Source organism: Carcharhinus amblyrhynchos, chromosome 12 (assembly GCF_965287045.1).
Source record: "Carcharhinus amblyrhynchos chromosome 12, sCarAmb.v2.hapA, whole genome shotgun sequence".
NCBI classification, from domain to species: Eukaryota; Metazoa; Chordata; class Chondrichthyes; order Carcharhiniformes; family Carcharhinidae; genus Carcharhinus; species Carcharhinus amblyrhynchos.
In genome coordinates this window covers 10,263,429-10,407,607 of record NC_137335.1, presented here as the reverse complement: position 1 = coordinate 10,407,607, position 144,179 = coordinate 10,263,429, and positions in this window count along the sequence as shown.

The following is a 144,179-nucleotide window of genomic DNA, read 5'->3' as shown; positions in this document are numbered from 1 at the left end:
CTCTTAACCTCCTTGTTCCCTCTTGGCCCTGGTTTATTTCATTTCCCCCTCTGTTCCTCATTTTGGCCTCCCTCGTACCCTTTCTTCAGCTCTGGTCTCCGGACCCAATTCCGGATATTTCGGGAGAATGTGTGGGCGCAGGAAAGATTTATCCGGAGGGTTCCAGGGACGAGGAACTTCTGTGACGTGGGTAGACCGGGGTAGCTGGGCGGGGCGGAGAAGAGAAATTGGGTGAGGGGAGATTTGATTGAGGCGGTCAAAGAGGTTGGCCTGGGGTGGAGCGGCTGGGGAGAAACTGTTCCTGTTGGTGGAAGGTTCAGAAGCCGGAGAACATCGATTAGATGTGATTGGCAAATGGACCTAAGGCCACGTGGGGAGAAATTTTTACAGTGCAGCAGCTGGTTAGAATCTGGAATGGCCTCAGTGCCTCAGACTGCGCTGGGAACAGATTCCATTGTGATGTCCAAAAGGGAACTGGATAGTTACCTGTAGAGAGGGGCTGAATGGTCTCCTTCAGTGCTATTTTCCTGATTGTATGATCTTTCACATTGGCTGGAATTCTCCAACCTCCCCTCACCCCCCTACACACACACACACACACACACACACACACACACACACACACACACACACACACACACACACACACACACACACACACACACACACACACACACGCTGTGATTCTCCAGTCCCACTGCAGTCAAATCTCTCTCTTACGTACTCAGCTACTGGGATGTACCCCCGAGAACTGAGTCCACACAGAGATATCGGGGGGGGAATGCAGGTATTTATTTGCAGATCTCATCCGCTCCACACTCCAGCCGCTTTTGCCCTCCCAGGGCAGTCCCTGGCAGATCTCCAGACAACCAGGATTGCATGACCCATTCCCTTAAAGGAGCTACGCCCCTAACATAGATAACAGACCGAGCAATAATTATCCAGTCTCACTGGCGTTGGTGGTGGGACGTGCGAGACTGGGAGAATTCCAACCAATCTAGCCTTAGTTTTATAATTCACCGCGCTGTCTAACTGTCTTACTCTTCCTATTTAAGCGCAAACTCTTATTATGAAAAAAAAAGTTTATTTATTGGTCACAAGTAATGCTTACATTAACACTGCAATGAAGTCATTGTGAAATTCCCCTAGTCGCCACACTCCGGCGCCTGTTCGGGTCAATGCACCTAACCAGAATGGCTTTCAGAATGTGGCAGGAAATTGGAGCATCGGAGGAAACCCATGCAGACATGAGGAGAATGTGCAGACTCCATGCAGACAGTGACCCAAGCCAGGAATTAAACACGGGACTCTGGCACTGTGAGACAGCAGTGCTAACCGCTGCGCCACCCCCTGAGGGGATATGAGAGAGGAGGGCAGCCAAAATAAGATTAAGATTCCCACCCTGCCCTGCCTCCTCCCTCCCTTCCTAACATGAGTTACAAATAATTGAGAGAACAAAGGGAATTGTGAATGACCCACTCATCGTTCCGTATCGAAATGACTTTAGCAGGAAAGCATCCCACATGGAAGAGATATTTTGATTTCTAGGTGCACGCCTGAGGTTAATAGAGTTAGTCAGACATGGACAAAGAGGGCTGGGCCAGCAATTTTAGCTCTTTTTGAAGGCTACTCAAGGGAACGCAGTTTGAAAATAGCCTCTGATCATTATTAAAACTTGGACTGACTCCATGAACTTTGGGAAGTGAGTCAAAGAATAGGAAATGAGACTGAACTGTGTAGAAGGTGTTGATGTTAAGCCTAGAAGTGGTACAATACCATACGTAATGTTTTCCTGGAGCCACTCACCGCACACACCAATGTCCTTTCCATTAGGAACAGTGAAAGGATATGACTAGGAATTCAATTTTAATCTTAAACACCATAATGCAAATTCCTTCTACATAAGGAAGTTGGAAAATGTCCCTCTGAGCTTGCAATTTCACAAGCGTCAGCTATCACTGGTGTTCCCCAACCATTCAATCCACGTCACTGGCACCAGATGGATTCAGTAAGAAGTCTCACAACGCCAGGTTAAAGTCCAACAGGTTTACTTGGTAGCAAAAGCCACTAGCTTTCGGGCCTCTGACCCTCCGTCAGGTGAGTGGAGAGTTCTGATCACAGACAGGGGATGTAAAGACATACACTCAGTTTGCAGAATACTGATTAGAAATGTGAGTTTTTATAGCTAGTCTAAACTCGCATTCTAATCAGTATTCTGCAAACTGAGTGTGCGTCTTTACATCGCCTGTTTGTGATCAGAACTCTCCACTCACCTGACGAAGGGTCAGAGGCCTGAAAGCTAGTGGCTTTTGCTACCAACTAAACCTGTTGGATTTTAACCTGGCATTGTGAGACTTCTTACTGCGTTTATCCCAGTCCAACGCCAGCATCTCCACATCGCGGCCAAATGGATTAGCCATGCTGAATGTTAAGGGCAAAGGTAAGATACTCCGCCAGAGAGTCAGTGCAGACTCGTTGGGCCTCTCCAGCACTGTAGGGATTCTATGATTCAGGGATTCTCACACAGGGCTTCTGGATATAGGACTCCAGCATAGAAACAGGAATAGGCCATTCAGCCCTTCGAGTCTGATCATGGCTGATCATCGAATTCAATCCTGATTCCCTCCTTCCTTTCTTGACTCCTTTAGCCCCAAGAGCTATATTACAGAATCCCTAGAGTGCAGAAGAAGGCCATTTGGCCCATCAAGTCTGCACCGACCACAACCCAACCCAGGCCCTATTCCCATAACAGCACACGTTTACCCTGCCAATCCCCTGCACACTAGGGTTAACTAAGCATGGCCAATCCACCTAACCCGCACATCTTTGGACTGTGGGAGGAAACCGGAGCACGCGGAGGAAACTCAAAGGGCAAAATGTGCAAACTTCACAAAGACAGTGACTGAGGTCGGAATTGAACCCGGGTCCCTGGCACTGTGGGCAGCTGTGCTAACCACTGTGTCACCTTGCCACCCATATCTAATTTCTTCTTGAAACCAGCCATCATTTTGGCCTCAACTACATGGTAATGGTAGTGAACTGCACACAGTTGTGCAATGTACGCCAATGCGTCACAAGGTGCAAGACTCACTCAACTATTAAATGATAAACACAGCTGCTTCTATCTTGTTCCTGTGAGTTGTATCATCCAACCTCCTTGCTGTGAAATCATCCCAATCATCTGATGTCTGTGATGTTACACCATCGAGCGTCAGCTTCCCAATAAAGCCCACGCATTGCAAAAACTTCCAGGGATATCGTCCAGAATCCCTTCTGGCTGTATTATAAACTAATTGCAGCCATACAGTTCCTGGAAGTTTTCCTTGAGCAAGTGTGACAGCACAAAAAGCAATGCAATCACTGAGTTTAAGGGGCGTTTTTGTCAAGGGATAAATTCCCTGTGCATCAAGCAGGATTGACGAAAGAGCTGAAAAATTACATTGAACTCAGACGCAAGCCATGTGCGCCAACCGTTCTGCGTTGGTATTTAACCTCTCCAATGCCAAATCGTTCTAATCACATTCACCCCACTCTGTTCACATACCCTTCAATACCTTATTGCTCATCCGCCTTTCCAATCTAATCTCAAGTGTTGGAGCGATTTCTGGCTTAACCATAAATCCCGAAAGTATATTCCCTTGCCTCAAAACTCACTGAGGATGATCCTACCAAAGGAAATTGTAAGGTCCAAATGAGCATGAAAATGGAAGAAATTCACACCCGACTTCTAGGCAACTAAGAAGTCAAATCTTTCCACGCTTTGGTAAAAAAAACTTAACAAACTTGAACTTCCCCAGTACGGGGAGTGGGCGAGGGCTTAAATCGCCCAAAAGCCAGCTAATAGCTGCAAAGGGCGCAATTCCGCATGCTTGGTTTCATCGGTCAGAACTTTGAATACAGGAGTTGGAACGTCTTGTTGAAGTTATACAAATACATTGGTAAGGCCACACTTGGAATGCTGTATGCGATTCTGGTCACCATATTATAGGAAGGATATTATTAAACTAGAAAGAGTGCAGAAAAGATTTGTTAGGATGCTACTGGGACTTGATGGATTGAGTTATAAAGAGAGGTTGGATAGACTAGGACTTTTTTCTCTGGAGCGTAGAAGGATGAGGGGTGATCTTATTGAGGTCTACAAAATAATGAGGGGCACAGATCAGCTAGATAGTCAATATCTTTTTCCAAAGGTAAGGAAGTCTGAAACTAGAGGGCATAGATTTAAGATGAGAGGGGAGAGATACAAAAGTGTCCAGAGGTGCAATTTTTTCACACAGATGGTGGTGAGTGTCTGGAACAAGTTGCCACAGGTAGTAGTAGAGGCGAGTACAATTTTGTCTTTTATAAAGCATTTAGATAGTTACATGGGTACGATAGGTATAGAGGGATATGGGCCACATGCGGGCAATTGGAATTACCTTAGGGGGGGGTTTAAAAAAGAAAGGGTGATATTGACAAGTTGAGCCAAAAGGCCTGTTTCCACGCTGTAAACCTCTGTGACTCTATGCGCATGTGTAGGTTTCTGTACACTGACAGCAGCAGAGACCTGTCATGACCTCTGCTGCTATAGCTGGCCTCCGTGACATAAACCCACACGTCCCCCAACACCCCCCCCCCCCCAATGCTACCGTAAGCCTTTCCCAACCCAGAATGATCACGAGCACTCCCCCCTGCCCAACTTGGGACAATCTCCACCCTCTCCCCCCACCAGTGACCATTGCATTGTCCGCAGCGGTTCCACCTTTTCCAGGTTGATCGCACCAGATATCTGGTGCCGGTAAGTTGGCGAGATCGGGCGTGAACCTCATTTCTCAGCTCTCTTGCGCTTTCACCAGCTCGCCCCACCCATCGGCTGACAGGACGCAATAGTAAGATAGTCCCCCCTCAGTGTGTGAAGAGATTTCCCTTGCCACTCATTTACAAATCTCATTGGCTGTAAACAGGATCTCTACTGGGATCATCCAAAGATGTGCAGGTTAGGTTGATTGGCCATGCTAAAATTACCTCTTAGTGTCCTGAGATGTGTAGGTTAGAGGGATTAGCAGGTAAATATGTAGGGATAGGGAGTGTAGGGCCTGCGTGGGATTGTGGTCGGTGCAGACTCGATGGGCCGAGTGGCCTCTTTCTGCACTATAGGGTTTCTATGATTCCATGGTGAAACTATGCGAGCATAGCAGGAGTAACTCAGAGAACATTCCCAGCCAACAGTGAGTGAGGGGGAAAGAAGAAAGAATGATCAGATTGTTTCATTATGTTTCGGTGTTGTGAAGCAATTCATAAAAGGTTCACCCAACTGATACCTGGGATGAGAAAAGTATCTTATGAAAAAAGATTGGACAGGCTGGGTCTGCATCCACTGGAGTTTAGACAATGAGAGGTGATCTTATTGAAACATGTTTTTGTTTAATATTTATTTTATTAGTGTCACAAGTAGGCTTACATTAACACCGCAGTGAAGTTACCGTGAAAATCCCCCCAGTCACCACTCTCCAGCGCCTGTTCGGGCACGTGGGAGAATTTAGCACGGTCAATGCACCTAACCAGCATGTCTTTCGGACTGTGGGAGGAAATTGTAGCACTCGGAGGAAACCCATGCAGACACAGGGAGAACGTGCAGACTCCGCAGAGAGAGTGATCCAGGGCTGGAATTGAACTCGGGTCTCTGACGCTGTGAGGGAGAATTTAGCATGGCCTATGCACCTACCCAGCACACATATAAAATTCTGAGGGGGCTTGACAGAGTGGATGCTGGGAGGATGCTACCCCCAGGTGGGAGGGACTAGAACTCAGGGACGCAGTTTAAAAATAAGGGGTCACCCATTGAAGACAGAGATGAGGAGACATTCCTTTGCTCTCAAAGGATCATGAATCTTTGGAACTTTGTTCCCCAGAGAGCAGTTGAGGCAGGAGTATTGCTAAGGTGGGGTAGATAGATTCTTGACTAAGCCAAAGGTTATCTGTCAGGGGTTAAGTGGGAGTGTGGAGTTGACATCCCAATCAGATCAGCCTTTAAACAGCCTTATCGAACTGTGAGGCAAACTCGAGGGGTCGAATGGCCTGCTCCTAATTTGTATGTTCATTCCGGTTCAGCGTTGGGGTATATGAGGCCAGTGTAAAAACTTTAAGAGCTCCGACTGGTATTTTAAATGGAAAAGAGTGCGCAGTGGTCCCTTAGAGGTTGAGTCTGGGGATTATTAATGGAAAACCAGGAAATGGCAGAAGCTTAGAACGCACATCTTGCTCACATCTGCCCTGTAGAAAAACAAGAAGTGTTTACATTTGAAAATGCAAAGGAAATTCACCAAGCTAAGGGTTGTCCTTTCAAGAGAGGCTAAAGACTCTGGGTCTGTATTCATTGGAGTTTAGAAGTGTGAGGGTGACCTTATTCAGGCATGTAAGATCCTGAGGAGTTTTGACAGGGTAGATGGTGAGATGTTTTCACTCGGGCATCTCAAACAAGAGGACATAGCGACAAGATAAAGGGCCGGTCACTTAAAACTGAGATGCGTAGAAATTTCTTCTCACAGAAGGTGGTGAACCTCTGGAATTCCCTGCCCCGAAGAGTGGTGGAGGCCGGATCATTGGAAGGATTTAAAGTGGAGGTGGATAAATACTTGACGGATCGAGGAATGGAGAGGGCGATGGGGAAATGGCACAGGAAAGGAGTTGAGACCAACATAGAACAGCCATGATCATACTGAATGGTGGGGCAGGCTTGAAAGACCTGCTGGGTGACAACTGCTCCTATTGCTTGCGCTGGGAAAGTAGAGTTGAAACAAACACAATCACTGGGAGAAAGATACAGGCACAATTAAAAGCTGGCAAATCCCTTTCCAAACCTGGCAGTTTCTTTTACTCGAGAGCCGATCGCTGCAGGGATAATTTGATCTTCTAAAATTCCTTTGATTTGGGCAATGTCCCAGCGGATTGGGAAATAGCAACAATCCATATAAAGCAGATGTTAGCCATTAATTAAAAATGTTTGACATGCTGTCCTGCTGTCAAGAAAGGATTAATATGAAATTTATTTTACAGCCATTTGTTAGCATTTTCTCCTTGTTTGCCCAATTGTAATAACTCCTGCCCTGTCACCAAGTCACTTTATTTACACTACACATCTGTACACAGCCAGCTCTCCAGTTGCTCCCTGCTGAATGCGGGCTGGGAGTCTGACACACTTGCTTTAAATAGGCAGCATGAGGCTCCCGGTTTTAACTATCAGTTAGGACTCATCAGGTATCTATTTTGATACCAACAAATTAGACAAAATCCAATTAACTCAGGGACAACTTAAAAGGGGCACCTCCCCAAAAGAAGAGGGGGGTTCCCGCCTAAAATAAAAGACCAAGTGCAAAGGAAAGTTAAAATATCAAATTAAAATGTGATTATCGGGGTTGGTAATGCACCCCAGCCCCTGCGGTGCCCAACGGGCACGGAAGGTGAGGGATTCATCAGGCAGTTCATACTTTAGCAAGCTAACCTCATTAACGTGGCTGAATTCATCACACAGATGCAAAAAACTGTTGCATCTTCTACATCAATGCCTCTGCTGTGGGATTCAAGTTCCCCTCTCTGTCCAACTACAATGAAGCCAGAACGGATTTTCTATTAAAGATTTTTCAGTGATTTTATCTTTAACTGGGAAAAGATTGTCCGAAATGCAGTGAGAACAGTGGCTCGCAACAAAAGATTTGATTTCATAATTGATTTGATTTATTACTGTTTTGGGATACGGTGAAAAGTATTCATTCTTGCATGCTATGCAGACAAAGCATACCATTCACATAAGGGAGAAGGAAGGGAGGGGGTGCAGATTGTAGTGTTACAGTCATAACTAGAATGTAGAGAAAGATCAACTTAGTGCGAGGTGGGTCCATTCAAAAGTCTGACGGCAGCAGGGAAGAAGCTGTTCTTGAGTAGGTTGGTACGTGACTTCAGATTTTTGCATCTTTTTTCCCAATGGAAGAAGGTGGAAGAATCACAGAATCTTCACAGTGCAAAAGGAGGATATTTGGCCCATCGAGCCTGCACAGCGACACTCCCACCCAATCTCTATTCCCTTTAACCATGCATATTTACCCTGCTAATCCCCTGGCACTAGGGACAATTTACAATGGCCAATCAACCTAACCTGCACACCTTTGGAGTGTGGGAGGAAACCGGAGCACACCCACACAGACACGGAGAGAGGGTGCAAACTCCACATAGACAGTGACCCAAGGCCAGAATTGAACTTGGGTTCCTGGCGCTGTGAGGCAGTAGTGCTAACCACTGTGCCACCGTGTCACCCAGAAGAGAGTATGTCCAGGCTACATGGGGGTCCTTGATTATGCTGGTTGCTTCCCCGAGGCAGTGGAAAGTGCAGACGGAGTCAATGGATGGGAGGCTCCAGTTTCCTCCCACAGTCCAAAGATATGTGAGTTATGTTGATTGGATAATGCTAAATTGCCCATAGTGTCCCGGGATGTATAGGTTAAAGGGTGTAGCGGGGTAAATTTGTAGGGATAAGACCTGGGGTTGGATTGTTGTCGCTACAGAATCGGTGAGCCAACTGGCCTCCTTCTGCCCTGTAGGGACTCTATGATTTCTATGAACATTAGCTTTTTAAACTCATTGTGACATTAAGTGAACTTTTACACACAAAGAAACATCTGGAAATGTTTTTAAAGCAAGGGTCAACAAAGCAGTCGCTCCATGGGAAAGCAGTGTGAAGCAGACTTGTTCCAATTTTGACCACAATCGCGGGATAATCTGTCCAGCCTTGCCAAGCCTTCGAGCTATGTGTCGTTTTCTCAAAGCTCATAGTTTGGCAGCAATGATGTAATGAATATTTTATACAACTGAGGGACAGTTTTCCATAATGACCTGAGAAGATAATAAGACCTGTGATTAGAAGTGACTGCAACAAGGCAGACATTTTTAATTGAACCATAAAATCGAGGGAGGTTCATACACGTAAGTAGATTAGGTAACAATGTCGCCAAGTGCCAGTGTTTGTGACTGTGTGCTGTAGAAGGGGACACTGTTGGGAATAATGAAAAGTAAGCTTAAGTTTATTTATTAGTGTCACAAGTAGGCTTATATCAACACTGCAAAGAAGTTACTGTGAAAATCCCCTAGCAGTCAAATCTGTGACGAGAGGAACAAAATTCATAGATAGAAAATAGAGTCCCTACAGTGCAGAAAGAGGCCATTTGGCCCATCTTACCCAGACCCCTTCCCCAGCTTATCCCACTAGCCCCATACATTTATCATGGCTAACTCATCTAGCCTACATATTGTGGAATATTAAAGGGCAATTTAGCATGGCCAATCCACCTGACCTGTACATCTTTGGAGTGTGGGCAGAAACCAGAGCACCCGGAGGGAAACCCATGCAAGAATGGGGAGAATGTACAAACTCCACACGGACAGTTACCCAAGACTGGAATCGAACCTGGGTCCCTGGTGCTGTGAGGCAGCAGTGCCACTGTGATTTGATTTGATTAAACGAGTTAGAGTGAAGTTTTAGAAGCAAAGAGTGAGACTGAAAGATAAAATTAGCGGTAATGCTAGGCATAGTTTGCAAGAAGTCGCCTCCCTCCAGCGCCATCTTGAGCAAAACAAAATGAGCCCACATGATTGGGGGACCCAGCATTGGAAAAGGGGGAGGGGTCTGTTAAGAGACATCTTCTGCCCTAATTGCTGAATTCCCCCCTCCACATCCAGCCATCCCTTCCCTTCAACCCCCATCTCACCCTCACTCACTAGTTGGTTTGGCCATCAGATGTGACTCCTGGTCTCCTCAATGCAATGCGGTGTCATCACACCTCCTTGGCGTTGACAAGCACTGAGATCTCCCTGAGTTTAGGCAGCATCCAGCAGTGCACAATAATAAACCAAATCAACAGATTTGGTTTGATTTATTATTGTCACATGTATTGCACATACAGTGAAAAATATTGTTTCTGGCACGCTATACAGACAAAGCATATGGTACGCAGAGAAGGAAAGGAGAGAGTGCAGAATGTAGTGTTACAGCCATAGCTAGGGTGTAGAGAAAGATCAACTTAATGCGAGGTAAGTCCATTCAAAAGTCTGACAGCAGCAGGGAAGAAGCCGTTCTTGAGTCGGTTGGTACGTGACCTCAGATTTTTGTATTTTTTTCCCAATGGAAGAAGGTGGAAGAGAAAATGTCCGGGGTGCGTGGGGTCCTTAATTATGCTGGCTGCTTTGCTGAGGCAGTGGGAAGTGTAGACAGAGTCAATGGATGGGAGGCTGGTTTGAGCGACAGAGTGGGCTACATTCATAACCCTTTGTAGTTCCTTGCAGTCTTGGACAGAGCAGGAGCCCATACCAAGCTGTGATACAACCAGAAAGAATGCTTTCTATGGTTCATCTGTAAATGTTGGTGAGAGTCAGAGCTGACATGCCAAATTGTCTTCATCTTAGTTCAATGCCTGCGTGTGGTGGTTTACGTTGATGGACCCTCAAGAGGCTCTTGTTGGCTCTCCAGCCAGTGGGCAGGACCTCAGTTCAGCACTGTCTAACATTTCCAAGCGATGGCCTATCTTCAGAACTATTATAACCAATCCAGTTCCAGATATAAGGCTAATCAAGTACCCTTTTTTGTTATTGTATTGGACAACATTGACCCAACAAATTCATTACCCCTAATTTTCATTTATTCACTCATGGGATGTAGGCATCATTTATTGCCCGTGCCCAACTGCCCTCCATTTCAGAGCATGCGAGAGTTAATCACATTGCTGTGGGCCTGGAGTCACATGTAGGCCAGGCCAGGTAAGAACGTAGATTTCCTTCCCTAAAAGACAATAGTAAACCAGGTGAACTTTATCATAATCAGTATTAGTTATCATTAGACTTTTAATCCACAGGCGGCACAGTGGCACAGTGATTAGTGCTGCTGCCTCACAGCACCAGGGACCAAGTTCGATTCCCGGCTTGGGTCGTTGTCTGTGTGGAATCTGCACATTCTCCCCGTGTCTGCGTGGGTTTCCTTCTACAGTCCGAAAGCCGTGCTGGTTAGGTGCGTTGGCCATGCTAAATTCTCCCACAGTGTACCCAAACAGGCACCAGAGTGTGGTGACTAGGGGAATTTCACAGTAACTTTACTGCAGTGTTAATGTGAGCTTACTTGTGACGCTAATAAATAAACTTAAAACTTAGATTGTTATTGAACTCAAATTTCACCATCTCTGGGCTAAGGGATTCAAACCTGGGTCCCTCAATTTTGCCCTGTGACTCTGCATCACTACTCTAGTGACAAGACCACTACACCATCGCCTCCCCACAGTAGATTCTGACCTTGAAATAATAATTAGTAAACAATCCAAAGAACTCATGAAAACTGGAAAATGTCTAGTTGGTGGGAGTGCAGATTGGAGACAAAAGGGACAGTTTGAATTCGGAGTCAGAAGGATGCAGGAAATGTGGATTTTTTGTATCTTTTTGTTTATTATGCGGCTTACACGATCCATCTCTTTTTATACCTGTTTTGTATTAAGCTTTGGTGAGCAAAGGGTTAACTTCTGGCTTGTATATTAATAGAAAGTTACTGCTCACATTGATTAGGTTATAGTCTTAAATGCGAATGCCGCACTGAAGGTTAGGTTGCACGGAACCTGATATTTACAGAGGCAACAGGGTGAGAAATTAGAACAATTTAAATTGAGTCTGTAAAAATTAACAATAATTCTGAAAAAGGATGGTTAAGTGCAGGATGCTGCAGATGCTGGAAGCTGAAACAAAGACAGAAAATGCTGGCAAGTCTCATCAGGTCTGACAGCGTCTGTGGAGAGAGAATAGAGCCAACGTTTTGAGTCTGGATGACACTATCTTTAAGTGGCGAGATTGCCTGACTTCTGATTGTAATTGTGAAGGTCGTAAGTTCAAAGACAGCAACACCACAAACCCCACGGGAGATTTTAACTCACAGGGTGGGATTTTACAGCCTTGCTCGAGCAAGTCCGGAAACTTCCGCCCCTCGCCCGCTCCGGCTCTGTGACAGGCGAGACAGTCGGATTCCGGCGACAGGAGACGCAGAATTGTTACGAGGCCATTCGACTCATCGACTGGAACCCTGCCACCTCACCCGGCCACGGAATTGGAGGGGGCGAGGGTCAGACAACGGAAATCCCCTTTGACCTAGAGCGGGAGTTTCCAGTCTCGCCCGAGTGAGGCTGTAAAATCCCGCCCACCGTGTCTGCACAGGCTGTCTGATTGGACAAACCGCCAAGGCGCCGTTCTCCAGCCTTCTCTCCCCTAACCCTGCACACTGTTCCTTTCCAGATAACAATCTAATTCCCCCGGATTACCTCAATCGAACCTGCCGCCACCACATTCCCAGGCAGTACATTCCAAACCCTAACCACTTTCTTTTCTCTTGTCACCGTTGTTTCTTTGGCCACTTACTTCAAACACGTGCCCTCCCATTCTAGATCCTTTCGCGAGCGGGATGCGTTTCCCCCTGTTGCCCAGAACCCTTCCGGTCTTGGGTACTTCCATCAAAGCTTCTCTCAACTTTCTCTTCAAGAAAAAAAAAACCCAACCTTCTCTTTAAGAGAGAAACTGCCTGAACTCCTCCACCCGAAAGGGATTTATTTACCTGTTAAGGTGGGCGGAGCTGTGCCGTCACTGGCAGGCGGGAACCAAAATGGGAGGGGCTGGTATCCTGGGAAACTGTCCCCGGCAACAAACTGACAGGTGAAGGGGCAGTAGGAGATGCCTGGTTACAGCGGTGGGTCAACCCAGGATATGGGAGGCCTATGGTATTAGTGAGGGGCCGGGGAACTCATAAGGAGTGGGCTGCTGTATGGAGGCGGCAGGTGACTATGTTTCTTTTTATTCATTCGTGGGGCATGGGTGTCACCGACAGGGCCACCATTTGTTGCCCATCCCTAATTGCCCTGGGACTGAGTGGCTTGCTGGGCCAGTGTTCTTTAGCCTTTTTTCCAGTGGCTCACTTTTACAATATGGCCGCCCCCATGACGCACTGACCCCGCAAACTGCAGTACTGCGGCTCCGCTCACAATCGAGACAGGATTTACCTTACATTACCTCCTCCTTTCTTGAAGACCGCATAACTTGAATTGCATGAGGCAACTTAAACTTAAAAGTTAGAGCGTGGTGAGAAGTTTTGCTCACCTTACTTAAGAAGGAACACGGCACCCTTTTTCCCCAGGGTGGAAGAGTCGGTTACCGGGGGGGGGGGCACAGGTTTGAGATGCGGAGGGCGAGGTTTAAAGGAGATGTAGGAGGCAGGTTTTTTTACACAGAGTGCGGTGGGTGTCTGGAACTCGCTGCTGAGGGAGGTAGTGGAAGCAGATACGATAGTGAGTTTTGAGGGGCGCCAGGACAAATACATGAATAGGATGGGAAAGGGGGGGATCTGGTCCCCGGAAGGGTAGGGGGTTTTAGTTCAGGTGGGCAGCATGGTCGGTGCAGGCTTGGAGGGCCGAAGGGCCTGCTCCTGTGCTGCATTTTTCTTTATTCTTGGCTCTAATTCCAAGCTGTTCCTCTTCACGCTGCCTGTGTCATTGTCTGAGTTGAGCGATCATAGAATGGGAGAATCCCAACGGTGCAGAAGGAGGCCATTCGGCCCATCACGTCTGCACTGGCTCTCTGAAAGAGAACCTCACCCAGGCTCGCCCCACACACCCTATCTCTCTAACCCATCTAACCAACACATCTTGGGACACTAAAGAGCAATTCAGCATGGCCAAACTGCACATCTTTGGAGTGTGAGAGGAAACCCAAGGGGAGAATGTGCAATCTCCGCAACCCCAGGCCAGGATCAAACCTGGATCTCTGGCCCTGCGAGGCAGCAATGCTAACCACTCTGCCACCATGCTGTCCCTCATTTTAGAACATAGAACATAGAACATAGAACATAGAACACTACAGCACAAACAGGCCCTTCGGCCCACAAGTTGCGCCGATCACATCACCTACCAACCTACAGACCTATCTATAACCCTCAATCTCATTAAACCCCATATACTCATCCAGAAGTCTTTTAAAAGACCCCAGCGAGTTCGCCTCCACCACCACTGACGGCAGCCGATTCCATTCACTCACCACCCTCTGAGTGAAAAACTTACCCCTAACATCACTTCTGAACCTCCCTCCCCGCACCTTAAATTTTCATACTGTCTTCTACAAAGCGCGTGCTATATACAGAACATCCCACTTTCTTTTAAACAGCATCAAAGAACACCTCGCAGTGTTTTGAACTTACTTTGCCATGTTTCGAACAGGACATCAGGACATCCCAGTTTTTTAAAACAAGATGGCCTATATAGAACATATCCATGTGCGGGTCGTGAACCGCACTTTGAAAAATCCTCTGCCAGGCCATTTCAGAGGGCAGTTGAGAGTCAATCCCACGTTGCAGTGGCTCTGGAGTCACATGTAGGCCAGACCAGGTAAGGGCAGCAGATTTCCTTCCCTAAAGGGCATTAATGAACCAGATGGGTTTTTTTCCGACAATGGTTTCATAAGTAGATCCTGAATTCCAGATGTTTTTTATTGAATTCAAATTCCGCCATCTGCTGTGGTGGGATTCGAACCCGGGTCCTCCGAGAATTATCTCTGGATTGTGAGACCAGTGACAATACCACAAGGTCACCACCTCCCTCACTATGTGTAGCAGCCATGATTGGCCGTGCCCTCGTACTGCATCAGAAGGCAATGGGTTCAAGTTATGATGGAACTTAAACAGCAAAATCTAGGCTGATACTCCAATGAGGGAGTTCTGCTCTGTTGGAGGTGCTGTCTTTCAGGTGAGAGTTTAAACCCATCTCAGGGAAACATTAAAGATTCTAACCACTATTTTAAAAAGCCCGTCAATGCCTCTATCTTTTTCAGGAGACCAAGGAAATTCGGCATGTCTGCTATGGCTCTTAGTGCTTTTTACAGATGTACCCCAGCTTGGTATAGCTCCTGTTCTGCCTAAGACTGCAAGAAACTACAAAGTATTGCGAATGTAGCCCTGTCCATCACGCAAACCAGCCTCCCAACCACTCATTCCGTCTACACTTCCCACTGCCTCGGGAAAGCAGCCAACATAATCAAGGACCCCACACACTCTAGAATACTCTCTTCCACCTTCTTCCGTCGGGAAAAAGATTTTTACAGAGACACCGTAGAAAGCATCCTTTCCAGATGTATCGCAGCTTGATATGGCTCCTGCTTTGACCAAGACTGCAAGACACTACAAAGGGTTGTGAACGTAGCACAAACCAGCCTCCAATCCACTCAGTCTCTCTACTCTTCCCACTGCCTTGAAAAAGCAGCCAGCATAATCGAGGACCCCACACACCCCGGACATTCTCTCTTCCATCTTCTTCATTCAGGAAAAAGATACAAAAGTCTGAGATTATGTACCAACTGACTCAAGAACAGCTTTTTCCTGGGGCCATTAGGCTTATGAAAGGACCTCCATATATTAAGCAGATCTTTCTCTATATCCTCGTTACGACTGTAATAAGACATTCTACAACCTTTCCTTTCCTTCTCCTCAGTGTCACAAGTAGGCTTACATTAACACAGCAATGAAGTTACTGTGAAAGTCCCCTATTCGCCACACTCCAGTGCCTGTTCGGGTACACTGAGGGAGAATTTAGCATGGCCAATGCACCCTAACCAGCATGACATTTGGGCTGGGGGGAGGAAACTGAATCAGCCAGAGGAAACACACGCAGAAACGGGGAGAATGTGCAGAGTCTGCATAGACATTGACCCTATGAATGGTGTGTCTTGTCTGTTTGGTGCGTAAGAAAGAATTCTTTTCACCGTATGCTAATACATGTGACAATAATAAATGAAATTTTAATAAAGAGCGGGGGAGTTGCCTGCATTGTGACAGTGATGGCAGCTCAGAAGTATTCCAGTGCGTACAACAAGTGCTGCGTTTAACGCAAAGTTTTGCTTTCTCTTTCCTAGCTGCCTAAAGGATGCTAAAAATCAGAGCAAGTAAAATTGCTGGCACAAACTTTAAAAGTTAAAAAACTGAAAGCTGCCGACAAACCGCAACTTTTTCACAAGATAACAATCAGTTCTTAAATATCCCATTGCAATCATGAGTTGAAAGGTATGAATCACTTGACTGACTTACTAATGGTTTCTTCCTGCGTGGGATGGCAAACCGTGTTCGGGTACAATCTACAGGTTTCAGAAAATTATCTTTTTCCTCTGAACATGCTGCCCAGCTAAACAATCTCCTTTCCTTCCCCCAGTGGGCAGCACAGTGACACAATGGTTGGCACATCTCCAGGGACCCGGGGTCGAATTCCAGCTTGGGTCACGATCTGTGTGGTTTCTCAGTTATCCAAGATCCACAGGGACAATTGACTTCAATAACTCAAAAGCCCTGCAGATTTCACTCCATAAAATGTCAGGAAACGGCTGGGTGCACAGCAAATTCCATGGATCCCAGTAATGTCTTGACTGCAGTGCTAAAAATCTGTCCTCCTGATCTAAACTTGGCCCTAATCGAGTTCCCCACCACCCACCCACAAAAAGTAAGTTAGCACTGCTGCCTCACAGCGCCAGGAACCCGGCTTCGATTCCTGGCTTGGGTCACTGTCTGTCTGGAGTTTGCACGTTCTCCCCATGTCTGCATGGGTTTCCTCCAGTGCTCCAGTTTCCTCCCACAGTCCAAAAGACGTGCTAGTTAGGTGCATTGGCCATGCTAAATTCTCCCTCAGTATACCCGAACAGGTGCTGGAGTGTGGCGACTAGGGGATTTTCACAGTAACTTCATTGCAGTGTTAATGTAAGCCTACTTATGAAACTAATAATTTTTTTTCATTTTTATCTCCAAAATTTATATAATTAATGAACAAGTACATTTCATGGAATCATAGAATCCCTACAAGTGCAAAAGAAGGCCATTCAGCCCATCGAGCCTGTAGTTAGCAGTCTAACCAGGTGTCCCAGAGGAACTGACACGCCTGGTTAACTACAAAACAAGAGGCTCCCTGATTAGCCCATCAAATTGGCCCTTAATCAGGGCATTCATATGCTAAAAGGCCCACCTCAATTACCTGATTAAAGTTATTACATGGCCCCATCAAGTCTGTACCAACTCTACAAATGTGCATTACTCCCCTCTGCCTAATCCCTGAAACTCCATGCATTTACCATGGCTAAATGTCCTAACCTGCAAATTTTTGGCGCGCGGAAGGAAACCGGAGCAACCGGAGGAAACCCACGCAGACACGGGGAGAATGTGCAGAATTCACACAAGCAGTGACCCGAGCCGGGCATCGAACCCGGGTGCCTGGTGCTGTGACGCAGTAGTGCTAACCACCATGCCACCATGCTGCCGTCCCCCCTGCCCTATCCCCGTAGCCCCGTACATGTACCATGGCCAATCCACCTAACATGCACATCTTTGCACATTGAGTTCAACAATTTTAGTTCACGGCCTTTGCGTCCATCTTGCTTCAGTTATTTTTGCGGGATTGGGTTTTCTCGTTCTTTATTTTGAACTCCAATTTGCATTCGGATGGCTCCTCTCCTGCCATTCACTCCTCCTCCAAACACCTCGCCTGTTTCTTAATTTTCCACATTATTGCAAAACCTTTTGTCATTTAATCTCTCCCGCCCTCCCTGATTGCACAGGCCTTCCTTCTCGCTCTCCCTCTCACCTTTCAATTTCTCAGAATCCCATTATGTTTCCATCTGGCCTTTGTCTGACGCAGGGTCATTATCCTGTGTACTGAAGGCTTGGCTGAAAGCATCCAAAGGGAAAGAAGAAAACCTCACATTTAGACGGTGGTTTTCACAATCACTGGCTGTTTCAAAGTGCTTAACGGCCAATAAAGTACTTCTTTTGTGGAAAGCCAGTGTCTGGCATTCATTTCTTTGAATGTAAGATGATCGGCTAATTCTTTCATTTGTGGTTCCGACTGAAATCTGGGGAATGACAGACCAATAACTTGAATGAAAAACATTGAGGGTGGATCTGGTTGAAAAGTCTGTGCCAAGAAGGAGTGATTAACACTGTCAATGTTGTATATTTTCTCTTAAAGATGGCAGGTCAGCTTAATTTTTAAGAAAGCCCACCAATGTCTCTGTTTCTCTGGAGGCTAAGGAAATTTGACATGTCCGCTACGATTCCCACTAACTCTTACAGATGCACCTCACTAAGCGTCCTTTCCAGATGTATCACAGCTTGGTATGGTTCCTGTTCTGTCCAAGATCGCAAGAAACTGCCCAGTCCGTCACGCCAACCAGCCTCCCATTCATTGACTCTGTCTACACTTCCCTTTGCTTTGGCAAAGCAGCCGGCATAATGGGCAGCACGTTAGCACAGTGATTAGCACTGCTGCTTCATAGCTCCAGGGTCCTGCGTTCGATTCCCAGCTCGGGTCACTGTCTGTGTGGAGTTTGCATGTTCCCCTTGTGTCTGTGTGGGTTTCCTCCAGGTAGTTCAGTTTCCTCCCACAGTCCAAAGACGTGCGGGTTAGGTTGATTGGCCGTGCAAAGAAATTGCCCCTTAGTGTCCAGGGATGAGTAGGTTAGTGGGTGTAGGGCCTGGGTGGGATTGTGTTTGGTGCAGACTTGATGGGCCGAAGGGCCTCTTTCTGCACTGTAAGGTTCTATGTTCAATAATCAAGGACCCCACAAACCCTGGGCATTCTCTCTTCCCCCTTCTTTTCCATCGGGAAAAAGATACAAAAGTCTGAGGTCATGTACCAACAGACCCAAGAACAGCTTCTTCCCTGCTGCCGTCAGACTTTTGAATGGACCTATCTTGCATTAAGTTGATCTTTCTCTACATCCTAGTTATGACGGTAACATTACATTCTGTCCCCTCACCTCTCCTTCTCCATTATGTACTCCATGAATGTTATGCTCTGTCTGTATAGCATATTTTTCACTATATCCCAATACATGTGGCAATAATAAATCAAATTTTCACTCTCATTAGTCAACCTGGAGAAATCCAGGCTGGAATTCTCCGACCCCCGCCTGTTATTTCTGAGCTGTGGAACCGCTCTCATCTTGGAATCATAAGGTTCGACGTTTGAGTCCCACTTCAAGCTTCTTGGGCATCGAAATCAAGACTGGGCTGGGGGGCACAGTGGCACAATGGTTCGCACTGCTGCCCCACAGCGCCAGGGACCTGGGTTCAATTCCTGGCTTGGGTCACTGCCTGTGCATTCTCTGTGTGGGTTTTCCCCGAGTGCTCCATTTTCCTTCTACAGTCCAAAAGACGTGCTGGTTAGGTGTTAAATTCTCTTTCAGTGCACCCGAACAGGTGCCGGAGTGTGGTGGCTCGGGGATTTTCACAGCAATTTTATTGCAATGTTAATGTAGGCCTATTTGTGACACTAATTAATAGATAAACATGAAGCAATAGATAAACATGTCAAATAGGAGGCAGAGAGTGGGGGTCAACGGGTGCTATTCGGATTGGCGGATGGTGACTAGTGGAGTGCCCCAGGGGTCGGTGCTGGGGCCTCAGCTTTTTACCATTTATATAGATGATCTGGAGGAGGGAACCGAGTGTAGGGTGTCGAAATTTGCTGATGACACCAAGATTGGGGGAACGGCAAATTGTGCAGAGGGTGTGGAGAGTCTGCAGAAGGATCTAGATAGGCTGGGCGAATGGGCCAGGAAATGGCAAATGGAATTTAATGTTGGCAAGTGTGAGGTGGTCCACTTTGGTAGGAAAAATGGTAGGAAGGACTATTACTTACGGGGCGAAAAACTGCAGCAGGCGACGGTGCAGAGGGACCTCGGGGTCCTTGTGCATGAGTCGCAAAAACCCAGCTTGCAGGTGCAGCAGGTGGTCAGGAAGGCGAATGGGATGCTGGCCTTCATAGCGAAGGGGATTGAATATAAAAGTAGGGAGGTCTTGCTGCAGCTGTATAGGGCATTGGTGAGGCCGCAACTGGAGTACTGTGTGCATTTTTGGGCGCTGCACCTGCGCAAAGATATTTTGGCCTTGGAGGGAGTGCAGAGGAGGTTTACTAGGCTGATACCGGAGTTGAGGGGGTTGAGCTATGAGGAGAGGCTGAATAAACTGGGCTTGTACTCGTTAGAGTTTAGAAGAATGAGAGGAGATCTCATTGAGACGTATAAGATGATGAATGGGATGGATAGGATAGAGGTGGAAAGACTCTTCCTGCTCAAAAAAGACAATAGGACTAGGGGGCACAGCCTCAAGATAAAAGGGGGGCGGTTTAGAACGGAGTTGAGGAGGAACTTCTTCACTCAAAGGGTGGTGAATCTCTGGAATTCTCTGCCCGTTGAAGTGGTGGAGGCTGCCTCGCTAAATATTTTTAAGACGCGGGTTGATGGGTTTTTGATAGGAGAGGGGATTAAGGGTTATGGGGAGAGGGCGGGAAAGTGGAACTGAGCAGCGACAGATCAGCCATGATCTTATTGAATGGCGGGGCAGGCTCGAAGGGCTGGATGGCCTACTCCTGCTCCTATTTCTTATGTTCTTATGTTCTTATGTTCAGTGTTTGCTATGGACATGGATGCTTGCTGCAAAGAATGTCAAAATAACGCTCCAGCTAATATCATTTTTAATTTGATTTGCAGAGCCTATAATGTAGCAAAACTCTTGATGATTTATTAAAATCCATAATAAACAAACTACACGCAACGCACCTCCCTTATCAATCACATCTTCCAGAGAGGTGATGAGGGAGCTGTATAGAACTTTGGTGAAGCCACAGCTAGAGTACCGTGTGCAGGTTCTGGTCTCCACATTGTCGGAAGGACGTGAATGCACTGGAGAGGGGGTGCAGAGGAAATTCACCAGGATGCTGCTGGGGATGGAACATTTAAGTTGTGAAGAGAGGTTGGATAAGCTTGGATTGTGTTCACTGGAGCAGAGAAGACTGAGGTAGCGGGGGGAACCTGGTCGAGATGTAAAGGGTGATGAGGGTCATGGACAGGGTGGACAAAGAGCAGCTGTTCCCCTTAGCTGAACGGCCAGGGGACACAAGTTAAAACTGAGGGCTGGGAGGATTTGAGGAAAACCACTTTTTTCACTCAGAGGGTGGTGACGTCCGGAGGGTTGTGGAGGTAGGATGTCTCACATCCTTTAAAAAGTACCTTGATAAGTAATTGGCACGCCTTAACATTCAAGGCTACAGGCCAAGTGCTGGCAAATAGGGTTAAGATGGGCAGGTCAGGATACTTCATACGTCAGTGCAGGCTCGATGTGCCGAAGTGCCTCGTCTGCACTGTAGCACTCTGTGAAGCTGTGACTCCGTCAGTGCTTCTAATGCACACTTTCTATTCTGTGGAAATCGTGACGATCGTGATCCTTGACGTAAGCTATCCCTCCAACAACTAATATTCGCCAAAGGGCACCCGACCTCAAACGGGTCGAACAGTGGTAGGATCAGAGGAAATGTCTCAGCAGCTGTGAAAGTGAATGGCTCTCCCAATGTTTGGATGTGTTCCAAAGGTTTGTTTGAAGCTTAGCAGCTGAAGTTGTGTGGGTGGGGCGCGGAGTTCTGTCAATCAGCCTCAAGGCAATGTGTGCCTAGCCGGGCATAGCCGTGACCCATGCAGTATATTTGTAACATCGGAAGGGCCAGCCCCACGGTGACTCACCCTCATTGTTCAGAAGCTGGAATCTGTTCAACAATTGAGACATATGTACAGCAGAAGGTAAGAATTAGGAGCGGGGGTTGGGGGGGGGTGGAAAGAGTTAGCATGAGGGTTGGGGGGGTTCTGAAATGTCCTGGGGTGGTTTGATTTGATTTGTTACTGTCATGTATATTAACATACAGTGAAAAGTATTGTTTCTTGTGCACAATACAGACAAAACATCCCATTCATAGAGCAGGAAAGGAGATAAGTGCAGAATGTAGTGTTACAGTCATAGCTAGGGTGGAGAGAAAGATCAACTTAATGCAGGCAAATTCATTCAAAAATCTGACAGCAGCAGGGAAGAGGCTGTTCTTGAGTTGGTTGGCACGTGACCTCAGATTTTTGCATCCTTTTCCCAACAGAAGAAGCTGGAAGAGAGAATTTCCGGGTGCATAGGGGTCCCTAATTATGCTGGCTGCTTTGCCAAGGCAGTGGGAAGTGTAGACAGAGTCAATGGATGGGAGGCTGGTTTGCGTAATGGATTGGGCTTCATTCACATCCTGTTGTAGTTCCTTGTGGTCTTGGGCAGAGCAGGAGCCCATACCAAGCTGTGATACAATCAGAAAGAATGCTTTCTATGGTGCATCTGTAAAAGTTGGTGAGAGTTGTAGCTGACATGCCAAATTTCCTTAGTCTTTTGAGAAAGCAGAGGCGTTTGTGGGCTTTCTTAACTATAGTGTTGGCATGGGGGGACCAGGGCAGGTTGTTGGTAATCTGTTGACCAGGGCAGGTTGTTGGTGATCTGGACACCTAAAAACTTGAAGCTCTCAACCCTTCCTACTTCATCCCCATTGATGTAGACCGGGGCATGCTCTCCACTAAGCTTTCTGAAGTCGATGACAATCTCCTTTGTTTCGTTGACATTGAGGGAGAGATTATTGTTGCCGCACCAGTTCGCCAGATTCTTTATCTCACTCCTGCCTCGTCATTGATTGAGATCTGACCCACTACTGTGAGGAGGGTGGGGAAGAGGGTGAGCTTATTTATTAGTGTCACAAGTAGGCTTACATTAACGTTGCAATGAAGTTACTGTGAAAATCCCCTAGTCGCCACACTCCGGCGTGTGTTTGAGTACACTGAGGGAGAATTTAAAATGGCCAATGCACACAACCAGCAGGATCTGAAGAGTATAGATTGCGGGAGGCTGTTTGAGGGTAAATCAGCATCCAACATGTGGGAGTCTTCCAAATGTCAGTCGATTGGAATTCAGGATCAGCAGGTACTCACGAGGACGAAGAATAAGTAATGTAGCCTACCACAGCGTACACGTCAACCCTGTTAGAGTAATATCTGACTGACCAATTCCCATTGCTGAGGGAATTATGAATCAATCGCAGGCTGGGTAGAATGTGCGGACTACTAATAATAACATGCAAGCGTTTTGAAGGAAACCGTGGTGAGAGAGAGAGAAAGTGGCAAAGAACAGAGAGAAAATGAGAACGAGAAAATGTGGGAGAAAGAGAGAGAAAATAGAAAGAAAGACAGACAGGAAGAAGGAGCTAGACATAACACAAAGGATATCCCAAACTGTGTCCCATGGTGTCTGATCATTATTGTAATGTAGAAAATAAAGCTGCACACAGAAAACATTGAAGATAGGAGGAGGCCATTTGGCCCTTCGAGCTTGGGCCACCATTCATCACATCCAACTCAATAGCCTAATCCTGCTTTCTCCCCAAAACCTTTGACCCCATTCGCCCCAAGTGCTATATCCAGCCACCTCTTGAATACACTCAATGTTTTGGCATCAACTACTTCCTGTGGTAATGAATTACACACAGCAAGATCCCACACAAATCAATGGCATAAAAGTCCAGATAATCTTCGTTTCAGCGGCAAAAGAGTGATGAGAGTTAACTGTTGAGCAGGAGCCTAGGGAGGACTCTCCCGCTTACCACGCAACGTTGATGACTAATTATCTACGTCTGGCTCAGAGAGAAGATGGGACCTTGGCTTCACATGTCATCAAATTCCTACAGTGTGGGAGGAGATCTTTCGACCCATCGAGTCTGCACCAACTCTCCGACACAGCATCTTACCCAGGCCCACCTCCCTGCCCTACCCCTGTGACCCTCCACATTTATCCCGCTAACCACCCTGAACTACACATCTTGGAAAACTAAGGGCCAATTTAGCATGGCCAGTCTCCCTAAGCTACACATTTTGAGAGACTAAGGGGCAATTTAGCATGGCTAATCCACCTAACCTGCACATCTTTGGACACTAAGGGACAATTTACCATGGCCAATCCACTTAACCTACATATTTCTGGACACCAAAGGGCAATTTAGTATGTCAATCCACCTAACCTGCACATTTTTGAGCACTAAAAGGCAATTTAGCATGGCCAATCCACCTAACCTGCATATCTTTGGACACTCGGGGCAATTAAGCATGGCTAATCCCCATAACCAACACATCTTTGGAAACTGAGGGACAATTTAGCATGGCCAATCCACCCAAACTGCACATCTTTTGCACTATGGGAGAAATCTGGAGCACCTGGAGGAAACCCATGCAGACACAGGGAGAATGTGCAAACTCCACATAGAGTGACACAAGGCCGGAATTGAACCCGGGTCCCTGTTGCTGTGAGGCAGCAGTGCGAACCACTCTGCCATTATGCCAACTCACTCTGCCACCGTGCTGCCATCTCTGTGATAAAATGTTATTTTTGGGGGCGGGCAGGGATATTTAACAGGAAACACACCAGTGTTTACTCAGTCTGGAGATTTATAGCTCTAGAATTGCCCCCTGTCAGAAACTTCAAGATTTATTATAAACTTAATGCTTCAGAAAGTGTTGTGAGTGTTTAGAATCTGTCTGTGAGGCCTTGTTTGGGTATTGTTGAGTCTTGTTGAGGACAAGTTGTGTAAATTGTGCAAATAAATTCAAATTAACATGTGTTTTACTGAAAGGGTCATTTCCAATATAGTATCAAGAAAGGTATTTGTGGTTTTTGACTGACGGAAGTGCTTGCAATAATAACGTTACTTGCTTTATGATTTACTTATTACTTGGAAATGTGAGGCTGTCAAGCGTCACAGTAGAAAGATTTCTCTTTGGAAAGAATGTGTTTACACATTCACGTTTACACAGAGTGCGCATAATACCAACATGTTGAATGGGGAGACAACCATGGTGAAACCTTGAGAGATGTGACAGCAAGAAAGTTGTCATCCGTCTAGGCTGTTGGTTCCACTAACCTTTGGGTGATTCAATGGGACTGATTCCAGTTCCCAAGACTAGGGTCCGAGGACACAGTCTCAGAGTAAAGGGAAACAAGATGAGGAGGAATTTCTTCAGCCAGAGGGCGATGAATCTGTGGAATTCATTGCCACAGAAAGCTGTGGAGTCTGGGTCACTGCATGTTTTTAAGTCAGAGATAGATGGGTTATTGATTGATAAGGGGATCAAAGGTCCATGAGTAAAAGGTAGCACAGTGGCACAATGGTTAGCACTGCTGCCTCACAGCGCCAGGGACCCAGGTTCAATTCTAGCCCAGGGTCACTGTGTGTGTGGAGTTTGCACATTCTCTCCGTGTCTGCATGGGTTTCCTCCCACACTCCGAAGCTGTGTGGGTTAAATGGTAAATTAAGCCTAGTATCACGGGATTAGCAGGGTAAATATGAAGGGTTGTGGGAATAGGGCCTGGGTGGGATTGTGGTCGGGGCAGATTTGATGGGCTGAATGGCCTCCTTCTACACTGTAAGGATTCTCTGAGGGGGGATCTCATTGAAACTTACAGAATACTGAAAGGCCTGGATAGAGTGGATGTGGGGAAGATGTTTCAGGAGGGACTAGGATCCAAGGGCACTGCCTCAGAGTAAAGGGGTGACCCTTCAGAATCGAGCTGAGAAGGAATTTCTTCAGCCAGAGAGCAGTGAATCTTTGGAATTCATTGCAGCAGAAGGCTGTAGAGGCCAGGCCATTGAGTGTATTTAAGACAGAGATAGATAGGCTCTTGATTGGTAAGGGGTTCAAAGGTTCCGGGGAAAAAGCGGGAAAATGGGATTGAGAAACATATCAGCCATGATAGATGATCATAGAATTATAGAACCCATAGAGTGCAGAAGAAGGCCATTCAGCCCATCAAGTTTGCAGCAACTTTCCAACAGAGCATCTTACCCAGGCCCAGTTGCCCAGCTCTATCCCTGTAACCCCACATATTTCCCCCATTCATCCCTCTAACATCTTGGAACATTAAAGGGCAATTTAGCATGGCCAATCTACCTAACCTGCACATCTTCAGAGTATGGGAGGAAACCGGAGCACCTGGAGGAAACCCATGCAGACACGGGGAGAATGTACAAACTCCACACAGACAGTGATATGAGGCCAGAATTGAACCTGGGTCCCTGGATCTGTGAGGCAGCAGTGCTAACTGTTGTGCCCAGGTGCGGTCGACTCAATGAGCCAAATCCTGTTCCTTATGGTCTTACCTTTTAAAGAGACACGTCAAATTGAAAAATCCTTTCCCAAGGAACAGGTCCATTGCCTCATTGAGTGCTGTAGGTTTCTTACCCTCTTTTGCCTTCACGCTATTTCAGTAGCTATCATCTCTGATCTTTTTCATGGAGGTAAAACAGTAGCTTGCTGTTGCTGTGCAACAGAAAATATAATTTTCAGACTCCAGAGGGTTTAGTGGAACTGGCTCAAAGTTAGTCAGTAGACAGTTTAGATTCCCTTTAAAGACCATGCACTCCATACTGACACACTTCAGGGTGGCACAGTGGTTAGCACGACTGCTTCACAATGCCAGGGACCCAGGGTCAATTCTGGCGTCGGGTCACTGTCTGTGTGGAGTTTGCACATTCTCCTCATGTCTACGTGGGTTTCCTCTGGATGCTCTGGATTCCTCCTACACTCTAAAGATATGCAGGTTAGATGGATTGACCATACTAAATTGCCCCTGAGTATCAGGGGGACTAACTAAGGTAAATGAATGGAGTTATGGGGATAGGACGTGGGTGGGATTGTGATCGGTGCAGACTCGATGGCCCGAATAGCCTAATTCTGCTCCTATATATTAAGACTTTATGTTGGGCACAGTTGGCAGGCTCCTTTCTTCCAAGTTCTTTAAGGGAACCCAATCAACCTCCTACAACAATTCAGAAGAATTCCTTGCTTTTTGGATTCACTCCTTCAACTGGCTGAGGTGGAGATTTCACAGTCTGTACATTGCTACTGCAGGACCATAACCCAGTGATGGACAACCTAGACTAGCACTGAGTGGGCCGCATTGAGGCCCCCAGTCGCACACAGAACCTGAATGGGCCTCACAAGCTACCTGCCACTGCCAGAAACGTTAGTAATCTCCAATTGCTTCAATATGTTGCTTATCGTATTCAATAATCTGTTTGACTATGCAGGTCATTGTTACTGCAAAAGAGGTAAGTGAGTCACGGAGCGCTTGCTGAATAGCTGTCATAAAAATACTTGGAAAACATTTCTACATCATTGAATTAGCACGCAGCTGTTCTGTTAATCTTTAGTCAATGAGTTCCAGAAGCCACCTAAACCAAAAGGCACGAAGGCAAAATAAAGCAAATTTTGTCCAGCCTGATTAAGAAATAGTTGTTGTGGACTAGGAGTGTACAGAAGGGCAGTGTAGGCGTAACTCGAGAATAGTTGAAGAAGTCAGTGGCCTTGGATGCAAATATATTCAAAATTATGTGGCAAGAGTCAACATGAAGAGTCGGCATGAAACACTCCATTTGCCTTCAGCGACGGGAATGACGTGCCCTGAAGTATATCACAAAGGCGTGATCGTAGAGTTACACACTGCAGAAGGGGCCCTTCGGCCCATTGAGTCTGCACCAATACACAAGAAACACTTGAACTCCCACCTAATCCCATCTACCAGCACTTGGCCCATAGCCTTGAATATTATGACCTGCCAAGGGCACAGTGGTTAGCACTGTTGCCTCATAGCGCCAAAGACCTAAGTCTGATTCCCAGCTGGGGTCACTGTTTGTATGGAGTCTGCATGTTCTCCCCGTGTTGGCGTGGGTTTCCTCCGGGTGGTCCAGTTTCCTCCCACAATTTGAAAGACGTGCTGGTTAGGTGCATTGATCCGAATAGGCACCAGAATGTGGCGACTAGGGGATTTTCACAGTAACTTCATTGCAATGTAATACAAGCCTTACTTGTGACTTATAAATAAACTTTACTAATTTTACTGATTAGGTGGATTGGCCATGCTAAATTGCCCCTTAGTGTCAGGAGGACTGTTTACGGGGTAAATGCATGGGGTAATTGGGATAGAGCCTGGGTTGGATTGTAATCGGTGCAGACTCATAGAATCATAGAATCCCTACAATGCAGAAGGAGGCCATTCAGTCATCGCATCTGTACTGACCACAATCCCACACAGATCCTATTCCCGAATGGCCTCCTTCTGCTCTGCAGGATTCTATGATTCCAAGTGCATCACCTCACACCTCTCAGGGTTAAATTCCATCCGCTACTTACCTATCCATTTGACCATTCCATCTGCAACTTCTTGTAGTCAAAGACACTCGGCCTCTCAGTTAACTACTCAGCCAATCAGAACAAAGGAAAGAGATTTTAACCTTGATCTTGCGGTTTTTAGACACCAACCTACCTGTTCTTGGGAGTTATGATGTAGCCCTATTTTTCTACTTCCAATCTGAACCCAACTGGTCAAATGGGAATGGGGGAGGGTGGGTAGTGGGTATGTCCTTAAGAGGCTTAAACTATCCGAGAAAGATAAACAAGTTCAAAGTTTTCAAATCCCAGACAAAATCAGTAATACTAATTCCATTTTAAGGTACACACAACCAGTTTGCCCAAGTTTTACTGGCACTCCTCATTTCCAAGTGCTACTGGTTTTCCCTTCTGCAAATAATTGTCCCCACTTAGATTCAAGGAAATCTGCCATCCTTATCCGGTCTGGTCTATATGTGGCTCCAGAGCCACAGCAATGTTGTTAACTCTCATCTGCCCCCTGGAAATCATAGAGTCCTACAGCACAGAAGGAGACCATTTGGCCCATCGAGTCAGAATTGACCACAATCCCCATATCCCCATGCATTTACCTAACTAGTCCCCCTGACATTAAGGGGCAATTTAGCACAGCCAATCCACCTAACCCATGCATCTTTGGATTGTGAGAGGAAACCAGAGCACCCCGGAGGAAACCCACACAGACACAGCGAGAATGTGCAGCCTCTGCACGGACAAGCCAAGAATCGAACCGGGGTCTCTGTGAGGCAGCAGTGCTAACAACTGTGCCACCGCAGCCAAGCAATCCACTCAGTTAAAGGGCGATTAGGGATGGGCAATAAAGCCAGCGACACCCATGTCCCATGAATGAATGAAAAAAGAACTCCATAGTACGAAGGTTGGAGAATTCTAGCCAACATTTTTCATCATCGCCAGGTACCGCTGATTCTTGTCAACAATGGAGCATTTTTTTTGAATTGGAGACGTTGGCCAGAACTCCACCACCTTGCTCACCACGGAATTGGAGCGGGCGAGGGTCCGACAATGGAAATCTCCATTGACCTCAGGCGGAAATTTCCAGCCTCGCCCAAGCGTGGCTGTAAAATCCTGCCTATTGCAATGGAGCAGACTCTTCCAAACAACAACATGACACTGACCAGCTCATCCGGTCACCCTGATTGAGGATAGAGATTGGCCACGGAGACTGGGTAGAACTTAACTATTCTTCCAGGTAGTGCCATGGGATCTCTTCCATCTACCCAAGCAGCCCTCGCTCAGTTCTGCACTGGAACTCAGTTAAAGTTTATTAGTGTCACAAGTCGGCTTACTCGACTGCGGTGTTCTTGAGTCGGTTGGTACGTGACCTCAGACTTCTGTATCTTTTTCCTGGCGGAAGAAGGTGGAAGAGAGAATGTCCAGGGTGCGTGGGGTCCTTAGTTATGCTGGCTGCTTTGCCGGGGCAGATAGATAGGCTGTGATTGAACAGGCCGAATTCTGATCCAACATCTTACGGCCTTATAACCCTTGTAGGAATTCACCACTTTTTTTTAGTATTGTTTTTGGGAATTAACTAGGCGCAGATTGTTTTTTTCTGATATTCAACACTGCCTGCACTTCAGAAATAACTAACAGACTGTGAGCCACATTGTGATAATCCGTGAACATGAAAGACATCATCATATCAATGGCAACTCATTCTTCCAGATAAAGCATCATTTGGTTCATTGATCCCCAGAGCATTAAGCTCTAACACGCTTAGCAATGCAGAGATGTACTGTGTTGCTGTAATACAGCTTGCTAATTGAAGAGCTTTGTCTGGTCAGGGTACTTAATGTTACTATCGGGACCAAAACTATATTCACTGTGATTGCGTAATACAACTTCTCATAACAAGTCAGTTTTCTGCTTAGAATCATACATCTTCCATTGTTTAATACTGGTGATAACTAATTGAGTTTAGAAATGTCGTTTATTAATAAAAACTTGGTGTTCAGCTGTTATATTTAGTAACTATCGATAAGAGTCAGTATATTTTAATGGACTTTAGAATCAGTTTATTAATATATTAATTTCATAGTTGTTATATTATTTCTATGTTGTAATTTTTTCGATGTTAATCGGAGGAATGTTGCAAGAACATTCATTACTTTCACAGAGATATGCTTTGCCCCATTTGTATTTCCTTCACTGGATCAGATAATGTCAAGGCTTTGTGAGCATGAGTGCCCTTATTAAAGAAAGGGGATATTTATTTCAGCCAGATTGTTCTCTTAGGGTATCTGATCAGAAACCTCAAGGAATGTTATAAAGTCAGATTAGATCCCAACAATCTCCTATTTTGACATTAATGTGAGGATCAGATGTTTCACTTTAGGCGTGATTCTATTGACACGCCAGAAAGTTTTTATCAAAAGAAATTTGATTTAACAACATGGTTGAACTATAACAAATGAGTTAGCTTAACTTTTAACAATTGAACAATATATAAACATGACAAGTTAGATCCTTAACTGCTAACCTGCCTCTATTTGTTCCAATTCAAGAAATATTCCTCTTATAGACTTAAACCTCCTCTTTAAAATGAGTTAGCATAACACAGGTATGTCTACTTGTCTTAGGTTAACAGTTCTGGAGCTTCCAGAACACCCCTGGAGAGAGAAAGAGGGAGAGACATCAGTTTCTTCTGGCAGCTTAAGCAGCAACTGTTTATACTTTGTTAATAAAACTAAAATGGTATTTCTTTCCTGTGAGCTTATCTCCTCCCATTAATCATATGACTCTATCCCTGTCAATCAACCTAATCAAAACTCTACAATGAAACCCCCAGTGGAGACCCAAGTAAACATAAAGGCATTAAAACAAACACTCCATGTCTAAAATGAGTACTTATCCTGTGCTCCCAGCTAAAGGTTTTGCTAGACAAAGTGGCACCCTGCAAAACAGATCTGAAGTTGAGAGATATCCCTTACAAGAAACATGATGTACAGATTTCTTAGGGGCACAGTATCAGCACAGTCGACCGAAGATGTTCAGGGGAGAAGAGTGAGCTGGTCACCTGGAAATGGTCACTATTCATAGAATCACAGAATCCCTACCATACAGAAGCAGGCCATTTGGCCCATTGAGCCTGCACTGACAACAATCTTAACCAGGATCTATCCCCATAACCCCACGTATTTACCGTGCTAGTCCCCCTGACACTAAGGGCCAATTTAGCATGGCCAATCCACCTAACCCACACATCTTTGGAGCCTGTGAGGAAATTGGAGCACCCAGAGGAAACCACACAGGCAGTGACCCGAGGCTGGAATTGAGCCGTGTCCCTGGTGCTGTGAGGCAGCTGTAAGGTTTCCAGCCTCCACTATCCTCCCCCACAGTGTGTCCTAGATTCCCACGACTCTCCGAGTGAGTTCTCTTCTTCTCAAATCCCCTCTGAAGCTCCTATCCCTTATTCTAAAACTATGCCCCCTGACAATTGACTCTGCAACCCAGGGGGAACAGCTGCTTCCCACTCACACTGTCCATACCTCTCATAATCTTATACATCCCAATCACATCCCCCCTCAGCCTTCTCTGCTCCAGAGAAGATGGTGTGGAGATGCCAGTGTTGGACTGGGGTGGGCACAGTAAGAAGTCTCACAACACCAACTTTGTGTTGGTGGACAACAGAAAGTCCAACAGGTTTATTTGGAATCACGAGCTTTCAGAGCACTGCTCCTTCATCAGGTGAGTGGAGAGACAGGTTTCACAAACACGCCATCTATAGACAAAGGCACAAATGCAAGATAATGATTGGAAAGTGAGTCTTTTCAGATAATCAAGTTTTTACAGGTACAGACACAGTGCAAGTGGAGAGAGGGATAATCACAGGTTAAAGAGGTGTGAATTGCCTCAAGCCAGGGCAATTGTTAGGATTTTGCAAGCCCAGGCCAAATGGGGGGGGGGGTTACATGTATTATGACCCCAGTTGAGACCGTCCTCATGCGTGCGAAACTTGGCCATCAGTTTCTGTTCAGTGATTCTGCATTGTGTGTGTGTTGATGGTTGCGTTGGAGAAGGCTTACCCGAAGATCAGAGGCTATTGGGAGCCCCCCAGGTGTAACCAAACCTCTGTTTCTGGATCACAAGATGCCAATTGACAGGGTAGACGTGGAGAGCATGTTTCCTCTTGTGGGGCAATCTCGAACGAGAGGTCAGCATTTTAGGATAAGGGGCAGCAGATTTAAAACAGAAATGAACTCACTACCCCAGGGTGCAGTGGGTGATGGGGCATTGTATAAAGTTAAGGGGGAGCTAGATAGATTTTTAATTAGTAAATGTTGAAGGGGTGTGGAGAACATGGGAACCTAGGAATTAGGAGTAGAAATGGGCAAATTCAGCCCATCAAGCCTGCTCTGCTATTCAATCAGACCATGGCTGATCTCTCCCATCAAATCCATCTCCCCACCTGTTGTCCATATCTCTTTATCCCTTTAGTAATTAGAAATATATCTATCTGTTGCTTGAAACCATTCAACAAGAAGGGGCAGGGAAGTGGAGTTGAGGCTGAGATGAGATCAGCCATAATCATATTGAATGGTGGAGTAGGCTCGAGGGCTTATTTGTCTCCTCCTGTTCCGAGTTCATACGTTCCAGCACTGTAGTGTGTTCAGTTATCACCATGAGTGTTGGCCAAAGAGAGAGCCAGAAGTAAGCTCTTTAACACCTGCAGCCTGACCTACCATTCAGTTCAGGAGGAGGAAATGGCCCAATGGTATTATCGCTAGACTTTTAATCCAGAAACTCAGCTCATGTTCTGAAGACCTGGGTTCAAATCCCAACACAGCAGATGGTGGAATTTGAATTGAATAAAAAATAAATCTGGAATTAAGAGTCCACTGATGGCCATGAAACCATTGTCGGAAAAATTCATCTGGTTCACTCATGCACTTTAGGGAAGGAAATCTGCTGTCCTTATCTGATCTGGCCTACATGTGACTCCAGAGCCACAGTAATGTGGTTGACTCTGAACTGTTCTCCAAGGGCAACTAGGGATGGGCAATAAATGCCGGCCAGCCAGCAATGCCCATGTCCCACAAATGAATGAAATAAAAAAAAGTAAGATAATGTCCAATTTGTGAATCCCGCTCCCACTGTTGCCCCATATCCCTTGAGATCTTTAAATCAATCAATGCTAGTTTGAAAATAGACAACTGATATCACGTCACTTCTCCTTTGCATGTAGAATGGTTTCCTCATTCCATCCAATAAGGAGGGGTATAAACTTAGGTATTAATATTACTGCTGCTGTAAGCCTACTGATGTGGAACTCTTTGCCACTGAAGGTTGTGGAGGCCAGGTCATTGAGTGTCTTTAAGACAGAGATAGATAGGTTCTTGATTAATAAAGGGATCAGGGGTTATGGGGAAAAGGCAGGAGAATGGGGATGAGAAAAATATCAGCCATGATTAAACGGCAGAGCAAACTCGATGGGCCGAGTGGCCTAATTCTGCTCCTATGTCTTATGGTCTTATAGTTTTATGACACTAATAAATAAACTCTGAAATTTTGAAGTCACTTATCATCCAACATTCCTTCACTGTAATTTTTATCTGATAGTCCAAAATATTTCACTTTCCACACAACATTGTATGAATCTCAGTGCTAGTGTGATGCCAGAAATATGGGCAATTTTCCCAATAACTGGAAAAATGGATTGTGTATGGGACAAGCACTATCGTTTTTTCCCGTATCATAATTTCTAAAATAACTACGCTCGGACATTGTTGGCCTAGCTAGATCATTTAGCTGGAGCAAAGCTTTACTTTGTTTCTCATTCACAGTGGTCAGCACTGCAGCTTCACAAGGCCAGGGACCCAGGTTCGACTTCTGGCTTGGCTCACTGTCTGCATGGAGTCTGCACGTTCTCCCCGTGTCTGCGTGGGTTTCCTCCAGGTGCTCCAGTTTCCTCTCACAATCTGAAAAATGTGCTAGTTAGGTGCATTGACCCAAACAGGTGCCGGACTGTGGCGAGTCGGGGAATTTCATAGTAGCTTCATTGCAGTGTTAATGTAAGCCTTACTTGTTACTAATAAATAAACGTTACTTTATGGGATGGGGGTGTCACTGACTAGGCCAGCATTTATTGTCCATCCCTGGTTACCCTTCAGAAGGCGGTGACAAGCTACTTTCTTGAACCAGTTGCAGTCCCCAAGCTGTAGATACATCCATAGTGCTGTTCAGGAGGGATTTCAGAAACTTGACACAACAACAGTGACGGAATGTTAATATCATCTTAAGCCTGGATGGTGAATGACTTCAAAGTTTATTTATTGGCATTACAGATAGGCTTACGTTAACACTGCAATGTGGTTACTGTGGAAATCCCCTTGTCACCATACTCCGGTGCCTGTTTAGCTACACTGAGGGAGAATTTGACATGGCCAATGCAACTAATCTACACGTCTTTCAGACTGTGTAGAAACAGGTCTGGGTGGGATTGCCCTGTGGTATCAGGAGGATTACAATTAGGCTAGGGCCTAATTGGGACTGTTGTTGGTGGAGACTCGATGGGCCAAATGGCCTCCTTCTGCACTGTAGGGATTCCACGATGGGGTCCTAACTGAGTTAGTCTTGCAGGGAGCTGACATGGACATGTCAGGCCGAATGGCCTCCTTCTGCGCCTGAACTGATCCACGATCATCTGATCTGTAAATTGCACCTCTATATGCATTGACCTGAAAGCACATGTACTGCTTTACTCATGAGTTGAGTGTGCGTGAATGTGAAGACCACATACAGCGCGGTGTATTTCAATGTTCCATGTCCTGGTTTGACCCCAGGCTTTGCTCATTGGCTGTGACAGGCAATAATGGATTAAAACATCATGTTTGCATAATGAAGCTGTTATCTGAGATATGCAGGAGCCTCCTGGACTTACAACAAGGAATTCCCTTCCTGAAGAGCACAAAACCTACTTCATTGCTTTGTTTGGTCACAAACGGTGACAAGTCTGCCAACAACACCAAGAATCTTTTACTCTCTGCAGCTAATTTAACCTCAGGGACTTTATTGATCAAAGTAGCAGGAAGCCCTCTGAGTTCAACGTAACAACCAGAATTCATTTTTTTTGGACTCAGAAAGCAATGATTTTGTGGTCTCCTGTAGTCATTTTAAAGTTGAGATTCTCCATTGTGGTGGCACAGTGGTTACCGCTACTGTCTCACCGTGCCAGGGGTCGGGGTTCGATTCCGGCCTTGGATGGCTGTATGGAGTCTGCACATTCTCCCCATGTCTGCGTGGGTTTTCTCCAGGCGCTCCGATTTCCTCCCACAGTCCAAAGATGGGCAGGTTAGGTGCACCAGCCATGCTAAATTGCTCCTAAATGTCAGGGGAACTAAATACAGGGATTGGATCTGGGTGGGATTGTTGTCAGTGCAGGCTCGATGGGCTGAATGGCCTCCTTCTGCACTGTAGGGATTCTATGATTCTATGATATTCCTCTTCACCAGTAAGATTTGTCGCAGGTAAGGTTGTGATGTGTGATTTCATCTCATGACTTGCCCCCACACACTCCAGCCATTAGTCGGCCTCCCACAGTCCAAAGGTGTGCAGGTCAGATTTAGCAAATTGATTTTAGTGTCAGGGGTTTAACAGGGTAAATATGTGGGGTTATGGGAATAAGGCCTGGGTGGGATTGTGGTCAGTGTAGACTCAATTGGCCAAATGGCCTCCTTCAGCACAGTAGCGATTCAATATTTTTTTTCTTTGAGCTTCACAAAAATGGCATCTCTTGAACTACCTCACCATTGAAACACACCGGATGACACAAGGTTACTGTTTTTGCTTGTTTGTTAACAAGCTAAACTTGTTAAGCCATGTTTAATCAATTTAAATTACCCCTTAGTGTCCCAAGATGTGTAGGTTAAGATGGATCAATGATGGTTTACACTGGGGGAGAGAGCAGGGTCAGTTATTCTGTCTGAGAGTTGGTGTAGACTCAATGGACCAAATAGCCTTTTCTAAATTATAGGGATTCTATAATTCTATGGTTTTGGGAGATTGGCCCTGCAAATAATAAAAACAGGTGCTGTTATCTGTCAGACTTAAAGATTCAAATGACAGGATTCACCCCAGTTGAAGTGAAGCCAGAACCCCAGGAATCTCAAGGAGTTGGTTTGGAGGTGCAACAGGTAATTAAGAAGGCAAATAGAATTTTGTCCTTCATTGCTAGAGGGGTGGAGTTTAAAAACAGTGAGGTTATGTTACAGCTATATAAGGCACTGGTGAGACCACACCTGGTGTACTGTGTACAGTTTTGGTTCCCTTACTTGAGAAAGGATATACTGGCACTGGAGGGGGTGCAGAGGAGATTCACTAGATTGATTCTGGAGTTGAGAGGGTTGGCTTATGAGGAGAGACTGAGTAGACTGGGGCTATACTCATTGGAATTCAGAAGAAGGAGGGGAGATCTTATAGAAACATATAAGATTATGAGGCGAATAGATAAGATATAAGCGGGGAAGTTATTTCTGCTGGCTGGTGAAACTAGAACTAGGGGGCCTGGCCTCAAAATAAGGGGAAGTAGATTTAAACATAGAACATAGAACATTACAGCGCAGAACAGGCCCTTCGGCCCACGATGTTGCGCCGACCAGTTAAAAAAAAAACAACAATGACCCACTAACCTAAACCAATCCCTTTTCGTCCATAAACCTGTCCACAGACCTCTTAAACGCCCCCAAACTAGGCGCATTTACAACTGCAGCAGGCAGGGCATTCCAATCCCTCACCACCCTCTGGGTAAAGAACTGATTTAGGACTGATTTGAGGAGGAACTTCTTCACACAAAGGGTTGTGAATCTGTGGAATTCCCTGCCCAGTGAAGCAGTTGAGGCTGCCTCATTAAATGTTTTTAAGGCAAGGAAAGATAAATGTTTGAACAGTAAAGGAATTAAGGGTTATGGTGAGCGAGCAGGTAAGTGGAGCTGAGTCCACAAAAAGATCAGCCATGATCTTATTGAATGGCGGAGCAGGCTCGAGGGGCCAGATGGCCTATTCCTGCTCCTAGTTCTTACGTTCTTGACAGACAATACAGGGAGATTATTGAAAGATACACCAAGTTATATTGACTCCATTGCAAGTCACTTTAAAAATCAAGTAGGCTTACCTTAACACTGCAATGAAGTTACTGTAAAAATCCCCTAGTCACCACACTCCGGTGCCTGTTTGGGTACACTGAGGGAAAACTTAGCATAGCCAATGTACCCGAACTAGTATGTCTTTCATACTGTGGGAGGAAACCGGAGCACCTGAAAGAAACCCACGCAGGCACGGGGAGAACGTGCAGACTCTGCACAGGCAGTGATCCAAGCCAGTAATCGAACCCGGATCCCTGGTGCTGTGAAGCAGCAATGCTAACCACTGAGCCACCGTGTCGCCCCACTGGCCCCTAACCAGATCATAATGAGTGACGTAATTGCCAGGATTGGACTGATTGAACTGAATTGATTTGTTTTATTATGTCAGATGTATTGGGATACAGTGAAAAGAATTGTTTCTTGCATGATATACAGACAAAGCATACTGTTCATAGAGAAGGAAAAGAGAAAGTGCAGAATTTTTTTTATTCATTCATGGGACATGGGTGTCACTGGCTAGACCAGCATTTATTGCCCACCCCTGTTACCCTTGAATTAAGTGGTTTGCAAGGCCATTTCAGAGGGCATTTGAGAGCTAACCACATTGCCGTGGCTCTGGAGTCACATGTAGGCCAGACCAGGTAAGGATGGTAGATTTCCTTCCCTAAAGGACATTAGTGAACCAGATGGGTTTTTCGGATAATTGACAATGGTTTGGTGGTCATCAGCAGATTCTCAATTCCAGATATTTTTATTGAACTCAAATTCCACCATTTGTGATGGTGGGATTTGAACCCAGGACCTCAGAACATTAGTTGAGTTTCTGGATGAATAGTCCAATGATAATACCACTGTGCCATCTCCTCCCTTAAATGTAGTATTACAGTCATAGCTAAGGTGTAGAGAAAGATCAACTTAATGCAAGGTAGGTCCATTCAAAAGTCTGATAGCAGCAGGGAAGAAACCGTTCTTGAGACGGTTGGTACGTGACCTCAGACTTTTGTATCTTTTTCCTGACGGAAAAGAAGGTGGAAGAGAGAATGTCCAGGGTGCGTAGGGTACTTAATTATGCTGGCTGCTTTGCCGAGGCAATGGGAAGTGTAGATAGAGTCAATGGATGGGAGGCTGATTTGCGTGATGGATTGGGCTTTGTTCGCCCTTTTTGTGGTTCCTTGCGGTCTTTGTTAGAGCAGGAGCCATACCAAGCTGTGATACAACCAGAAAGAATGCTTTCTATGGTGTATCCTCCCAGCCAGTGGGGTATTACAGTAAACGGCAAATTAAATGACCTGCCAAAATCACCAGGTAGAGATAATTTGTGGTGAGGCCATGAAATCCCAACCAAATATTCGATCCATGAACAATCTGAATCTAAGACCAGTCTGTGCTTTCGGGAGGCATGGGTTAAACATTTTATAAAGTTTACTGAGAAAAAGAAATGTTGGTTTCTAGATGCTCTCTTTAACCAAATTTAAGCAGAACCCCACCCAGGCCCTAATCCCGTAACCCCACACATTTGCCCTGCTAATCTCCCTGACATGGAATGGATGATTGAACACCACTCGACGATCACGAGGCAAGACTGTTCTCTTCCTGCTGGGGAACACTTTAGCGGCCATGGGCATTCGGCCTCTGATCTTCGGGTAAGCGTTCTCCAAGGCGGCCTTCACGACACACGACAGCGCAGAGTCGCTGAGCGGAAACTGATAGCCAAGTTCCACACACATGAGTACGGCCTCAACCGGGATCTTGGGTTCACGTCACACTATCTGTAACCCCCACAACTTGCCTGGACTTGCAAAATCTCACTAACTTTCCTGGCTGGAAACAATACACATCTCTTTAACCTGTGCTTAAAGCCCTTTCCACTCATATTGTCTGTACCTTTAAGAAGTGATCAGCTGTAAAGGCTCACATTCCAATCATTATGCATGTAAATTGAGTTTGTGTCTTTGTGTCATTTTTACGACCAGAACTCCCAGCCACCTGACGAAGGGACAGGCTGTCCCGAAAGCTTGCGGCCTTTGCTACAAATAAACCTGTTTGGACTTTAAACTGGTGTTGTGGGATTTCTTTGTGTTTAATCTCCCTGACACCAGGAGCAATTTAGCATGGCCAATCAACCTAACCCACACGTCTTCAGAGTGTGGGAGGAAACCGGAGCACCCGGAGGAAACCCACGCAGACACAGGGTGAACGAACCCAGGCTCCTTGTGCTACAAGGCAGCGGTGCTAACCACAGTGCCTTTTCCAAAAACAATCCCCACCTATCCAATCTTGATTTATTAATTCATTGCAACAGAACTTGGACAGGGCATGAGGTCAGGGCTGTTGGTTAGGGAAGAATCTGGAAAATGTTTGGAAAGCAGAATCGCTTGGAATCGATTGAGTTTGAAATGTTTAAAAGTTTACTTTCTGACTCAAGCAAATTCCATCAATTCCAGTAATTAAAAATAGTGAACTTTTGCCCTCATTTGGTTGCTGAAGTAATGATGAGATAATGTTAATGTTACTAATGTATAAATCATCCAGCATCCTGTTGTGGTAGCGCAAAAAAATCATGCTACGTATGAATGTTGGGCGGTAGAGATCTGCAGCGAATTTGGATAATAATTCATGCTTCTCACAATCACTGCATGATATCAGTGGTCTGAAGGTAATCAGTGGTTGCAATTTTCCCAAATATAATTCCTCCTAATTTGGCTCAAAATCAAATTCTGTTTGATAATCACTCCCGTGAGGAAGTAGGACACTTTAGCACATCACAAGTGATATATAAATGCAAATTGTTAATGGCTAAATTGTAGTGGTGTTGAACAGCAATTTGTCAATGTTTTTGTGGTACATAATTGGAAGGAATGAAACATATATTTTGATGTTTATAGATGACTGAAGTTCGACAGGCATTCCACATCCGCAGCTGGACAGATAGGAAAAGGAGTATTTTCTTTCCATACACTGTAGACAACTTGTCCTGGTCTCCCCCAAGCCAACATCAGAGTTAAGAAAGCCCACCAATGCCTCTAATTTCTCAGAAATTTGGCATGACCACAACGACTCTCACCAACATTTACAGATGCACCATAGAAGGCATTGGTTCTGGTTGTACCACAGCTTGGTATGGCTCCTGCTCTGCCCAAGACTGCAAGACACTAGAAAATGTCATGAATGTTGCCCACTCCATCACTCAAACCACCCATTGACTCTGTCTACACTTCCCGCAGCCTTGGCAAAGCATTGGTGGGCTTTCTTAACTATAGGGTCAGCAGGGGGGGAGTCCAGGATAGGTTATTGGTGATCTGGATACCTGAAAACTTGAAGTTCTCGACCCTTTCTACTTCGTCCCCATTGATGGAGACAGAGGAATGTTCTCCTTTACACTTCCTGAAGTTGGTGACAATCTCTCGTTTTGTTGACATTGAGGGAGAGATTATTATCGTCGCACCAGTTCACCAGATTTTACCATCAAACTGCACCCGTTTTCAGGCACAAAAACTTGGTAAAGTGAGGCGACTATTTATATGCATTTAAATTGACTTAATGGGCTGCAGGCCCAAACTCACTGGCACTCCCCCCTTTACCACCACATTCGCCCATCCAGATTCAGTGCGAAACAGATCTGGTCCGTAAAGGAGATGGAAAGAACATAAGAACATAAGAAATAGGAGCAGGAGTAGGCCATCTAGCCCTTCGAGCCTGCCCCGCCATTCAATAAGATCATGGCTGATCTGTCGTGGCTCAGTTCCACATTCCCGCCCTCTCCCCATAACCCTTAATCCCCTCGCTTATCAAGAACCCATCAACCCGCGTCTTAAAAATATTTAGCGAGGCAGCCTCCACCACTTCAACAGGCAGAGAATTCCAGAGATTCACCACCCTTTGAGTGAAGAAGTTCTTCCTCAACTCCATTCTAAACCGCCCCCCCCCCCTTTATCTTGAGGCTGTGCCCCCTAGTCCTACTGTCCTTTATGAGCGGGAAGAGTCTCTCCACCTCTATCCTACCCATCCCATTCATCATCTTATACGTCTCAATGAGATCTCCCCTCATTCTACTAAACTCTAACGAGTACAAGCCTAGTTTATCCAGCCTCTCCTCATAGCTCAACCCCCTCAACTCCGGCATCAGCCTAGTAAACCTCCTCTGCACTCCCTCCAAGGCCAAAATATCCTTGCATAAGTGCGGCGCCCAAAATTTGCGAGGTGCTGTGCAAGGATCTTTGGCGAATTGCTGCGATGCTAACCCCTAAATGCTGCAGCACAAATAAACACAGCCAATGAATAAAACACTTTGGAAAGGACGAGCTTCAGAAAACATTTGCCTGGCTTTACTGACACAAAGTTGCATTATTGGCTGTGAGAGAAAGTGACGTCTGCTTGATTGATCGATTCTGACTGGCTTCAGTGTCACACTCCAAGCCCATTCTGCGCACGTTAGCGCTTCTGATAGCATCCATTCACACCTCTCACCGGCTGTGGTTTGTTGGCACAGTGACAATCACAGTGATGCAAATGAATTTTCTTTGTGGAATGCCAATGAGTCAGCACGTTGGTTCAAACACCTGCCGTCTCAGAACACAACTAAAAGAGCATTGAAAGCCTTAGAAGTAGACCAATTATTTCAATTTCCTGATTGGGTCCTGCCTTACTCAAACAAATTGCGACGTTAGATCACTTCTCGTCACTGTAAAGTGCTGGTATATTCAGGTAATCATAGGATCATGGAATCCCAACAGTGCAGAAGAGGCCATTCGGCCCATCAAGTCTGCACTGACACTCTGACTGAGTATCCTACCCAAGCCATCTCCCCCACCCCGTGCTGTCACCCCACACACTTAAAGAATAAAGAACAACACAGCACGGGAAACAGGCCCTTCGGCCCAACGAGCCCGCGCTGCCATTTTAACAATGTGCTTTTCCTCTTCCACCCTTGACCCATCTAACCTACACATCATAGGGAGGCACAGTGGCACAGAAGTTGGCAATGCTGCCTCACAGGGACCTGGGTTCAAATCCCGATTTGGGTGACTTGTCCGTGTACTTCGTCTCTGTGCGGGTTTCCTCTGGGTGCTCAGGTTTCCTCCCACAATCTGAAAGACGTGCTGGTTAGGTGCAGTGGCCATGCTAAGTTCTCCCTCAGTGTTACCCAAACAGGCGCCGGAGTGTGGCAACTTGGGGATTTTCACAGTAACTTAATTGGAGTGTTAATGTAAGCCTCACTTGCGACTCTAGTGAATAAACTGCAATCTTAAACAGGGACGCAAAGGGGCAACTTAGCATGACTAATGCATCTAACCTGCACACCTTTGGACTGTGTAATATTGCATCTAGCATAAGTTTGGAAAGCAGCCTTAAGTCATCCAGACTCGAAGGGCAGAATTTTCCAGCGGCACCCGCTCCAAGGCTGGAAATTTCCGCTTGAGGTCAACATGGTTCGCCCCCTCCCCCCCCCACTCCTCATCCACCCCCCCCCACCTGCTACGATTCCCGTGACAGGTGGGATAAGAAAGTTCGTCCCAAAGTATCAGCTCTATTCTCTCTCCACAGACACTGGAGGCACAGTGGTTAGCACTGCTGCCTCACAGTGCCAGTGACCAGGGTTCAATTCCGGCCTCGGGTGACTGTCTGTGTGGAGTCTGCACTTTCTCCCTGCGCCTGCGGGGGTTTCCTCCGGGTACTCTGGTTTCTTCTCACAGTCCAAAGATGTGTGGGTTAGGTTGATTGGCCATGCTAAATTGACCCTAGCGTCGGGGGATTAGCAGGGTAAATATGTGGGGTTACGGGAATAGGAGCTGGGTGGGATTGTGGTCAGTGCAGACTTGATGGGCTGAATGGCCTCCATCTGCACAGTCAGGATTCTACTCTATTCCAGAAACGCTGTCAGACTTGCCGACATTTCCCAGTATTTTCTGTTTTTGTACCTCTGTTTCACCAGCTGTTATACGTATTATCAATATTTATGTGAAGCAAGTGTGTTAATTTTTAAAAGGAGACAGAGGTAGAACCACAAAGGCAGCAGCCCCATCGCAAGTGGTTAAACCGTTGAGTGCGGAAAGAATTCGGAAGAATGGAGATGAATGTCATTGGCTGCTTTAGGTCCGTTTCTGTGATGCATCACGATAAATCTGACGCTTTCAGAAGTCTTGCTGGGATCCAGGAAATCTGGTTTAAATATTCCACATCATGTGGGTTTTATTTCCCTCAGGGAAGCATGTCAGAGAGCTCCAATGTTTTATCTGCAACGAGCTGCAGGAAATTGTCCCCTTCTTCCTTTGCCTTTTGTTTGGTTGTTGACAGCACGTGGACTCCCACGGTGCACAGACTGTCAGGAGCAACACGGTTCCACACGCCAAGTGCCACTGAGCCAATGAGTCCAGTCCTCTTGCCCAGACGTTCCGGCTGCACTGTATTACTTCCCTTTCCTTGATGTTTGCCTGTCCTGCTTCTTCCTGGAGGTGTCTCAACTTGAATTAGTTCAATTTAAGTTTAATTCAAAGATATATTTAAAAGATATGATTCGGGCACACTGAGGGAGAATTTAGCATGGCCACTGCACCTAAGCAGTACATCTTTCAGACTGCGAGAGGAAACCAGAGCACCCGGAGGAGGCCCACGCAGACAAGGAGAGAATGTACAGACTGTACACGGACAGTCACCCAAACCGGGATTCGAACCCGTTGGTAAGCACAGTGGTTAACCCTGCTGCCCCACAGCAGCAGGGACCCGGGTTCAAATCCGGCCTCAGCTAACTGTGTGGAGTCTGCGTGTTCTCTCTGTGCCTGCGTGGGTTTCCCCCGGGTGCTCCAGTCTCCTCCCACAGTCCAAAAGACACGTGGATTAAGTGGATTGTCCGTGACAAATTGTCCCAAGATGTGTGGGTTAAGGGGAATTAGTGTGGTAAATACATGGGATTACATAAGAACATAAGAAATAGGAGCAGGAGTAGGCCATCTAGCCCTTCGAGCCTGTCCCACCATTCAATAAGATCTTGGCTGATCTGAAGTGCATCAGTTCCACTTTCCTGCTTTCTCCTCATAACCCTTAATCCCCTTATCTATCAGAAATCTATCTACCCGTGACTTAAACATATTTAGCGAGGCAGCCTCCACCACTTCAACGGGCAGAGAATTCCAAAGATTCACCATCCTTTGAGTGAAAAAGTTCCTCCTCAACTCCGTTCTAAACTGCCCCCCACCCCCTCATTTTGAGGCTGTGCCCTCTAGTTCTGCTATCCTTCCTAAGTGGGAAGAATCTCTCTACCTCTACCCTTTCTAGCCCCTTCATTATCTTGCAAGTCTCTATAAGATCCCCCCTCAGCCTTCTAAACTCTAACGAGTACAGACCCCGTCTATTCAATCTCTCTTCATAAGCTAACACCCTCATTTCCAGTATCAGCCTGGTGAACCTTCTTTGTACGCCCTCCAAGGCTAATATATCCTTGCGCAAATACGGGGACCAAAACTGCACACAGTACTCCAGTTGTGGCCTCACCAGTGCCCTGTACAGTTGCAGCAAGACCTCCCTACTTTTATATTCTATTCCCCTCACTATAAAGGCCAATATTCCATTCGCCTGCTTGATCACCTGCTGCACCTGCAGATTGGGTTTTTGCGATTCGTGCACAAGGACCCCCAGGTCCCTCTGCACTGTAGGGATTCTATGATTCTGTGAGTTTAACTTTACTCATTGGTGTCACAAGTAGCCTTACATTAACAGTGCAATGAAGCTACTGTGAAAATCCCCTAGTTGCCATACTCCGGCACCCATTCAAAGAACAAAGAACAGTACAGCACAGGAAACAGGCCCTTCGGCCCTCCAAGCCTGTGCTGTTCATTGGTCCAACTAGACCATTCATTTGTACCCCTCCATTCCCAGGCTGCTCATGTGACTATCCAGGTAATTCTTAAACGATGCCAGCGTGTCTGCCTCCGCCACCCTACTTGGCAGCGCATTCCAGGCCCCCAACACCCTCTGATATCAGAGTTATACCTCGCCCCTCTCACCTTGAGCCTGTGACCCCTCGTGATCGTCACCTCCGACCTGGGAAAAAGCTTCCCACTATTCACCCTATCTATACCCTTCATAATTTTGTACACCTCTATTAGGTCTATATATTAGGTCTATACCTCCATTCGGGTACACTGAGGGAGAACTTAAGCACGGCCAATGCACCCTAATCAATGCATCTTTGGAGTGTGGGAGGAAATCAGGGCACCCAGAGAAAATCCACACAGACACAGGGAGAGCGTGCACACTCTGCACAGATAGTGACCCAAGCTAGGAATCGAACCCAGGTATTAGCCACTGTGCCAATGAGCTGCCAAGAGAAGATTCCAATACCAGCCCTGCAATAAAGACAAAATCAATAAAGGCAATTGCTGCATTTCCTGAACCAAACAGCATTGCTGGAGGAGAGGGAGAAGCGAGTATTTATACTAGAACAAACCAGCAACAGCAGGGAAGAGCTACCACTGAGGTCAGACTCCACTGAACCCTGCCATCCTGCGACACAGATCGTCTCCTGAGCAGGCAATGGAAATGACAGTGGAAATGTGCCTGAGGACGGGGGTGAAGTTTAACAGGAGGGCCCTAGGCATCGACACGCTGTCTCCTTCACAAAAATCTCTGCACAATATGTGCAATCCTTGTGACACAGGCAAATCTGCATTGCGCTGAATGTGTCACTTTCGATTCAGGCTAGCCCTGGGGTCATCGACAGTGTCAGCTCCCAGTGTACTGTCCACTTATATTCAGACTTGTTAGTTGAATATCTGGCTCAATGTAAAGGAAGAGGATAAAAAAAAAGCAGCATAAAGTCAGCAAGGAATAACGTACTAGTAACTTATTTATTAGTCACAAGTAGGTTTTACGTTAACACTGCAATGAAGTTGCTGTGAAAATCTCCCACACTCCGGCGCCTGTTCGGGTACACTGAGGGAGAATTTAACATGATTAATGCACTTATCCTACTCATCTTTCGGACTCTGGGAGGAAAGTGGAGCACCGGGAGGAAACCCACGCAGAACAGGGGGGCCGTGCAGACTCCGCACAGACCCAAGCCCGCGTCCCTGGCACTGTGAGACAGCAGTGCTAACCACTGTGCCACAGTGCTGCCCCATGAGATGAGGAGGAATTTCTTCACTGGTGAATCTTTGGAATTCTCTATCCCAAAGGGCTGTGGAAGCTCGGTCACTGAGAATGTTCAAGATTGGGAGGGGCTGTTTTCTAGCTATTAAAGATAGCGAGGGGTATGGGGAGCATGCTGGAAGATGGCATTTTGGTAGAAGATTGGAGATTGATCCAGTTGAATGACAGAGGATGCCCAAGGAGCTGAATGGCCTACTCCTGCTCCAATTCTCTCAGTTACTATGTGCCCATTGAGGCTGAATGGGCAAGAGCAACTGAGTGATGGCAATAGCGACAATGAGAATCAAGCATGCTGGGAATTTTGGCCAAGTTGTGTTAAACACAGACGCATGTCAGAGATGCAGGCAGCAAGTCATGACCTGTCCTGTGAGGTGTGACCTGATGCTTCCTGTGCTTACCAAATAAGGATGTGTTAGCGGGGTGGCACAGTGGTTAGCACTGCTGCCTCACAACACCAGGGACCCAGGTTCAAGTCCCGACTTGGGTCACTGTCTATGTGGAGTTTGCACATTCTCCCTGTGTCGGCGTAGGTTTCTTCCGGGTGCTCTGGTTTCCTCCTACAATCTGAAAGACGTGCTGGTTAGGTGCATTGACCTGAACAGGTGCCAGAGAGTGGCGACTAGGGGAATTTCACAGCGACTTCATTGCAGTGTTAATGTAAGCCTTACTTGTGACTTGTAAATAAATGTTAATTGGACTCAGGAAACTAATGTCACAGTACAAAAGGTAAAAATTTAATAATTTTAAATTAAAAAAGGACCAGAGATCAGTGAGAGAAGCTATCTCAATGTCACAGATGCAAAATACCGTGGCCTCTCGGACAAGTTCTGAAGTTATCAGTAAAAGTAGAATGGCTAAACATTTTCTTAATTAGATTCCCCACCCTTCATTAGTTCAAAATTAATTTCATTTAGTATACACACATCAATACAAACCTCTGTCAAGTACCTCAGCCAACTTTATTGTATAGACCAGCATGATGGTATCTCATTCATCAATTAAACTGGGACATTAACTCCCTTTTTGGCTAAAGCTACTTCCCTTTTGCCAGGTTATGGTAGCTGCTACCATAAAGGTCAAAGTAGATGTTCCCACTGGCTCAGCTTAACAGACGTGTATTCCTGCATCCAGGAGCATATCTATTCTGTGTCTGGGCAGTGACTGAACGTATTAATTATTGTTGCAAAATATATTCCCTCATAAGAATCTTCCAGGTATGAGTTTTGCCAGCTAAAGGGTCCCCAGATCTTTGGTTCTCCACATTTACCTTTCCCATCATGCTTTTTGGATACTTGCTTTGGCCAAAGTGAAGAATGATTCATGTAATACTTAAGATACATTTAAAATATCAGCATAAATGTTTTGCAATCATCGTTACTTGTTTAATTATCTTACAGCATTCACATATGTGTCAGCTATTCTGTAGTTTTAAGAATCATTTAACTCTTTACTGTTGGCTTTGTCAGTGCTTTATGTATACTGTCGAAAAACTAAGAAAAATATAAAATTGTTGCTTCCAGGATGGTAGCTTGGACTGATGCTGGACACCCCAGAACCATGGATTCCTTATATGGTGAGGCTATGTAACTCATACTCAGCTTGGTTTAAACATTTGGGAGTTGTTTAGAGTAACTCCGTAGGCTATAATCGGATATTGTGTTTGGTTTCCAGTGGGATCATTGACTAAGTGCCAAAAAATTTTCTGGAAGATAGCACAAAGTCTAGGATGAAAGATGTGCTTTGAGTCTTTGCTCTCAGTGGAAATTCGAGATTCGCATTCGTGAGGTATGCCCTGAAGAACATCTTCAGAGAAGAACAAAGGAGCTACAAGGAAGAGTCATGCTGCAAACCTGGCCAGTTCGTTCAAGTGGGCAGCATTTGTTTTCAGTCAAAAACTTAAAGTTAGAATTCAAATTAAACTACAGTTAAAAAGAGTTAAAGTTAAATGATTTCAAGTAAGTGTTGTAATTAACATGGGTTTGTGTTGCGTATTGGCAGCTGAAGTATTTGATTAATTTATTATTGTCACGTGTATGAGGGTACAATAAAATGTACTGTTCTTGTGCACTGTACAGACATAGGGAAGGGAAAGAGAGGGTGCAGAATGTACTGTTCCAGTCATAGCTAGGGTGTAGAGAAAGATCAACTTAATGAGAGGTCGGTCCATTCAATAGTCTGATGACCGCAGGGAAGAAGCTCTTCTTGAGTCAGTTGGTACGTGACCTCCGACTTTTGTATCTTTTGCCCGAGAGTAGAAGGTGGACAAAGAAATGTCTGGGGTGCATGGGGCCCTTAATTAAGCCGGCTGCTTTTCCGAGGCAGTGGGAAGTGTAGATGGAGTCCATGGATGGGAGGCTGGTTTGCCTGATGGACTGGGCTACTTCCACAGTCGCTTTGTGTTAGATGAAGAGGGAGGTTATGTTTCAGTGGAATCTGAGTCACCTCTCCATCTTCTGGTTGGTCATGAGAGGAGAAAATATCTGGAAGAAAGGTTTAGCGTTCCAGTCGGATAACACTGTTATTGGTGAACAGGGTGACGCATTGCAACTTTCTCCATATTAGTTCCTGCAATGCTGTTGACAATTAATGATGAGAAAGAGGTGCATGATAATCGATAAGGAGCATGCAGTCACAACTCTGGAGCAACACATCCAAGTCGTAATAATTTCTTTTCCATCATTAATATTAATTTCAAATACTGAAAATGTCTCGGGTGGATTAAATGGCACACAGCAGATTGCATCAGACTTTACTGACATTGCATTCTTGCCAATGGAAATAGCTATTGGAGACAGAACAGGATCTATCTGATCTTTCTACTCAAAAGCATCAACAAGTTGGGAAGTTGGAACCTTGGGTATAAGCCAAAGTTCTAATCTTTTGGTCAGCAGGATGGCATGATGCCACAAAGGATGGTTCCCTAAAATATCTAACAGTATGAGGCATCCCTGCAATAACTTTTCCAATCTTAACTCAGTCCAACTTTCACTTCCTGTCAGCTAACCTCTGCTGTTGCAATTGTAGAGTGTGCCGAGTCACAAAATGAAGTCACAATTATTTTGGGTGAAGATCAGTCAGGAGGGACAGGGTGGATTTGAACATTGTTGGGGTGGTGTGGGGGGGTGGGGGGGGAGGTGTGTGTGTGCGTGTGTGTCGTGGTGGGGGAGTTGCAGTGGAGTTTGCACTTTGTAAACAGAGTAAAGTTCTTGTTACAATGCCAAACACACATCAAGAGCTTTGGAATACTAAAATTCCAACTGCATGGAATAAACAAGTTTATAAAGTTATTAATTTATTAGTCACAAGTAGGCTTACATTAGCACGGCAATGAAGTTACTGTGAAAATTCCCGAGTCGCCACACTGTTCAGGTACACTGAGGGAGAATTTAGCACGGCTAATGTCTCTCAGACTGTGGGAGGAAACATAGAAACCCTACAGTGCAGAAAGAGGCCCTTCGGCCCATCGAGTCTGCACCGAACACAATCCCACCCAGGCCCTACCCCCATATCCCAACATATTAAACCCACTAATCCCTCTAACCTGCGCATCCCTGGACAATTTCTTAGCATGGCCAATCAACCTAACCCACACGTCTTTGGACAGTGGGAGGAAACGGAACACCTGGAGGAAACCCACGCAGACATGGGGTGAACATGCAAATTCCACACAGACAGTGATCGAAGCTGGGAATCGAACCCGGGTCCCTGGTGCTGTGAGTACTAATCACTGTGCTACCATGCCACCCAGGGGCTTTGGCTGTTTTCCATGACTGACATGCATGACTTCCTTCATAGAATCGTGGAATCACCACAATGCAGAAGGAGGCTGTTTGGCCCATCATGTCTGCACCAACAACAATCCCACTGGGCCCTATCCCCTTAACCCCACCTATTTGTCCTGCTAGCCACCCTGACACTGATGGGCAATCAACCTAACCAGCACATCTTTGGACTGTGGGAGGAAGCTGGAACACCCAGAGGAAACCCACACAGACACGGGGAGAATGTGCAAACTCCACACAGTCACCCGAAGCCAGAATTGAACCCAGATTCTTGGTGCTGTGAGGAAGCAGTGCTAACCACTGTACCACCAGGCCACTCCATATTGTCAGGCTTCCTATCCAGCATTGCCCTCTGCAATTTGGATCCTTCCATAACCTCGTCCCACTCTATCACCACAGCTTCCTTCAAGCTAAATCCCCTTTCTGAATATCAGTTGCTCTCAGCTTGCCTGACTGCCCCATTCTGCTTTTCCTTTCTCTCTGTCAAAGTTTTGAATCTGGGATAGAGGAGAATGCCATACAGAAAAAGACAGGGATAAAATTATACTCGTCTGAAATAACGGCATGGTGGCAGACTGGTTAGCGCTGCTGCCTCACATCATCAGGGATCCAGGTTCAATTCCAGTCTCAGGTCACTGTCTGTGTGAAGCTTGCACGTTCTCCTCATGTCTGTGTGGGTTTTCTCCCACAGTCCAAAGATGTGCAGGTTAGATGGATTGGCCATGCTAAATTGCTGCTTTGTGTCCAAAGATGTGCAAGTTAGATGGATTGGCCATTCTAAATTGCCCTTTAGTGTCCCAAAATGCGATAGGTGGATTTATCGTGCTAAATTGTCATTTAGTGTCCAAAGATGTGTAGGTTAGATGTTTTGGCCATGCTGAATTGTGACTTAGTGTCCAACGATGTGAAGGTTAGATGGATTAACCAAGGTAAATTGCCCATTAGTGTCCCAAGATGTGCAGGTAATAGGGATTAGCCATGGAAAATTGCCCCTTGGTGTCCAAAGATGTGTAGGTGAGGTGGACTGGCCATGACAAATGCACGACGTTATGGGAAAGGGCAGATGGGAGTGCCTGGAAGGGGGATGCCCTGTTGGACAGTCTGTGTAGATTCAGTGAGCTGGAATGCCTCTTTCTGCTCTGTAGGGATTCTATGGTCTAATCTGTATGAAGATAGAATACAAGTAAAGTGGGGAAATAGGAATACTGGTCCGAACTGCTTTTTGCTTCCAGGGAGGGGTGGAATTAATAGCAAATAGAAAATTAACTCGATTTAATGGAACTAAGAGTGTCAGATTGAATTACTCAGAGGGAGAGAGACCGCATGAGAGAGAGAGGAGGAGGAATGCAGTATGAAATCGAAGGAATGATGGGGGAAACAATGTGTCTGTGTGAAAAGGTGGTGAGTTGGATGGGGCACTGTGAACCTGCAGGCTGGGAGAGTTTATTTGGGTGACTCTTAGCAGAGACATGATCAACCTAGTTTATCTGGTCCAGATCAAAATTTAATGTTAACCTCATTTAGAAATCATGCATTTTGAATTGAAAATACTTGCCATGGGGCAAATATCATGGGGGCAGTTCTCCAAATAAAAATTCTAAGTGTCGAATTTGCGTGAAAATTAGAGTAATTCACACTGGCTTTTACAGTAGGAATTCAGAGAAGAATCTTCCACATTCCATGCACTGCAGAGGCCACCAGCATAAATCCCATAAGAAATTAGTGGACAGGGCCTATCCCTGCTGGAGAGGCCAGAAGTATAGAGCTGAGGGGGCCACTGCGCATGCGCCAATCTGTCAGCACAGAGTTCGGCGCATGCGCAGTGGCCCCATACTGCCAGCCTCCCGATTGCTGGCCAGCTCCACACCTCGGCAACGCCGGCCATGCAAACCCTGCCCCACAGCCCCATCGCTCGTCCCCCGCAAGCACGGCCCAGCCCCGAACCCTCCACCCCTATCCCAGACTCGCTTCAATCACTACCCCTCCCCACATAGCCCCAATCTCCTGTTCGACGTTGCTGACCCATCTCCACCCCGGTAGCCCTGAATCCTCCCATCCCCCAGTAGGCTGAACCCACCCCCCACCCCCCAACCCCGACTGCCCATCCCAATCACGGGCCTCACTCCCTCTGTCACTCAGCCCAAGTGTGGCAGAGTGGCAGCGGGAACCCCCACACACCACCCACAGGCCCCCGGAGGGCCTTTCCAAATTAGGCCCTGCCCCCATTAAGCTCGGTCTCATTAGGCCCCGCTCTATTATGCTCTATCCCTTGGCACGCCCCTTTATTGATTGTGACATTAAACCAAAATTATTTCACCTCTTATACACATTTTGTACCTGAATAATTACTTCACCCCAGCTTTCAAAATATTGCCCATCTGTCGGCCATATCAAAACACAAGAAAAGGAAAGACTTCCCTTTGAAGTATTGTCCTCACTTTGAGTTTAATTACAATAGAATTGTTTTGGCTGCAGGGCAGTATGGAGACTTTAATTTGTGTTTGTTTACACTGGGCACAGATCGCAAATTCTTATAATGAAAGGATTATCTGAAAGATCCCATATTGAGCTTTCTGGCAATGAAAAAGCGTGTAACCGTGGGGGGTTCCCCACTCTGGTCACCACAGCAAAGAGTGGGCCGGTCGAATAGTATTGCCAACCCAGCCCCTGGTCCCCTGGCCCACTTATTTATCGCTGTCCTGTCACCAGGGACCAGGATTCTCCGATCTCGCACACCTCGCCGCCATTGGCAGCAAGAACGGAGAATTTGGCGCTTAGCCGCTGGACCAGCTGACGGGCGACATGACAGCTCAGTGACTATCACTGTTTGCTGTGCAGATACATGGATTTGGGCCGGTGTCTGTGGGAGTTTGCACATTCTCCCCGTGCTTGCGTGGGTTTTCTCCGGGTGCTCCAGATAGCTCCCACACCCCAAAAATGTGCTCTTAGGCTGATTGGTGTTAACAAATTGTCCCTAAATTAGTCGTCCCTCAATCTGGCTATGGTTCCTTTATTGTGGAGTCCAATAGGCGTAAACAAAGGGCATAGGTAGAAGAGGGCACTCACAATGTTAAAATGGCGGGGCGGGCTTGTTGGGCCGAAGGGCCTGTTTCCCGTGCTGTGTTGTTCTCTGTTCTCTGTTCTTTGTTCCATTCACAGGGGCCAGAGATTTCAAGTCGCAGGCGAGGTCAAAAAACCTCGGCCTGGGTCTGCAGGGAACATCTATCCTATCTAGAGGACACAGCAGGATACAGATGGGCTGGAAAACTGGGCGGAGAAATGGCAGTTGGAATTTAATCCGGACAAATGCCAGGTGATGCATTTTGGTAGATCCAATTCAGATAGGAGCTGTAAAATAAATGGCAGAACCATCAGGAGCATAGACACACAGAGAGATCTAGGAGTACAGGCCCACAGATCCTTAAACGTGGCAGCACAGGTGGAAAAGGTGGTGGAGAAAGTATATGCCATGCTTGCCTTCATTGGACGGGGCATCGAATATAAAAGTTGGCAAATTATGTTACAGTTATATAAATTTGAAATACTGTGTCCAATTCTGTACTACCAGAAGGAAGTGGAGGAGTACAGAAAAGGTTTACCAGGATTTTTCCTGGTATGGAGGGTATTAGCTACGGGAGAAATTGAATAAACTGGGATTGTTCTCCCTGGAGAGACGGGAGGCTGAAGGGTGACCTGATAGAAGTTAATAAAATTATGAAGGGTATGGATAAGGTGAACGGTTGGAAGATTTTTTTCCCCAGGACAGAAATGATAATTACAAGGGGGTTCAAAGTAAGGGGGAAATTTGGGGGGAAGTTTTTTTAAACAGAGGGTGGTGGAGGCCTGGAATGCACTGCCAAGTGAGGTGGTTAGACAGATACGTTAGCGACATTTAAGACTTATCTGGATAAACACATGAACAGGTGGGGAATAGAGGGATACTGGGGTTGGTCTAGATAGGACAACGTGATTAGCATAGGCTTGGAGGGCCGAAGGGCCTGTTCCTGTGCTGTACTGTTCTTTGTTCTTTGCATCTGTCCTAGGGGTTTGTAAGTCAATTATATAACTCTAACAAACCTACAAACATAGTCTTGTGAATTCCTGCAAATATTGTGTGGCACTGTGGTTAGCACCAGGGACCCATGTTGGATTCTGGTCTTGGGTCACTGTCTGTATAGAGTCTGCATGTTCTCCCCATGCCTGTGTGGGATTCCTCCAGGGTGCTCCAGTTTCCTCTTACAGTCAAGAGGTTAGGTAGATTGGCCATGCTAAATTGCCCCTTAGATCCCGGGGATTAGCAGGGTAAATGCATGGGGGGGTTACAAAGGATAGGGCTTGAGTGGGATTATTGTTGTTGCAGCCTAGATGGGCCAAATGGCCTCCTTCTGCAATGGAGGTGCTCTAGAACTGTGAAAATCAGTGCGACACCCTCATGTATACCGGTTTTGAAAATCCCAGATAAATCAAGCCTTCCTGGGAGACTGCGATGATGCAAATGATATCTGAGGGAAAATAGCAGGAGTATTGAGTTAACTGATTTCTAAGGAATGTTCTGATATATTTTGCCAGACAATCAAACACAAGCTGTGAATTTTCTTGTGAAATCTATAATCAAAGACAAGATTACTCAGCCTTGGAGAATATTATCATAATATGGCATAGTTTCTATATCAGAAGCTTGGCAGAGAAGGAGATGTCACTGTCAAGAACACTGAGCTAGATTTGTTACTTGCAAAGAAACTGAACGATAAGTCTTTTGGCATTTTGTTACTTCATTCCATGATTCCCTGCACTCGCTGATTGATTTTGACTAGAATACAAGGATCATTTCACCCAGGAATGTAGGGGGCAGTACCTTCCCCAAAAAGCTTTGACAGAATTCGGCACGGAGTAGCGATAAATTGTGGGCCGAAGGGCCTGTTTGTGCTTTAGTGTTCTATGTTCTGTGTGCTGTCGTGTTCTAAGTGGTTCTTGGTTGCCAAATCAGAAAGCGTCTTGATTTAATTTGGTTTATTATTACATGTCTTGGGATACAGTGAAAAGTATTGGGCGGAATTCTCCCCAAGATATTCTGAGGCTGGAATTTTACCGGAACAATTCCCGGGGCGGGTGAGGCTCGGAGAACATCATTGTCCATTGGCCTCAGATGGGATCGTATGAACCTCGGCTAATCTCGGCGAGAGTAGCGCACGCTCAGTTTCCCCACATTGCCGGCCTCCCAATCAATCGATGGCCAACCCCACGATCCCTGCGACGCTGGCTCTCTCACCGCCCCCCCGCCCACCCACGGCCCGAACACAGGCCCCCCCCCCGACTATTCCTGGGGCCAGCCCCGACCACCACCCCCCCCACTACCGACCACCGCGCGCCCCCCCCCGGATCGCTGCAATCTCCAACCCTCTGCCCCCAACTGTAACACCCACCCCCTGCAGCCCCAACCTGCCCCCACAGTGCCGCCCTCCCCCTCACCGCCCCCCCGCCCCCCCCCCCCAAAGCAGGCTGACTGCCCCCCCAACTTCCCGGACTGTCCGGCCAACCCCCAGCCTGCCCCAATCGATGGCTTCCCTCCTTTCCCCCATCAATCCCAACTGCAGAGTGGCAGCGGGGTCCCCCCAACCCCCCCCACTCACCCGTAGATCCCGCCCCCTCAGGCCAGACCCCTTTGGCACTGCCCCATGCCTGACGGGCACTGCCAAGGTGCCCCTGAACGTTGGCACTTTGCCCTTTGAGCAGGGGGCCCAGGGGGCACCACCCTCTCCACCAACTGACCCTGGGGGGCCCGATTGCCCCCACTTCATTCCAGTGGGATCAAACTGCTAGCACTCCAAAAGTGGGGAGCTAGAATAATCCCCGCTGGAATGAAACACTGTGGTGGGGTGGGAGGGTCTAGTGCATCTGAAGACTTTAGCCCTAGGCCTGCTAATGATATTCAGATAATATTAAAAGGACCAGTTAAAGGCCTGTGTGTCTCCCTACCAACTTCCAATGTGGAACAGACCCTTCGAAAGGTTATCCAGACTCGAATCATTGGCTCAATTCTCTCCCCACAGATGCTGTCAGACCTGCTGAGATTTTTCCAACATTTCCCATTTTTGTCCCCGTTTACATTGTCTGCACAGAGTCCTAGCTTCACATAAATTGCTCCCGTTTACAAAAATAAGCAAAATACTGTGGACACCAGCAACCTTAAACAAGAACGGAGCGTGCTGGAAAATCTCAGCAGGTCCGGCAGCATCTAGAATGAAAGAAATAGTGTTAACGTTTTGAGTCTGTTATGATGGCCAGGTGGATCACCTATCATTCACCTCGTACCATTCAAGCTCCCCTGGTGGGTGAGTACAGGTGGAGGAGAGGGGACAGAGAGCGAGGGGGTGGTATAGAATTTTAGTATGAGGCCCTTCATTTTAATAATATGTAGATTAGGTTAGAGTAATTATAAAGTGCCTTATATATATAGTAACATAGAACACTACAGCACAAACAGGCCCTTCAGCCCACAAGTTGCGCTGATCATATCCCTACCTACCAGGCCTATCTATAACCCTCAATCCCATTAAGTCCCATGTAGTAAGAATCCACAATACACCCGGAACCATATATGCAAAGGTGTTATAAACTGCAAAGGTATTATAAACTGCATAACCACAAATTAACCAAGGATTATAAGCTTAAATTGTATTTTCAACATGTATGTATTGTACGCTTTGGCCAACTTTGTTCTGAATGCAGCATGATGGGAAATACAGTGTGGACAGACCAAATTCTTTTAAGTCAATGGAGCACAGCTTCTGTTATCTGTTTTTGGATATGCAAAAGTTTAATCAAAGGCTTGTTATTTAAGGGGGTAAATTTGCTGGTGGATAGCGAGGATGGAGCAGTCTCTCAAGCTGATAAAGGAAGCTCCGGTTCCAGCGAAACAGTTACTCCTCTCACCAATTAAAAACCACAGACGTTGGCTACGGCCTTGGTTCCTGGTAGTGATGTGGGTTAGGTTTCCTAGGTAAAGGGGAAGGAACCTCCATGGACAATAAGCTAATAATCTCCTATTCCTGCTGACAGGTGGATTGTATAAAATCAAATGACTGCGAATGCTGGAATCTGAAACCAAAAGGGAAAACGCTGGAAAATCTCAGCAGGCCTAGCCGCACCCGTAAGGAGAGAAAAGAGCTGTCATTTCGAGTCGAATGCTGCCAGACCTGCTGAGGTTTTCCAGTCTTTTCTCTTTTGGTTTCAGGTGGAACAGTATTGGCTCAGGTAGTAATGTTGAATATTGTGATTGGGGTCTCCAATCTGATTGACAAGACTGGGTGTGATATTGAAGTGTTCAGAATAATATAATAATTTTACCTTGCAATATTAGCTCAGAGAGAACAGTCAGCCCTCTTTGACTGTGTCTCTCTCTCCTGATGCTTCCTTTTCATTCTTTAACTATATACTGTCTTGCGCAGACTATGTATTGGTTGAGTGAGGTTTAGCAAGTACAGAGCACCCCAGAGGATGACTCACATTCTAATCAGTAATCTATAAACTATGTGTGCTGTTACACGCTCTGTCTGAGACCAGAACTCTCCATTCACCTGACGAAGGGGCAAACCCCGAAAGCTTGTGAGTTTACTATCAAATAAATTGGTTGGACTTAAACCTGGTGTTGTCAGACTTCCTGCTGAAACAAGCAGAGAATTAACCCATTCTGTGCCAAATAGGATGGGTCTTTGTATTATAACACAAAGTAGTTTTAAGACATAAAATCAAAAATCTAACAGAAAGGGGAGTTGCATTAGGTAGACAGGGAGTGCTTGTTTAATGATGGGAATTAATTTACAGTCATACTGCATTCTAGTTAAAATGTGTGATATGGTTATGCAAAGTAGTGAATCAACTACAAAACTGGAGGGGTAGTTCTGAACACAAAGCACACCTTGTTGTAAATTTTGAACATGGGAAGGTTGAAAGCTGTATTAATTAGATGCCAGGCGGGCTAAAAGAGAGAGCCCACCTTTTACACCAAATTGACAGATTAATATAATTAGACATGAGGGAAATAATTCAGTGGAATAAATGAGAAAGGAAAATGAACAGGGTAATAAAAGATACGTTATAGAGGAACTGATAGTAAACAGAGGAGGACAGAATCAAAAGTGGGATTCATTAGATACAAGAAAGACATTTAAAGGGATTCTAAGAAGTGGAACGCAGTTTAGGTGATAGTTATAGGTAAAGGAACAAAATTCTCTTAAAGGAAAGATAGACACTAATAGACAGTTGAAAGCCTAAAACTCTGTTTTCTGAGTTTGGGATAATTCTGACATAGGAATCCATGCTGTAAACAAGTTACCTTAATAAAATGATGTTATTTAAAGCAAGAATAAATAAGTTATGACCTGGGATCAAATTGAAAATTTGATTTCTGTTTCAAAAATGTTGTTAATTCGGGAAAAAAGATGGTTTCCAGAGGACTGAGGGAAGGTTATTGGTGCACTAAGACTTTTCATCAGAAAAGGGATAAGACAAGTATTGAAGACTTTTTAACTATTGTAGGAATTTTGTGGAAGATTCTGCCTGGGTAGTAAAGCTCGTACAGGACTTAATAAAGGGAGGAAGGGCTAGTCAGGGGAAGATAGAGTGGGGAGATTTCAGATTTGAAATAGGCTTTGGTGATCAAACCATTCCACATTTTCTGTGAGGGAAACGATGGAATACAGGCATCTGGAGTTGTTCAACAGCATGAGGACAGACTGAGACTGATGGGGTGTTACTCCGCTCAGTTAGACTCAGTTGCCAGAGGGATGCATCGGTGTGTTGAGGGCACTAGCTCGTGCCTTATGGATGGTCAATGTTTCGGAGCCCCTCACCCTGATGGGAAAAAGATGATCCTCCATAGCCCACACACTCAGGAATTTACTCCCAGCAGCCACTGTCCCTATAGAAGCAGCAATAATAGAAGTTCAAGCTCACGGAAGAATTGAGAATAAAGTGCAGCAAGGAAATCATTTTGCCAAGCAGGCAACAAAGGCCTTGATAAAACAGGACTGGGAGTTGACACAACCTGTAGGGTTAGCAGTTGAGGACAGTCCAGATAGTGACGTAAAACAAATGCGGGGACAAGCAGATGAAGAGGAAAAGGAGCAATGGAAAAAAGATTGCGGATAGTGAGGTCATGATGGAATATGGAGGAGAGAAGGGAAAACAAGCGTTCCAAAAGTAATACAGCATTGGCTGCTGAAGTTTTATCACGGAATAGCACACTCAAGCTGGGACAGGATGCGTGATTTATTGAAGAAGTGTTAGTATTGTCAGAGATGTCTGCAGTGCAACCTAGTGGTGCCAGGACATCCCTGCAAGATTAAAATGGGAAGTCAACCCAGACCTTTGGTGAATTTACAAATGGACGTTCCAGAGCCGTTACCACGGGTACAGGGAAAGCGTACTGTTGAGTAATTGCAGATCAGTTTACTCCATGGGTAGGAGCATTCCCATGTAAAGATGTAACAGCTACAACAGTAGCTGTGATACAGTGCGGCCCTGTTATAACACGATGGTTGGAGTCCATCAAATGTTATCGCAAAAAAAGCAGGGTCGCGCTAAATCGGGGTTCAAGGAAATCTGCGTTCAATGTGACCCAATGTTGACCTAACATCCTAAAACAGCCCTATTATCGCCCTATTACATATATTTTTGACAGTTTATAATAGTTTTATATGAACTGACACTTCTGATGCTGTGAGAATGACCGCAATGATTTCACTTCATAGGTTTTAAACTTCTTGCATCGTGTATTAATATATTAATATGTGGTAATATGTCTTCATTCAGTTAAAACAATAAAAATAGCAAAGCATATTTAAACTTGTTTCCTGAGTTTTCTAAACTCTTATTGACAGCCGTCACTTGCACCTATCATTGCGCTTGTCATACTGTCTTGCTCCTGTCTTGCTTTCCTTAATTATGTTATTAATTTAGAATTATCTCATATTTAAATACTGTCTGTCAGACAGGATTCATCAGTAGAGAGGGAAGGAAAGAATTTCTTAACTGTCAGTCCTGTACAGGGAAGTTATAAACACATATACAACTATCTATAACTTAGGGAAGCAAGCTCCTAGTTTAGTTTTAAAAAGGAATATATTGTACCAGAAACATGGAAGGCCAAGGGGAAAACTTGGGCATAAGTGATTGTGACTACGTGGTAGATCGAACCACCCAGCTATGCCTGAATCCACCCAGTAATGACCAATCTTGCAATATTTCTTATTGCTTTACAGGAGGCAACACTTACACAACTTTCAATGGAACATATTGGATTTGTGAGAATAGGGCATATCCTTGGCTCCCTGTGGAATATAAGGGTCACGTTGCCTTGGATATGTAATCCCACACATATATCATTGTTTCCCCAATATGGAGTAGCTAAAGTGATGCATGAAATTCCAGTTCTACGCTCCTTTTTGGAACAATGTCACAGAAACTGCCCTTGCTAAGGTTAGTGATGAGATGGTAGCCTTGTGGTACTTGGCATTGGATTATGCCTTGGCGACAACGGGTGGGACGGGTGCGGTGATGGGATCAGAGTGTTGCACGGACATACCAGATAGTTCAGAAAACAGAACTAACCTAGTTAATCATATCAGGAAAGAGGTGGAGAAACTCAAAGGCACTGAACCATTCACCTTGGGTGGTTGGCTTTCAGGCTGGCTGAGCTCCTTGGGAACATCAACCCTACAAGGGATTGCAACATTCTTCATGTTGAGCTTAGCATTGATGGCGATTGTCAATGTGGTTAAGTGTGCCTGTGTAAGATTTGTCCAAGTTCACAGAAGGGATGGTACGAGTGACAGCAGTTAAGTTGAGCAAGCAAGGATACAAAGGGACCAGTCGTCCTTCAGGACACAGGAACAAGTATTGGGACACTTTTATTTCGAGGCCTTATCTTGAACTATAGCCAATGAGGCCCTTCATTTTAATAATCCGTAGTCTAAGTTAAGGTAATTATAAACTGTCTTACATATATAGAGTAAGAATCCACAATGTGCCTGGAACAGTATATGCAAAGGTATTATAAACCGCAAAGGTATTATAAACTTTACTGGTATTATAAACTGTAAAGCCACAAATTAACCAAGGATTATAAGCTTAAATTGTATTTTCAATTTGGCTTTGGCCAACTTCGTTCTGAGTGCAGCATGATGGGAAACAGTGGGAGACAGGCTGAATTATTTTAATGCAATGGAGCACAGAAAGGCAGCTTCGCTTATCTGTTTTTGGAAGGAAGTTTAATCATAGGCCTGCTATTTAAGGGAGTAAATTTGTTCATGGATAGCAAGGATGGAGCAGTCTCTCAAGCTGATGAAGGAGGCCCAGGTTCCAGCGAAAGAGTTACTCCTCTCACCAATTAAAAATCACAGACGTTGGCTATGGCCTTGGTTACTGGTAGTGATGTGGGTTAGGTTTCCTAGGTAAAGGGGAAGGAATCTCCATGGACAATAAGCTAATAATCTCCTACGAAAGAGAAGGAACCTGCATGGGCAATAAGCTAATAATTTTAAGCTAATAATAATCTTATTCCTGTTGACAGGTGGAACAGGCTAAGGTAATAATGTTGAATATTGTGATTGGGCCCTCCAATCTGATTGACAAGATTGGGTGGGATATTGAAATGTTTAGAATAATATAATAATTTTACCTTGTAATATTAGCTCAGAGAGAACAGTCAACCCTCATTGATGGTGTCTCTCTCCTGATGCTTGCATTAGCAAATAAATTCCTTTTCATTCTTTAACTATGTACTGTTATTCTATGTATTGGTTGAGTGAGGGTCAACAAGTACAGGGGATACCAGAGAAAATTCTTTTTACAGAGAGAAAAGTGGAGTTGAAGTCATAATCAAATCAGCCATGGTCTTATTGAATGGCGGTGCTGGTTTGAGGGACTGAATGGCCTATTTGTGTTCCCGACACTACAGTGGCTACAGCAGAAACCAACACCAAAAACAACATCCAAATGGATTTGTGACAGAACCTGCCCCTGAAAGATTGCCCTCTTCCTCCTTTAGCAAAGATGCACTAAATGAAGATACCCCATCCCCAGGGTTTTGTTTAGAATCACTGAATCACAGAATGGGTGGTACGGTGGCACAGTGGTTAGCACTATTGCTTCTCAGCACCAGGGATCTGGGTTCGATCCCCGGCTTGGGTCACTGTCTGTGTGGAGTTTGTACATTCTCCCTGTATCTACATGGTTTTCCTTCGGGTGCTCCGTCTTCCTTCATTAATCAAAAGATGTGTGGGTTAGGTGCATTGGCTGTGCTAAGTTGCCCCCTGGTGTCCAATGATGTGCAGGTTAGGGGGATTGGCCATGCTAAATTGCCCCTTAGTGTCCCAAGACGTGCAGGTTAGGGGGATTGGCCATGCTAAATTGCCCCTTAGTGTTCAAAGATGTGTAGGGTAGGTGGATTAACCATGGTAAATTGCCCCTTCATGTCCCAAGATGTGTAGGTTAGGTGGATTAGCGGGGTAAATGCATGGGGTTGCAGGGATAGAGTTTCCTCCGGGTGCTCCAGTTTCCTCCCACAGTCCAAAGATGTGCAGGTTAGATGCATTGGGCATGCCAAATTGCCTCCTGATGTCCCAAGATGTGGACATTAGGCAGATTAGCCATGGTAAATTGCCCTTTAGTGTCCAAAGATGTGTAGGTTAGATAGATTGGCCATATTAAATTGCCCCTTGGCGTCCCAAGATACGTATGTTAGGGGAAATAGCCATGGTAAATTGCCCCTTGGTGTCCCAAGATGTGTACATTAGGGAGATTAGCAGGATAAATACATGGGGTTGCGGGGACAGAGTGGAAGGGACTGGGTAAAATGGCGTCGGACAATGATTGCAGAACCAATGGGCTGAATGATCTCCTTCTGCAGTGCAGGGCTTTTATAATTGTTATGGCACAGAAGAAGGCCATTTGGCCCATCATGTCTGCACTGGCTCTTCAACTGTGCATCATGACTGGACGCCATTCCCATTCTTTCCCCCCATACCCCTGCACCTTGCTTCTACTCAAATAATCATCAGAATTCCCTCCTGATGGAACATTTTTGCAGCTTGCCTGTTATCTATTGTAGCTAGAGAGGATGTCACGTTCCTGCAGATTTTCAATGAAGTTTCCTTTGACTCTTCTCTGATAGAACAATCTTAAAATACTGAGGGACATTCATAAATTCCATTTCCTTCAAAAACAGGGTGTGCAGCCTGAGCCTTGCTGGTTTTTCTCTTTTACCTCTGTGAGATAGGACCATATCTTTCGGAATATGTCAGCACAAACCAAGAAGGCGCCAGCCACTTACTAGGGGGCTGTCCCGATCTGATAAAGGGTTATACAGGAAGCATTAAGTAATGAATTCACTACACACGGGGTGGCATGATGGCGCAGTGGTTAGCACTGCTGCCTCACAGCGTCAGCGACCCGGTTTGGGTCACTGTCTGTGCGGAGTAGTCTGCATGTTCTCCCTGTGTCTGAGTGGGTTTTCTCCAGGTGCTCCCATTACTTCCCACTGTCCGAAAGATGAGTTGATTAGTTGCATTGGCCATGCTAAATCCTCCCTCAGTGTACCCAAACACTGGAGTGTGGCGACTAGGGGATTTTCACAGTAACTTCATTGCTGTGTTAATGTAAGCCTACTTGTGACACTATTAAATCAACGTAACATTTTAAAAACAGATACTGTTATAGCTTTCCACTATTTCCAGCAGTTATAGGTTTTTTTTATTGGCTTTTATACTTGAAATTCGTACCATGTCCCACAGCCTCGTTCAATCTTTGCAACTCCTTCCAAAACTCAATTTAGAATCGTCGAATCTTGTGCACGGTACAGGAAAAAGAGGCCGGGATGATCGCAACAGATAAGAAGGAACTGAGTCACTCCATGTTCTCCAGTCAACAATTCAGAGTCCACAGTTAACAAGGTCGCTCCCACAAGTGTATAAACCAGGGAATTCTGTCACTGTAGCAGGTTCTCAATATGGGGGGAAATACTCATAGAATCATAGAATCCCTACAATGCAGAAGGAAGCCATTCGGCCCATCGAGTCTGTATCGACAACAATCCGTCCATGTCCTATCCCCATAACCCCACATATTTACCCTGCTAATCCCCCGACAGTAAGGAACAATTTAGCACGGCCAATCCACCTAACCTGCACATCTTTGGACTAGCCTGCAATTTCCTTGGAACTGTTCCCATCTTGCCAACGTAAATCTGAAGGAATTGCAACAACAGAGACCTGCATTAATATAGCACCTTTAACATAATAAAGCATCCCAGCGCGCTTCACAAGGCCACTGCAGGAGAAATTACAACGCCAAGGAGTTCTTGGGCCAGGTGCTTGGTCAACGAGGGTGTTTTAAGAAGGTAAACCTTACAGGTGGCACAGTAGCACAGTGGTTAGCACTGCTGCCTCACAGCACCAGGGACATGTGCTCAATTCCAGCCTTGGGTGACTTTGTGGAGTTTGCACATTCTCCCCGTATCTGCGTGGATTTCCTCCGAGTGCTCCAATTTCCTCCCAACCCCCCAAAGGTGTGTAGGCTAGGTGAATTGGCCATGGTAAATTGTCCTTAGTGTTGAAAGATGCGTAGGTTAGGTGGATTATCCATGGTAAATGCTTGGAGCTACGGGTAGAGAGGAGGGCCTGGGTAAGACAATCTTTTGGAGAGTCAGTGTAGCCTCTTTGGATGTATGGATTGTACGGATTCTATTGTTAAAATGAAATAGGTATATGTAGGGGGTGAATTCCAGAGCTTGGAGCCTAAGGAGCTGAAGGCACCCATTAAAATCAGGGTGCTCAGGAGTCTAGAATGACTGAAGATATCCCAGATGGTTATGGCACAGTGGTTAGCGCTGCTGCCTCACAAGACCAGGGACCCGGGTTCAATTCTGACCACGGGATCACTGTCTTTTCTCCCCTTGGAAAGAGTATCTGACTATCCACTCTGCCCATGCCACTCATTAGAGAGTTTTAAAAGCATAGACTGAGAATAAAAGACAGTGTGCTGGGGGCAACACGCAAGACTTCACCATGAGGGGAAGAGGATCAAATGTACAAAATGTACATGGGGTGTGCAGTTAGGAGAAAAATCTAATCATGAAGTTCTATAACAGAGAATGTCTAATACTAAACTTCTCTTCAGTTTGGGAAATCAGGGTTTGGAAATTCCTCATAACTTCTGTTTTCATTCCTAGACCAGACAATTCCAACAAACCATAAGCTGTTCTCTCTCCTTCATCCTCTATATGCTTGATGCCGTCAAGCTCATGCCCAGGGTGGGATTTTCCAGCATTCACCCTCTGGGATTGGGGGGGTGGGGTCCAGAAGTTTGGGCTCGAAGTCAATGGGCCTACTGCTGGTTGGTCAAATTTCCCATCCTGTCCATGACTGTTTCCATGGGGCTGGGAAGGGTCGGCCCAAATGTCTGTGCTCACAGCAAGTCCTGATCCTTTGCCGTCCCTCTGCCACATTAGCTCTCCACCTCAATACATCTTGATTTCACAGCTCTTGTTCTTCCTTTCAATTCCTTCCATGGCCTCACCCCTTGCTATCTCAGTAATCACCTCCCAGTCAATCCATCTAACCCTCACATCTTTGGACTGTGGGAGGAAACTGGAGCGCCTGGAGGAAACCCACGCAGACGTGGGGAGAATGTGCATACAGATGGACATCTGAGACCGGAATTGAACCCGGGCCCCGAGTTTGTGTCTTTAAATGCCCTGTTTGTGACCAGAACTCCCACTTATCTGCCGAAGGAGCAGCGCTCTGAAAGCTAATGGCTTTTGCTACCAAATAGACCTGTTGGACTTTAACCTGGTTTTGTAAGACTTCTTACTGTGAGGCAAGAGTGCCACCGTGCCATCCGTCATTCCTGATCACTCCCTTAAACCTATCCCACTCCACCAACCTCCCCCCCGCAGAGCCCCAATCCCCCTCTTCCGAATCTATAATCTTCCAAGCCCAAGACCCTGGATTTAACTGCTCCAGGGATCCAAGGCCTCAGGGTCCTCTCTTCACCAGCAGTTCCGGTGGCCACCACTAATGTCTTCCTGGTGCTGTTGGAAGTGATGGAGCTGCCAGCCAGAGAGCAAGGCTTGGAGCAGAAGCCCCATTTGGCTCTTGTTATTCAGTTATGTGGCGGCTTTATGTCTGTGGGTTGGGTGGATGGGTTGATTCCACACTGACATGATTTTTAGGAATGCATGCTGTCCGCCCGTCTCCCCATCCCAGCATTATTCACCTCGGAGTTAACATCTCGAGGCCAATTTGAGTCTTCTTCGGAACCTCGCTTCTGGGCTCATGGCTGACTCCGATGCGATAAGTTAAGATGTTGGCACAGTGATTAGCAATGCTGCCTCAAAGCGCCAGGGACACAGGTTCAATTATGGCCTTGGGTGACTCTGTGGAGTCTGCACTTTCTCCACGTGTCTACATGGGTATCCTTTGGGTGTTCCAGTTTCCTCCCACACTCCAAAGATTTGTAGGTTAGGGGGATTGGCCATGCTAAGTTTCCCCTTAGTGTCTCAAGATGTGCTAGTTAGGTGGATTGGCCATGTTAAACTGCTCCTTAGTGACCAAAGATGTGCGGATTAGAACAAAGAAAATTACAGCACAGGAACAGGCCCTTCGGCCTTCCATGCCTGCACCGACCATGTTGCCTGATTGAACTAAAACACCCAACCCTTCCGGGGAACATATCCCTCTATTCCCATCCTATTCATGTACTTGTCAAGGTGCCCTTAAAAATCACTATGGTATCTGCTTCCACTACCTCCTCCAGCAGCTATTTCCAGGCACCCACCACCCTCTGTGTAAAAAACTTGCCACGTACATCTCCTTTAAACTTTGCTCCTCACACATGAAACCTGTGCCCCCCTAGTAATTAACCCTTCCACCCTGAGAGAAAGCTTCTGACTATCCATTCAGTCCATGCCCCTCACAATCTTGTAGAGTTCTATCAGGTCACTCCTCAACATCCATCGCTCCAGTGATAACAAACCAAGTTTCTCCAAACCTCTCCTCATAGCTAATGCCCTCCATAGCAGGCAACATCCTGATAACTCTTTTCTGTGCCCTTTCCAAAGCCTCCACGTCCTTCTGGTCGTGTGGCGACCAGAATTGAACACTACATTCCAAGTACGGCCTAACTCAGGTTCTATAAAGCTGCAACATGACTTGCCAATTTTTAAACTCAGTGCCCTGGCCGATGAAGGCAAGCATGTCGTATGCTTTCTAGACTACCTTCTCTACCTGTGTTGCCACTTTCAGTGGCCTGTGTACCTGTACACCCAGATCCCTCTCCTGTTAATACTCTTAAAGGTTCTGCCATTTACTGTATATTTCCTCTCCGTATTAGACTTGTGTAAGAAGTCTCACAACACCAAAAGGTTTATTTGGCAGCACAAGCTTTCAGAGTCTCGCTGTTTCACCTTAGGTGAATTGGCTTTGCTAAATTGTTCCTTAGTGTCCAAAGTTAGGTGGATGTACCCTGCATCTTGTTGCTGGTACACACTGTTACCGCACATCAGTGGTGGAGGGAGTGACTGTTTATGGTGGTGGATTCCATGCTAATCAAGTGGCCTGCTTTGTCCTGGATGGTACTGAGTCTTTTGAGTGTTACTGGAGCTGCACCCATCCCAGCAAGTGGACAGTATTCCATCTGGGGAGGCTTTGGTCTCGTGGTATCATGGCTAGACTATTAATCCAAAAACTCAACTAATGTTCTGGGGACCTGGGTTCGAATCCCTCCACGGCAGGTGGTGGAATTTGAATTCAATAAAAAAAATCTGGAATTAAGAATCTACTGATGGTCATGAAACCCACTGTCGGAAAAACCCATCTGGTTCATTAATGTCCTTTAGGGAAGGAAATCTGCCATCCTTACCCCATCTGGCCTACATGTGACTCCAGAGCCACAGCAATGTGGTTGACTCTCAACTGCACTCTGAAATGGCCAAGCAAGCCTATCAGTTCAAGGGCAACTAGGGATGGGCAATAAATGTTGGCCCAGCCAGCGATACCCACGTCCCATGAATGAATAAAAAAAAACTCTCCCAACTGAGTGTTGCAAATGTCATTTCTGATTGTAGCTGGCTGCTTTATTTAGGTTTGTCATGATCAATGTGTAATGTGTCATTCCGAATGGGCGATTTTCAGAAGAGCAACTGCTGCGAAAGTTGTTCCTTGTACAATCGAAAGCAGTCTAGTGGCTTGGAATGCTTAAAGAAGGTTAATAGCTTTTTGGTTAATGATGAGGAGCAGTTTTATCCCCCTGATCATCTGAAATTTGACCAATCTTTTGCTGTAGTGGAGGTCACAGCGATAGTTGGAATTAATTGAAATGGATTACCAGTCTAAAAACTAATTGATGGAAAGTAATTGAGTGTTACTCAATGCTGTGCTTAGATTCATAAATGAGAAAACATTGCACAGAATCGATCAACTCTTTCTGGTTTGTTCCTTATTGCTTCGCTTGTGAAAAAATGTGGACCAACATGGTACAAGTTGCGGTGGGCTTTTTAAATGGGCGAAGTAACTTGCTGTGTCAAAGAGTTGGTGCAGATTTGATGGGCCGAATGGCCTCCTTCTGCACTATAGGGATTTTGTGAACTAGGTGCTGCTTTATGCAGAGGTCCATAGTGACTGAGGTACTTCACTAATGGGATGAAATTGATGCAAGGTTGGGCCATCTGAAACCAGGAGATTTGTCATAGATTATCACATGGAGAAACATAGACCAAGGTGTTACTGTAGGCCTGAGAATCCTGCTGGCTTGGTCAAGTGGGGATATGAAGCCCACACTGATGTGGGCTGAATGGCCTCTTCTGCGCTATAGGGATTCTATGGAAATTTGAAAGAGTTTGATTTGGTTGGATTTGATATATTATTGTCACATGTATTAGTCCACAGTGGAAAGTATTTCTTGCGCGCTATACAGACAAGGCATAGAGAAGGAAATGAGAGAGTGAAGAATGTAGTGTTACAGTCTTAGCTAGGCTGTAGAGAAAGATCAACTTAGTGCAAAGATCAACTTAGTGTGAAGTTGGGGCAGCGCAGTGGCACAGTGGTTAGCACTGCTGCCTCACAACAACAGGGACCAGGGTTCGATTCCTGGCTTGGGTCACTGTCTGTGTGGAGCCTGCACATTCGCCCCGTGGCTGTGTGGGTTTCCTTCGGGTGCTCTGGTTCCCTCTGAAAGACGTGCTGGTTAGCTGCATTGACCTTGTTAAATTCCCCCTCAGTGTACCCGAACAGGCGCCAGAGTGTGGCGGCTAGGGAATTTTCACAGTAACTTCATCGCGGTGTTAATGTAAGCCTACTCGTAAATAAACTTTAAACTTAAAAGAAACAGTTAGGAAAACACTTGACACGTTAGCAGGAGATATCCTTTGGTTATTACAGGCTTGATAAACATAAAGAGTTCTTCAAAACCTTTTTCCTCATGGAAGCACAGGCATAACCTAGACTGGGAATGGGAGGCGGAAGCCAAGCTCTTTTGATGTTTATGATGCTGCTCGCGCATAATGGACAGATGCCTTGGTGACATCAGTGCAGGCTGATGAAAACTGCACGGTTAATGAAAAATCCACTGAAGAGAATGAATTTCACTTTTCACACTGCCTTCTGAAGAATCAAACTGGGAGGCATTGAAGAAAATGTGTCTGTAACAACCCAGCTAATATAAAAATGGAAATAGATGCAAAGAGGAGATGTTTGCCAAGGTAGAACCCACTCAGTGGGGGTAAAAAAAACTCAAAGATAGAGGCAGAATACTTCAGTTTGTGTATAGCTTTTACAAATTGCGTTGGCTGTGTGAGTTTTGGAAGGAATGTTTGATGATCTATTTAAGATTGCTGCTATCTGCTGTATTTTAGACGTCTTCCCTTCAGAGCTGATAGAATTTTAGCCCATGGGAAAAAAACACTTAAGACTAGTGATGGCCTTATTTCAATGGGAGGTCCAGGGTGATGACAATTATAGGATCCCTACAGTGCAGAAGGAGGCCATTCAGCCCATTGAGTCTGCACTAATAGAGGATCCCACAAAGGGCCCTTTCCCGTAACGCTGGGTATTTATCCTAACAATCACCCTTGTCTACACATCTTTGGACACTAAGGTGTACACTAAGATGGCTCCTTCTTCAACTGCACCTTCCAAACCCTCAACCTCTACAACTTAGGAGAACAAGGGCAGCAGAAACATGAGAGCTCTATCATCTGTGATTTCATCTTCAAGCCACTGACCATCCTTGTTCCTTCAGAAGGAACTCTTAAATGCAGACAATAAAAATATAACCAAGCTTACTCCAAGTTATAAATCAAAGAAAGGGTTTAATAAAGAAACTTCATTATTCCAAACTTGGGGCCTCACCCTGGGCCAATCCAAGCTTCCCACAATTCCAAACAGGTTCTTATTTATAGTGAGTCAGCTGGTCAGCTGACTATTACATCATTCTGTAATTGGTTCAGTGGTTTATTGGGTCAGCTGACCCTTACAGTTTGTTATCATCAGACACATTACATCCAATACAAGGTTGTCACTGGGTAGCATTGTAACAATTCTGACTTGGAAATACATCGGCTGTTCCTTCACTGTCAATGGGTCCAAATCCTGGAATTCCCTCCCTAACAGCACTGTGGGTGTACTTACACCAAATGGACTGCAGCGGTGCAAGAAGGTGACTCACCCAGCCACCAGCTTCTCAAGGGCAACAAGGGAAGGGCAACAGTTCCAGTCCAGCCTGCGATAAAAGCAAAATACTGCGGATGCTGGAATCTGAAACCAAAACAGAAGAGGCTAGAAAATCTCAGCAAACCAGACAGCATCTGTGAAGAGAAAGAATAGAGCCAATGTTTCAAGTCTGGATGACCCTTTGTCAGAGCTAACCACAGATGCTGTCAGACCTGCTGAGATTTTCTAGCCTTTTCTGTTTTTATTAGCCAGCGATACCCACATTCCGTGAGCGAAGAAGTTTTTCAAAAGTTACAGTTTACTGTGTGAAGGGCTTTGACCTCATCTATCTAATAAATACAAATGTGATGACCAACACAGGATTGCAGTGCCATATCACTGGTTCCAGTAATCCAGGTCAGGAAGTGATGCGGGGCGTACACTTTTGAAAGCTTCACAAACAGAAGGATTAAAGTTTTCTGAGGAAGCAATTAGCTCACTCTGCATTCTTACTTTTATGCCATTATTAGTACTTCTTTAGTCTTTAATGTCACCCCCCACTTTGCATCGTGCCCACCTTGTCAATCTCTCCTTAGCTCCCACTTATCCCTAGTCTTCTATTCTGCCCCTCCTCCATTTCCCCACTCTCCAATTATGTAATATACCACGTTCCTACCACAAGTCAATTCTGAAGGAGAGACCATAAGACATAGGAGGAAAATTAGGCCATTCGGCCCATCGAGTCTGCTCCGCCATTCGATCATGGCTGATAAGTTTCTCAACCCCAATCTCCTATTTTTTTCCCCATAATCTTTAAACATCTTTACCAATATATCTATCTCTGTCTTAAATGCACTCAGTGACGTGGCCTCCACAGCTTTCTGTGGTAAAGAGTTCCACAGATTCACGACCCTCTGGCTGAAGATATTCCTCCTCATCTCATTTCCAAAGGGTCATCGAAGCTGTGCCCTCGGATCCTAGACTCTCCTACTAATGTAAACACATAAACGCAAAGTATTAACTCTGTTTCTCCCTCCACAGATGTTGCCAGGCCTGCTGAGTTTATCCAACATTTCCTGTTTTTATTTCAGATTTTCCGAATCTGCAGTATTTTGCTTTTATTACTATAATATGAAAGCTTACTTTGCAATAGACATGCCTTGAGTTAATTCTTGCTATTTAGCATTGCATGTATAAGCACTATTATTAATTATTTTGTGTGCAGTTCTTCATTTACCCAAATAGTTATAAATGCCTCTCTGTTTTTTTTCCAATTCCTCTAATTATCCTTTATGGTAAATGACATTTAAAATTTTTATGGCTTATTTGCATGAATATGAATGTCAAACGACCTGCATATTTTATAAACTAAAAATAATTCTTCTTGCTCAAATGTTTAATTAGAAATTATGACACCAGTTATCAGAAGCCTGCTGAATATTTTTATCAGATATACAATGAGTCAAGTGGTTCAGTTGTGAATTCTGCACATTTAAAGTGCTAGGCTGGCAAGTTGTTTTATTTATCCAGGTGTAATGTCCTAACAAAGTTAGGGGCTGTGGGTTTTAACAGAAAGAACAGAGCATGGTTTGCCCACGTAAATTCAAACTAACACACAACAGGTTTTATTGAGGAGCTGCTCTCTGCACTGCATTAACTACAAAACTGAAAGTAAAACAGCAGCCTGTGCACACACCCTAATGATATCACCTTTAAATCATACGCGCAGTTCTTAAAGCAACCATGCGCTTCTTTTAAATACATAACACCAGGAAAGGAAGGAGGCAGCACCCTTGCTGATCGTAAAAACTGCAGCTCACTTCAATTAATTGACACAGGCCCCCACTCAACAGTTGGCTGAAATAACTTCTCCTAGCTCAGTGTCCTTTTGCCAACTTTAGATTTATTTACTGGGATGACTTTAATCAGGGAATTGAGGTGGGTCTGTTGGAATATGACCTCTCTGATTAAGGGCCCAATTGATAGTCAGTCAGGGAGCCTCTTGCGTTGCACTTAACCAGGCGTGTCAGTTCCTCTGGGACTCCTAGTGCTATCTGAAAGCACTCTGTATGGAGTTGTCAGACTTGTAAGTAAAGGGATGATGAAGGGGCTTCTGCCTCCTAGGACTTTACATGGTAAGCAACATTTAGACAGGTACTTCCTCTACAGGGTATAAACCCCCAACTTCATATTATGTATACACGCAAGGCTCCCTGATTGGACAAGCCATTACTGGCTTCATCTGGGAGCTGGTGTTCTAAGAGGCCCATACTATGGGCCTTTATTAACATCATTGCATTGGTCACACCCCCAAGTGAGAGTGTGACAGGATGGCAAGAGGGGGGGAGTGGCTGCCCCCCAGCCGTTCTCAGTAGTTTCAAAGCTTTGCATTGGGAGGGGCTTTGGGGATGTCAGAGGCACAACTGGGGCCAGGTTGGTCTTCCCACAAGTGAGGGAAGGAAGGTGGTTCCCCTGGCTGGTGAGAGATCCATTGCCTCTTAGTGAGACCTGAAGGAACACACCTGGTTTACAAAAACAGTCCGAACAAAGTGAAGGAAGCAAAATGTTGTGGATGCAATTCCCTGATGGATGTTTCTAAAAGAATCTGCTCACACCTTCCTTTTAAGAAGATAAAAACAACTCGCTGCATAAAAATAAATTCTCCTTATCTCTTCTCAGTGTCCTCAATAACTCACGCTCCAGTGAATGTAAACAGCTTTCCATTGTTCCCTCAATGTCACCAGGTCAAATCCTGCAGCTCCCCAGCTAACAAAGCCTTCACCAAATAAATTGGTTCACAGAGAAGACTCAAGGATAAGAAATGCTCGCCTTGCTGTAGTGACGTCTGTATCTCGAAAATAAAGAGAATAACATTACCAATGACCAGCTGTCACATGTATTGCAACACACACATGCTGCCTCACTCACTCTCACTGAGATAGTCAATATTTCTTGTCAAAGTATTCTAGCCAAGAAACATAGAAACTAGGAGCAGGACTAGGCCATTTGGCCCTTCAAGCCTGATTCATTATGATCATGGTTGATCATCGAATTCAATATCCTGATCCCTCCTTCCTCCCTCATGTGCCTCAACCTTCTTTAGCCCCAAGAGCTATATCTAATTTTTTCTTGAAATCACACAACGTTTTGGCTTCAACTACTTTCTGTGGGAGTGAATTCCACCCATTATCACCCTCTGGCTGAAGAAATTTCTCCTCACCTCAGTTAGAAAAGGTTTTACCCTTTATCCTCAAACTATGACCCCTAGTTCTGGACTCCCCCACCATTGGGAACATTCTTTCTGAATCTATCCTGTCTAACCCTGTTAAAATTTTATAAGTTTCTATGAGATCCCCTCTCACTCTTCTAAATTCCAGTGAATATAATCCTAACCGACTTAATCTCTCCTCATATGGCAGACCTGCCATCCCAGGAATCAGCCTGGTAAACCTTCGCTGTACTCCCTCTATAGCAAGGACATCCTTCCTCAGATAAGGACACCAAAACTGCGCACAATACTCCAGGAGTGGCCTCACCAAGGCCCAATACAATTGCATCAAAATATTCCTATCCCTATACCCAAATCCTCTTGCTATGAAGGCTAACATACCATTTGCCTTCTGTTCTGCATGCTGTACCTGCACACTTACTTTCAGCAACTGATGCACGATGACTCCAAGGTCCAGTTGAGTATCCGCCTCTCTCAATTTAAACCCATTCAAGCAATAATCTGTTTTCCTATTCTTGCCACGAAAGTGGAAAGAGTTATTCACCTATTCGCTGCATTAGAGGTTCTCAAAGGCATTGCAAAGTTTGTCTCTTGGAGATGCATGGGGCTAAATTATACCGGGTGCCCAATTTCCCCGCACCCCATTAGTCACCCACCTTGGCTGCAGAGTTGAGGGGTGCACGCGAGAGCAACACTTGCACCATTTAAAGATCAATTGTCCACTAATAGGGTGGAGGCAAGAACGCTGCCATTGAGGTCCCGCCTCAGAGAGCTGCCAGCCAATCAGAGGCCAGCCAATCAACAGGCTCCCGCATACGGGCATGCAGTCTTGGACACAGGATTTGGGTACATGTTTTTTGGTCATGTACCAACCAACTCAAGAACAGCTTCTTCCCTGCTGCTGTCAGACTTTTGAATGGACTTACCTTGCATTAACCTGATCTTTCTCTACACCCTAGCTATGACAGTAACACTACACTCTGCACTCTGTCATTTCCTTCCTTATGAATAGTATGCTTTGTCTGCATAGCGCGCAAGAAACAATATTTTTCACTATATACTAATACTAATACTAATGAGAGGGCATGGGATCCAAGGCCCTTTGGCCTTGTGGATTCAGAACTGGCTTGCCTGCAGAAGGCAGAGAGTGGTTGTGGATGGGGCTTTTTCTGAATGGAGGTCAGTCACCAGCGGAGTGCCTCAAGGATCTGTTCTGGGACCCTTGTTGTTTGTCATTTTCATAAATGACCTGGATGAGGAAGTGGAGGGATGGGTAAGTAAGTTCGCTGATGACACTAAGGTCGGTGGTGTTGTGGATGGTCTGGAAGGATGGCAAAAGTTGCAGCAGGACATAGATAGGATGCAGGACTGGGCGGAGAAGCGGCAGATGGACTTCAACGCGGATAAATGTGTAGTCGCCCATTTTGGCAGAACCAACGGGATGAACGAGTACACTATCAAGGGCAGAAGTCTGAGTAGTGTTGAAGAGCAGAAGGATCTTGGGGTCCGGGTCCACAGGACTCTTAAATCGGCCTCGCAGGTGGAGGAGGTGGTCAAGAAGGCGTATGGTGTACTGGCCTTCATTAATCGAGGGATTGAGTTTAGGAGTCGGGAGGTAATGCTGCAACTTTATAAGACCCTTGTCAGGCCTCATTTAGAGTATTGTGCGCAGTTCTGGTCGCCTCACTATAGGAAAGATGTAGAAGCTATTGAGAGGGTACAGAGGAGATTTACAAGGATGTTGCCTGGACTGGGAGACATGCCTTATGAAGTTAGGTTGAGGGAGCTGGGACTCTTTTCCCTGGAGAGACGAAGGTTGAGAGGCGACCTGATAGAAGTTTACAAAATGTTGAGAGGAATAGATAGGGTGGATTCTCAGAGGCTATTTCCCCGGGTTGAAATGGTTGCTACGAGAGGACACAGATTTAAGGTGCAGGGAGGGAAGTTCAGAAGTGATGTTAGGGGTAAGTTTTTCACTCAGAGGGTGGTGAGTGAATGGAATCGGCTGCCGTCAGTGGTGGTGGAGGCGAACTCGCTGGGGTCTTTTAAAAGACTTCTGGATGAGTATATGGGGTTTAATGAGATTGAGGGTTATAGATAGGTCTGTAGGTTGGTAGGTGTTGATGTGATCGGAGCAACTTGTGGGCCGAAGGGCCTGTTTGTGCTGTAGTGTTCTATGTTCTATGTTCTATGTTCTAATACATGTGACAATAATAAATCAAATCAAATCAAAATCAAAGGAATAATCACAGGTTAAAGAGGGGTGAATTGTCTCAAGCCAGGACAGTTAGTAGGATTTTGCAAACCCAGTCCAAACGGTGGGGGTTACATGTAGTGTGACATGAACCCAAGATCCCGGTTGAGGTGGACTAGCTAGAATAAATGCATGGGGTTATGTGGATAGGACCTGGGTGGTTAGTGGAGACTCAATGGGCCAAATGGCCTCCCTCTGCACTGTATGGATTCTATGATTCTATGGCAATTGTTCGGATATGCAGTCAATGTAGTGGGCATCACACTGACACCAAAATTCACACACTACGTTGCTCATTGTGTGGTAGAAAGACGAGCCAAACAGTATTTTCCGCCAGCTGTTTCTAACATGCAGGGTACAGACCAAAAGCAGCTAACTGAGGTTGTAAAACCCAAAGTAAAGGGCAGTATTTCTCTACTCTGCACCTCCCCACCCCCACCATGTAGAGGTTCTTGCAGCGGTGAGTAGCCCAGGTAGCCCACCATAGGCTGGAGGCAGAATTTTCCAGTCATGCCGAAATCAACATCAACACCATCTACCATCACTGGTGAATACACTGCGTGGGGCGGGTGGAGGGGATGGGGTGGTTTGCTATCTGAGGGACCAGTGGGAAAGGCCTGAAAATTTCCAAACCATCTACTGTTGGAAGCGACTCTGTAATTGGACAGCACTTGCTGGATAATCCTAAGTGCGCTAATTGCAACACTAACAACCAATTTAAGATAATCAGTCAAGCTGATGACATGGTCCATTTACTCTCGCTGGAAACAATGTTCTCTGCAAATGAGAGGAATTATTCCAGTTTTTATCCGGGAACTCGAGGAGCCAAGAGTTCCCCAGTGTTTTCTCCAATGAAATGCCTCAGCCAATCGGAGTTGACTTGCCAACCAATCAGCACCCTGTTCTGTAGCGTAAATTGTGGTAAAATTTGTCATTTTTCTTCCTTTTGTCCTGATAAGTGCAAGATGAAAAACTTCAGCAGCACCTCTCTTTTTTGGCTGTGTTCAAGTCCTGTGCTGTATCCGATGTTACTTCTTGCTTGTCTATTCATTCTTTGGTTTGAAATCATGTTGTGTGATATTGCCAGAACTTGTGTAGTAATGCTCACAATTTTTGCAATGTTGAGGAAGAGATGTCGAGGGTATAATTAAAAGAAAGCTTGGAGCAAGCCAAGGCGAGAGCAGCCAGGAGCTTTATTAGGCATCAAAGAACATTGTTTGCCAAAGTGACAACTCAGAACATTGGCCGGAGGAGGTGCAGGCACAAGAGACCGAACTTTGCCAGACCAATTACACAATACAATGGACAAAGAAACAGATGGGAAATGTGTGCTATTGTCAACCCATCATAACCACCATCAAACTGGAGCCATTTTGGGGGCTAGGCCTCGTTTGGAAGAAGTCTGAGGACTGCACGATAACTCAGTCTCCTGAGGACACTTGGCATTCAGGGAATTGGCTCAACACTCTCAGAATTGAGGAGAGGCAATCCATAGAATATTTCTGTTCCTCCTGGTCCAACAGAAATAAAAGTGCACATTTTATTTGGGCTCCTTCTTGACTGGTCCTCAATGGCCGCTCTAGTTAAATAAATAGTGGGTGCTAAACGCTCATCAGATGCATACCTCATAACCTGCTGGCAAATTAAGGGAAGGTGATGATATTATCGCTAGATTATTAATTCAGGAACTCAGCTCATGTTCTGGGCTCTATGGCAGATGGAGGAATTTAAATTCAATGAAAAATATCTGGATTTAAGAGTCTACTGATGACCATGACGCCATTGTTGATTGTTGGAAAAATCCATCTGGTTCACTAATATCCTTTAGGGAGGGAAATCTGCCATCCTTACCCGGTCTGGCCTACATGTGACTCCAGAGCCACAGCAATGTGGTTGACTCTCAACTGCCCTCCGAAATGGCTGAGCAAGGCACTCACTTCGAGGGCAACTAATGATGAACAATAAATGCTGGCTAGCTGGTAATGCCCATGAATGAATATCAATATATAAATTATTCAGCATTTCCTATAATCATTATGAAATATTCAGCAAGTATTAAATTTATTCAATCTTATTTATGATAAGTGAACGAGTCTGATTTCAAATTTGTGGCCCATTGAGATGAAAGAGGTCCGCTAATGTGGCCCACTCGCTAGCCTAGGTTTCCCACGCTTCTGGATGAGAACAAATGACTGCGAATACTGGAATCTGAAATCAAAAGAGATACCCAGGAGGAAAAGGAAGGTGGGGGAGGAAGATAATTAAGGGTCTTATCAAGCTCAGACTTAGACTCAGCGTCATAGAGAGCTTGGCACTAACCAGAAGTCATATATTCTTCCAAAGAACTCGAGCCACAGAAGCTGCAACAGAAGTGACAGTACACTTCACTAACTATATAAGTACTGTGACTACAAGAGTACTTCAAAGACTGGGAATCCTGCGGCGAGTAACTCAACTCCTGACCCCTCCAAAAACCCATCCACCATCTACAACGCTGTAAAGAAAGCCCACCAACGCCTCTACCGTCGCAGAAGACTAAGGAAATTCGGCATGTCCACGATGACACTCACCAACTTTTACAGATGCACCATAGAAAGCATCCTTTCTGGTTGTACCACAGCTTGGTATGGTTCCTGCTCTGCCCAAGACTGCAAGAAACTACGAAGGATCATGAAAATAGCCCAGTCCATCACACAAACCAGCCTCCCACCCATTAGCTCTGTCTACACTTCCCACTACCTTGGAAAAGCAGCCAGCACAATCAAGGACCCCACATACCCCGGGCATTCTCTCTTCCACCATCTTCCATCAGGAAAAAGATACAGAAGTCTGAGATCATGCACCAACCGACTCAAGAACAGTTTCTTCCCTTTTGCCATCAAGCTTTTGAATGGATCTACCTTGCATTAATTTGATCTTTCTCTACATCTTAGCTATGATTGTAACACTACATTCCACACTCCCTCCTTTCCTTCTCTATGAATGGTACGCTTTGTCTGTATAACGCGCAAGAAACAATACCTTTCACTGTATTCAAGTACATGCAACAAAAATGAGTCAAACCAAATCAAACAAGGCACAAGTCAGGATTGTGATGACTCCCACCAATCACTGACCTTTCACTCTGCTCCAGTTACTTCACCCCCATTTATACACATATAATCCAATACATTTTGTCCCCATTTTACCTCTGAAGTGTCATAGCATTCCGACAGTGCAAAAGAAGGCCATTTGGCCCATCGATGCTGCACTGACAACAATCCCACCCAATTTAACTTGGTCCATCAGAGTCAGAGTACATTTTGTGTTGTTATTTATTTCTTTCCTCATTCCATATATTTTCCTGTCATAAAACATCATGAGTGGGTGTACATGAGACATTTAAGTTCAAGGTTTTGTTTATTTATTTGTGTCACAAGTAGATTTACATTAACACTACAATGAAGTTACTGTGAAAACCCCTTAGTCGCCACACTCTAGTGTCCATTCGGGTACACTGAGGGAGAATTCAGCATGGCCTGTGCACCCTAACCAGCGCGTCTTGCAGACTGTGGGAGGACACTGGAGCATGCAGGAGGAAACCCACGCAGACACGGGGAGAACGTGCAGATTGCACACAGTGACCCAAGGCCAGGAATCAAACCTGCGTCTCTGACGCTGTGAGGCAGCAGTGCTAACCACTGTGCCACCATGCTGCCCAGGAGAACGCAGTTCTGTTGACTTGAGTACTTGCTTTAAGCTTCCCAGTCCCAACATTAACCTGACAGCTATTAGTACTCCAGGCACACTTGGAGAGAAAAGCAGTCATGAAGATTTGAAGATGTTGCTTTGATACTATTGATTGATTTGACATAGTCTAGATTTGGATTTAATGAGCAAATCCCATGTTGCCTGCTTAATAAACTGAATGGATATCATGTTCCCATCAATTAGGACCTATCAGTGCCAGCGGTAATGACTATTATTTTTGCTTTCTTCCCTGTCAGTACTTGTTACCCTCCAGTTAGCCACCAATTAATCTCCGATGAGAGTGTTGGCAGTCACTCCAAGCTGATCTCAGCTTCCTTACAGAGGAGCAGACTTTTATCTCATTAGTTGCGGCATGGTGGCACAAGTGGCACAGTGGTTAGCACTGCTGCCTCAGTGCGCCAGGAACCCAAGTTCGATTCCTGATTTGGGTCACTGTCTGTGTGGAACCTGCATGTTCTCCCCATGTCTGCGTGGGTTTCCACCCACTGTCTGAAAGACGTGCTGGTTAGGTGCATTGGCCATGCTGAATTCCCCCTCAGTGCACCCAAACAGGCACTGGCTTTTCACGTTAACTTCATTGCTGTGTTAATGTAAGCCTACCTGTGACAAATAAATAAACTTTACCTTTACTTTGTGCCTGAATTTGAGTCAAGGTTTCCAGAAATGACGGCTTTGCATGTAATTGCTTCCACCACCTGACTCCCTTCCTGCAGTTGAAGTTGCTTTTCGCTCTTTGTCCACTCTTCGGGGGACGATTCATACTCGAAGCCTCTTGTTTTGTGAAGCAAGACTTGAAGTAAGTTGTTTCCTCGCTGTTGAGCTGTACAATAGGGAGTCTCATTCCCTCAGAGGACCATCGAAAAATTGCATGGTGTTTCAAATAGAAAGTATTCGTCATTTAAGGTATGCCTAATGTTTCATAGAAAGAAGTCTCACAACACCAGGTTAAAGTCCAACAGGTTTATTTGATAGTAAATGCCACAAGCTTTCGGAACGTTGTTCCTTCGTCAGGTGAGTGGAGAAACAGTGAGTGGAGTCTGATCAGAAACAGGACATATAAAGGCACACACAGTTTACAGATGTTTCATAGACACATAAAATCCTGACAATGCAGAAGGAGGCTATTCAGCCCATCGAAACATGCCTACAACAATCCCACCCAGGCCCTATCCCCGTAACCCATGTATTTACCCTACTAATCCCCTGACACTAAGGAGCAATTTAGCATACCAATCCTCTTAACCTGCACATCTTGAAGTGTGGGAGTGATGTTAGTGTACCTTTAATTTCTTTTTAAATCATGATCTCTGCGGCTCTCACAGTCAGCTTTTCTCAGGTCACAGCCTTAGCTGATGTCATGATTGTTTGTTTCTTGTTTGTAATTGATAAATGTTCTTGCTAATTTTCTTACTATACATGTCAACTATATTCTTAAATAAACTTTGTTTGAGCAAAGCTCCCTAGTGGATCACTTGAATCATACCTGAAGTGAAGCATCTTCTGCTTATCCAAGCCAAATTCAAGATGCAAAACTTATGATCCAGGCAGACTCTGTAGAACACTTTGGAGTTTCTGACCTGAACCATAACATGAGGAAACCGGAGCACCAGGAGAAAACCCACACAGACGTGGGGAGATCATATAAACTTCAGACATCTGAGGCCGGAATTGAACCCGGGTCCTTGGCGTTGTGGAGCAGCAGTGCTCGCCAAGGAATAGATTCTGTTTCAGAAATTAAAATCTGCTAAGTCTTTGCGGGTAGCTTTTCTTGTGGTTACATGGCAAGTGCCAACTTTTATCACTGAATGGGTTGATGAATCTATGAGTGTTGGCAACACTGAAAGAGTTTGTTAACTTTAAGACCCCTGTCTTAAAATGGCATCGTGGATAGAATCTTACCTTCTACCTGTTGTAGAACCTGTCCGATTTTAATTCAGCAGCGAAGACAAAACATTGGAGCCAGTTCTGGCTGCCACACAACCAGAAAGACATGGAAGCTTTGGAGAAAGTGCAAATAAAGTTCACCAGGATGTTTCCTGGTCTCGAGGGTGTTGGCTATGAGGAAAGGTTGAATAAACTAAGATTGTTTTCACTGGAAAAACAAAAGCTGAGGAGAGACCTGATAGAGGTTTACAAAATTATGAGAGACATCAACAGTGTGGATAGTCAGAGGCTTTTTCCCAGGGTGGAAGTGTCAAGGGAGCACAGGTTCAAGGTGAGAGGGGGAAAGTTTAAAGAAGGTGTGTGGGGAGAGTGTTGGGTGCCTGGAACATGCTGCCAGAAGAGGTGGTGGAAGCAGGCACATTAGCAACATTTGAGATGCGTCTGGTTGGGTACAGGGAAGGGAATAGGGAAGGAATAGAGGGATATGGACTGAGTAAGGGCTGAAGAGTTTTTTTAGTTTAGTTAGGGCACCATAATCGACACAGGTTTGGAGGGCCGAAGGGCCTGTTCCTGTGCTGTACTTTTCTTTGTTCTTTGTTTGTTATTTATCCCTCTCTCTCCACTTGTGCATTGGAGATTGGCAACCCTATAACTCACCATGTTAAAGGGTATGCTATCACGTTGCCACTTAAACATCATGAATAATGAAATCTCACTGACTCCTTGCATTTTCATTCAAAGATGTGACTTATTTTCCTATAATCACTTTGGTGCCACATGAGACGGGCAACGGGGAGACATTACTATTTCATGAGATGAAATGCTGCACTGTTAATGCATTTTATGAAGTTACATGAGGTTATTTTTGCGAAAATTAATCATAAGTGCGGTTACTTTGATTTAACATTAAAACACATGACTGTTTTCTTGAATGTAAGCATTTTGGAAGGAAAATGTAATGATTGCGCAGGGAGATTTCTGAGAGCTCATAAAGCAACTTCCCTGTTGTCGAACCAACTGACCTGAACCCCAGAAGCTAACAAACACATGAATCCGGTTAGGCTGCAGGGGTAATTAAAATTCAAATACATCCAAACATCAATCAAATGGCCTTCCCCTGTCTGGTTAGTACGTGACCTCAGTCTTTTGTATCATTTTCCCGAAAGAAGAAGATGGAAAAGTGTATGTCCGGGGTACGTGGGCTCCTTGATTATGCTGGCTACTTTTCTGAGGCAGCAGGAAGTATAGACTGAGTCAATGGGTGGGAGGCTGGTTTGCGTGATGGACTGGGCTACATTCACAACCCCTTGTGGTTTCTTGCGATCTTGGACAGAATAGGAGCCACATACCAAGCTGTGATACAACCAGAAAGGGTGTTTTCCATAGTGCATCTGTAAAAACAGTTAGTGTTTTATACAACAAAACATTAGCCACTTCCGGACTTCCAGTTAGGCGCCTTGACCAACTGTTCATTGGCGAGTAGTCGTCTGTGGGAGCTTGCTGTGTACAAATTGGCTGCGGCATTATGACTGTGTCTACATTTCCAAAGTACTTCACTGTCTGTGAGTTGTTCTTGTATATCTGGTGCTCATGAGAGGTGCGATATATTTAAAGAGAGGTTGGATAGGCTTGGGTTGTTTTCTTAGAGCAGAGAAGATGGGGGGGCCGGGGGCAACCTGATTGAGGTGTTCAAGATTATGAGGGGCATGGACAGGATGGATAGGGGGCAGTTGTTCCCCTTAGTTGAAGGGTCAGTTACTTGTGGGCACAAGTGAAAAGGGAGGGGGTGGGAGGTTTACCGGGGATTTGAGGAAAAACGTTTTTACTCAGAGGATGGTGACGGCCTGGATTTTGCTTGAGATGAAGGTGGGATGCCTCACAGCCTTTAAAAAGTACCTGGATGAGCACTTGGCACGCCATAACATTCAAGGCTATGGGCCAAGTGCTAGCAAGTTCGATTAGTGGGCAGGTCAGGGCATTTCATTATCGGTCCACCCTCGATGGGCAGAAGGGCTTCTTCTGCAACTGTAGTAACCTGTGATTCTGTGAAATATATCAGCAAATCTATTAAACGGTTTGTTATAGTCCCTGAATGTCATTTTCTGCGATTTTTAACTGAAGTTACTCGCAAGTGGAGAACTAAATACTTGTTTTAAAAAAACTTAGAAGCAGTTTTCAGCCGTATTAGTGAAACAGACTCCCACTGACAAATACATGCAGAATACTTCTTTAATGCAAAGAAGAATAAGGAATGATGTCCTGTTACGGTTGAACGGCGAAGCTTCATGCAGCACTGATTGCGAAAATGCATTTTCTCCAAAGCTTGAACTGTAGTGCGTCCAAGCGCAATTTTGGGAGCATTTTCGGTTCAATTCCCCTGTTGGGCACAAAACGAAAACTCTACCCCAGAAATCGTTGTCAACTAAGCTGCCCAAGGGATTACTGGCAGGATTGGATTGCTTGCCCATTTAATTTACCACTGAATTTAAATTAAAAATTATCCGCATTGTATTTGCCACTTGCTTGATTCTTGTCTGTCTTGCAGACTGCGCAGTGTGACAGATATCCCCCCGGAGGTATAACTCTCAGAAAGGTCTAAGAACATTGAAACTTCCTGATAGTACGACCTTCATTTTTTTACAAAAGAAAAGCCTCCCCTATTCCAGGCATCATATGCAAGCTACCAAACACCAAGCCTGAGATAGCCTGTCATATGAAGGAAAGACAGCAGAGATAGATAGAGCTGGAATTTATCATAGAATCATAGAAACCCTACTGTGCAGAATGAGGCCATTCGGCCCATTGAATCTGCACTGACCACAATCCCACCCAGGCCCCACTGCCATATCCCTACATATTTTACCCGCTAATCCCTCTAACCTATGCATCTCAGGACACTAACGGGCAATTTTAGCATGGCCAATCAACCTAACCCGCACATCTTCTTTGGCCTTTCACACCCAACTGGCCTCGCCAACAAGAACTTGATGCTAAGCCAAATCTCCGTTCACTGCAGTGGGACCAGGGACTCCCAGTGGCACTAACGGCTGGAGAATCCTGCCCCTGGTCTGCTGTGTCCAGCTCAGTGTGGAAGGGTCCATGAGCATAAATATCAGGAGAGTGCTGAATTCAGACAGAGCACCGCAGAGGTCACTGCTTCTGCATTTCTTATCTCCTCATGAACTGGGCTTCCTCATCTGGATAGTGCAGCAAAGTGGAAACTGCACTCCCCCCTCCCCCCTCCCCATGTTCTGTCACGGTGTCACTGCTGGGCACCATGTTGCATTATTGCTTTGAAATGCATGAGATCTCCCTCATGAGATCTTGAGACTTGTATGTTTAAACATGAACCATAAACTTGAACTACTTGCAGATTCAAGATATGACTATGCATAGCGCTGCTCTGATCAGGCTGCTTCCCAGAATGCATCCTCCAAGTCTATTACCATGTGAATCTACACATCATACGTGGGTGGCACTATTCTCCAGTCACGTGTTAACACTTGCTGTGCCATGCACTTTGTTAAGATCCAGAATTGAAGCTCCAAGGGTAAGTAGGCAGTTGGCCTAGATCAACTTTTATATTTGATTCTAGCATTAGAGTAAGCATAAGATGTTTCACTCCAGGTATGATTCAATTGGCCCACTAGGGAGCTTTTATCAAAACAAATGTTATTTTGAAATACAGATAGAATAAAATGAAAAGAATTGACATAACTTTTACCAATTAAATTACTTAGACTTGGCAAAGTATAATCCTTAACAGCTAGCAATCTGTTATTCCAGTTCAATAACTCATAGCAGTAATTTCTTTCTGGAGAAACAGAGAGCACAGAAATCGAAGATGATGCTCGACCCTCAGCTCTTCAACACTTCTGGGCAGAGATCCCAACAGCAATCTTCAAAGAAGGATATATCCTCAAAACAGCAAAGCTTCAAAGAACTAAACCCAGCCTCCGGCAGTTTCCAGTCTCCAGATTTCATGATATAAAAGCATACTTCTCTCTCTCTGCCGCAGCTCTCAGAGAAAGATCCACTCTCATACAACAGAATCTCCAAGAAAGAAATGTATCTCCTGGCAGATTCCAGTCTCCAACTTCAGAGAGGGGAAAAGAGAGACACTGCTTTCTCGCAACTCCAAAAGCAGCAGCTAAGCTTGAATATTCTATGTAAGCCCAGCTTCCCCGTCATATGATTATACCTGCCAATCATCCCAATCACACCACACTCTGCAAATTCCTAGGGGAAAGCAGCAGGACAGCATTCCTTCAGATTAAAACCAAGATTCTAGCCAATGGAAGCAATTATGCTGCTGCAGCAACTTCACAGGATGCTGGGAGACAGAACGATTCTGAGTGCATAAAACTGCTACAACAGATCCTGAACAAGAACATGATGCAAATAAATTTCTTAAAGGCACAGTATCATCACAAATTTTACGTTACAATGGCATATATTCAAATCTTAGCAGGGCAAATGGTAGAATTTGAATTCAATTAATCAAAAAATTGAATTAACTAATTAAAAATGTAGAATTCTAAACCAGACATCAGTAATGGTGAAAGTATCATTAAGTGCCATGAAAAACATTTGGTTTGCTAATGTCCATTGGGAAGGAAATCTGCCATTTTTACCCAGTCCAAAGATGTGCAGGTTAGATTGATTGGCCATGCTAAATTTCCCCCAAGTGTTCCAAGATCTGTAAATTAGGGGGAATTAGCAGGGTAGATACATGGGGTTACGGGGATAGGAGCTGGGTGGGGTTGTTATTGATGCAGGCTGGATGATCCGAATGGACTGCTTCTGCACTCCAGGGATTCTATGATTCAGTCTGGCCTACACGTGAATCCAGAGCCACGGCAATGTGGTTGGTCGGGTGATATGTGGGATTATGGGAATATGGTCTGGATGGGATTGCGGTCAGTGCAAACCTGGAGGGCCGAATGGCCTCCATCTGCACTGCAGGGATTCTATGATGATTCCATGATTCTAAGGCAAATGGACATTGCACTGTGTGCAGTTCTGGTCACCCTATTATAGAAAGGGTATTATTAAATTAGAAAGAGTGCAGGAAAGAGTTACTAGGATGTGGCCAGGACTTGATGGTTTGCGTTAGAAGGAGAGGCTGGATAGGCTGAGACTTTGTTCCCTGGAGTGTAAGAGGCTTCAGGGTGATCTTATGGAGGTCTATAAAATAATGAGGGGCTCAGATCAGGTAGATGGTCAACATCTTTTCCCAAAGATAGGAGCGTCTAAAACTAGAAGGCATAGGTTTAAGGTGAGAGGTGAGAGATAAAAAGAGTCCAGGGGGGCAATTTTTTCATACAGAAGGTGGTGAGTGTCTGGAACAAGTTAAGTAAAGTTTATTTATTAGTCATAAGTAAGGTTTACATTAACACTGCAATTAAGTTACTGTGAAAATCCTCCAGTCACCACAGTCCAAGCTGCCAGCTGTAGTAGTCGAGGCGGGTACAATTTTGTCTTTTAAAAAGCATTTAGACAGTTACCTGTGTAAGACGGGTACAGAGGGATATATCCAAACGTGGGCAATTGGGACTAGCTTAGTGGTTTAAAAAAAAAGGCAGCATGGACAAGTTGGGCCGAAGGGCCTGCTTCCATGCTGTAAACCTCTAAGACTCTATGATAGTCAGTAAAAAGAAAATCCTGTGTAGATCCAGATTCAACTACTCCAATGTTCTCATCGTTCATTCTTCATAAAATTCAGCTCACTCGACAATCCTCTGCCACATCCTAACTCACGCAATGTCTATTCATCCATTACCTTCCTCTGGCCTTGATAATTTACACTGGTTCCCAGTTTGCTGATACTCATAATACCCTTGAGTTCACCTCCCACTTTGACTGAATTGGCTCTGTTCTGTGAACTTGGCTAGGCCGACAGTGCTGATTTGAGTCAGCCAATCACGGAATCCCTACAGTGCTGAGGGAAGCCCATCGAGTCTACGCCAACACCAATCCAACCCAGGCCCTTTTCCCGCAACCTCATGCATTTACCCCACTAAGCCCTCTAATCTACGCATCCTGGGACAATTTAGCATGGCCAATCCACCTAATCTGCACACCTGAATTGTGGGAGGAAAGCAGAACATCCAGGAGAAAACCCACACAGACACGGGGGGAATGTGCAAACTCCACACAGACAGTGACCCGAGGTCGGAATTGAATCTGGGTCCCTGGCGCTATGAGGCAGCAGTGCTAAGCACTGTGTCATTATGCCACCATTGGCTTAAAGTCCACTTCCAGAATCAGAACACTGAGTTGACCCTTTAGTGCTGCCTTGTCAGAGGTGCCATCCAAAGGATGAGCTGTTTAGGGTACCCACTTCTATCAAAGATCCTAAGGAATTATTAGGAGAAGAGTGGATGATTGTGCTGCTACACTGGCCCACAATCTTCCTTCACTAGACATTTCAAAAATTGACTCATTGTTGATGCACCTCTGTAGTGTTTGTGGAATCTTGCTGTGCACAGTATGGCAACTGCATTCCCTCACCTCCAGAAGCACAGTGAGTGCAATTTGAAAGTGGGTCTTGGGGGTTGCCTCCGAGCTGTGATAGAGCAAAACCCACCCATGCAGGTGCCTTCCTCAGGAAGAAACAGATCAGCAGCAAAAGCATCTATCACTTCTCCAGTTGTCCACCTGCCTCCTCAGGAAGTGTCGATTCCTGCTGCGTATTTCCCTCACAGATGCTGTCAGCCTTTCTCAAGAGAACCATTCTTTACGTGCGAGCCGATGTTAAGGATAAAGGATGAGCTGCCATTCACCAATCTTGTCTCTAACAAGAAGCAATTTGGAAGGTTAATGGAGCTTGAATCCTCCACAGAGAGCAGTTTTGTACTGCACTTCACCATCTTGTGTATAAGTGCTGTGATATGTTCAAGTGGCACTTTAAGAGAGATTTGCAATAGCTCACTGGAAGTACATTGTCAAAAGATCACTGGTCGATACTGCCTATAAACTGGGCTTCTTCCACAGAGAGTACATTGAATACAACTTGGTTGTGTTTTGAGGGTGACACGATGGCACAGTGGTTAGCACTGCTGCCTCACAGCATCAGGGATCCGGGTTTGATTCCTGGCTCGGGTCACTGTCCGTGCAGAATCTGCACGTTCTCCCCATGTCCGCAAGGTTTCTTCCCACAGTCCAAAAGACGTACTGGTTAGGAGGATTGACCATGCTAAATTGCCCCTTCGTGTCAGGGGGACTAGCTAGGATAAATGCATGCATTGTGGAGATAGGGCCTGGGTGGGATTGTGGTCAGTGCAGACTCAATGGGCCAAATGGCCTCCTTCTGCAGTGTAGGATTCTATGGTTTGTGAGGCTTCATTAAGTTTTAGTTCTAAAGTTTATTTCTTAGTGTCACAAGCAGGCTTACATTAACACTGCAATGAAGTTACTGCGAAGAATCCCCCAGTCACCACACTTCGGCACCTGTTCAGGTACACTGAGGGAGAATTTAGCATGGACAATGCACCTAACCAGCACATCTTTTAGACTGTGGGAGGAAACCAGAGCATCTGGAGGAAACCCACACAGACATGGGGAGAATGTGCAAACTCCACACAGACGGTGACCCAAGGCTAGAATCGAACACGGGTCACCAGCTCTGTGAGGCAATAATGCTAACCACTGCACCACCATGTTGCCCTAAGATACTAAGTATAAAAAAGATTATTATTTTTCCATTTATCTTTCATAAATATATTTCAAAACATTTCTCAATTGATTTAACATTGGTATAAACAAATAATGATATTGCACACAGACTTCTTTTGGGCAAAAATTAAACTAACAGTATTTGGTTACAGCCATAATTATTGACATCTCAGGGGAGATGAGGTGTGTTTTTTGGCATGCAGGCAATATGTGTGTAAATATTCTCCATACCTAAGACCAGGAAGTTTACATCCATAGTGAAGGATGGTGATGTGTATTGACGGGGTGGCACAGTGGCACAATGGTTAGCGCTGCTTGCCTCTTGGCACCAGGGACCCGGGTTCAATTCCAGTCTCGACTCACTCTCTGTGTGGAGTTTGCACATTCTCCTCGTGTCTGAGTGGGTTTCCTCCGGGTGCTTCCACAGTCCAAAGATGTGGAGGTAAGGTTGATTGGCTGTACTAAATTAACCCTACTGTCAGGGGGATTAGCAGGTAAATATGTGAGGTTACAGGAATAGGGCCTGAGTGGGATTGTGGTAGGTGCAGACTCGATGGGCCAAATGGTCTCTTTCTGCACTGCAGGGATTCTATGACATATGGATCAACCAGGAAAGTGTGGTGAGGTTTAACACTAATCTGTACATGGTACTTCCTGACGTAGAATAAAGATCTGTATATATTACAGCCCGTGCCTGTTCCTTTTGCCTCCCCTGGGCAAAAAAAGTGCTTGAAAACCAACAGCTCTGTCCAAGTGGTTGAGTTTAATGATTTGTGATGCTTATTTAAGAGGCAGACAGCTTAGAGGGAGATGGACATGCTTCAGGGAAGAACGTTAATGAAGGTTAATAAAACATAACAATTGAAGCACTCCGAGCTAGGAAAATACACAGTGGTTAGAGAAGGGACATGAAATGAGAAGAAAGAAGAGGAAGATTAAGTGTAAAAACTTGAAGCGACAAGTCATAAATTATTACATGATGTATGTGGCAAATCAGGTACTGTGGTTAGCACTGCTGCCTCACAGTGCCAGGGACCTGGATTTGATCCCTGGCATGAGTCACTGTCTGTGTGGAATCTGCACATTCTCCCCATGTCTGTGTGGGTTTCCTCTGGGTGCTCCGGTTTTCTCCCACAGTCCTAAAGATGCACTGGTTAGGCACATTGGTCAGGATAAATTCTCCCTCAGTGTACCCGAACAGGCGCCGGAGCGTGGCAACGAGGAGATTTTCATTGTAACTTCATTACAGTGTTAAGCAAGCCCACTTGTGACGCCAATAAATAAACTTTGAAACACTAGAGGTGTCCATTAGCCTTGGGTATGGTAACCAGACTGGAATGCCAGCGGGCTGGTTGTGTGACCAGGGAAATAATGCCCCTGTGTAACGTGTGGCCATGTTTCCACATAACCATCAGCAGTAGAGGATGTGCCACCCTGCCTGGGATCAACAGGCACACTGGCAGTGTGCCCGAGAGCAGAGAAATATGGTCAGTCTTTACCTTCCCCAGCCATTGGAAACATTGCGCAGGATTTATCGCCATTTCAACAATGTGCTTTGCCACTCCAGTGGTGGCCCACCAATGACTAGTGGTGGGATCTTCCAGTCCTGCTGCTGTCAACAGGATTTCCTGTTGTTCTCATCCTCCACCACTGGGGAACCCACAGTAGGGACCAACTATCCCACTGACAGGAACATCCAGAAAATCACATCCAGCTTGGGAATTCCTGTCAGAATATGTTGGATGGAAGAACCTCACCAACTTCCTGTATGTTCCTGTATGAACTGTACACATACATTCTGGCTAATGAGAACCATTTTGATTGTGAGTGATATAAAGGATTTCCATAATTTGTTACCCCCTTGTGGCAGGATGTGGCAGCAATCTGAACCTTAGTAAGTAGGTTTACAACACCAAATTAAAGTCCAACAGCCTTATTTGTTAGCACAAGCTTTTGGAGTGTTGACCCTTCATCAGGTGAGTGAAGAATTAATTTCACAAATGGGGCATATATAGACACAAACTCAATTACAAGATGATGGTTATTTTGTAATTGAGTTTGTGTCTACATATGCCCTATTTGTGAACTGAACTCTTCACTCACCTGATGAAGGGTCAACGCTCCGAAAGCTCGTGCTACCAAATAAACCTGTTGAATTTTAACTTGGTGTTGTGAGACTATTTACTGTGCCCACCCCAATCCAATGCCAGCATCGCCGCATCGTAATCTGAGCCTTAACTGTGGCTAGCACTGCTGCCTCGCAGCACCAGGGACCCAGGTATGATTCCAACCTTGGGTGATTATCTATATGGAGTTTGCACATTCTCCTCGTGTCTGCGTGGGCTTCCTCTCGGTGCTCCGATTTCTTCCACAGTCCTAAGATGTGCAGGTTAGGTAGATCGGCCGTGCTAAGTTGCCCCTTAGTGTGCCAAAATGAGAAGGTTAAGGGGATTAGTGTGGTAAATGCATGGGGTTACGAGTATGGGAGAGATGTGGGCCTGGGTAAGATACTCTGTCGGAGAGTCAGTACAGACTCGATGGGCCAAATGGCGCCTTCTCCTGTACTGTAGGGATTCTATGAACCTAAACATGTAGCTATATTTCCCCTGATCTCTGGAGTTTCATAGTGGAAGACTGGACATTTTGCAAAGTCCTGCAAGGTGATTGGCCCCTGTGCCTGTGTCAAAAATGATGCATGTTGGGAACACTCTGACCCCCTAAACAGACGGACCAACAAGTGTAAGGTAGGCATCAATTTCTGGCAGTATTGTCATTTGTTCTGATTATTAGAGCAATTCTGACACGTGTGCTATCACCTCATGCCACGATGCAGACATCTCAGAATGGAATAAAAATATTTACCTTGGATGATGGCTTTTGAAAACGATGCTATTAAAATGCTTAACTTGGATTGGAGAGGCGATAGTCCAGTAGTATAGCCACTAGACTATTAACCAAGAAACTTCAGCTAATGTCCTGAGGACCGAGGTTCGCAATCCTACAGATGGACCATACCCAATCCGTTTTGCTTGACTATATCACCAAATATGGCCTAGTGGTATTATCTGCCATCCTTACCTGGTCTGGCCCACGTGTGACTCCAGATCCACTGCAATGTGGTTGAGTCTCAACTGCCCTCTAAGGGCAACTAGGGATGGGCAATGAATTTTGGCCAACCAGTGACGCCCAAGTCCCACAAATAATCGTAAGAAAGGGGTGGCATTGTGGCACAGTGATTAGCATTGCTGTCTCACAGGTCTCGCACCTGGTTCAATTTACTGAAAGTCTGCAGAGGGATATAGATAATCTAAGTGAGTGGGAGAGGGTCTGGCAGATGGAGTACAATGTTGGTAAATGTGAGGTCATCCATTTTGGTAAGAATAACAGAAAAATGGACTATTATTTAAATGGTAAAAAATTGCAGCATACTGCTGTGCAGAGGGATCTGGGTGTCCTTGTGCAGGAATCACAAGGAGTTGGCTAAGAAGGCAAATGGAATTTTGTCCTTCATTGCCAGAGGGATGAAGTTTAAAAATAGCGAGGTTATGTTGCAACTGTATAAGGTGCTGGTGAGGCCACACCTGGAGTACTGTGTACAGTTTTGGTCTCCTTACTGGAGAAAGGATATACTGGCACTGGAGGGGGTGCAGAGGAGATTCAATAGGTTGATTCCAGAGTTAGACAGGGTTGGCTTATGACGGAAGACTGAGGAGACTGGGGCTTTACTCGTTGGAGCTCAGAAGAAGGAGGGGAGATCTTATAGAAACATATAAGATTGTGAAGGGACTAGATCAGATAGAAGCAGGGAGGTTGTTTCCGCTGGTGGGAGAAACTAGGGGGCGTGGTCTCAAAATAAGGGGAAGCAGATTTAAGACTGAGTTGAGGAGGAACTTCTTCACACAAAAGGTTGTGAATCTGTGGAATTCCCTGCCCAGTGAAGCAGTTGAGGCTACCTCATTAAATGTTTTTAAGGCAAGGATAGATAGGTTTTTGAACAGTAAAGGAATTAAGGGTTATGGTGAACGGGTGGGTAAGTGGAGCTGAGTCCACAAAAAGATCAGTCCATCTTATTGAATGGCGGAGCAGGCTCGAGGGGCCAGATGGCCTACTCCTGCTCCTAGTTCTTATGTTCTTATGATACATTGTCTGTGTGGAGTTTTCACATTCCTCCTGTATCTACGTGGGTTTCCTCCATGTGCTCCGGTTTCCTCCCACAGCCCAAAGATGTGCGATGCTGGGTTGATTGGCCAATGCCAAATTGCCCTATAGTGCCCCGGGATGTGCGGGTTAGAGGGACTGGGGGAGCAAATGTGAGAAGTTGTGGGGATAGGAGCTGGGTTGGGACTGTTGTCAGTGCAGGCTCGATGGGCCGAATGGTCTCCTTCTGCGCTGTAGGGATTCTATGATTGGCAACACCTAATTATTACCTAAAGCACATAACTATACGTGGTTTCCCTGTAATATTCTATTTTTTTAATTGAAAGCTCACGTGCGGTCGTTTATATGAAATAATATATTTAGTCAGCATTAAGCTCAGATGCCCATCTTCATTCATCAGTGTTTGAAATGTTTGTTTACACCAGCACAATCCAAATTCTTGCAAGCGATTACCCATTCAGAGGATTACTCATGTTTACAGCCTATGACCATACAGAAGGTATAACTCCACGCGGGCACCCTCCATCAGAATATAGAAAGCCATCATAAACGTGTTATTACAAACCACTTACACTCAAGTGTCCCGCTGAAAACGAGTGTAGAAGCAAAGGTCACAAGCAAATTGGCTCATAAGTCAGCTCCCGAATTCTGTGCACTCGCTTGCCCTTTCAAACGGTTCGCCTGAATGGATAATGATGCACTTCTGGATTCAGTGCTGCATGATTGATGCAAGGTCACAGATGAATAAGCTGTGGTCTTAGCCAGCGAGGAGAATCTCATTTGCCGCGCTAACAGGGATCTGAGCAGTCACAATTCAGCTCACGTCTTCCCATAATGAATGAGGCTAATTTAGGAAAATCAAGATATGTCTTTGGTAAGGGGCTGGCGATGTTCTTTTGCGAGCGGTGCTTTTCTTTGGTGTTACTGTGACTGTAGATATGGGTAGGCCGGTTTTGGACCTGTACACCTGTTCCTTCATGGTAAAACTGCCAGCATGAGGCATTCGGAGTTCAAGGTGCAGAGTTACAAAAGCACCTATATGATTCATTCCATTGAACCATAAAATCCTTACCCTGCAGTAGGAGGCCATTTGGTGCAATGGCTGGAATTTTACCAGCCTACTTGCCACGGGAATCGGAGCAGGCGAGGGGCGGAGCATGGAAAGACCCGTTGACCTTAGCCGAAAATTTACGGTTTCAGGACAAGCGAGGCCGTAAGTTTTCACCCATTTAGTGTTTGGGTGGCACAGTGGTTAACACTGCTGCCTCACAGCACCAGGGACCTGGTTCAATTCCATCCTCGGGTCGCCATCTGTGTGGAATTTGCACATTCCCCGAGTCTGCATTGGTTTCCTCTGGGTGCTCTGGTTTCCTCCTACAATCCAAAGATATGAGGTTAGGTGCATTGGCCATGGTAAATTGCCTCTTAGTGTCAAGGGGGTTAGAAGTGTAAATACGTGGCGTTATGGGGATAGGGCCTGGGTAGAGGCCCAATGGGTTGGCACCGATTGTGGTCGGTGCAGGCCCAATGGGCCGAATGGCCTCTTTCTGGACTCTAAGATTCTTTGATTTTGTGATTCTTTGATCATAGTCTGCAACGACTCTCCATAAAATCATCTCATCACACTATCCTGCCCACACCCCATGCACTTAGCTTGGCTAATCCACATAATCTATACATCTTTGGACACTAAGGGACAATTTAGCATGGCTAGTCTACCTAACCTGCACATTTTTGGACACTAAGGGACAATTTAGCATGGCCAATCCACCCAACCTGCACGTCTTGCGACACTAAGGGGCAATTTAGCATGGCCAATCCACCTAACCTGCACACCTCTGGACACTAAGGGGCAAATTAGCATGGCTAATCCAGTGAACCGGCACAACTTTGGACAGTAAGGGGCAATTTAGCATGGCCAATCCACCTAACCTGCACATTCCTGGACACTAAGGGGCAATTTTACATCATCAACCAACCTAACCTGCATATCTTTGGACTGTGGGAGGAAACCAGAGCACATGAAGGAAACCCACACAGACACGGAGGAGAACATGCTAACTCCACACAGGCCCAAGGCTGCAATCGAACCCAGGTCCCTTGTGCTGTGAGGCAGCAGTGCCAACCAGTGTGCCACCATGCTGTCCCCTAATCCTTTCCATTAGCACTTAAAGTTTTTCACAGCGCAGAGCGTTGTATCCATTGGTTTGACATTCAGAGAACTTCATTAGTGAATTGTGATGGATATTTTTGTAGTTTTTCCTGTTCTTGACAACAGCACCATATCCCTCACATTCCATTCAGCAAGACCCCCTGATGTGAAAATCACAACATCTAATTCAGCATCTTGCCAGCTTTCTGGTAAAGTAAACATGAGGGAAAAATTCAAAATCTCTTTAAAACTTAAAACTTTGCCCTGTTCCCGCGGTCAGATTAGCAATTTCTAGTGCTCCAGGAGACAGAAATTTATGGGTTAAATACAGAGTTTTCCCCTTCACCATTTGTATAAGTTATTTATAAAATGATTGCCCTTTGGAATAAGTTTATATTTGACTTTCTAATAATATCATGCCTTAAAGGGAGCCCCAAGGGCTATTTGGCACTAAGTAGACATGAGAAAATGTTTCAGGCCTCAGAGAAGCGAAGAGGAACTTTCAAAGATCCAAAATAAGCACTTTGGGCCAAATACGACAGAATACGACAGTGCAGAAGAGGCCCTTCGGCCCATCAAGTCTGCACTGCCAAATGAAATGCCCTGATCTGCCCATCTAATCCCACTTGCCAGCACTTAATCCACAGCCTTGAATATTATGATGTGCCGAGTACTCATCCAGGTACTTTTTAAAGGATGTGAGGCATCCCACCTCCACCACCCTCCCAGGCAGCGCATTCCAGACCCTCACCAACCTCTGAGTAAAAAAGCTTTTCCCCAAATCCCCCCTAAATCTTCCACCCCTCACTTTTAACTTGTGTCCCCTTGTAACTGACCCTTCAACTAAGGGGAACAACTGCTCCCTATCCATCCTGTCCAAGTCCCTCATAATCTTGAGCACCTCAATCAGGTCGCCCCTCAAGTCTTCTCTGCTCCAGAGAATACAACCCCAGTTTATCCAACCTGTCTTTACAACTTAAGTATTCCATTCCGGGCAGCATCCTGGTGAATCCCCTCTGCACCCCCTCCAGTGCAATCACATCCTTCCTATGATGTGGTGACTAGAACGGCACACGGTACGCTAGCTGTGGCCTCCTTTTGGGGTGTAAGAGAGGCAGCAGTGCTAACCACCGTGCCACCGTGCTGCCCAAGACTCTGGACAAACGTTAGGCTCATCTATGTGTCCTGCAAGGCTATTGCAATGGGGCACAGCGTGTTGAGTTGGTCTGTGCTGTGCACCAGCTCATTCTGATTAGGGTTGATGACAAGAAACTTGGTGAACGGGCGGACCTGCGCAAAACAGACCGAGAAGGGAAACCTCGTCAGGTTGTAGGCTGTTGCTGTGTCATTGTCAAGTGTTACATATATTGACCCCGTTGAGGGATTGGATTATGTGACCTTGGGTGTGGGGGTGAGCTGTTGGGAACCGTCCTGTGCGGGCAGTTTGACGCGTGGAGCGAGTAGACTGAATAAAGAGCTGTGTTCCCAGATGCCTGGCTGTGGAATAGTTCCTGAAGGGAAGCCTCAGGACAACAGGATTTAACATCTAGGATTAGGGCAAAGATGTCTTTGACAACTATTTCAGAGGAAAATGAAATGTTTCACAGATAAAAACAAAAACAACATAAAAAAAGGAAGGTCAAACATAGTAAAGTTATATTTTCATAGTTCCATGTTCTCTACTAAGGAGGATACAGATAGAGCGATGAAATGTTGGAAAGGACCCAGCAGTACATCCTCACAAGATAAGAAAAGCGATTGACCTGCATTGACAGACAGAGCAGTTCCTCTGAATTTTTTTTCCAATTTCATTGTTTGTTGCGGAACCATAATCAGAACAAGACTAGACTCTGAAAAAAATTATTTATTATATTCAAGATGTCTGTGTGGAGTCTGCACATTCTCCCCAGGTCTGCCTGGGTTTCCTCCGCATGCTCCCGGTTTCCTCCCACACTTCAAAGATGTGCAGGTTAGGTGGATTGGCCATGCTAAATTGCCCCTTAGTCTCTCAAGACGTGTAGGTTAGGAGGAATTGGCCATGGTAAATTGCCCCTTCATGTCCAAAGAGGTGTTGATTAGGGATGTTGACCATGGTAATTTGCCCTTTAATGTCCAAGGATGTGTTGGTTAGGGAGGTTGGCCCAGGTAAATTGCTCCTTAATGTCACAAGATGTGTAGGTTGGGGGATTGGCCATGCTAAATTGCCCCTTAGTCTGAAGATGTGTTGGTTTGAGGGATTAGCCATGCTAAATTGCCCCTTGGTGAACAAAGATGTGTAGGTTAGGGCAATTGGCCATGCTAAACTGCCCCTTATGGTCCAAAGATGTGTCAGCCATGTGGATTGGCCATGGTAAATGTATGTGGGATTACAGGAATAGGACAGGGGAGAGCGCCTGGATCAGATTCTCTGTCAGAGACTCAGTGCTGACTTGGTGGGCCAAATGGCCTCTTCTGCACTGTTGGGGTTCAATAAATCTATGGCAGATCATTGAACGAAACTGAAATGGTACATAACTGAGGGAGAGGTGTTGTGATATAATGGTAACTTCCCTACCTTTGATCTAGAAGCTTTGAGTTCAAGTCCTGATGGACATGGAAGCTGTGGTCATAATGTGATCAAACAGGTTGATATCAACCTGTAAACCCTTTTAATATAGAGACAAAGTCATAGAGTCATACAGCACAGAAAAGCCCATCGCATCTGCACCGACAATAACTACTATTAAAGGGCATTAATCCGATTTTCTAGCACTTGTCCCATATCTTTGAAGGTTATGATTTTCAAGTGCTCACCCAAATATTTTTTAAAGGTTGTAAGGTTTCCGGCCTCCACTATCTTCCGTGCATCCCAGATTCCCACCATTCTCTAAGTGAAAGTTTTTTTTCCTCAAATCCCCTCTGAAGCTCCTGCCTCGTACCCTAAAACTATACCACCCCCCCCCCAGCCAAGGGGAACATCACCCTGTCCATGCCCCTCATGATCTTATACACCTTAATCATGCCCCCCACCCCCAACCTACCTCAGCCTTCTCTGCTCCAGAGAAAATAATCCAAGCCTATCCATAGAAACATAGAAACCAGAAGCAAGAGTAGGCCATTCAACCCTTACAGCCTGCTCCACCACTCATATTCATTCTGGCCGACCATCAAATTCAATATCCCGATCCCTCCTTCCTCCCATTTTTCTTGATCCCTTCAGCCCCAAGTGCTATATCTAATTTATTCTTGAAATCAGACAATGTTTTGGCATCAACTACTTTCTGTGGTAGTGAATGATACAAATTCACCACCTTTTGGCTGAAGAAATGTCTCCTCACCTCAGTCCTAAAAGGTTTACCCCTTATCCTCAAACTCTGATCCCTAGTTCTGGACACCCCCTCCATCGGGAACATTCTTTCTGAATCTCCCCTGTCTAACCCTGTTAGAATTTTGTAAGTTTCTATAAGATCCCCTCTCACTTTTCTAAACTCCAGTGAGTATAATCCAAACCAACTTAGTTTCTCCTCATATGACAGGCCCACCATTCCAGGAATCAGCTAGCAAATCTTCGCTGCACTTCCTCTGTAGCAAGGACATCCTCCTTCAGATAAGGGGGCCAAGACTGCACACAATACTCCAGGTCTCTCCTTATAGCTCAAATGCTCTATCTCAGAAAACATCCTGGTGAACCTCCTCTGAACCCCTTCTCTGCTATCACACCCTTCCTACAGTGAGGTGACCAGAGCTGAACTCTAGTTGTGTCCTACCCAATGTCCTGTACAACTCCAATATAACCTCCCTGCTCTTATACCCTACGCCTCTTGCTAAAAGCAAGAGTCGCAAATGCGTTCTTAACTACCCTATTCATATGCTCTGTAGACTTCAGGGATCTCAAGAAACCCCCAAGATCCTTCTGTTCCTCTGAGCTTCCCAGTGTCCTATTATTCATTAAGTACTCCCTCCTCAGGGAGGCGGTAAGATTAGAATAATTCCCCAGTTGGCCATATTGCAAACGACAATGACAAGCTCCTGCAATATTTTGTCAAGCATGATCATGGACCAATCCAAATGGCAGTCCATGGTCACCAGTGCCTCCTTAGTGCCTGGCCCCTGGAGGAGAAGGAGGGTATAGCTAATACAAGGTCAATATCACAAAACAGCTTCCCAATCCAGGATATATTTTGCTAATTAAAAACCAGCGCTTGGTACTGGTTGTAATTTAAGATGGCAAGATGTCTGCCACATCACCATTTACTTGCAAGACTGGCATGGTGGCACAGTGGTTCGCAGCGCTACCTCACAGCGCCCGGGAGTGTTCGATTCCAGCCTCAGGTCACCGTCTGTGTGGAGTTTGCACATTCTCCCCGTGTCTGTGTGGGTTTCCTCCGGGTGCTCCGGTTTCCTCCCACAGTCCGACAGACGTGCTGGTTAGGTGCATTGGCCGTGCTAAATTCTCCCTTGGTGTACCCGAACAAGCGCTGGAGTGTGGCGACTAGGGAGTTCTTATAGTAGCTCCATTGCAGTGTTAATGTAAGCCTACTTGTGACACTAATAAATAAACTTAAACTGTAAAAATTCTCGATGTAGTCTTCGCTACAGATCTCTGTCTTTTCTTCTTTTTCTTCACCCTTACGCATGGAAACTTGTATCTCGCCCTCTGCAGGCCACCATCAGTTGTTGACAATGAAGCCTGCAAGCTGTGCCCATAAAGCCCATTGCCAAGTGCCATGCCAACATCCTCAAAATACTCAATCTTCATTCAGTGCCCCTCAACAAAATCACTGGGCGGAATTTTACAGCCCCTCCCTCCGGCGAGATTTTCCAGTCCTGCTGTAGTCTACGGTGAAATCTTCCAGCCACACTCGCCCCGAAATCAGAAAATCCCACCCGAGGTCAACAGGTGCTTCTACGGTCTGCCCCTTTGCCCATTATGATTCCCACGGCAGGCAGAAAGGAGAATATTCTCCCCCATGGAGGTTTGAACAGCTCACTGCACTTTCTGTCACCCCTTCCACTCCCCACCATTCTCTCCCAGACCCGGCTATAGAATTCCGTCCATTGAGTCCCCTTGCGATGGGTACGGATTTTCCAAGGAAAGAGGGCAACTCTCCATGAAGTGCACACACTTATATTTTTGATGGCTTGAAGGCCCAGGGTTTGGATTGATTGACAGGATGGGAATTTTTCCAGGTATCGATGGGTGCAGCACGGTGGCGCAGTGCTGCCTCACAGTGACCTGGCTTGGGTCACTGTCTGTGTGGAGCCTGCACGTTCTCCCTGTGTCTGCGTGGGTTTCCTCCAGGGGCTCTGGTTTTCTCTCACAGTTCGGAGATGTGCTGGTTAGGTGCACGGAGGCCGTGCTAAATTCTCCCTCAGTGTATCCGAACAGGCACCGGACTAGAGGATTTTCACAGTAACTTCATTGCAGTGTTGATTGTAAGCCTACTTGTGACTAATAAATAAACCTTAAAACTTTAAAGGAAACACTCCTGTAAAAAGATGTTCACATCTCAACCAACCCTGAGACAATCCGTTTTGGGGAGTTCAAAATCACTCATCTGCGTTCTACCTCCCACTTGGCATTGTCAAATATTATAATTGTTTCCACCTTAATTAACAAACTGATTAATCAAATACAAATTTAGTCCCCCTCTACCTCCTGCTTCCAACTCAGCGTATATTTTTTAAATAGCAGTAACCGCTGCTACTTCACAAAAAATTGTAATTATATCATAAAATATTTACTTCTTTTTGAATGCGTTGAAGGGACTGTCACATGATTATGACTTTTCCCGCTCAAGTTAATTACTTTCACATTTTTATTCTAACAAGCCAGGAAAACTAATTACGGCAACCAGGGAGCACAGCCCCAGGAGAAAGTGATGGCAATAAATTATGCATTATTGCTTTACTAATCCAACAGGAAAGGTTGTCAAAATGCAAATCCGTTCATTACCGTAGCTTGAATTATTTCATCCCCTGTTTAAGCTGCTTGAAAGGATCCTTTGGTAGCTGAGCAAGTGATACACATCAGGAAGATCTCCGACTTGATCCCATCGGGGCCAAGGGAGAAGATCCCACCCAAAGTGTCTCATAATGGACCTCTGTTGAAGCACTGTGAAAATTAGTTAAGGGTTCCTGTCCCAAATAAAAGCAAATTAGTGCGGATACTGGAATCAGAAACCAAAAGCAAAAATGCTGGAAAATCTCAGCAGGTCTGGCAGCAGCTGTAAGGAGAGAAAAAAGCTGATGTTTCGAGTCCAGGGCTAGATGGCCTACTCCTGCTCCTATTTCTTATGTTCTTATGTTCTTATATTTCTTATGAAACATCAACTCTTTGCTGAGATTTTCTCTTTTGGTTCCTGTCCCAAAACCTAATTGTAACTATGGGTGCAAGTGGAAATTTGATTTGTAACATCAGTTGTGAGGGTTTGTTCTTCCCTGCTGCTATCAGACTTTTGAATGGACTTACTTTAAACTAAGCTGATCTTTCTCTATAACCTAGCTATCACTGTAACACTGCATTCCGCACCGTCTCTTTTCCTTCCCCCCTGTGTACTGTATGAACAGAATGCTTTGTCTGTACAGCCTGCAAGAAACAATACTTTTCACGGTATCCCAATACATGTGACAATAATAAACCAAATCAAATCAAAAACCAGTAAGTAGCGCCTCCGCATGTATTATATCTTGGTGTGGCTTCAGCTCTGACCAAGACCCCAAGAAACTGCAAAAGGTTGTGAACGTAGCCCAGTCCATACACAAACCAGCCTCCCATCCATTGACTCTGTCTACACTTCCCACTGCCTCTGCAAAGCAGCCAGTATAATCAAAGACCCCACACTCTGCCAGACATTCTCACTTCCATTTTCTTCCATTGGGAAAAAGATACAAAGGTCTGAAATCACATGCCAACTGACTCAAGAACAGCACCTTCCCTGCTGCCATCAAACCTTTGAATGGATCTACCTTATATTAAGCTGATCTTTCTCTACACCCTAGATATGACTGTTACACTATATTTTGCACCCTCTCCTTTCTTCCTGTGTTTTGATTTTGATTTTGATTTGATTTATTATTGTCAGATGTGTTAGCATGCAGTGAAAAGTATTTTTTCTTGCAGTCTATACAGACAAGGCATGCTGTTCATAGAGACGGAAAGGAGAGAGTGCAGAATATAGTGTTACTGTCATAGCTAAGATGTAGAGAAAAATCAACTTAGTGCAAGGTAGGTCCATTCGAAAATCTGATGGGAACAGGGAAGAAGCTGTTCTTGAATTGTTTGGTACGTGACCTCAGACTTTTGTATCTTTTTCCCAGCGGAAGAAGGTGGAAGACAGAATGTCCAGGGTGTGTGGGGTCCTTGATTATGTTGGCTGCTTTTTTGAGGTAGCGGGAGGTTTAGATTGAGTCAATGGATGGGAGGCTGGTTTGCGTGATGGATTGGGCTACATTCACCACCTTTTGTAGTTTCTTGCAGTCTTAGGCAGAGCAGAAGCCATACCAAGCAGCGATACAACCAGAAAGAATGCTTTCTATGGCGCATCTGTAAATGTAGATGAGCGTTGTAGCTGACCTGCCAAATTTCCTTAATCTTCTGAGAAAGTGGGGGAAAAGATGAGCTTTCTTAACTGTAGTGTTGGCATGAGAGGACCAGAACAAGTTGTTGGTGATCTGGATACGTAAATATTTGAAGCTCTCAACCATTCTTATTTCACCCCCATTGATGCAGACAGGGACATGTTTCTCCACTACACTTCCTGAAGTCGATGACTATGTCCTTTGTTTTGTTGACATTAAGGGAAGGATTGTTGTTGTCACACCAGTTCACTACCTGATTCCTGTACGCCACCTCTTCATTGTTTGAGATACGACTCTGTACAGTGGTGTTATCAGCAGACTTGAAAATAGAATTGGAGGGGAATTTGGCCGTACAGTCACATGTACTCTATGTATGGTTCGCTTTGCCTGTACAGTGTGCAAAACACAATATTTTTCACTGTATCCCAATACAGGTGACAATAATAAATCAAATCAAATTAAATCCCCCAAGTCTCAGGTTATAGAATAGCGGTGGAAGGATGTTATCAGAGCCTGATTTGAGTGTTTGAAGTAGACCCCACCAGTTTGGGGCCCATGTCCTTATCACCAAGAATCTCTATTGCTGTCAGCCAGATTGTGACAGGACAGGAATGGATAAAGCCCTGGTTTTATTCCAAAGAGATTGAGAGAGGAGAGAAGACAAATGTTAACCTCCAAACCCTGCCTGAGCAATTGATTTTGAAGCATTTTGAGGATCAGCTAACCAATCATATTGCATTGAATGAGAAACTGTAGCTATTGTAATGAAATTTTGAGCGTTTTTGAGATGGCTTCCTGGGGGCTAATTACACCATCCATCCCTTCCATTCTCCCTCCATTTATCTAAAGATGTGCAGGTCAGGTTGATTGGCCATGCTAAATTGCCCCTTAGTGTCAGGAAGATTAGCAGGGTAAATACATAGGGTGCAGTGATAGGGCCCGGATGAGACTGTTGATGGTGCAGGCTCGATGGGTTGAATGGCCTCCTTCTGCACAGTAGGATTCTATGATTCCATAATTCTCTTCCAGAAAGTATTCCCAAATGTGAACGCAATGTCTACATATGTCCATGACACAAAACCGTTCGAACAATTCATTAGGTTAAAAAGGAGAAAAGAACTCAAAACTATTCACAAAGCATTCTTCAAAACCATTCCTTCAACTTTCTTCTGTTCTTCATTTGTGAATTTAACAGCTAGAATCATAGAATCCTACATTCAGAAGGAGGCCATTCAGCCCATCAAGTCTGCACCAGCCACAATCCCACCCAGGCCCTATCCCCATAACACCTCAAATTTACCCTAGCTAGTCACCCTGACACTGAGGGAGAATTTAGCGTGGCCAATCCACCTAACCAGCACATTTTCCAAGGCAATGGGAGGGAACTCACGCAGACATGGAGACACCGTGCAAATTCCACACAGACCCAAGTCCCGGAATTGAACCCGGATCCCTGGCACTGTGAGGCAGCAGTGCTAACCATTGTGCCACCATGCCACCAATCCCTGAAAGCTTTAGTACAAAGGCAGATTGAATTCTAGGTCCCGACCAAAGCAGAAAGTGTTCGATGTTTACATCGTGTTATTTATTCCCTGCCATAACATTAAAGTCAAGTTTCCTGCACAGTTCAAAGTGCAGATGCAAAACACACAGGAAATGTTAAGGCGTGGATCAGAGAAGGCATTTAAATATTACAACAAGGAACTAGTTTATATTTAGCCAAGGATTCTGAATTTGATAGACAGCAAATCTATTTCCCAAGCTGTTTGGAGCTTCCAAGGCTACCGAGGCGGTTTCATGGAGGAAATTGCCACTTCAGTGAAAATGACAAGCTGGAGCCCTGTGATATGTGAAACTGAAGAGTTGCAGTTATGGCCATACAGCACTGCTTCTCAGAGCCAGTGTTTTCAATGCTTGATGGACTATTGCCAATTTCTTGCAACTCATCTTCTTCTGTCCTGCACTTCATTCACATATCAGTTACCTTCATCAGGGCACAGTTTTGCATACGTTTGCCATGGTGGAAATATCATAGAATCATACAATCCTTCAAGTGCAGGAGACCATTTGGCCCATCAGGTCTGCATTGGTCCACATTTTTTTATCTTACCCAGGCCCGTCTGCATAACCCCATATTTTCCCTGCTAACCCCTTAACCTACACACCTTTGGACACTCAGGAGCAATTTAGCATGGCCAATCCACCTAACCTGGATATCTTTGGACATGAAGGGGCAATTTAACATGGCTAATCCACCTAACTATGTCCATCTTGGGAAACTAAGGAACAATTTAGCATGCCAATCCACCTAACTTGCATATCTTTGGACACTAAGGGGCAATTTAGTGTGGCCAATCCACCTAACCTGAATATCTTTGGACGTGAAGGGGAAATTTAGCATGGCCAACCCACCTAACCTACATACCTTTGGACACTAAGAGGCAATTTAGCATGGCCAATCCACCTAACCTGAATATCTTTGGACGTGAAGGGGCAATTTAGCATGGCCAATCCACCTAAACTACACATCTTTGGACATGAAGGGGCAATTTAGCATGGCCAATCCACCTAACCTGCACATCTTTGGACACAAAGGAGCAATTTAGCATGGCTAATCCACCTAACTGTGCGCATCTTGGGAAACTAAGGAACAATTTAGCATGGCCAATCTACCTAACCTGTACATTTTGAACCATGGGAGGAACCGGAGCACCTGGAGAAAACCCACACAGACATGGGGAGAATGTGCAAACTCCACACAGACAGTCACCCAAGGTTGGAATCAAACCTGGGTCCCTGGCGCGGTGAGACAGCAGTACTAACCACTGTGCCACCATGCCGCCTGCAGTTTATGGGGCTAAATACTGAGCTCTCAACACAGATCCTTGCTTTGACTTGTCTTTTATATTTAACTTTCACAGAAAAATTGACTCAGTTGGGAAAAGTGGCTTCTTCCTGCATCCATTGGCCCAACATAAAGCAACGGTAAAAACTTTGAAGTTATACGCGCTGAAAATAGAACCTGTCCACCTGTAACAAAGCAGCACCCTTTGTCCTAGGTCTTATTAAGCCCTAAATAAGTTGAATGACTCTGACGGAGGGTCATCCAGGTTTGATTTGATTTGATTTGATTTATTGTCACATGTATTAGCATACAAGCGAAAGGTGTTTTTGCATGCTATACAGACAAAACATATGTCCATAGAGAAGGAAAGGAGAGAGTGCAGAGTGTAGTGTTACAGACTAGCCAGGGTAAACACGTGGGGTTGTAGGGATAGGGCCTGGGTGCAGACTCGGTGTGTGTGCTTGATCCTGGACCGGTAGACGGGCGCCGCAACAGCTCAGTGACTAGCACTGCTGGCTGTGCAGATACATGGATTTGGGCCTGTGTCTGTGGGAGTTTGCGCATTCTCCCTGTGGTTGCGTGGGTTTCCTCCGGGTGCTCCGGTTTCCTCCCACACCCCAAAGATGTGCTCTTAGGCTGATTGGTTTTACCAAATTGACACTATTCTCCCCTGAATCTGGCTAAGTTAGGGGTTCCACTCATAGACACGCAGGGTAGAATAGGTGTAGGAGGATGCGGCGGCACGGGCTTGTTGGGCCGAAGGGCCTGTTTCCCGTGCTGGGTTGTTCTTTGTTCTTTGTTCGATGGGCTGAATGGCCTGCTTCTGCACTGTATGACTCTATGCTTCTATGATTAATTCAAACTATAAAATACTTTTAAGGCAGTTTCCTTAAAGCTTTGCACCATGATGCTTGTGTTTATCCTACTGCAGCTTTCGTTCTCGCCCAAGACTAAGAGTGGGACGTGCGGGATTGAAACTTGCATTGTTAGAAGTCCGAGATTATCCAGTGCATTTTTTCTTCTGTAATTTCTGTCCTGCGTGTTAAAAAGTAAAGCTGCATTAATATTTGACAGTGACAGGCACTTTCAATGGCTGGAAAGTACTTTGCGTTACCCTGAGGTAGTGAAAGGCGCTGTCTAAATGCAAGTAGCGTTCAAGCATCCTACGTCAAGTTCCTGCCAAGTTTTAAACATGTTGCTAATCTCAGTGGAGGAAGGGAGCTATGAATCTAAACAGAGCGTGTCTGTTGGTTTACACTGTAAACTCCATGGGTGGGATTTTCCGGCACGTTCGCCCCAAGGCCGGAAAATCCCACTCGGGATCGACGGACTTTCTGTATCCCTCCTGCTGCGATTGCCTTGGCGGACGGGACGGGAATGTTCCGCCCCATATGACTTTTCATGACTGCCTAGCCTTTCCCTACCTCTCCTTAGATTGCTAGTCTATTCTGAGGAAGTGTTTGGGATGTGGGCCAAGTGCATGTTTTTCTCCCCTCGATTCCAGCAAGAAAGTATGAAATGGTACAAATGGATGTAATTTACAAGCCAAAAATGTTACACTGCCCTTGTGTCTCTTCTGCTCCACTGACCCTCTGCAGAATGATGTTTTCCCACAACACGCGCGTCGTAAGTTATGAGAACAAGATTGTGTGACTTGGCTTGTGTTCCTTGAGAACTGAGGAGCAATTGATCAAAGTTTGAAAAGACTTCAAAGGATTTGATAGGGTAAGTGCAAAGGAGAAACAATTAACTCCTCAGGAGGAGGAATCCAGAAAGAGAGAGCCGGCACGGTGGTGCAGTGGTTAGCACTGCTGCTTAGCGGTGCTGGGGACCCAGGTTCAATTCCTGCCATGAGTCACTGTGTGGAGTTTGTACATTCTCCCTATGTCTGCATGGGCTTGTTCTGGTTTCCTCCCACAGTCCAAATGTATGTAGTTTAAGTGGATTGGCCATGCTAAACTGACACTTAGTGTCAGGAAATTAGCAGGGTAAATATAAGTGATTACAGGGTTTGGGCCTGGGTAGGATTGCAGACTTGATGGGCTGAATGGCCCCTTTCTGTACTGCAGGAATTCTATGAAATAAAATTTTAATTTCTGAGCTAGGTATTTTGTGAATGAAATCAGGAAACACTTTTTCCACACAAAGGTTGTGGAAGAATAAAATTCTCTTCCCAAAAAGAGTGCAGACACTGAGACAATTGGAGCTTGCAACACTGAGAGAGATTTTTTCTGGTTTGATTTGAATTATTGTTGTCACATAAATTGGGAAACAGTGAAAATGATTGTTTCTTGCGCATTATACAGACAAAGCATATGGTTCACAGAGTACATAGGAGAGATGGAAAAGAGAGGGTGCAGAATGTAGTGTTGCAGGTATATTTGATTTGATTTGATTTATTATTGTCACATGTATTAGGATACAGTGCAAAGTTTTGCTCCTTGCATGCTAAATAGATAAAGCATACCCTATATAAAGTTTATTCATTAGTGTCACAAGTAGGCTTACATTCACAGCACAATGAAGTTACTGTGAAAATGCCCTAGTTGCCACATTCCAGTGCCTGTTCAGGTACACTATGGGAGAATTTAGCATGGCCAATTCATCTAACCTGCACATCTTTGGACTGTGGGAGGAAACCAGAGCACCCTGAGGAAACCCACAGAGATATGGGGAGAATGTGCAAACTTCACACGTATAATGACTCACGCTGGGAATCAAACCCAGGTCTCTGTGAGACAGCAGTGCTAACCACTGTGCCACAATACGTAGAGAAGGAAAGGAGAGGGTGCAGAACGTAGTGTTACAGTCATAGTTAGGGGTTAGAGAAAGGTCAATTTAATGCGGGGTAGGTCCATTCAAAAGTCTCATGGCAGCAGGGAAGAAGCTGTTCTTGAGTTGGTTGGTACGTGACATCAGAGTTTTGTATCTTTTTCACGACAGAAGAAGGCGGAAGAGAGAGCGTGGGGTCCTTGATTCAGCTGGTTACGTTCTTGGAGGCTGCGGGAACTGTAGACAGAGTCAATGAATGGGAGGCTGGTTTGCATGATGGATTGGGCTACATTTACAACCTTTTGTAGTTTCTTGCGGTTTTGAACAGGTAATGTATAAAGGCTCCCCAGCAAAATGTGGCGTGGACCCAACAGATATCACTGCCTTTAATGTAGCACAGCATTGGCATCATATCCGGAGTCTAAGAAAAAGTTCAGGCATGTAGTAGGTAGCATACTCTTTTTAACCTGGGGGAGAGGGGCTGAGGTACACTGCTGAAGCAGAGTGGAAGGGAGTTTTATTTTTCCTCCGCAAGAACTGGGAATGATTAATGTTGAGACTGGACGCTGAGGATGGAAAAGTGTTCCATTTTCTGGGACTGTAATCTGTCTTACTGACAAGCACAAATAAACAGAGCACTCAATCATTCAGGAGCTGCTGTCGTTGAGGCAGTATATCCATGAGGGAAAATCTGAGATGCACGGTCATTTTTTTCCACTGGAGGTCAGGAAGTTAAAGAGCAACGTATTAGACCAATTCAGGAGTATGGAGAGTGATAATGAAGAAAATAATGATCGATTGCTTTCTCTTATCAGCCAAACAGCAACAAGGGAGTGAAAATTGGAGATAATCACCAAATGAGTTAAAGACATTGATGGAGGAAATTGGTGCACAAGGTAGTTATTAGATGGGATTCCCCATAAACTACATTTGAAGCACAGACTGTAAATTCTTTCAACTAACACTTGGATTGTTATTGGAAAAGAATATTGTAAGATATGGATAGTGATTAGGAGATTAAAATTAGATGGTTCATGTGAAGCAATGATGGGGAACACTTCAGCAGTCACGGGCATTCAGCCTCCGATGTTTGGGTAAGCGTTCTCCAAGGCAGCCTTCAGAACACATGACAACACAGAATCGCCCAGCAGAAACTGATAGCCATGTTCCGCATGCAGGAGGACGGCCTCAATCAGGATTTTAGGTTCATGTCACACTACCTGGGATAAACTAGAAGAAAGTTTTACTTTTCCTCTGCAAGACCCCCACCATTTGGCCTAGGCTTGCAAAATCCTACTAACTATCCTGGCTTGAGACAATTCATACCTCTTTAACCTGTGATTATCCCTCTCTCCACTCACATTGTACCTGTAAAGACTTGATTACCTGTAAAGACTCACATTCCAACCATTTTTCACATTCCAATCAGTAATTATTTTGCACTCACCTGGTGAAGGAGCGGCACTCTGAAAGCTAGTGATTCCAAATAAACCTATTAGACTTTAACTTGATATTGTGAAATTTCTTACATGTGAAGAAAGACAGAAGTCGAGAGTTGATGAGGCAAATGATCTATTTTTTTAAACCGTAAAATCCCTACAGGACAGAAGGAGGCCATTCTGTCCATCAAGATCTTGATCAATTGGGCCAGTGGGCTGACTATTGGCAGATGGAGTATAATTTAGATAAATGCGAGATGATGCATTTTGGTAGATTAAACCAGGGCAGGATTTACTCAGTTAATGATCAAGTGTTGGGGAGAGTTACAGAGATCTAGGGATACAGGTTCATAGCTCCTTGAAAGTGGTGTCATGGACAGAGCGGTGAAGACGTCATTCAGTACGCTTGGTTTCATTCGGTAGAACATTGAATACAGGAGTTGGGACGTCTTATTGAAATTGTACAAGACATTGATAAGGCCACACTTGGAATACTGTGTACAGTTCTGATCACCCTATTAGAGAAAGGATGTTATTAAACGAGAAGAGTGCAGAAGAGATTTATAGGATGCTACCGGGACTTGATGGTTTGAGTTATAAGGAGAGGCTGGATAGACTGGGACTTTTTTCTCTGGAGCGTAGGGGGCTGAGGGATGATCCTATAGAGGTCTATAAAATAATGAGGGGCATGGATCAGCTAGATAGTCAATATCTTTTCCCAGAGGTGGGGGTGTTGAAAACTAGATGGCATAGGTTTAAGGTGAGAGGGGAGAGATACAAAAGGGTGCAGAGACGTGATTTGTTCCATATAGAGTGTGGTGAGTATCTGGAACAAGCTGCCAGAGGTAGTAGTAGAGGTGGATATAATTTTGTCTTTTACGAAGCATTGAGACAGTTACATGGGTAAGATGGGTATAAAGGGATATGGGCCAATTGCAGGCAATTAGGACTAGCTTAGGGGTTTAAAAAAAGTGCATGGACAAGTTGGGCTGAAGGGCCTTGTTTCCATGCTGTAAACCTCTATTACTCTATGACTCCATAACTCTGAGTCTGCACGAGACTCTCCGAAAGAGCACTCTACCTCGGCCCATTTCCCACCCTCACCCTATCCCTGTAACCCCACACGTTGACAATGACCAAGCCAGCTAAGGATTGGTGGAAGGATTTGTTGAACCGCACTGAATGTTCCTCCCGTGGCCAATAAGTCCTGGGATTGAACTCAAACGGCACAGTGGGACAATGGTTAGCATTGCTGCCGCACAGCGCCAGAGACTTGGGTTTGATTCCTGGCTTGGGTCACCATCTGTGCAGAGTCTGCATGTTCTCCGTCTGTGTGCGTGCGTGTCCTCTGACTTCTATTGCCTAAGCAATCTCCTCACTAACTCAATACTTTCTCTTCAATTACATGATGTTTAATTTTGGATAACAGCCCCTTTTCATCCAACAATTTCAGAAAGTCCAGATAAATTACACCCATGGAAGTGACCCGGTCAGCTACTTTAACCACTTCCTCAACAGATTCCACAAAGTACGGCCTGTTGTTTCCAAATCCTTGTTGTTCCTCACTAATCAGTTCCAGTTTCTCAGTGTGTTGTATCAGTCTGTTCCAACGAACGGAGGCTGCTTTCCCCTTTGAGGGGGGAGAGCTGACTGGTGCTGCTTTAACCTGAGGGTCACCACACAACAGACGAGGGTTAAGTTTGAGAAGGTGGGGCCTCCACAAACAACCTCAGCCAGTACGGGAATTGAACCAACACTGTCGGTGGCGCTTTGCATCATCAACCAGCTGTCCAGCCCACTGAGCTAATCAACCAGTAGGTTCCAATGAAGGTTAGTGCAAGTAATGCTTAAAAAGAACATGTGGGTGAATTTTCCCTTTCCGTCCGCCACGGGAATCGGAGCGGGCGAGGAGGCGGACCATGAAAAGATCCGTTTACCACGGGCTGGACTTTCCGGATTTGGGGTGAGCGTGGCCAGAAAATTCCAGTAAGAAGTCTCACAATACCAGGTTAAAGTCCAACAAGTTTATTTGAGAGTAAACCCACAAGTTGTGGGTTTGTAGGTTTACTATCAAATAAACTTGTTGGACCTTAACCTGGTGTTGCGAGACTTCTTACTGTGTTTACCCCGGTCCAACGCCCGCATCTCCACATCACAGAAAATCCCACCCATGGGGTTGGTGACAGACAGGACATGAAGTTTGACATGACCTAGAAATCCTTCCAAAGCCTTCCCTCATTCTACCTAATCTAGCAAATCTAAAGATGTACAGGTTAGGTTGGTTGGCCCTTAGTGTCAGAGGGTTAGCAGGAAAAATAGATGAGGTTACAAGAATAGGACATGGGTGGAATTGAGGTTGGTGCAGACTTGATGGGCCAAATGGCCTCTTCTGCACTGTAGTGATTCTATGAGTTTATGAATCTATGAATCTCATTCAGCTTTCCCAACCTAAGGTTGCTGACTTTGAACTTCGCACATTGTCCCCTACACCCAACCGTTAGGTGTCAAAGCTTGCAGCCTCCTCTTCCCCAATTTCAGCAGATTCTCAAAGCCATCTTTTGCATTTTATTTCTAACTCCCCTGATCACAGCATCATGGCACACAGGTTAGCACTGCTGCCTCACAATGCCAGGGACCTGAGTTGGAATCCTGGCTTGGGTCACTGCCTGTGCAGGGTCTGCATATTCTCCCCATATCTGCGTGGGTTTCCTCCGGGTGCTCCAGTTTCCTTCCACAGTCTGAAAGACATGCTGGTTAGATGAATTGGCCATGCTAAATTCTCCCTCAGTGTGCCCAAACAGGCGCCAGAGTGTGGCGACTAGGGGATTTTCATAGTAACTTCATTGCAGTGTTCAGAGTTGAAGAGTCAATTACTAGGGAGCAAAGGTTTAAGGTACGAGGGATAAGATTTAAAGGAGATGTACGAGGCAAATCTTTTCCCCCAGAGGGTGATGGGTGCCTAGAACTCGCTGCCGGGAGAGGTAGTGGAAACAGATACAATGGTGACTTTTAAAAGGCGTCTTGACAAATACATGAGCAGGATGGGAATAGAGGGATATGGTTCCTGGAAGGATAGGGGGTTTTAGTTCGGTCACGCAACATGATCAGCGCAGGCTTGGAGGGCCGAAGGGCCTGTTCCTGTGCTGTAATTTCCTTCATTCTTTGCTCTTTAATGTCAGCCCACTTCTGACACTAATAAATAAACTTTAAAAAAAACACAGTATTCATTCTGATCTCTTTTTTTCCCATTGCAAGATACCTTGAGATTTAATTTACCTTAAAAGCAATATATAAATGCAGATTGTAATCTTGTATGGCTTCAGCTATTTAATATTGTCACAGAAGATATTTTTCATGCTTCACCACAGTTGGTTATATTACCAGATTTTTAATGACAATGTGTGTCATAGTTTCTGAGCATTGCAAGAAGCTACAACACTAATAGGAAGAGATCAGCTAAAAAATGCTTTCGTTCACAGTGCAGAAGGAGGCCATTCGGCCTATCGAGATTGCACTGACATCAATCCCACCCAGGCCCCATCCCCATAACCCCGCATATTTATCCTGCTAATCCTGACATTAAGGGGCAATTTAGCATGGCCAATCATCCTAACCTACACATCTTTGGATTGTGGGAGGAAACCAGAGAAAACCCACGCAGATACGGGGAGAACATGCAAACTCCACACAGACAGTGACCCAAGCTGGGAATGGAACCGGGTCCCTGGCACCGTGAGGCAGCAGTGCTAACCGCTGTGTCATCGTGCTGCCCATAAGGAGGTCAGTTAATAAAGGCTTTCGTCCACAGAATCCCTACAGGAGGAAGGAGGCCATTCGGCCCATCAAGCCTGTGGGAGGAAACTGGAACACCCAAAGAAGGCCCACACAGACACGGGAAGAATGTGCAAGCCCCACACAATCACCGAAAGCTGGAACTGAACCCGACCCCTGGCGCTGTGAGGCATCATTGATTGATAATTGATTTATTATTGTCACGTATTAGTATACATTGAAAAGTGTTGGTTCTTGCGCGCCATACAAAGCATACCGTATGTATAGAAGGAATGGAGAGGGTGCAGAATGTTGTGTTTTAGTCATAGCCAGGGTGTAGTAAAAGATCAACTTAATAAACGGTGCGGGTTAATCACTGCTCCACCGATCCACCCAAAATACGGAACACTTAATCAGTATGAGAGTTTCTACCTAAAGAAAGATACTCATTGGTGTAAAGCCACCTAAAATGGAAGGCACGGTGGCACAGCTCCAGGGACCCGGGTTCAATTCTCAGCTTGGGTCACAATCTGTGTGGAGTTTGCACGTTCTCCCCATATCTGCGCATGTTTCTTTCGGGTGCTCCAGTTTCCTCCCACAGTCTAAAGATACGCAAGTTAGCTGGATTGGCCGGGCTAAATTGCCCCTTAGTGTCAGGGGGGACTAGCTAGGATAAATGCCTGAGGGGTTATGGGGATAGGGCCTGGGTGGGATTGTGGTCAGTGAGGACTCGATGGGCCGAGTGGCCTTCTTCTGCACTGTGGGATGCTACGATTGCACGATTCTATGAAAATGTACGTAGAAGTTAACTATAACGTGGATTCTCCTGTTAATCTACACCAACTGCAAAAGCAGCTCTTTGTCCTTGGCAAATGGCCAAGTGCAACACCAAGGATGAAACCATCTCTCCTGAGCTTTCCCTATCACATGGGCTCCAGTGATTCGAGAAGGCAACTAACTATCAATTCTTTCTGAAAGGCATTTAGAGGATGGGCAATAAATGCTGGCCTTGCCAGCAATGTCCACATCCTTTTAATTAATTTTGGGAAGGATCTGGAACATGGAGCGATTTATGGGTCTACCCATTAAAGCAGCTTTTAACAGCCCATCTCTCTGTGAATTCCACACATTTCATCTGATATGCCGCTGATAAATCTTGCTCATTATCAAACTTGACAAGTTGGGCTGAAGCTCCAGAGGACCAAAGTGGGCCTCCTAATCTGCTTGTCCCCATTCCCGCCCCACCTCCGTCTCTCTCCCCCACCCACCCCCCTCCATTACCCATGGTCTGCTAACCATTGTCAGCCGAACCAACTCTACTCCATCCCAAAGTGAAAAGCCTGCGGTTCACAGTGCTTTTTACTGAAGCGTGTCCAGCAAGGCAGGGCATTTCCTGACTCCAGCTATTCACATCAGGAGCAAAACATCTGCCTCATAAGACCATAAGACATTGGAGCAGAATTAGGCCACTCGGCCCATCGAGTCTGCTCCGCCATTCAATCATGGCTGACATTTTTCTCGTCCCCATTCTCCTGCCTTGTCGCCATAACCCCTGATCCCCCTATTAATCAAGAGCCTATCTATCTCTGTCTTAAAGACACTCAATGACCTGGCCTCCACTGCCTTCTGCGGCAAAGAGTTTCACAGATTCCCCACTCTCTGGCTGAAGAAATTCCTCCTTATCTCAGTTTTAAGGGATTGTCCCTTTAGCCTGAGATTGTGCCCTCTGGTTCTAGTTTTTCCTACTCATGGAAACATTCTCTCCATGTCCACTCTATCCAGGCCTTGCAGTATCCTGTAAGTTTCAATAAGATCCTCCTTCATCCTTCCAAACTCTAACGAGTACACACCTCTGAAACACTGTCAACAAAATTGGCATCCTTTGGTATATTATGTACCATTCTAAACAAATAAATGTGAGGTATGGTGTTCTCTTTGATAATAAATAGTGCGTGGACCTAGCAACAGCTGCTTGATAAACTTGGATCACTTCTTGCTCCATATCCCAAAGTAATAATTCTCAATCTACAGTAAGTGCTGAGTACCAAATTATGACTACGCAAAGTGAGGTGTGTGGAAAGTTCCCACCCCCAGTGGAAAGTGGAGAACTTGACGAAGGAACAGCATTTCCGAAAGCTTGTGGGTTTACTACCAAATAAACTGGTTGGACTTTAACCTGGTGCTGTGAGACTTCTTACTGTGTTTACCCCAGTCCAACATTGGTATCTCCACATCATGACTACCATTGGGTCAGGTAGCCAGCCAGATTGCTATCTAGCATTGCCTGGTCTGTAGAATGCAGCTCAGTATGTGTTATGTCTTTGCGACGTGTGGAAAATGAAAATGGTTTTCGTTCACAGGAAATTGCTGCAAATCCATTTCTATGGGTCTATTCAAGGCAACAGTTTTAGTTTGAGCTTCAGGCAAGCCCTTTCTCTTCAGGACACAATTCCATTCTGACAAATAGAAGGCCTCATCATAGAATGGAATCACTACAGTAAAAAATGAGGCCATTCGGCCCATTGAGTCTGTACCGACCACAATCCCACCCAGGCCCTATTCCTATAGCCTCACACATTTACCCTGCTAATCCCCCACTGATACTAGGGTCAATTTACCATGGCCAATCAACCGAACCCGCACATCTTTGGAGTGTGGGAAGAAACCAAAGCAAACACACGGAGAGAAACTGCAAACTCCACCCAGATGGTGAACTGAGGTCGGAACTGAACCCGGGCCCCTGGCGCTGCGAGGCCACAGTGCTAACCACTGCGCCACCGTGCCACCCCTTGCAAAATGGAAAGAGGTTAGAATTATTTTCTTTTTTAAAAAATGAAAGGTAGTTCTAGTGTCAACACAACGCTACGAAAAACTGCGTACACGGTTGTAATGAAAGACTTTCTACGCATTTATTTTTTTAACACATCATTTTGACGGCTTAGAGCAGACAAAACCCTGAAAGAAAATGCTGCGGCTTTGAAGATGTGTTGTTTAGAAGGAATTAACTCTTGGCTGGGAACCTGAAGGTAATCAGACCACTCTCAATTCTCCACTTGAGCATATCTGCAAAAATGCTTCCACTTTCTATGTTTCTATCGCAGAGAATCTGTGGAATGCACTACCACAGGAAGTATTTGCGGCCAAGACATTGTGCGATTTCAAGAAGAAATTAGATATAGCTCTTTGGGATCAAGTGATATGGAAGGAAGGGGGAGGGGTCAGGGTTTTGAATTTGATGATCAGCCATAATCATAATGAATGGCGGAGCAGGCATGAAGGGCCAAATGGCCTAATCCTGCTTATAGTTTCTATGCTTTTCACGTTCTCTGGCACTGTGACACAATGGTTAGCACTGATGCCTCACAGGGTCCTCTGACCTCGGGTGACTGTCAGAGTGGAGTGTGCACGCCCTCCCAGTGTCTGCGTGGGTTTCCTCCGGGTGCTCTGGTTTCCTCCCACCATTGAAAGATGTGCAGGTTGGGTTAATTGACCATAACTAAATTGATGCTCAGATGCTAGGGGAATTAGCGGGGCAAATACATAGGTCTTGGGTAAGGTGTGCTATTGAAGTGTCGGTGTAGACTCAACATTCTTCTGTACTGTAGGTATTTTATGATTCATTCAAATTCCATCTCTTTTTCAAAATACTGAAGAAGCTCGTAGCTTAAATATAAACACTACTTTTGCTTGCACTAAGAGCCATTTAATAAACTAAAGCTGGGTATAGTTGAGAGACACAGTGCACCTGGGTTCATCAATCATAGAAACCTACATGTAGAAAGAGGCCATTCAGCCCATCGAGTCTTCACCGACCACAATCCCACCCAGGCCCTATCCCCACAACCCCATGCATTTACCCTAGTTAGTTCCCCTGACACTAAGCAGCAATTTAGCGTGGCCAATCCACCTAACCTGCACATCTTCGGACTGCAGGAGGAAACCGGAGCACCCAGAGGAAACCCACACAGGCACGGAAAGGATGTGCAGACTCCACACATTCAGTGACCCAAGCCGGGAATTGAACCCGGGTCCCTGGCACTGTGAGGCAGCAGTGCTAACCACTGTGCCTCCATGCCGATTTTCCATCTACATGGATGCAATCCATTGCTTCAGGATTAGAGGTTTAGAGCAGAGAATGAGGTCATTAAGTCCCATTATATCTGAACTGACTCTGGACTAGAGCAACCCCAGGGCTAAGCTAATGTAATGCCCCGTATCGTCCTCTGTTTTGAATATATCTCTGGCTTTTAAGATGCAGTGATCATTAGTTCAATGCTCCAGTTCAGTCTGTGGAATGATGATGGGCTGGATTTTCTGCGGCTGGGATTCTACAGTCCTGCCGCAGTGCACGAGGATTTGGCTGTATCTCAAATTCTCCATTCACGCTGTTGACAGGGGTGGGAGTGAACGAGCGGAGAATCCCAGCCGATGGCGCAGTGGATATGATCACTAGATGAATGTATCTCTTGCCACATGGCTTCAAATCCCACCATTGCTCAATCTGCTATTTCAGAGAAAGCATAAATTTATTCAAAAAAACTCAGGCCTCCCACGGATGGTGATGATGGCTAGAATTGTCCAGTCTCGCACTCCCCACTGCCCCTGCTAACAAGAACAAAGAATTTTAAAGTTTAATTATTAGTATCATGAGCAGGCTTACATTTGTCAGAGTCAAAAGTGGGCTTACGTTAATATTGCAATGAAGTTATTGTGAAAATCCCCTAGTCGCCACACTCCGGAGCCTGTTCGGGTATGCTGATGGAGAATTCAGCACGGCCAATGCACCTAACCAGCACATCTTTCGGAACTGCGGGAGGAAACCGGAGCACCCGAAGGAAACCCACGCAGACACGGGGAGAATGTGCAGACTCTGCACCGATGGTGACCCAAGCTGGGAATCGAACCAGGTCCTTGGCACTGTGAGGCAGCAGTGCCGCCGTGCCATTTAGCACTCAGCCCCAAACTCCATTCACTGCAGCAAGGCTGGAGAATTGCGGACCATGTCCGAGAATTCCAGCCGGGATCTCTGACACAAAAGCCGATTTGGTGTGGAGATGCCGGCATTGGACTGGGTTAAACACAGTAAGAACACAGATGAATTACAAAAGCCGTTTACCAGACAGGAAAGATTATACAATAAAAATATTTGACACATCTAAATCATTTTGTAAGTATAGTTGCGGTATCAATATAATGAAATAAAACGGTTTATTTTCCTTTATCACCTATTCTTTTTGGAGCAGACCCGTTAAGAGGAAGTTCAGCGTCTAATCTTTCGAGCAAAACCCATTTATCAAGCGGTGTAGCCTGTGCGTACTTTGTTTCCTTTTCCTTATTTTAGTCTTGGGTAAACATTGTCCTGATGGGTGCACAGAATGCTGGCCCTGGGAACTGAAATCCTTCCTTTGAACCATTTTTGGCCCTTGTCAATTATTCAGCTGCGACAGAGCCAAGCCCAGAATTGCCTCTGCTCCGGCTCCATTCTGACCCCAAACACAGAACGCCCACTTACTGTAACATGTTACATTCCAACTCACATTTCCCATTAGAGTTGCCAACTGTGATTAACTGTATTCCTGGAGGCTCCATCACATGACTTGCCTTCACATTCCAGCCTTGAGGGCAAAATGACCCATTATCCAATTGGCTATTGTCCACGCAGCCCTTCTGTTTTACGTTTTCAATATTCTTATATCATAGAATCTCTACAGTGCTGAAATAGGCCATTCAGCCCATTGAATCTGAGCCAACAACAATCCCACCCAAGCTCCCTCCCTGTAACCCCACATATTTACCTTGCTAATCCCTCTGACACTAAAAGGCAACTTATTATGTCCAATCAACCAAACCTCCACATCTTTTGACTGCGGGAGGAAACCGGAGCACCCGGAGGAAACCCACGCAGACACGGGGAGAACTTGCAGGCTCCACACAGACAGTCACCTGAGGCTGGAATTGAACCTGGGTTCTTGGCGCTGTAAGGCAGCAGTGATAACCACCCTGCCACATCTCTGGTGAAGAGAAATGCTCAAAGAAAATGACAGCCAAAAAATAAACCGACCTTTTTTAATGTCCCAATGGCTTTTCTTCAGGGTGGCACACAGCAGTATCCTGGAGATCGATCTTCAATTGCTGGAGAATCCCAGCCATCTTGAAGGGTTGGCAACCCTTCCCCCAATTTCCACCCCAGTCACTCCTGGGGCCTTGCTAAATTAGACTGCCAACTTAGTAAATTAACAAAAGGGAAGAGTTCTGTTTATATCACACTTTCCACCACCTCAGTCTTCAATGGAAATTCAATGGAAATGACAATAAGGGTAAATGTTTAATGAGCAGCTTATCGATGCAAGCACTCATACACTTTCAACCCAAAAGTAAATTTTCCATAATCAGGAACAACTCACAATAGATGTTCAAAAAATGACGACATTCCTTTTCATAGAATGGATTAGAATCCCTACAGTGCATTGAGCCTTCACCAACAACAATCCCACCCAAACCCCCATCCCAGTAATCACATGTATTTACCCTCCTGTTCCCCCGATACTAAGGAGCAATTTAACATGGCCAATCGACCTAACCCCTGGATTGTATTCCACAGCTCACAAACTATGAGAGTAAACAGAAGCACCCAGAGGGAACATGGTGGCACAGTGCTTAGCACTGCTGCCCCACAGCGCCAGGGACTTGGGTTCGATTCCCGGCTTGGGTCACTGTCTGTGTGATGTCCGCACATTCTCCATATGTCTAAGTAGGTTTCCTCCGGCTGCTCGGTTTTCCTCCCACAGTCTGAAAAACAGGCTGGCTCGATGCATTGGCCATGTAAAATTGTCCCTTGTGTACTCGAACAGTTGCTGGAGCGTGACAACTCGGGGATTTTCACGATAACTTAATTGCAATGCCTGTGACACCAATAAATAAATTTCACAAAAAAAGAGAATGTGTAAACTCCACACGAGCAGTTACCCAAGGCTGGAATTGAACCTGGATCCCTTGTGCTAAATGCTAAAAATGCCACCCATTTTTTTCACAGTTTGTTCCCTAACTGAAGACTTCACCTATGAAGAACAGCAATCCATCGCAGTAACAACTGTTACTAGGCATTGGAAAGATACACCAGACCCATGAAAAGAATACTATGATTCAGCAATCTCAGTCCGTCATTCAGAAATCTCAATCCTTGACTGAGCACACATTCTTTCACCAGCCTTTCTGTGGTTAAATAAAATCTTTAAACATTTTGTTCTAATCTTGAGTCACTATATTGCTTCTGATTTGATTTGATTTGATTTATTATTGTCACATGCATTAGTATACAATGAACAGTATACTTTCTTGCACAGACAAAACATACCATTCATAGAGAAGGAAAGGAGAGAGTGCAGAATATAGTGTCACAGCGAGGGTATTGAGAAAGATCAACTTAATGCAAGATAGGTCCATTCAAAAGTCTGATGGCAGCGGGGAAGAAGCTGTGAGACAGTTTGTACGTGTCCTCAGACTTTTGTTTATCTTTTTTCCCGATGGAAGAAGGTGGAAGAGAGAATGTCCGGGGTGCGTGGGGTCCTTAATTATGCTGGCTGTTTTTCCGAGGCAGCGGGAAGTGTAGACAGAGTCAGTGGGTGGGAGGCTGGTTTGAGTGGTGGACTGGGCTACATTCATGACCTTTTGTAGTCTCTTGCAGCCTTGCTCAGAGCTGGAGCCATACCAAGCTGTGATACATCTGGAAAGAATGCTTTCTATGGTGCATCTGTAGACATTGGTGTGAGTTGTAGCTGACATGCCAAATTTCCTTAGTCTCCTGAGAAAGTCGAGGTGTTGGTGGACTTTCTTAACTATAACATCCACGTGAAGGGACCACCACAGACTGTTGGTGATCTAGGGCAGGTCGTTGGTGACCTTGAGATACAGGGAACTACAAACCAACCAACACTTGCATCAAATACCCTAGTAGTTTTTTACAACTATTTGTGTCAATGTGACATGAATTTATCTCTCTATACACCACTTGTGAGCACACACGTCTACAAGCCACATGAGACCAGGGATCTGTGATCGAGACAGCTGCTGTAAGATGTCTTGTGCGATGGATTGTCTCAGGTTTTCCATGGGCTCAGGACCTGCTGATTCTTTCTCATGGTCGTACATGGGTGAAACCTTTTGCAGGGGGTTGATCGTGGTGTCCCACTGTGCTGCAGCTGCGAGGGAAGCAGCTTCTGAGTCACGTACACGGGACAGTTTACTACACTGTAACCTGCCCACTCCAGAATGCTTGGGAACAAGTCATTTCTGGATTTTGACTCTTCCCGGATAATCGAATGACGTTCAGATGCCTCAGCACAAGCGTGTGAACAGGCAAACAGCACTGAGATCAAAGTTTACCTGAAGCTTAAAACAGCGACTATACATTATGAAGCAGATAAGAACACCATCACCTACCCCACTTTCCATCTTGACTTGGAAATTTATCGCTATTCCTTTGCAATCACCGCATCAAAGCAGTAGGGACACTCCATTGCTGTTAAGGAGGGAGTTCCAGGATTTTGACCCAACGACAGTGAAGGAACGGTGATATATTTCCAAGTCAGGGCCATTCAGTACCAAAACAGTAATAACAGAATCTTAGAAAATATATATAACCAGGTCCGATGGCTAGCAAAAGATTTGGAGCTCTTCTGCAGTTGTCCGCTATCTGTAAGCACTGTCCGTTTTGATACTTTACACTGGTGAAATGGTGGGCTCTCTTAAGACTTTTTGAAACTGGCAGAATTACGAACTAGCTGTTTCAGTTGATCTCACTGCCCTGAACTGCCTTTAACTGCTTCAGTGGATCTGGCTCTGACCATGGCCCTGTCTCTGGCCCTGGCCCTGGTCCTGGCCCTGATCCTGGCCCTGGCCCTGGTCCTGACCCTGATCCTGGCCCTTGCCCTAGTTCTGGCCCTGAACCTTGCCCTGACCCTGGCCCTGGCCCTGAACGTTGCCCTGACCCTGGCCCTGGCCCTGGCCCTGGTTCTGGCTGTAGAGATGTTCCTCAGAGAGGGCTGCTGCTCTGGCCTTCATACTTGCGATGACCTCACAACTTTCTTACACCATGATTGGTCTGAGGTTGTCAACAACAGCAAATTCAAATCTGATTGGCTCTTAATACCTGATTGTCTTCTTTTTTAAACTGATAGGCTATTAAAATACAAAAGCCTGTTACCAAAGCAACCCTGATGCTTGGACCTTGAAACAAATGTTGTAACTTAGGTGTGTGTGTCTCTGCGTCCAAGCACTGAACTCCAAACCAGCTTTTAAAGGGACAACACAGTGTTTTTCTCCTTCTAGTATTTTATATTCTTTACAATCTCTACTTCACAACACTACACCAGTCATTTACAGCTACTGGCTTCTCTGTGGCCCAAGTCTCAACACGTGATAACATGATACCATGCGCCTTACCCACGAACCCACCCATCTATGAAAGCCCGCATGGAGAACCATGTTTGTCACTCAGGCTGGTCATGCAGAGAAGGTTGTCTGTCCCTTTATCACCCTGCAGACAGGTTCACCAGCTAACCCATGACACTAGACTTCCTGTGTTGCCTCCAATCAGGCTTGCCTGCTCTTCTGCGCGATGTCTCTTCCATTCTTCCTGCAGGAAGGGTCCCTCTGGCTTTTCCCTGGTGGAGGACACACAGGGGGGCCTTAATTGAATCCTGGGACCACCCAGGCGATCACCCCCAGCACTGCTGCAGGCAGGACCCCCAGACATTCCATAGAGGTGGAGACTCAGATCTGAAAGGGATGCCCGGGTGCCATGGGTAATCTGTCAGACTCCATTCTATGCCATTCACAGGGATGGCAGCTGGAGCTGGCAGTGGCTCGTACGGCTGCCAAATCATCCACATGAGGTTCTGATGTGCCACCCCTCCAACTGCGGTGCAGCACTGCTTTTTGCTTTTTTAGTTTTCTTTCCTATCTCTGAGAACAGCCCCTTGTTGGCCACCCATTGCTGGCAGCTTCTTAAACTGGCTGGCTACTCCTGGGTCAATTCCCAGCCCCGCCACCTGATACTGGTGTCGCGTGTGCCAGCAATCCTTCCTGGCACCCGTTACGTGGCCAACTGCTGCTGGATCACTGGCGCTCAATCTCCTAACCCACAGGTGAAATGTCCACAGTTCCACTCCCATGGAGTGGAAGTCCTAAGTCAAAACCCAAAGTCTTGCCCAGTCTGTGACAGCCGCAGCTCAAGGAAGAGTGACTATCGTAACATTCTCTTTCGGAATAACACTAAGTTTTGTTCATCTACAAACATTCCTGAATTGTGGGGTGTCATTGGTGGCACACTGGTTAGCACTGCTGCCTCACGTGCCAGTGACCCGGGTTCGATTCCAGCCTTGGGTCACTGTCTGTGTGGAGTTTGCACATTCTCCCCGTGTTGACGTGGGTTTCCTCAAGGTGCTCCTGAGATGTCCAAAGATGTGCAGCTTAGGTTGATTGGCCATGCTGAAATTAAGCCTAGTGTTGGGGGAATTTAGTGAGGTAAATATGAGGGGTGAAGGGAATAGGCTCTGGGTGGGTTAGAGGTGGGTCCAGACTGGATGCACTGAATGGACTCTTCTGCACAGTAGGGATTCTTTGAATTAGTTTAATCATAGAGTCCATACAGAGCAAAAGGAGGCCATTCGGTCCATTGAGCCTGCGCTGAACACAATCCCACCCAGGCCCTATCCCCATAACCCAATGCATCTACCCTAGCCAGTCCCCCTGATGCTAAGGGGCAATTTAGCTTGGCCAGTCCACCTAACCCGCACACATCTTTGGAGCGTGGGAAGAAACCGGAGCACTCGGAAGGAACTCACGCAGACAAAGGGAGAACGTGCAAACTCCCACAGGCAGTGACCCAAATCGAACCCTGGATCCCTGGCGCTGTGAGGCAGCAGTGCTAACCACCGTGCCACCCCTATCATTACATTACAGCCGGACTGTGGTAAACAGGTACTAAAGTGGTTAGAAGACTGGCAGTCGTGAATTCTTAAGGAAACTCAACCTATTTGTCACTATTGACAAAGGCAGTCTTTTGTCAATCCTTGACAATCTGTCTAAGTAGTGTCGCCGATGTGACGTATTCCTCTTTGGCAGGTAACCAAGAAACCAATCTCATGTATCTGAATGCAATTTACTCCAAAGCTATTAATATCAGTGACCAGTGAACAGGATGAAGATGTCACACTGTGACAGAGGCTAGACTCTACAGCACTGGAGCATTGTGACTGAATTATTAACTCTCCAAGATTTAGGCCGGAATTTTACCGCCACATCCGCCATGTTTTGTACGATCCCACCTGAGGCCAACGGAGAATGCTGTTCTCCGAGTGTCGCCCGCCGCCGGAATAGGGGCAGGTAGAATTCGAACCTTAGAATCTCTGAGTGGGATTTTATGACCTCCCTCAAACGAGACCAGAAATTTCCACCCAAGGTCTACAGACATTTCCATTGTCCGCCCCTCACCTGCTCTGATTCTGTGATGGGTAGGGCCATAGGATTCCAATGATAGAGTTATAGAGAGAAGTGGCATGGATACAGGCACTTTAGACCTATTCATATATGTAAACCTGGTTTCCTAAACCAAACTAGTCCCATTTGCCTGTGTTTGGCCCCTATCTCTCTAAACCTTTGCCATCCATGTACCTGTCCAAATGTCTTTTAAATGTTGTAATTGTACAGGGCACTGGTGAGGCCGCAGCTGGAGTACTGTGTGCAGTTTTGGTCGCCGCACTTGCCCAGGGATATTTTGGCCTTGGAGGGAGTGCAGAGGAGGTTCACTAGGCTGATACCGGAGATGAGGGGGTTGAGCTATGAAGAGAGGCTAAATAGACTGGGTTTGTACTCGTTGGAGTTTAGAAGGCTGAGGGGGGATCTTATAGAGACGTATAAGATAATGAAGGGGATGGATAGGGTAGAGGTAGAGAGATTCTTCCCGCTCAGAAAGGACAGCAGGACTAGAGGGCACAGCCTCAAGATAAGCGGGGCGCAGTTTAGAACGGAGTTGAGGAGGAACTTCTTCACTCAAAGGGTGGTGAATCTCTGGAATTCTCTGCCCGTTGAGGTGGTGGAGGCTACCTCGCTAAATATATTTAAGACACGGGTAGATAGGTTTTTGGTAGGCAAGGGGATTAAGGGTTATGGGGAAAAAACGGGAAAGTGGAACTGAGCCACTTCAAATCAGCCATGATCTTATTGAATGGCAGGGCAGGCTCAAAGGGCTAGATGGCCTACTCCTGCTCCTATCTCTTATGTTCTTATGTATCCACCTCTATCACCTCCTCTGGCAGCTCATTCCAAATACTTACCATCTTCTGTTGCCCCTCAGGTCCCTTTTAAATCTTTCCCCTCTCACCTTAAGCCTAAGTCCTCTGGCTTTGGACTCCCCTACCCTGGGGAGAAGACCTTAGCTATTCACCTTATCTATGCCCCTCATGATTTTATAAACATTGATAAGATCACCCCTCATCCTCCTACACTCCAGGGGAAAAAAAACTCCCAGCCTATTCAACCTGTCCTTATAATTCAAAACCTCCATTCCCACCCAGACCCTATCCTTGGAAATCTTTTACTTGGGCTGAATAAAATTGTAAAAATTGATTGTATTTAAGTCAGATTTCCATGAATGTGGGGGGAGCTGTACTTCACCGTTCTATAATAATAAATCAAATCAAGTCAAATTAAAATATCGCTTGGGAAGATCAGCCCTTGAGTGCAAATGTTTCGAAGGAGAGTACGCCAGCACTTTCTGAAGAACACGGCCCTAAAACCATGGGAAAACAGAGATTTGTTCACTCGCACAAGTTTCTCTGGGTTGCTCTCCACTCTCTCCATCCACAGGGCCAATTTTCGCTTGATAGCATCAAGCTGCTTCTCCCACCAGCTGCAACTGCAAGATTTGGCAAAGATACTCAGAGGAAAGTTGAGGGGCTGCCAAGTGTTGTCCCTCTCGGTTGAAAATGATGATTGATGTGCTGCACTATTCTGTACAAGTCGATACGGGAAATATACCAATGTCATATTTCTGATCCAAGGTTTGGAATGGGTGTCATTTCAGCAAAGGAGGGAGAAAGTTAGACTCACCACGTTCTATAACAGGAGGCAACACGGTGGCACAGTGGTTAGCACTGCTGCCTCACAGCGCAAGGGACCTGGGTTCGATTCCAGTCACTGTCTGTGTGGGGTTTGCACTTTCTCCTGGTGTTTGCATGGACTTCCTCCAGTTGCTGTGGTTCCTCCCACACTCCAAAGATGTGTAACTAAGGTTGATTGGCCATGCAAAATTTCCCCTTAGTGTCCAAAGATGTGTAGCTAAGACGGAATTCGCCATGCCAAATTGTCCCTTAGTGTCCCAAGATGTGCAGGTTAGGTGGATTGGCCATGTTAAATTGCCCATTAGTGTCCCAAGATGTGCAGGTTAGGTGGATTGGCCATGTTAAATTGCCCATTAGTGTCCCAAGATGTGCAGGTTAGGTGGATTGGCCATGCCAAATTGCCCCTTAGAGTCCCAAGATGTGTAGATTAAAAGGGAAATGTGTCGGGGACAGGACTGGAGAAGGACTGGATAAGGTGCTCGTAGAGTCGGTACAGACTCGATGGGCCAAATGGCCTCCTTCTGCACTGTAGGGATTCTATGATTCTATAAACTAGTGGAAATTGATGGAACCAAGAAACCAGTGCCCTCTGTTTATGACAGAACACAAGGAAGTCATCCATGCGAACTGTAAAGGCTGGATGTTCCAACCGCGCTTGCCCCAAGGCCAGGAATTTCCGCCCAAGGTCAAAGGATCTCTGTATGGTCCCCTACCACACCCCCCCACCCGCACTTGCTACGATTCCTGTGGTGAGCGGGACGGGAAAATTGGGTTCCCTATTGGTTTTCAAGACATCAACAATCTTTCTTCCCACAGACAATCCGCCAGCTTGCAATGAAAATAGACAAAGCCCCACCTGTATGGCGCGCAAGGAGCAATACTTCTCACTGCATACAAAACATGTGACAATAATAAATCAAATCAAATCAAATCACTTGAATTCTTCAAAACTCATATCTCCATTTATATGTTTTACATATTCAGGGGCTATGCCACCAGCAGGTCTTGGTTTCATTGGTCAGAACATTGAATATAGAAGTTGAGACGTCTTGTTGAAGTTGGACAAGACATTGGTAAGGCCACACTTGGAATACTGTGTGCAGATCTGGTCACTCCATTATAGAAGGGATATTATTAAACTAAAAAGAGTGCAGAAAAGATTTGTTAGGATGCTACCAGGACTTGATGGATGGAGTTATAAGGAGAGGCTGAATAGACCGGGATTTTTTTCTCTACAGCGTAGGAGGCTGAGAGGTGATCTTACAGAGGTCTATAAAATAATGAGGGGCACAGACAAGGTAGACAGTCAATATCTTTTCCTAAAGGTAAGGGAGCCTAAAACTAGAGGGCATAGATTTAAGGTGAGAGGAGAGAGATACTAAAGTGTCCAGAGGGGCTATTTTTTCACACAGAGGGTGGTGAGTGTCTGGAACAAGCTGCCAGAGGTAGTCATAGAGGTGGGTACAATTTTGCCTTTTAAAAAGCATTTAGAAAGTTACATGCATACGATGGGTATAGAGGGACATGGCCAAAAGCGGGAAATTGGGATTATCTTAGGGATATTAAAAAAAAGGGCAACATGGACAAGTTGGGCCAAAGGGTCTGTTTCCATACTGTGAACCGCTATGATTCTAAGTCATGCCTGCTTTAACCAGCACTAACACTATGGATGTTGTAGAATGTGGATGTTAGTCCATGATGCCAAGAAAATAAATGCAGAAACAGATTTTGATATCGAGCATCTCACTCTGAAAATTAAACAGCACCGTATCCTTCAATGGCAGTGGGCGATCTAACTCATTCTTATGGGATATTCACCAGCGTTGACAGCTCTGAAAGGATAGGCCTGATGACATGGCATGCCTACGCTCTAAAAGATATTGCTCCTAGGCATGACAGGTGTGTTAAAACAAGAGTTGGGTTGGAGCACGAAAGACAGCAGTCACTATCTGATTTCACTACAAACAGATTTCACTGAAAACTCTGTGTGTGTGTGTGTGTGTGTGTGTGTGTGTCCAGAATGTATTAATCCCGTGGCACAATGGTTAGCGCCGCTGCCTCACAGTGCCAGGGACCCACGTTCAACTCCAGCCTTGGTGACTGTGTGGAGTTTGCATGTGCCTTGGTGGCTTTCCTCCGGATGCTCTGGTTTCCTCCCATAGTCCAAAACATGTGCAGGTTTGGGTGATTGGCCGTGCTAAATTGCCCCATAGTTTCAGGGGGACTAAAAGGGTAAATATGTGGGGTTACGGGGGCAAGTCCTGCCTGGGACTGTTGTCGGTGCAGGCCGGATGGGCTAAATGGCCTCCTTCTGCATTGGAGGGATTTATGAATTCTTGGTCTCCTGAATATTGATAGTCAACAACCTACAACATTAACCCCACTTCTCCCTCCACAGGTGCTGTCAGACCTGCTGAGCATTTCCAACATTTTATGTTTTAATTAAAGCAGATTTTCCCAGCGCTTGGCTAAAGTATGAAGACTTGCTTCACAGACAGGTTTTTCATGACTGAGAATTGTTTTGCTATCTCTTGTCTCCCATTATTGTTAATCCAACTTTAAATGAAGATTGGAAAATAAAACGTTAACACTAACCATTAGGGTACCAGATTAGAAACCCCAAGGTATAATGTGAAGACAGCTAGACCCCAACAATTTTCTACTTTGATTTGATTTGATTTATTATTGCCACATGTATTAGTATATAGTGAAAAGTATTGTTTCCCGCATGCTATATAGACAAAGCATACCATTCATAGAGAAGGAAAGGAGAGAGTGCAGAATATAGTGTTATAGTCATAGCTAGCATGTAGTGAAAGGTCAGCTTAATGCAAGCTAGGTCCATTCTAAAGTATGATGGCAGCAGGGAATAAGCTGTTCTTGAGTCAGTTGGTACGTGACCTCAGAGTTTTGTATCTTTTTCCCTATGGAAAAGAGAATGTCCGGGGTGCGTGGGGTCTTCAATTATTCTGGCTGCTTTGCCGAGGCAGTGGGAAGTGTAGACAGAATCAATGGATGGGACGCTGGTTGGCGTGATGGATTGGGCTTCATTCACTATTTTGACATTAAAGAGGGCATATGGGGATTTCTCCAGCCATTCATGCCAAAGGGATTTCCTGGTCCCACTGCAATGAACGGAGATCGACCTGAGTGCCCGGCAACCATATCCACTGCATTCAAAACATGAGCTGACACAATGGAAGCAATGATGAAATTTGTCTGCCTTCATCAGGAAGAGGTTGAGGCTCCCAAGATAGGAAGGTGATGGCCTAGTGGAATTATGGCTATTAATCCAGATACTCAAGCAATGTTCTTGGGACCCAGGTTCGAATCCTGCCATGGCAGATGGCGAAATTTGAATACAATGAAAAATATCTGGAATTAAAAATTTACTAGTGACCATAAAACCATTGTTGTTTGTTGGAAAGTCCATTTGGTTCCCTTTAGGGAAGGAAATCTACTGTCCTTAACTGATCTGGCCTAAATGTGACTTCAGAGCCACAGCAATATGGTTGACACTCAACTGCTCTCTCAACAAGGACAACTAAGGATGGGCAATAAATGCTGGCCAGCCAGCGATGCCCATGTCCCACAGATGAATTTTAAATAAGTATCTCACTTCTACATTAGAGAAGTAAGACCAAATTTTCCCTTTTATCAGTGATTGTGAAATCTGTGATCGCACATTCAAAATGTCATGTATCCCAAAGACAGAAGACAGGCGATGGTTCTCAATAGTAGGTTGGGCTTAGACAATGCCAGAGACCCAGAGCAAGATCTGGGTTCAAATCCCACCATGGTGAACTTTGAATTCAATTAAAAAATTTACTGATGACTATGAAACCATTGTCGGAAAAACCCATCTTGTTCACTAATGTTCTTTAGGGAAGGAAATTTGCCGTCCTTACCTGGCCTGGCCTACATGTGACTCCAGAGCCACAGCAATGTGGTTGACTCTCAACTGCCCTCTGAAGTGGTCTAGCAAACCATTCAGTTCAAGGACAATTAGGGATGGATAGCAAATGCTGAATAGAATCATAACAAAGCAGAAGGAGGCCATTCAGCCCATTGGGTCTGCACCAACAACAATCCCACGCAGTCCCTGTAACCCCATGTATTTACCTTGTTAATCCCTCTGACACTAATGGTCAATTTTGCACGACCAATCAACCTACCCCACACATCTTTGGATTGTGGGAGGAAACCGGAGCACCCAGAGGAAACCCACACAGACACAGTGACCTGAGGCTGGAATTGAACCCAGGTCCCTGGCACTGTGATGTAGCAGTGCTAACCACTGTGCCACCGTGCAGCCCATGAATGAATAAATTGGGGAAAAAAATGAAACATTGTGCGACAGTTGTGCAGCAAAGTGTGATTTGAGGTATCTTGTGACACTCAATAGAAGTCATAGAATCCTACAATGCAGAAGGAAACCATTTGGTCTGCATCAACCACAATCTCACACAGGCCCTATCGCCATAACCCCATGAATTTAGCCCAGCTAGTCCTCCTGACATTCAGGAGCAAATTAGCCTGGCCACTCCACCTAACTCTGCAAAAAGCTGGAACAAAATGGATTGCTTAAAAAGAAGCAAAGTGGCTTCTAATCCCACCATCACAAAGGGGCAATTGATCATGGCCAATCAAACTAATCCACACATCTTTGGATTGTGAAAGGAAACCGGAACACCCAGAGGAAACCCACGCAGACACGGGGGGAATATGTAAACTCCACACAAACAATGACCCAAAGCTAGAATTGAACCTTGGAGCTGTGAGGCAGCAGTGTTAACCACTGTGCTGCCCATTTAGTCCATTTTGTCCATGCTGACCCAAAAACACCCAGGTACCCTTGCTAATCCCACCTTCCTGCAAATTGTCCATAGCCTTGCAGCTTACAGCAATTAAGGTGCAGATTCAAATACATTTAAATAAGTTTAAAGTGAAGTGAGGTGTGTGCTGGTTACTCACAGCATTGACTGTGGGAGCCGTACTCCTGCTGGTCCAAAGTGTAGATATTTCTTTTGTTTTTACCATTTGACGTTGCTGACAGTTCCATTAGTATATAAACGATTCAGCATTTTCTATTACTCATGATGAAATATTCAACATGTATTAAATGTATTAAATTAAATGTCTTAAATATCTGGAATTAAATGTCTGGAATTAAGAATCTACTGATGACCATGAAATCATTGTTGACCCGGGTTTAAATCCATCATGGTCACATTTGAATTCAATATGAAACTGGAATTAACAGTCTACTGATGACCATGAAACCATTGTTGATTGTTGGAAAAACCTATCTGGTTCACCAATGTCCTTTAGGGAAGGAAATTTGCAATCCCGACCCAGTCTGGTCTACATGTGACTCCAGAGCCACAGCAATTCATTCTCAACTGCCCTCTGAATGGGCCTAGCAAGCCATTCAGTTCAAAGGCAACTAGGGATGGACAATAAATGTTGGCTAGCTGGTGACGCCCAAGTCCCACGTATGAATATTAATATATAAATGATTCAGCATTTTCTATAACTCATTATGAAATATCCAGCATGCATTAAATCTATTTCATTTTATTCATGGGCCCTGGTTAGTGAATAATCCTGATTTCAATCTTGTGGCCCACTGAGATGAAGAAGGCCCAGTGGGCATGATGGCAGAGTGGTTAGCACTGTTGCCCCACAGCACCAGAGACCTGGGTTCAATTTCTGGATTGGGTCCACTGCCTGTGTGTCTTTGTACTTTCTCCCTGTGTCAGTGTGGGCTTCCTCCGGGTGCTCTGGTTTCCTCCTACAGTCCAAAGATGTGCAGGTTAGGCACAATGGCCAGGCTAAATTCTCCCTCATTACCCAAACAGGCACCAGAGTGTGACGACAAGTGGATTTTCACAGTAACTTCATTACAGTGTTAATGTGGCTAATAAATGAACATTATTTATTTTAGTGTGGCCCACTCACTAGCCTAGGTTGCCTATCACTGTTCTAGATGCACAGGCAAGGCAAAATAACCTGAATGACCCCCTTCATTCTTTGTACCGTTCTTTGCATGCCTGCTGTCCATTTGCATTCTCAGTACTTGCCTCCAGTTGACCAGATGCCCCTGGGGTATGACTGAGGTACAATTTCTTTCCCTTTGCAACAGCTGACAGTGAGAAATTGTTGAAAGACTTTGACTGAGGAGTGAATCTGACCTACCTTCTAATAATTCTCATATCTACTGCTTTTCATTTAGAGTTGTTACAGGTACTGATGCCGTATATTTGCTGAAATGATGGCACGGCATTCATACAACAAACTGATTGCATTGGGTCTTGTGAAAAGTATGACTAGAATTTGAGATCTAACTTATACAATCTGTGTCAGTATCGATTATAGTGGCATATATTTCAGTTGCAGAATCTACGCAGAAAGATCTATACTTCCCCACTTCAATGTTCACATTTCACACCCACAGATTGCATAACTGCTCTTAGCTAAAGAAGGGAAGAAACTCTTTTAAAGTCAAGCAGGCAGGTCATATAGCACAGTGGTAGTATTCCCTGATTCCAGGCTAGGCATCGTGTGTTCAAGTCCCACTCCAGAGATTGATGGCCATGGGAAAGTGTTTGCATGGTGAGGTCAAATAGGTATCACCTGTCACTTTCTCCTGGTCCAAGATGTGGAGATGCCAGCGTTGGACTGGGGTAAAACACAAAGAAATCCCATGACACCAGTTTAAAGTCCTTAAAGCAATAAACCTGTTTGGACTTTAAACTGGTGTTGTGGGATTTCTTTGTGACTTTCTCCTGGTGGCAGGCAGGAAGAGTGGGAGAGTTTTCTGGTCAGCTATAATACAGAAGACAATGGCAAACCCCTGCAGTGCTTTCACCTGGAGGTGATTCACTAATGTCCTTCAGAGAAGGAAATCTGCCGTCCTTACCTGGTCTGGCCTACATGTGACTCCAGAGCCACAACAACTGTTACCTGTCCTCTAACTAGGGATGGACAATAAATGCTGGCCAGCCAGCGATGCCCATGTCACATGAACATAAAAAAATAAACAGAATGGCCACAGTCATTAAATCATCAAATTTCTGCATAAATTGGAACACTTAATTCACAAGCTGCACTGATGTAACTTTATTCAGGTGTATTGAGATACCCCAAAGTATATAAAGATATATTTTAATTTTTTTTTACTCAATCCTTAAAAATACAAACCCAAGGCTCAGAAGGAACCAGGAAAACACAAGTGCATTCTTTGCTTGCCTCCATAAACCAAATTCAATGTTCAATTGAATCCAATTCATTGTCTCTTTATACAATATATATATTATAATAGTTTAAGTTTATTTATTAGTGCTACAAGTAGGCTTACATTAACACTGCAATGAAGTTACTATGAAAATCCCCTAGCCGCCACATTCCGGCGCCTGTTCAGGCACATTGAGGGAGAATTTAGCATGGCCAATGCACCTAACCAGCATGTCTTGTGGACTGTAGGAGGAAACCGGAGCACCTGGAGGAAACCCACGCAGACACGGGGAGAACATGCAAACTCCACGCTGGCAGTGACCCAAGCCAGGAATCAAACCCGGGTCCCTGGCACTGTGAGATGGCAGTGCCAACCACTGTGCCACTGTGTTTAATCAATACTACTGGATAATTTTCATTAAGAACAGTTTTATGAAGAAAGCTAGCCTATAAATTTAGCTCCGTGATATTAACATAAAAGTGTCTGCATGATTCATCGCACAAACCTTTAAATAATTTAATATGTTAACATCCCCAATATGCCAGAGAACAGTGGAATGACATGTTAGTGGGTGACAAACATTTCTGTAATAATGCAAATAAATTTGTAGATTTTGTGGGGGGGTGGTTGAGAGAAGCTGTCAGCAGAAAGCAGGAATATATACATATATCAAGCAGTTAGAGTAAAAATATGCTATACAGGTTCCCCTCCAAGCCACTCACAGAATCACAGAACCCTACAGTGCAGAAAGAGGCCCTTCGGCCCATCAAGTCTGCACCAACCACAATCCCACCCAGGCCTTACCCCCATATCCCTACATATTTACCCACTAATCCCTCTAACCTACACATCCCGGGACACTAAGGGGCAATTTCTTAGCATGGCCAATCAACCTAACCCACACATCTTTGGACTGTGGGAGGAAACCGGAGCACCCAGAGGAAACCCATGCAGACATGAGGAGAATGTGCAAACTCCACACAGACAGTGACCCGAGCCGGGAATCGAACCCAGATCCCTGGAGCTGTGAAGCAGCAGTGCTAACCACTGTGCTACCGTGCCGCCCCATCCTGACTCACCATCCTGACTTGGAAATATATCATCATTCCTTCGCAGTGGCTGGGTCAAATTCTTGCAATTCCCTCATTAATGGCATTGTGGGTCAGCCCACAGAACATGGACTGCAGTGATTCAAGAGCAACTAAGTCTAGGCAATAAATGCTGGCCAGCCAGCGATGCTCATGTCCCAGAAATGAATTTTAAAAAAATTTGCCCAGCAATTTTTGAAAATATTTATTCTTTCATCAGATGTGGGCATCGCTGACAAGGCTGGCATTTGTTGCCCATTTCCAGTTGCCCTTGAATTGAGTGTTTTCCTAAACCATTTCAGAGGGCAGTTGAGAGTCAACCACATTGCTGTGGATCTTGAGTCATGTGTAGGCCAGATTGGGCAGCAGATAACTCTTCCCTCAAGGAGCACCAGTGAACCTTACAAACAAACAATGATAGCCATTGAGACAATGGGCAAGATTTTCTGGCTGCCAAGGCCAGAAAATCCTACCCGAGGTCAATGGACCTTTATACAATTCCCATGGTTCCCATCCTATAGGTTTCAATTCTAGATTTTATTAATTGCATTTCAATTCCACCAGGTATCTTTGGTGGGATTCAAAGTCGCATACATTAGTACAACAGCCCGATCCTTTGGATTACAGGTCCAGTGATATTACCACTTGACCATCACCTTCTCCCACCTAAAACAGAGACAGAAAATGCTGAGAATATCAGGCAGCACCTGAGGAAAGCCCAAAGATGTGCGGGTTAGGTGGATTGGCCATGCTAAGTTGTCCCTTAGTATCAAGGGGACTAGCTAGAGTAACTGCATGGGGTTATGGGGTTGTGGGGATGGAGCCTGGGTGGGATTGTTGTTGGTGATGGGCTGAATGGCCTCCATCCACACTGTAAGATTTTGTGAAAGGCAATTGAGGAACTGATGCAAAAACTGAGGGTGCTGGAAAAACTCAGCGACATCTGTCGAAAGAGAAAAACAGAGTTAATGGCCAGAATTCTCTGACCTCGCCCACGGCTGGGATTCTCCAACCCCGCTGCAGTGAGTGGAGTTTTGGGCTGAGTGCCAAATTCTCCACCCTCACTGGGCAATGTTGGTGGGGCAAACGAGATTGGAGATTTCTGGCTTATGCTTCGAGTCCGTTTGACTTGGGAGAGTGATAAAAATAGAAACTGCTGGAAAATCTCAGCAGGTCTGACAGCACCTGTGGAGGGAAAATAGAGTTTTGTGTTTGGATGACATTTCACCAGAGCTAAAGACAAAAAAAAATAGGATGAGATTTATACTTTTGGGGCGGAGGGGATATAATTGACAAAGATGACATAGACAAAAAGGCAAAGGGAATGTAAAGAATGGTAGTAAAGGCTGAGAATGGTGCTAATAGCGTCCATTAAGAGATTGCAATATGCAGTAAAAAAGGTGCAGAGTGTCAACGGACAACCTGAGGCATGTGGCAGTTGGCCCGAGTGAGGAGGGGGAGAGGGGAATTGGAAACAAGACGGAGATTTTTAAGAAATGGACAAATGAAATGGTGGAAGAAATGAAAATGAAAAATAATAAGAAGAACGCAAAACAATAAAAATGGGTTAGCAAGGTTAAAAGAAACAAAATAAAATCGAATAAATGGAAATGGAGTGGAGATAGAGGAGCGAGTTCATGCTCTGAAGTTGTTGAATTCAATGTGAAGGATGTAAAGTGCCTAATCGGAAGATGAGGTGCTGTTCTTCCAGTGTGCACTGGGCTTAGAGCTAATGTTTTGAGTCTGGCTGGATGACGTTACATTAGGTCAGGTAAGTGACACTTCAAGAAGTCAGCATCTTTTTTGCAGAATACGAAACACTCTCAGCTGCTCCAAATAATGGACAGGATTTTTTTTTCATTCCCCTTTGGATGAGCTTTAGATTGGGAAAAGGTTATCTGCCCTGCTTTAATTCCACGTTAAGTCCAAGGCCAGTGTTTTCAGCAAATTCGTTACACTTGACTGACAGCGAACAGGGATCTTTCTCTTTTCATTTGTTAACTCTGACCTCAGGTAGCAAGGACCTCAGCTTTGGAACCTATCCCCGAAGAATCCAAATGAATTGCTTCACCTCAGCTAGAGTGGAAATAAACAGTCATTGAAATGTCCAAACTAATCTTCAAGAAACCGTAGACACCCCATTCGAATCTTAATTCACATCTCACACAGTTTACAGCCTTGCGAATTTAACCTCTTCTGAGCAAAACTTAAGTCAATGGCATTTTTTAATAAAAGACATTTCATAAAAGTGTTCCTTCCAGATATGCATTTTATTTCTACATTTTCTGAGAATATAATTGCTGTGCATAAAGAAGCAGCCATTCAGTTCCACACGTCCATGAGTGATTGTTTGAGCGTCATAGAATCATAGAATCCTTACAGTGCAGAAGGAGGCCATTCAGCCCATCGAGCCTGCACTGCCAATAATCCCATTCAGGCCTTACCCTCATAACCCTACATACTTACCCTGCTAATCTCCCTGACACTAAGGTTATGATGGCCAACCAACCTAACCGTGCACCTTTGGAGTGTGGGAGGAAACCGGAGCATCCGGAGAAAACCCACGCAGACACCGGCAGAATGTGCAAACTCCACACAGACCGAGGCAGGAATTGAACATGGCTCCCTGGCACCGTGAGGCAGCAGTGCTTACCACTGTGCCACAGGTGGGTTCAAGAGAGGGATGCGTCCTAGTAGGAACGCCTAACATTTCTGCTGTCCAGAGCCTACAGCCATCGAGGGGGCTTGGTTAGCTGGAAAGGGAGTCTTTACAATGTATGCTGCAGCTGGGGAAGTCCTGAAGTTCCCTCACCATCAGGACCGCAGCTGATCACAGGACAGGCTTTTGTGTGGGAGCATGCATCCTCCACAAATAAAGAGCGAGGCTTAAGTTCAAAAGTGCCGACAACCCCAGCCGCACGCTCCAATCAACAGCATCTTGTATTTGGCAGCTTCGCCACTGGCAATGTGAAGACGGAACTTCTGTGCAGTGACAGACGATATAGCAGCAGAATTAGGCCACTCGGCCCAGCCAGCCTGATCCGCCATTCCATCGTGCCTGATAAAGATGTGTGGGTTAGATGGATTGGCCATTAGTGTCAAGGGTACAAGCTAGGGTAAATGCGTGGGGTTACAGCGATAGAGCCTGGGTGGGATTTTGGTCGGTGCAGACTTAATGGGCCAAATGGTTTCCTTCTGCACTGTAGAATTCTATGATTCTATTTGCTCCTCATCTCCATTTTCCTGCCTTCTCCCCATAACCCTTCAACCCATTACCAATTAAAACTCTGTCTAACTCCTCCTTACATTTACTCACTGTCCCAGCATTCACTGCACTTTGGGGCAGTGAATTCCACAGATTCATAACCCTTTGAGAGAAGTAGTTTCTCCTACTTTATTCTGTCTTAAATTTGTTGCCCCTTATCCTGACCTCTCGCCCTAGAATGTCCCACAAGAGGAAGCATCCGCTCCACGTCTACTTCATCCAGACATTTTATCATCTTGTGTACCTCGATTTGATCTCCCCTCATTCTTCCAGACAGTATAGGCCTAGAAATCTCTCTTCAAACAGCATCTCTGGAATCAATCTCGCAAACCTCCTCTGAACTGCCTCCAATGCCACTACATCTTTCCTCAAATAAGGGGACAAAATCTGTGCACAATATAATAATATTGTGCTGTTGTAACAGTTTGCTCTTTCTTCCTACAGGTCAATAACTGCCTGATGAGGCAAAGGAGATGTGAAGGGCAAGTTTTTTACACAGAGAGTGGTGGGTGTCTGGGATGCACTGCCAGGGGTGGTCGTGGAGGCAGATACAATAGGGGCATTTAAGAGGCTTTTAGATAAGCACATGAATATACAAGGATAGAGGGATATAGACCAAGAGCAGGCAGAAGGGAATGACTTAAGTTGGCTTCATGTTTGGCACAACATGTGGGCCAAAGGGCCTGTTTGTGTGCTGTACTGTTCTACATTCTATATCCCTCTCTTTTAACCAGTAATTGTAAATAAATGTGACGAGCTGGTGTATTCTGTACAAAAACACTGACCTGCATTTAATTTCCAAAGTGAGTGACCATGCAGTACGTGCTTCTGATTAGCCTAACAAGCAGGTTACTGTGAGTAGGATAATTGTCAATGCTTGCTCGATACAACTTTGCCAAGGATAGGTTGCTAAAAGTAAAAAGCGCTGTTTCCAAAATGAGAGAAAGTTATGGTATCAATAACCAAGAAAAGGAAGGGGGGATAGGATCACGTGAGATGTTAAAATTTGTTAAAACTAAAACCCAATCCTAAACACCCCTCCAAACCTTTCAGTTCCTGTTTTAACAGCGACATGCTAGGAGCAACCCACTCCTAGTCTACCCATTGGACATTTTAATATGATCATCAGGGTGGGATAGTGCTTAGCACTGCTGCCTCACAGTGCCAGGGACTCAGGTTCAAATCCTGCCATGGGTCACTGTCTGTGTTGAAGTATACATGTTCTCCACCATGTCTGCTTGGGTTTCCTCCGGGTGCTCTGGTTTCTTCCCACAGTCCAAAGATGTGTGGGTTAGGTTGATTGGCCGTGCTAAATTAACCTTCAGTGCCAGGGGGTCTAAATGGGTAAATACGTGGGATTATGGGTGGGATTGTCATTGGTACAGACTCGATGGGCTGAATGGCCTCCTTCTGTACTGCAGGGATTTTATGTCTCATTTTAAATCGATTTTCCAAATTTAACCTTCGCTGTTTAAAAGGAGGTAAAGACTGCTTCATGGGAAATGCAAGAGCCTTTTACAGCATTGCTTGTGGGCTGAGAGAAAGTTCTCTCACCAAGCCTACCAATCCTGATTTCTTCTCTGTCCACCATTGGGGTCCCCACTCTTCACCCCACCTAATCCAAACAACCACCATGTATTTGGTCCTCTTGGGGCCAGTCATCAGATCAGCGACCAGCTCCCTCGCAATCTCCCCTCTCCCCCCACTGTGCTCATGTCTCAGGCCTGCCCATGGTCAGAACCCTGGGATTGGAGATCGGACCCTTTCCAGATCAGCAATCAACCCCCCTCCCCCCACCCCCGAGATGTCATGCCCCTCCGTCCTTTAGGGAGCTAAGCCTATCAATCAGGCTGGCTTCCAGGTGGGGAGCCCAGTTAAAAAAAAGAGATCCACCCACCAGCTGTTAAAACAGTATGAGAACGGCACCAGACCCTGCCCTCCCCAAAACTGCTCAACCCACTCATCAAACCCACCCCAGTAAACATTGAGACCAAAGTTTCTATAAGGAGGCACAGAACGGTAACAATAGCCCACTCACAAACACATTCAGGTCAGAAACTCCGAAGTGTTTTATGAAGTCTGCCTGTATCATAAGTTTTGCATCTTGAATTTGGCTAGGGTAAGCATGAGATGTCCCACTTCAGGTATGATTCAAGTGCCCCACCAGGGAGCTTTCATCAAATAAAGTTTATTTAAGAATATAGTTAACATGTATAGAAAGAAAATTAGCAAGACCTTTCCCAATTACAAACATGAGAATAAACAATCATGATATTGTATGAACCTTAACAGCAAAATATTGTTCCAATGAAAGAAATCCCATAAACAGAGCCTTTGCCACAGGTTTAATACAGTAAAGACTAATGCTCACGTGATGCTGGAACTTAGTCCTTTGGTTGAATGCTGCAGTTCTCTTGAGGTACACACAGACAAGCTTGGAGTCAGAACAGCTTCCCAAAACACCAGGGCGACTATAGTCAAGCCAGTCAACAACAGCAGATTTTCTATTACAGGAAGGCCAAGAACCTGCTTCCATCTAACAGCAGAATTTCCAAAACCAGGGAGAGAGAGAAAAAAAAACACTGCATTCCAGTCTGATGATGACCCCCTTCCAAACCAAAACTGAAAATGGATCCTTAGATTTTTTTTCCTGGGGAGGAACCACCTGACTCTGACTTGTTAATGAATCATCGCCCTCACAATGCAAGGCCATAAAAGATCCCAGAGTAAAAATTGACAAAACCCCATTTAAACCATTGAAGAAGTGATAAAAGGACTATTACCAGATGGCCCGGCAACAATGGGAAAAGAAACTGAAAAGTTCTGCTTCCAACTGCAGAGAACATGGTTTTTTAAAAGGATTCTTAAAGGTTCACTAACGTCACACACAGGACATTGAAAATATACAATTATTTCATTAAATATACAGATGAAAGTGAACCCTTGAGGATCTAATCTAAAAATAAAAAAATTGGCAAATACCTGACATACATTCTTCATTTTGTTATTAGGTACTAACCTGTGGCCTGACCACATAAGAAACTAGAAATAACATGTATTTCATATGTTATTTTTGGCAAACGTTCATTTGAATGATCAATTTCCAGATGATTCCAAAGAAAGTCAGTGAAATTTGATTTCACAAGCCAGTGTGTATGCGGCAATTTAACCCAATTGTTGCATAATTCACAATCTTCAGTCTCCAAAGTCTGTAAACTGGTTAGTTCCCAGCAGCATAGGGGGATTGCGTTATTTAGCGAATTAATCATTCGCAGGAATAAATTGGAATACAATTCTGCACTATCAGCACTATTCTGTAGTTGCAGCAAGCACATTAGTTCAATTGCACAGAGGGCCAATTGAAAAGAAACCCTGAACAGATGAGTTATTACTTCTTTCTTTTTTGTGTGAATATCTATTATTATTCACTTTTGTCTGTAGCACTGGGCCTTTCAGACTGAGGGGGATCAATACTGATGCAGTCTTTCATCCCCTGGAACTGGTGTGTTTACTGATGTGCCAATGGGCCATTAGGTTAAAGGAAACCCCTCTCAAACTAAACCTTGGCTTGCCTGCATTACAATAGCGGTATTAAGTAAGAATTCTCCTTGAAAAACCAAGGCACTGTAGGGATTCAATGGCCCATTCCTATGGTTCTTCTACTTGCTCTAGCTTTACGTACAAATCACTTCAGACAGACCAGTAGGAAAAAAAAAACTACACGGGTGGAAATCATTGGAACATGGTAACTCTATGCATGAGCAACAATCAACAAAATGCCTAGAGACCTCCCCCTCCCCTCCCCCAGACTGCACGTTGCCCACCACTGATCCAGTTTGACTATGAATAAGTAGTGTAATTCAGATGAACAGTGAGACTAGTTCTGGAGTGTGCAGTGTGCTGTTACGGTGGCCCTGTATCCAAAAATATATTAATTCAATAGAAACATTGAAGAAGCTTTCATTTAATGTAGGCTGGAGAAGCAGAAGAACTCAAGCTGGAAAGATCACAAATCTCTAGAGTGTATTTGGGACAGATTTCTGGAGCCAGGTGCTATTGAACCAACATGGGAACAGGCCACACTGGATTCAGAGATTCAGAGATATGGCAGTGGACATGCAGTGAGTGACATGATGATGAAGAGAAAAACATAGAATTACACATAAAAAAATTAGACTTGAAAAAGGCCTGAAACACACCAATTTTTACAGATGCACCATAGAAAGTATCCTTCCCAGAGGTATCACATCTTGGTATGGCTCCTGCTCTGACCAAGACCGCAAGAAACTACAAAGACCATGAATGTAGCCTAGTCCATCGCGCAAACAAGCCTCCCATCCATCGACTCTGTCTTCACTTCCCGCTGTATCAGGAAAGCAGCCAGCATAATTAAGGACCCCACGCATCCTGGACTCTTCCACCTTCTTCCGTCAAGAAAAAGACATAAAAGTCTGAGATCACATGCCAACCGATACAAGATCAGCTTCTTCCCTGCTGCCATCAGACGTTTGAACGGGCTTATCATATATTAAGCTGATCTTTCTCTATGCCCTCGCTATGACTGTAACACTACATTCTGCATTCTCTCCTTTCCTCCTCCCCTATGTACACTATAAATGGTATGCTTTTGTTCATTTGGCGCATAAGAAGCAATACTTTTCACTGTATCCCAATACATGTGACAATAATAAATCAATTATTCAATCAATCAAAATGGACACAAACCCCAAAGACGGCTGACAATTTGTAGTTAGCCACCGATGGAATGTTGCAGGGTGTTTCTCTAAGTGACATTGGTTGCAAAATACTTTTACTATTAGTGTACTTCTAAGATTAGTGCATTCTGGTGCTCCTGAAATACATATAAGAGAGGGTTAAAAGCTTGTTTGCTACTGGCTTGCTGGTGTCTATCTGTGTCTGTGTGTATGTGTGTGTGGGGGTGTGTATGTGTATGTGTGTGTATGTGTGGGTGTGTGTGTGTGTGTGGGTGTGTGTGTGGGTGTGTGTGTGGGTGGGTGTATGTGGGCGTGTGCATGTGTGTGTGTGTGTCTGCCGTGAGAAAGAGCCTTTTCTACATTGAAGGTATGTGACACAGTAACTGAAGCAGGACCCCTGCAAAAGTAATGATCTTT